General features: G+C 38.8%; 1 protein-coding gene across 1 annotated transcript; it reads right to left on the bottom strand.

Moving 5' to 3' along the window:
• Window positions 1-61,058: 61,058 nt before the first annotated feature.
• On the bottom strand, window positions 61,059-126,592 carry LOC148830673 (forkhead box protein O1-A-like). The gene is made up of 4 exons (XM_088920460.1): window positions 125,703-126,592; window positions 68,099-68,290; window positions 66,038-67,252; window positions 61,059-65,370 (listed from the first exon to the last, which is right to left on the bottom strand). The coding sequence occupies exons 1-3, from the start codon at window positions 126,267-126,269 to the stop codon at window positions 66,044-66,046; spliced, it is 1,968 nt and encodes a 655-aa protein (XP_088776586.1). The 5' UTR covers window positions 126,270-126,592; the 3' UTR covers window positions 61,059-65,370; window positions 66,038-66,043.
• Between the last annotated feature and the right edge of the window lie 3,133 nt (window positions 126,593-129,725).

Below are 129,725 nucleotides of genomic sequence, written 5' to 3'. Positions count from 1 at the left end.
TGCCACAAAGTGTGTCTTATAGGATGATTGGCTTTCTGGATGGAGAGTATCACTTTTAGGCCTTACTAGAGATAGATCTGGGCACACCCTTAAATCAAATGGCTACCAACTACCACAAACAGACGGGTCAGATGGCCAGATGGCCACCTCTTGTTTATAACCTTTCTTATGTTCTTATGAGCTATGGAACTTGGGTGCAGGGAGTTCAAAAGAGGTCAAATTTGGTGGGATCAGGAGAGCTCATTGTAAAACACCTGAAACACCTAAAATAACATTGATTTTTAAATGCTTAAGGAAACTCAGAAGCGTAAGGAATAAAATGGAATAATTCAAGCCTGCTGCATTAAAGTGCAGCTATGATATTATACAAATAATTCACACGTGATCGGGAATAATGATAGGATGATTATAATTATGATTTCACGAGGAATGACAGCAGCCGAAAGCTTGGGAGAAATTAGAATCATTTATTGTGATGTGGAGATTTGGCATAACCCGCTTGGCTGAGGGCCAACCTCCTGGCCGTTGGACGGGGAGGATAGGACCCCCATGCGACCAATTGGGTAGCTGCAAAGGTGGAGAGGGGGTGGAGGAGGAGGAGGGATGCAGAAAACGAACGAGGAAGAGGAGAGGGTAACGTTTGATATTTATGGAGGTACGGTTGCTTACGTCAGGATTAGTGAGAATCGCAGCAGGTGTGTCGAATGAGCGCGGCTGCCTTCATTCCTCCCGAACTTTCATTAAAAACTCCATAAAATGGCAGAATAGGGTAGACAGAGGTGATGGGACTTGCTTCTATACAAAAAAAAACTTGCAAGCTATAGAACAGAAGAGAGTACAAGAAGTTTTGAAACTCTAAAAGCTAATTTAACAGTAACAATAGGTATATGCTATAACCACCTAATTTATAAAAACAGTACACGTAGCTTACTGTAGAATGAAATCCAGAAGGCACAGTATGTAACAAAGGCAACACAGTATTAATGAACATGAAACAGTGTGTCATAACATCCATTTATTCATCCATTTGAGGATCACTGCTTTTCTTGATTGATAAAAGATTTAGCTGTTACATGTCAAATGAATTTTTACATTGAAAAGTGATCTGAAAGGCTGTAACAGCACACCCTATGTGTGTCATATTGATGATTCTGATGCAGGTGCGGAAAACTACACAAAAGATTAAACAATGCGGGGAAGCAATAAAAAAGCACACAATGTTTGGGTATATAGCAAAAAGTGTTAGAAAGGAAATCCAGGGAAACTATGTTTGAGCTTTACAATGAACTAGAAAGATCTAATAAAAACGAATTGAGTTCAATTTTGGTTACTTTACCAAAAAAGGCAGAATAGGAGAAGCAAATTGAGGTAAGATTTGATCCAAGTATATACAGTACAATCTAAGGGACAGGGTCAACCCAAGAGACTCAGCAGCAGTGAAGCAATGACATGTGGTCACAATTGGACAAATAGACAATCACACATTACTGAAAGGGAATTAATTTAAGATAAAGAATAAGAAGGGGATTCTTTACACAAACAACTGTGGGTATGTGCAAAGGCTTCCGAGCAATGTAGTTGTAGCCCAAATTCTGTCCTCATTCAGGAAATGGCTGGATAAAAATTTAGATTCAAAGATTTTACAATATATTAGATTAGTTGGGTAGCAACCACAAAAGAAATATGGGCTGGATTGCCTTCATGTCTTGAGAGCCTTTGTTATGTAATTGTGTTACCATATTATATAATTTTTACTAGAATAAAAGTTCCAATGTGTTCTACTTTTCTCTTAAATAAGCAAGAATTCTTTCTAAAATCTCCTGATGGGAAGGTTTTCAAAGTCATAGAGTTAGATTGACGTACAATACAGTGTATGCTGTAAGCACAGCGATTGGTACACAGATTTAGGTACCTTTTGTGTTGATTTTGAAAACATTTCTTCATGTAAATCGGTAAAAATGTGTTTCCTCACCTTTAAAAGTTGTTTTTTTTTCAGCATTGGTAAACTAAATTCCTCCAGTATAAGCTCCTTTTTTTAAAATGACCGGATTACAGAAAACGTTCTATTACATATTATTTTTTAAATGGTTTATTACAGCTCACACCAACGGCCTTCATTGCTGAAAACCACTTGTTTTTTCTTTTCAAGCTGACACTGGTGAATTCCACTTTCTCTCAAATACACAAACCTGTGAGGGTGGCATCCATCTATCAGCCAGTGGTGCAGCTTCCTGGTCAGCATTGTAAGTGTGATTACGGAACAGTGTTTAAACAGCATGTGTGTATGATGACATATTTCCTGAACATATGGATACCAGAGACATTCATGGAGAAAAGCACGTTGCCTCGTTTTCCATTTAGCATAATTTCAGCAAACAAAGATTTTCGTACACTAAAGGCTCACCACAAAGCTCTTTACAGTCTCAACAATTAAGAAACTGATTCGGCTTAATGAGAATCTCAGTTTACAAGTTAATTATTATTAATTTATTCAAGGTTTAGGGAGAAAGCCTGAACCAGCTGAAGTGTTCTACTGTTTAATAAATGCCTATGAGAATAGTGAGACACCATTTTAATTTTTTGACGTGCTGTGCTCTTTTCTTGGCCATTTGTGGCATTGTGTGCAATGTATGAAATCCAAGTTTAATTAAATGTCATGATTACTTAATTTAAATATTGTATTTGTCAAAGCTGAACAGTCAAAATGAAAGACTTAGTAGGAAAGATACTTCAGTAAGCATCAGTACTGCATGATTTAAATTAGAACTAATGGATTTTTGAGACATATTTAACCCAGAAGATGAGCCAGTCAATAAAAGATTTAACCATACATCTAAAAGAGTTTTAGATGTATAGAATCCATTTTCCCTATGTTCCAGGGGGTGTATGTGAATGGGGCACTGACCAGGAGGGGTAAAAGGATTATTCTGAAACTTCTGCTAGCAGTTTTTAGATGCAACCTCTCAGAAAGTGTCACAATAGTAAGGGCTACTCCACTTTTTGTTCAGCTTTGATGCAAAAGAAAGGATACAGTAATGAGTTCACATTTTACACCAGAAGGTTTCCTTTTTAATCCCTGAAATATTTCAGCTCTTTATTGCCTTCACTTAATAAGAGGTGCCAAATTCCCAAATGATTAACACATCTAATTGGCATTCTCCCCTTTGCTAATGAGGTCTTTTCCCTTCTTGGGCTTTCATTTTCCCAGGTTGCACAGCAGCTGTTCCTCTGGCAACAGGTTGTAAGATGTGTCTTAAAAAGAGAAAAGGGTAAAACAAGGTTAGGTAAATTGCATATAAAGTTCTTTTCTCTTTTAAATTCGAGATATACATAGATATCTGTAGAGCTGCAGATCTAATCTCCAGCATCACTTGCTCGAAAGAATTATTGTTAAATAAACTTAAGATATTCTTGACAAAGAGGAAGAGTGTTAATCATGCATGAAAACCAAGAAAATATCCTTTGCAACATTGCAATTACATTTGAAATGAATGTGTGTCTGTGTGTGTAGAATCATTTTCTCGGTAATTGAAAGTCCAGAATGTGCTTTTCTGAGAGTGTCAATAAATTGGTTAAACTGCTACAAGACTGCAAGTGCTTTTTCTAGAAATTTTAAACAAAATGTCAAAACATCCTACAAGACTATTGAAGAATATATACTGGACCAGAACCATTATATCAATGTTATAGATTCTGGTATAGTTAGTAAACTAGTCATGTTTGGGGACAATATTCAATTAGGGGAATTTAAGAAATACTGTAGAATCAACAAATAAACTCAAGACTGGTCAAACAGCTCACATTTAATATGGATGAGTGCATAATATTACATACAGGTAACAATAACATACAGTAAACTCTACATATAAAATAGAAAACAGTACGTTTGAAGATGCTACTTATGTAAAAGACATGCACCTGTAGGTTGAAGTAGTTCAGGTGGGTAGCTGCGTCAGGTTTTATCCAGGCTGAAAAGAGAAGAGAGAAAACACAACATTTCGGCTGTGAAGCCTTCTTCAGGTGTGAGGACCTGTAGGTGTTTATGTTGATAAATCATGTACTATGAAGAAGTGCATTTAAAACCAAAAACAAGAAATACTTCTTTCCACAAAGGTTTGTGGGAGTATGCAACAAGCTAACAAGCCATGTTATCAAAGCTGATACCCTGAATTCTTTCAAGAAACAGCTATATGAGATCTTCACATGAAGTAGCAATGATCAAACAAGTTAGACGAGTCAAATGGCCGCCTCTAACTTGTAACTTTTCTTATTTTCTTTTAATGTTTTTAGTGACAAAACATTAATCTGATAGGCATCTCTTATTTAATTTCTTCTTTTCTTCTTTCATGTAATCCCATATGGCACCATTGCATCGATATTAGGACTTTATAGTACTTGTTTTTGCCTGTTTTTTTAACAATTGAACTTTAGTCAGGGATTGCACAGTGGAAGGATGTTGGAACACAACCTGAATATTCCACTACCAGTCGTGAAAGTTTGTTTCCTAAAAGCTGTTGCATTTTTTGTTCTAATACAAGTTCCTGAATTGATCTATCGTACCTCCTGATTAACTCAATGCCTGCGAGATCACAGCTTGAGGTTAGCTGAGTGGTTACTTTCACATTTCGAATTTTGAAAAACATCTTCACTACACTAGTGCTGACTGCAAACCCCTCACAACTATCCCCTGAAGGCTACCGGTGGAATACATCCTGCGGTTCTGTTACCGTGGCAATTCAATACCATGACTCTCAGAGCATGCCATTCAAGTAGTTTTCACAGATATCAACTGCCTCATTAAATGGACAGATTTTCTTAATTAAGGGCTAATCAGGGCTACATGGTAACACAGATACCTGTAGATTTGATGAACATGGATTAAATATTTAATGCTGAGGTGACTGTATAAACTGGAAAAAGTGCTTCATGTTTTTCTTCTGAACAATACACATATACTTACAAATCCTGGCATGATTTGGCTTATTCCCTTTCTTTTAGATTTCTTCTCACCCCCTGCCTTACAGAATACGTACATACATCTCTTCCATGATATGCAATATTGACTGCATACAGAAGGATCAATATTCCACCATGCCTTTTATCACTCTCTTCTATTCTGATTAACAAAATCTACCTGGAAGACCATTTGAGTGAATTGCCCCTTTTAGAATGTTTGGGTTACATTGTTCTTTCACACTACAGTAGGGAACTGTGTAGCATATAGGGGAGGCATCTGGGCTGATAACTGCTGAACTGCATCCAAACTACTTCTGAAGGAAAATGAAATGGTATCCATGTACAACCCCATAGAGCACCGTACTGTAGCTGTGAATGAAGTGAGTCCCCCGCTACTGTATATATAGTATGAAGCCTTGTGTTCCTCTGGGAAGAAAAGCGCTATATCTATAAAATAGTTTTTATTATTTATGTATCCTAATGCAGAATAAGCAAGATTCTCATGGAGGACAAAAATAAGTTTTGACCTTATCCTAAACTTTTTTTGAAGTGACATTTTTTCTTTACTTTTGTTTTGAGAGAGGGCTCAGGAAGTAGAATTTCCAGAAAATCCTACTCAACTCTCTCACAAATACTTGTAAAGAGAAAAAGAACTGAAGTGACTATACCCATTGGACTGGAAGAGGAAGTTAGGAGGAATATCCTGACTAGAATATCCACTCCAGCCACTTTTAACTGTCAGAAAATGTTGAGCAAAGGCCTTTTCTATTAACACAGCTGTAAAGGTAACAAATCTAGAAAAGTGATTAAGTTTACTTAAAATGTTCTTTTTAATAATAAGAAGAATAGTATAATTTTTGTAGAATAGTTCTTATTAAAAATGTCTCAAATTGAAACAGAAAGCAGAATTTATGCAAAATAGCACTCTGTGATGCCAACAGCACTTAAATACCACTAAGGCACCTTGTGACCTAGCTGGGAAAATATTCCTCAAAATGAAAATGAGAGTGTGTGTTTCACCAGAACACAGATACTAATGCTTCCATTAGTTATTCATTAAAAGAAAAACAGACACATATTTTAAAATAGACACACAGGATGGTGGTGCAGAATTATTTCATTTGAATTAGAAGATTTTGGATGCAGACTTATCTACTGGAAATGGCCTTCGAGAAAAGCTTACATGTTTTATTTATCATACTCCCTGAGCTGATAGAATTGGGAGGGTGGGGTTTGTACTACCAGAATAATAAAACTGAATAATTCAACAAACCGTAACATACTGTATACCATATAACAAAATAATAAAACTACCAGAATAATAAATGCAAATTGGTATTGTTTTAAGGATTGAATGAAATTAATTTATTATACACTTTTCAGCTGCATTCGTACTGTTTTACCTCCATTTGTTCAAATCGGTAATCTCAAGTCATGGCCCTAGATGATTATGCAGAAGACTCCATTAGTTTTACCCATAAGTGTTCCTTGGGTTAAAGGTACTGCACAGAAGAAGTACTCATATCTAACACTTATAATTTTTAATACTTGACATTTAAACAAATGTCCATGTCTGCTTCATATGAATCTGTGTCAGCTTCTGTGCAATAATTTTGTATGCGCCCACAGAAACTGAAGAGTATGCTATTAAAAGGAATAAAACAACATCATTCATCTTGGTCTAGTTAATAAATTCCTTATGAAAATAATCTTTATCTCAGTAGGGCAAGGCTTTTTATGTATCCTTTTGATTCCAGTTTCATAATGGTTTCCCAAAACATATATTTTTTAGCATTATCTAAAAATATGAAAATTGAAAACATGTATAATATATAATGTATAATGTATGAGATTCCTTATCTGTTCATCTTTAAACTAAGATAAAAAACGGGATGCTTCAAGTGTGTCATTTCCTGTAGAGTTCCATTCGATTGTTTCAGAACGTTTCCTTGTCTTCCAATAAAACCAGCTTCCTTCGTTTACACTGGCTGCTGCCACAATGATACAGACATTCCTTCCATATGAATTGCATTTTTCATGGCCCGGTGAAATATTGTTTTCGCTGGTAAATGGAATATGATACGAGATAAGGGAGTAAATGCTGGCGTTTTGACAAGTGATGTTATCACGAATTGAACAATAAGAAGTGAGACTTTCCTAAAATCTTAAGATGCTATGGCACTAACCATTCACAAGGTCTAACTCACAAAATGTGTTGCTTATGTGTTAGAAGGCCTCATGTTTTCCAAATATATTGCAATTTTTATTAGAGAAAACATCCGTCTTTGCTTTCTAATGTACTGTATTACTTCCATGTTCCCCAACATCAAAACATTAATGATAGCATCAGGCTTCACTTTTTTGTTTGTTAGCAGTTGTTCTTTATTTCTACAGTTTTTGCTTTTCTTGCGCACAAGTATAAGTGATTGCCATTTTCAAAGCATTTTCATGCAGCGTTATAGTGGTCATTATGGAAATATTTTTTCTTGTGGTTAACCGATTTAATTAGCCTTCACTGACCATACCAGCGTTTTCTAAAGTAATGGGTTTTCACATTTGACCCTGAAATGTGGAAATTACTTACTGACTGAATTGGAAAAATAAAGTAGATTCCGCCCTGTTCTCTGAAAGTGATGCTTCAATTGTATCTGGGTGTTGCAAGGCATGATATATTCCGTGCTGGTACTGTACCTTTACAGTGATTCCTGTTTTACAGTGCAGGACTGAACTATGTATGTGTCAGTGAATTCTGATACAGTGAGGAAATTAAGGCTGAATTGCTTGAAGTGCACACTCATCAAAGAAATCTTCCTAATATAGGAAGTGGGTGTAAATGTGTTAAAATAATGATGTTTTTACTTTTTGGCCACATATTACGAACCTTCCACTGTTTTCAAAACCTCTTACATTTATGGCTAGCCCATTACAATGACAAGGATAAACATAGTATGCTTCTTTATTCAATGTTTTATGAAGATTAAAATCCAACGTGGCTGATGTGTGCACGTTTTGCCCATTCATTGTTGCAACCTCCCGAGGGGACATGATTTTCTCAGCTTTCACAGCTGTTTCTCAGTTCAAGTTTAGCAAGAAGCATCTCAGCTGCAAAATCAATGTTTTTTTTTCTACTTTTTCCCCACTTTCTTGCCAGAGCAGTCTTGCTTCTAATCAAGTGAAAAGGGCTTCGTTAGAAGCACATGCCTTTGTACATCATAGAGCAAATTAAGAGCAGTCTAGCAGGCCAGGTCTCTAATACTTCAGTGCTATGCCTGAGCCAGTTCCAGGCATTAAGACATGGCCTTAATCTATTGTGCTGCCCGCATGGTGTGTCAGGTTTATTGACTTAGAGACTTCTCAATTAACTTTTGAGTCAATAAATGTGCCAGACAGTAATATGGAAAGCAAGTTAAGGGCAGTTGGGGAGCATTTATCTTTAATGCAATTACAATTCAGGAGATCAAGAAAGCACATTGATAAATTCACCACAGAGGGTTTATGAGGATGAACGTGGACAACAATAAACATGACCATGTCTAATCTGATTTCTTTCCTGCTTGTCTTAGAGTGAAATGATCTATGTGAAAGAAATGTGTAATCTTTCATTTGGCCAAGAGATATCTGCATTGGTTTAATAAAAAATGGCTAAATGCTGTTTTGTTTAGTAGGCCCATTATGGTATAGAAATAAACCTACTAAAATGAAATGTACATATGCAATATTCTCCAATTTGTGCATCCTATGTAGATAATTATGAACTAACTTAAGTTGAGGCCTTGCTTCAAGGAAACAACCTTCTAAATTTCAATGGAGTTTCATGCTGTTACTGTAAGTTTTGAAGTAGAAAACATCCTTAATTTGAGCTTTTTGCTCAAAAATAAAATACCTGAATTGAATTATTTTCTCAGTCCTCTCTGTTATAGACTTTTTTTCTTTTGTAGTTATGGTTTATGGTTTTCCTATCTGCATATAACACCCTGAACTTTGACATTACATTTATATTAAATGTTTTCTGTCAGGTTTTTGCCTAGTCTTGAACTTTGTTAAATTTCCTTTTAGCTTTTATAGTGTTTGGTAATTAGCCTGTTTTGGGTGTCATCTTTTTTTTTTGACAATTTGACATGTTTACTAACTATACCAGAATATCTGTCATTTATACAAATTAATAAGAACAGAGGTCCTAATACAGACTGCTGTAGGCATTCCACTAATTACTGTACCTCACCCCATTTGCATCACTAGTTTCATAAAAACCTTCCAAAAATTAAAATGTACATATTTGTAGTGTATAGAGTAGGGTCTGTATACAGTAGGGTCTTAACATCTGTGAATTTAACATCCGCAGATTTGCTTATTCACAATTCAGCCTGGCCGACGAGATCTTGGATGAAAAAAGAGCAGATCAGGTTCACCACAACTTTCAAATTAGTGGTGCAACAGACTAGGATCGTGAGATAACTCTAGTTAGTGAATGAGTATCTCCCTGACTCTTCCCCAAGTACCCACTGCCCAGTATCTGCTTCTCAACAAGGCCTTGTTTTTATATTGTACAGAACACTCCCAGTTCTGTGTTAGCATTGTGGAAAATGACAGGCAAGAAACGACGTTACAGGTTCACTGGTAGTTTTATTACTGGACACAGAGAAGGATTTGTGTTGTTTATTTTACTGATTACTATCAATTTTTGATTACTGTTGTTTCTTTTAGCTGGTCAATGTAATTTCAATTAACTTAAAGCTAATGCATTAGTAATTTAATTATCATTAAAGGGAGAGTTACTTACGTATTTTAACCATGCATACTGTGGTAGATTACTGTATGTGATGGTATAGGGGTGGGCTTTGATATATCCAGTTTTGGCTGTTTGTAACGGTTATCTGAACCGAACCCTTACAAATGTTGAGACCCTACTGTATTATATTACTAGCATTGGTTGTTCAAAGAGGTATATCGCATTAATTAAGCAAGACCTGCCTAAACCATATCGACCCTCCCCTTAAATCCTCTTGGCGTGCTGATGATTCTCTAGTTTAGTTCTATGTACAGTATGTGTAGTTCTACTAGTTCAATATGTTATACTGTACATCTAAGACATGTTTTCAGACAATTAAAGGGCTTGATCTTGTTTCCACATTTGATGGGTGCTACAGTAAGCAACATTCCAGTTAGTGGATATGCCTTGAGATCCTGAGTGACTGTTTAATAGTCTACAGGTAAACATCACCTATTACCAGGTATAACTAGTAGAATACCATCAGGCTCTATTTACATTCTGAGTATTTTGAGTGTTTCTTACAATAAACAGGGACTAGGTAATAAATAGGTAATACTTCCGCCTCTTTCAGTATTATACTGTAGAACTCTTAAACCCATTTACTGTGTCTAATTGACTTTCTGATACAATACCTACACCCCTTTACTGTCTCTCCAGAATGCTTGTACCCCTTGTACAGTACTTGTAATTGTAATCTTCACCATCACTTTCTATTAGCCATGATTCTGTGATTCCAGTTCTATCGCAATTATATGCTAAAGTAGTAGCTTATTTCTAATAATTTATATATGTAGTTTACTTTTGTATAGCATCAGAAAGTGAACTGTGTGTTAACTGAAAAATGAGTCTGGGATTATCTGAGGCTAACTGGTGGAAAAAAAAAAGCTTTTGAAGCCATCCTGTACAGAGATTAGAGAGAAAGGAAAACTACCAAACGTAGTACCAGAACAGCAGATTTGTATCTATATGGAGTTAAAGGCACTGGGATCCTATTTGTGACACTCAAATAACATAATGGCTTAGTCAGGTAAAACGGTTCATTGGATGCATGTAATGCAAGGCTTACAGAGTGACTCACCTGTATGATCGTGAACACTCATTTTTAACCGCCCACTCTCACAGTTTACACTAGAATACCGCAGGCCCACAGAGAGGGACTCCAAACCATTATGCAAATGTAGTTCTGGAAACACGGAAAGAAAAATAAAACCAACTGAAAGACTAAAAAAGCACTAGATATCTGGCATGACAATTTTCTTTTCCCAAATGCTAGGAAAGTATTATTACCTTACAGCAATTTCAGCCATTATGTTACATCAGAAGCTTCTAATGAAATTAATATAATAGACTGATAAGTGCCACTGACATCCAAATTAGATGTGAGATGCTCGGCTTCCATGACAACCTCACGGCAGCTCATAAACATTTGCCAATTAGCCCTGTGGCTCATCACCTGTCTCCCTGCTCTTACCCAATCTGAAATCCCCCTGACGGCTCATCCCTTCAGGGAATGAGCATCAAATCCCATCAATCTGCTGTCGAGAGGTTTTCTTGACAAGGCATCCAACCAGTTACTTAACTAGTCTCGTTGCATTTGGATGAAAATAAAATCTGATAGACAAACCGTTTTCCACTAATGGGTCATTTTTAATATATTGCAGCAGAGTAGTAACGGGTAAAGGGGTCACTTGAATTAACAAAAGGAAAGTTGCTTTTACAGTAGATTCAAGTGAGAATCTAGAGAAAGATCACTGACTTGGTATTTGTTCTGGTGTTGGATTGTGATTGGATTGTATTCCTGACTCCACCTGGTAAATCTTTAGGAACTCCATCCATCCATTTTCTAACCACTTCATGCAATTCAGGGTTTCAGCAGAGCCTGAGCCAAGCAACAGGCAAAAGGCTGGGTACTCCCTGGATGGAGCACCACACCATCACAGGGCAGACACAGTACCAAACAGTTATTTATCGATGTCGGACAGCAGGTTGCTTGTCTAACTACCTCAAAATCCCACAATGCACTGGGATTGCTTTTTCTTCTAATTTCATAAATTATACATTAATAAAACCTCACTCTGCATATTTTATGGAAAATGTGAATGGAAATTCAAATAAAAATGGCAAGATTGGTTTAGCAAATAAATCCTTAAACTGTCTATATGGTAACATTTCTGGCATTATTTTTCTTGGGGGCAAAGAACATGATTCCCACACTGAAAAGGTGTGGAATTTTTTCACAGGTAACATTATTTGCTTGTTTGCCTACTCATCTGGTTATGTATGCATTATGGAAAATGATGACGAACCCTGACCTACATATAGTAGCATAAATAATAATAAGAGAGTGTAATTATTTGAGTCTGCCACATAAATAATGATTTGCTCTGTGCTTTTCCCAAAAATTCCAATGAACTGGCATGATGTACACCATATATGAATCAAAATATAAGAAAAACAGAACTTCTGGGCATGTCATTTCCTGTAGTGAAAGGCATTGTCATCTTGGAGAATGTGGGTTAAGAAGGGCACACAACACAGGCCTCCCAATTGTTACTTCAGGAGTAACAGACATAAGAGAATACCAGAGACTTCAACTTTAGACATTAGACTTGTGCCATTAGTGCCATTAGAATATGCAGATTTGCCACTATTTTAATTTTTGAGTGGGTATGTTGGAATTTGTCACTATCCTTTAAAAAGCCAGAGGCAGGTATAGACAACAAAACATAGTTCATAACTATTATGAAGAAAACCTCTGGGTTGAATGAGACTAAAAACTTAAAACTGGAGACTTCACCTCAAAATAAGACTCCACCTAAAAACTGCCTGACAGCATTAGAATGGCCTGACAATATGTAAAATATGAGGTTCCACCACTAAAAGGGGAATACTGAACTTGCTCAAAAATAAAATCTCTTGATCACAATTATGTATGAATATTCCTAAACTATTATATTTTGGTCAGTATTGAAAACAGAATCCAAGAGCTGGTTTCTGGACAGAACTGCTCAATTGCTGGTAGATAACCATGTACTTATTACAAGTTAGCTCGGTGCCTCTGAAGTCATGTAGCATTATACTGGTGATGCATCATGAAGTAATTCTTATTGAACATAATTATAGCAGAGGTCCACAATGCTGGCCACTATTTTCAGGAGTTTTCCCTTGAGTTTTTAACTCAGCCAATAACTAGTCAGATTATTGGCTTACTTTTATCAAATTTAAACTGTTTCACATACAGCATTTAACTTTATGGAAGCTCACATGGAATGGAAAATAATACTGTATTATTTCTAATATTTATCTATATGGGGAATTTTTTTTGCTATTTTAATTAATTTACTATGTACTGTAACAGTATCAGGCTACAGGGCAGACCTTTGAATCACCTAACTCTCTGTTACCTATCATCTAAGTAAAGCTTTAAATAGATTGATTATATGATTTGAGTAAGTTATTTTTGTCTGCTCTTTATAAATGATATAAATGATTTTGGTTTGGTTTTAAATTTTATATTTTGGGCAAAATAAACCTTATCAAAATAAGTCAAGTTACTCTGAGTCACATAACATTTCTGTGCATTTCCGTCACATCTACTGAAACTTAAAGTCTAAAACATTAAATGGAATAAATTAATTAAAAAATGTGACCCACTTGCCAAATGTAAATTCCATATCATGTACTGGCAGTCTGGTTTGCTAGAGGCATCAATTGCAATGTTTTTCACACCTGTCCTGGAATACTCCCTGCCTCTCCAGTTGTCTGATTCAAGCAGCACACCTAAAATGTGCTTTACTACAGTATACACACTGCTTTATCTTGACCTCATTTATTTAAAAATAACTAAAAAATGTGCATATTCATACAGGGTTTAAAACAATCACAAAGTGGCTGAATAAAATATCCAGACTGGTTTGGGAGTCCAGTTTTGAAAAACCTTGGTATTCTACTTGGAAATTTGCAGCTGAGCAAGGGCTTGGAATTTGTGACTGTCGGGTCAGGTGAGGTTTAGGTTTCAAACTGTTCTAAAGTTCTGCTAGTGTCAGGTATTCATTAATGCATCTGGGGTGGGGGGATGGGAGCAAGATATGTGTTTTTTTGTCAAGAGATTTAATTCTGGATTGATAAGATCTGGCCTACCTTGATCCCAGACAGCGGCAGTAAAGCAATAAAAAGAAAATATTTTCTGCAACATTTACGTACAAATAGCTAAAAATGTATTTTAATATTTGAGTTAAAAAGGACAAAATCTGGCAACTGCTGCCTTTTTTTCCCTGACTCCAGATCCGCTGAAACTGCAAAGCATATGCAACAGATGTAGTTTTGGATCAAGCACAGCATATTTCTGTGTAGCTAATTACTGTTGCTGAAAACCTTCCTTTCTGTTTCTCCATCTTCGTCTCTGTATCAAAAGGGGTATGCTTTAATTGAGCATAATGTCTGTTTTATAACTAATTCAAACTGCTTAGTATTGCAGAATGGCAAGAGTGTCCATATTCCCAAGCGACAGGTAGGAATTATCCCACCCTCCTGTCTGATATAATTTTGCATTTACATAATATGATCTGGGGGGATGGGTTCAAGTTCACCACCAGGTACATTTGTGGAAATTATAATTGTTCAACTGAGATTTTAGCTATAAGCCTTGAGTTACATTCCTTGTCCAATCTAGCCCCGTGGTACATGTACAGATAAGGTAGCTCAAATGCCAATAAAAGCACATACTGTATAAAGATTTGTGCTTATTGTCATTTTATAGGATATAAAATTTTAATTCTCATTTTATAAGCTCAATCCTTTCTTCACTTCAAACTGCAATTGAAAATGAGTGAGATTAGTTAGTTCTAAAAGTTTGTTACAGTACAGCATGTTTTGCTACCCATTTAAATTGCATTTAATTATTTTGTCACAGTAAGTAACAGGTTCCTAGGCTCACACTTTGAGGTACTACTGTCCACAAAATGATTTGTGGATGTGTAATTGGCAGTGAGTCTAGGGCAGGGGGTCATTGTAACCATTATCTTTCCTTTCGGACAAAGCTCGTAAAGCAGAGGAGACCAAGATATATTTCCTTCGATGCTTGAGTCTAATTCCAATAATAACTTGCAAACCTAGAGTAGTTCTGTCCTGTTAAAGACAGACAGGACCGCCCACAGTCCAATCAGAGAGTAAGAATTGATCCTATGCCCTCTGATCCTGAAAACAACAACCAATTCAGTTTTATTGTCTAATTTCACTTTACTGCCAAATGGCTTTCCCCACACTTGAATGACCAATTTAAGCAAGATTAATTGAGTGTGAAACCGGCCGCATCTGGAAAGCAGTTTATCAGGCAAAATGGGCGTTAGGGGAGGCCTGCCAGATCGAGCCAGATGTCAACGTCCTGTTTTTCATCTTTCTTTTATTATCTTAAGGCTTGAATGAACTTGTTGGCACATCAGGTCTGTATTGATGGTGGCATCTTTTTCTTAAGGGGAATTGTGTTACAAATTGTGTTAGAAAACAAGAGAAGAGCATTTAGCCCAACTACAATTAGACGTTAATTGATCAAAGAATCACACTCAACCATTTTGTGAAAGAAACCAGAGCTTCAATAACACAACTGAGTAGGTTGTTCCATACCCCCACAACCCTTTGTGTAAAGAATAGCATTTCCTCCTGTTCATGGCTCTAAATGGACTTACTTGCAAGCCCATTGGTCTGCGTTTCACTGTTAATTCTAAAGCAATCTTTAGAATTTATCAATGCCTTTGTGGATTTTGCATACTTGTACAGTAAATTTATCTACAAATTACAAAATACAAAAGGTACTATAAGCAATAGAACACTTCAAAGGTCTCTGTAGAGGTCCTGCACATCAGAAAGGTTAGAAAACACTGACCAGCTAATTTACAAAGTCACAGGGACCCCAAAAACTACTGTGAAGACCTCACTGAAATTATTACTAATAACACACTTTCTCAAAACCATGCCTTGAACTTGAACTTGAACTTGAACTTGAATTTGTGTTCGCCAATCTCACTGCTTGTGGATAGAAGCTATTGAAGAATCTAGTGGTAAGTGTCCGTATGCTCTTATATCCCTTGCCTGAGGGAAGTGGGGTGAAGAGCTCATGCCCAGGGTGGTGACTGTCCTCTGTGATGGCCAGAATTCTACCACGGCAGCGGTCCTCATAGAGCTGTTTAATCTCGGTGAGACAGCAGCCGATGATCTTCTTGGCCATATTGACCATTCTCTGCAGTGCCTTTCTTTCTCGCGAAGAGGTGTTGCCATACCACACGGTGATCCCGTTGGTGAGGACGCTCTCGATGGTGCAGCGGTAGAAGTTCACCAACACATGTATTGGCATCCCCGATCGCTTGAGGCACCTCAAGAAATAAAGGCGCTGCTGAGCCTTCTTCATGATAGAGTCAGTGTTCACAGTCCAGGTTAGATCTTTAGAGATGTGAATTCCCAAAAACCTAAAGCTGGTGACTGTTTCCACTTCTGTTCCATCAATACTGAGTGGGCTGTGAGTGTGTGGCCTGTGTCTCCGAAAGTCCACTATTAGCTCTTTCGTTTTCTATACGTTCAAGTCCAGGTTATTGCTATGACACCACCTAAGCAGCTGTACGACTTCATCCCTGTAAGTGGACTCGTCATCATCACTGATCAGTCCTATTATAGTGGTGTCATCTGCAAACTTAATGATGCGGTTGTTGCTGTGTCTTGCTGTGCAGTCGTGAGTGAACAGGGAGTACAACCTTGGACTCGGACAGCAGCCTTGTGGGGTTCCAGTGCTCAGGGTGAGTGGTGTTGATGTTTTATTGCCTATCCGCACCACCTGTGGTCTCTCGATAAAAAAGTCCAGCAGCCAGGAATGCCTTGGAATACTGTTGTAGAAGGCTTCATACTGTACCATAACAGAAGATCTGCATAGAAATAAAAGATAATTTAAATTCAATGTCTGTTGCTTTTTTGCAGTGCTTTAGTCTATTCTCTTAAGATCTATCATCTAGCCATTAAATTCTTGTTACACTCACATAAAAATGCCATTAGAAAGGTCTTTAGTCCCATTCAATTGCAACATACTGTATATACTGTACCATGTTGAGCAGTGTCAGGGAAAAATACTTTTAAAAAGTAATGCATTTCAGTTACAAATTCCTAGTTTAACAGATCACAGTTACAAGTTCATAATCTAATGGACTACTATTTAATTTTAAAACATTAGGGAATTTACAGTACTTTTAACAGGTAATGCATTTCTTTACAAAGCAACTATACATATCCTACACTACATATCAATCAGTGTACAGTATCTGATTCCTTTTTCAATGATTTCCTGTGACAGGTTTATTTTAAAAAGCAACCTTTGGTACTGTACTGTGTAATTTTTAATTGCAATTTTACTTTTAAAAGTATCTTTCCCATGAATGTTCATCTATGCACTGTTATGGAAAATGAGTGACAAATGAAAGACTACCTCAGAAAATGCACATTTTCCTGACTTCAGACACAGACTGTTGAATCAACGCAAGAGGTCAGTCAAATTAAGAGGTTTAATCTTATTCATTGATTGCCCCCAGCTCCTGACTTGCACAGAGATAGTAGCCACAGCAGACTTGGCCTATGCCAAGATATGTGAAGTGGTAAACAGCTTGAGGTTCAACTGTTAGCCTGCATCTGATTTCAATTAAGTGGGATTCTACTAACTTCAAACATTTTGAAATCAAGCTGTCCTTAAGTCACAGCTGCTTGGTAAGGAGACAAACAAGCATGTGGCAGCCATGCTCAAACAGCTGTTCAGGACAAAGACATTTACAAAAAGAGGTGCTTTCAGGGACTTCTGTAAAGTGTCTTTATCCGCTAGACAGAATGAATGCAATAATACACAGCAGTTAATTTCCAACTAATGGATAATGGAAATTGTTTTTTTTTAGAGTTGTGAGTGAGTAGGTATACTGTAAAATGTATTTCTATGAACTTATAATATGTATTTAATTCATAATTTTACAGTTACTGCACGGTTATGTAATGGAACCAACTAAATTGTACCTTTTTTGGACCTTGAGGATTAAGACTGTACACTTTTAGCGGACATGGAAAGTTCTTTGAAGTCTAAAATTTGGACATTGTAAATTCATGTGTTTTATATTGTTGTCTATGTGTTATATACAGTACCTGGCTTTCTTAGAGTTAGTACCTCTTGACCAGTTAGTGCTAATTTTCATCGCCAGTTGTCCAACAGAAAACAGAGTTCTGGAAAACTTCCAGGAATCATACTGAAGATTAAATAGGAATTATAGTGGAAAGGTTCAGAAACCCTGTAGGATTTTTTTCTGTGGAAATCCAATTTTCCCATTTTTTGACCAGGATAAAGGCGTATTAGCATCCATCAAGAAGCAATTAAAAAATTTAAGGAAGAAAATGTTCTTGCATCAATAAAAACAAGTCTGGGACCAAAAGATGAAAAGAATGCTCTCGACTAGTGCGGATGTTTTCTTATGGCATTATGATCATAATTGCAAGGCCTCTTGTCCTGCTTCCCTATGACAATCCATTGATCCAGTAAACCTCTTCATTTTCTAACATCAAGGCAAGAAAAAAATAAACATAATTCCCTGCCTACTCTGGTCTTTTTATGATTTAAAAAATAAAACAGAAACATGAAAGCACATTAAAGTACTATGTGCTGCAGAATGTTTTATGATCCATTTAAAATGGCTTTCATATTTATAGGACATGCTGATCTTCAAAACAGAATGATATTATATTGTACATGGAATAGTTTAAAACAATTAATAACTTGAGAGGCTCAAAAATAGACATTTTATATGCCACAATAAAGCTGAAATGAAACTTGCAAATGCGCTTGCTTGGTTAAATATGGATTCTGTACTGTAATTATAAGAAAGCAGACGGTTAAAGCTTGGCATTTCCTCTCATCTGTAGACTTCCCTCTCCTTTGGTTTCAGACTTGTATTGCTGACATTTGTGTGCATTTTGTTTTTTCATTTATTGTTATGGAATATGTCATGGACATTATGGCAAAATCTCTGTAGTCCTTCCAAAACAGCAATTCTGAAGCTTGTATTGCACAGCAAAGTATTCAGGGACATATCAGAAAGGCTAGGTATGACATACAGTATTTAGTCATGCAGAATTTACACTATGGTTTATGACTTTGTGTATTTGTTCTATTTCAATTCTCCATTTTCCATTATCGTACCTCATGATTTAGAAACACAATCAGGGTTAAAAAGTAACCTTCATGTTGTGAAATAAGTATATTTGAAGTTGGACCTAAAAGTCCTGAGAGAGAACAGGTCAACTAACCTTCTTCATTGCCAACTCAGTTCATTGTCAACATATATTCATTGAAGATACATGAAAACAAGAGACTGTCCCCTATCCATCCACTTCTTTTTCACAGTGGGAAATACAACACCAACAGCTCAGCTAAGCCTTCTCTGGAGAACTGGTGCAGCTCTCAGTGAAGATATTGCAAGATGATTGTCAAGCTGTAGGGGTCCCTATTGTGCTGCAAGCTGAGGATGTCCTGGCTGACTTAAATGCTCAAAACCTCAGCTGTACTTGGCCAAATGTGTGTCGTTTCATGGGGAATCCCAGTGAAAGCTAACTAATGACATATTCCAGTTTCAAACCACAAATCCCTGACTGTAAGACCCAGCCTGTAATCTGAATGGGCAGCCTTACTTGTTGAGCCAGATAAAAAGCTTGCTGCAATGAAGTTTTTTTCTATTTTTTAAGTATTTCTTCCCCACTTCCACCCTCTCTGTTTTCAACTGTCTTCTAACCACTACAACCCGCATATGAGTAAGAAGATGAAGATGGGAGATGAGTCTCCCCTGATAATCTAATCAGTATCAGCTAGGTTTGCAAATGCAGGATCACATCTTAGATTTCAAGAACTAGGAAATGATAATACAAAATCACTTTCATAGCAGTTACAACTGATGCATCGCTGGCACTTTGGACACTTCTGCTTCATTTAGAAAGGAGGGAAGAGGATGTCTTTTTCATATGACAGATCTCTGTACGAAGCTGTTGGAATGACATGGTTGTTAGTCCAGGGAGTTTAGCAGCAGCAGCAAGACAAAGGGGAAGTAGCTCATGAGAAAAGAAAAACTGTAAGATCCAGACTTCGTGAACTTGAGTTGTGTGACGCCACCAGCTGATTCATGTTCTCCAAGCTCAGCATCACCAGAGGGCTGTGGAAGCCGGTATTCTTTTGGTTTCGGTCGAAGCAGCAGCCTCTGTGACTTCTTGGACACCTGGAAGCTTGTGGTGACATCAACGAAGGATTCACTTCTGCCCTGATCTGCACAAAAACCTCCTGAAGGTGCTGTGTAGCTTGAAGCATTCTCGACTTTAAGACTCGATGGGTGGACAGGTCAGAGGGGCCCATCTGCTCTTTCTTGGTCTCCCACTGTTGTTGGAAGCCTAAAGGCTTAGAATTCAAGACACATTTTGGGAGTGGGGGTGGTTATATAATAAAATTCCAAATTTGGGGTGTGGTTATAAGACATATATACAGTACCTGTACTGTACATACATACATATAATAAAACATATATGGCAGAATAAAATGTCTTAAACAAAACAAAAGAGAAGTGTTTTTCATGCTTTGTGACATATAAGGGAAAAGGCCATCGTGTCTGTGTTTGAAGGCTCATGTTGGAAGTAATTTCAGTGTTTTTGGTCTAGATATCCTCTCTCCCTTTTTTATCCACAGCCCTTATGATCTGAAACTGTCTAATTTTCTCAATTTTGTAATTCCATGACTGATAGCATGTGTGGTCTTACTCCTTATTCAAGGTATCCCAGACTTCCTGTGTATGTTCCGCTCCTGCTTTCCCCACTCATACCTTTCATACCTTCCTGATTCTTGATCCCTGGTTCCCGATATTTTTGTCAGGGATTTAATTTATGAGAACATACAAAAGACTTCTACTCTTTGCCTAAAAATTTCCTTCTCTTCCATGTGGCCTCTGACTTTTTTTTAACTGTTTTACTGTTGATTGTGAAGACGCCCATTGGGTTGACTGTCAATGTCTTTGAGGATTTTGACTCCTTGAATCAGGTTTTCTTGTGGTGTTGTCTGATTAGGACCCCAGAAAATTAATTCATGTAGCCTGCTGGTTTAGGATGTTCTTTTAAGCCCAGAGATGTATCTGGTTGTTCTTCACAGGACCAATTCCAGAACAGCAATATCTTTCTTAAACATAACATGACCAGAAATATTCTTTAATATTCTTACTCATTCAATATTCTTTTTATTCATCTAGTCAGTCAGTTAACAAATATTCATGAACTGTTATATGGTACATTTATTTGAACAATTTAGGTAGCAAATAATAAAATAATGAATAACAATAATAAATAATAAAAACTCTCACTTTTAATGATACAGTGGCCACACCAATTAGAATGCCATTGTTTGTTTTCAACCATTAAAAATAAGTTTAGTTAACCATGAAGTAAACTGTGTAAGTATCTCATGCACAGTTGCTAGAAGGCTGTACTCTATCTGCTAGTTTTTGTTCTAGCTGAATTTGCTGTTACTTAGTTGGTGTGTAATTACTTAGCTGAAAAAAATCTCACATCTCTTGAGGCCTCAGAGAAATTACATCATACTGTAAATCTATATATTTGAAATTATTCAGTGGAAATACAAATTTGAAATATGAATATTTTGAATGCATGCACATACTTGACAACAGCTTTATTTACGCTCATCCCATGTAATGGCTTTGTTTTGTTTTGATGGGGTACAATAGGGAAATCCTCCTGTTAAAAACCAGATTTCGTAATACTGTTCGTTATTCAAAAGTTTCTTTTTCCATATTGGAGAGGGACAGCTGGACCTGATTGGAACAGTACGGAGAAACAAGCAAAACAAAACCCTCCCAGAAAAGAAAGGAAGCATTTGGACAGTCAAGCGCACGCTTGTTTTTCACCAGCTGGTAGTATTATGTGTCTCTTACAATAGGCCATGACCGCGAATCCCTGACGGTTAATATTAAGGAGCAGAGGTGTAACACAAGGTTCAGATATCCAGCACGTGTCACTTGTGTTAGAAAACAAGCGGCCTTTTCGCAGTGAGAAATGAGGGTAAACTAATACTCTCATTAATAAGGGCATGAACTAGTAAAAGATGCTGAGGTAACAAACAGACCGCAGAGTGCTCCCTCAGCTGTCTTTAAATGGTGGTCTTGCTTCATTAAAAACAACAACAATGTGGTTGCAGGGAGCTGGAATTGCACTGGTTGATTGCACGTGACGTGACCAATCTACGCATTTCATGTGTGTGGCCCAATTTCCTTTGTGTATGTAGCTTGTCTACTTGTAGAATATGAAATGAAATGCAGCATCTACGCATATTCGTACGGGAAGTGGTGTTAAGAATCATTGGCAATGTATTTGAGACATAATTTCTTGAATAAAGTGGCAAAGGCAAGAGACCATAATGTGGACTGGTCAGAAGTTTAATAGTACTAGCCATAGATGCCCTTGTTCATAACAAATCCCACAGTGTTTAAGCACCTTAGGTTCCTTATAAAATATTCTAAAACAGCCAGGTTTACATAATGATATGTACATAACAGAGGCAATCAATGGGACGTCATAAGTAGTGTAGATATTAATTTGGAAGCTATAAATTTACCTGTGATTGCTTATATATTATTTGGAGTTTTGACAGGTTTACTCTGTATTGCTTTCAAGATCAACAGTTTTCAATTGAATCACTATATTTTAAATGTTGCCCATCCTAAATGAACTCCAATGGTTCTCTTTTTAAGGTAGCACAGTGGTTAGCAATGCTGCTTCTCAACTCTGGGGCCCTGGGTTCACTTCTGGACTGGGGTGCTATTTTTCAAGGAGTTTGTATGTTCTTCCACTGTTTGTGTGGGTTTCTTTCAGGTGCTTTGGTTTCTTTCTACATTTCAAAGACATACTGGTCGGTTAATTGGCCCTGCTGTGAGTGTGTTTGTATCTGCCCTGCAATGGACAGGTGTCCTGGCCAGGGTGTACTCCATGACCCTGAATTGGAAGAAGTGGTTAGCAAATGGATGGATGGTCATGACATTGTTCTCCTCAGATTTCATCCTTCTCTTTTCTGAACAACTCAAAACAGCAACTACATCAAGTGGGTAGCTGCGTCAGCATGTGTAGACTGCAAAGGAACAAGTAATGGAGTTTTTAATGAAAGTTCGGGAGGAATGAAGGCAGCCGCGCTCATTCGACACAGCTGCTGCAATTCTCACTAATCCTGACGTAAGCAACCGGTCTCCATAAATATCAAACGTCACCCTCTCCTCTTCCTCGTTCGTTTTCTGCATCCCTCCTCCACCCCCTCTCCACCTTTGCAGCTACCCCATTGGTCGCATGGGGGTCCTATCCTCCCCGTCCAATGGCCGGGAGGTTGGCCCTCAGCCAAGCAGGTTACGCCAAATCTCCACATCACAATAAACGATTCTAATTTCTCCCAAGCTTTCGGCTGCTGTCATTCCTCGTGAAATAAGTTTATTCCATGCTGAAAAGAGAAGAAAGAAAACACAACGTTTCGGCCCTGGAGCCTTCTTCAGGTGTCACAGACAGGCCGAAACATTGTGTTTTCTTTCTTCTCTTTTCAGCATGGAATAAACCTACAGCAAGTACATTGCTGGCAAACAAGGTTCAGTGATGTCACAAGAGAAGAAATAAGTTTTGTTGGCATAAAAATTACTAATAAAAGAACACATGCAAATAGGAGGATTCTTTTGGCCTTAAATGGTGAAGCTCAGAATAACATGAGAATATAGATCAGAGTCACGCAGTGCAGAACAAATGGGCAAATTACATCACGTTCTGTAAATCTACTGAAAGAAAGCAATGCCCTTTAGAAGCAAATACTGCTTCAATCATCTTGGGTGCATAATTATATGTTGTTAGCAGCTAATTTAGCCTGATTCAAGTTAAATATCCCATTTTTGCCTTTTGTTTGGCATTTGATTTTTGAACGAAATGACAACAGACTTAGAAAACATATTCAATATTCATTTTTTGCATATTTCACTTTTATAACAGTTACAAAAATCTGACCCCAATGATCTTCTACCTTCTACGTCTAGAAAGAAAGAAAATATTCTCAACAAAGTTTGGTAAAATGAATTGTTTTTGCATGTTGCAGACTGGGAGGGGAAGTTTTTATGTGCAAATGATCAGTGTCACAATGGCGCAATTGTTTACACAAATGGTTGTGAGTGTCTTGAAAAAGCTATCCAGGTATATTGTTAAATTAAAATTATATACTGTATTGGCTTACTTCAAGAAACAGCAAGATGTGATTCTCTGAGACATCACTTACTAGCAATAAAAAGAATGGTCTCTTGTATGTCACTTTTGTCAATGTTCTTGAAAAGTAGAGCCAAGCTGAAGCCTCAAAACTTCAAAAATAATATTTCAAAATTAATTATTGAAGGAGTCACAAGGTCATCGATGACAATATGAACTTTTTTGCACAGTGTCCAGTTTAAAGCTTATTGTTTTTTAAGAACACTCAAAGGAAACAGCAAAAACCATTCAGGTACTGCACTGCACATAACCAACAGTGAAAATATTTCCCACAAGGCTATTTTGTACAGCACACTAACTAATTAAATTATCTATTTGAAACAGATTATAAATAAAAAATGAATTTCAAGGATATGCCTAGTCAGAGCTGTTGTGTTCTTTAAAGAAGAGTGAACAGCTGATAATATTACTATACTGTATATTTTAGGTACATACCATATAATAATTAGGTAAAGTAAATTCAACCTTAAGAAGTTTATTGTAGTTTTTTTTTTACTTTTACTGTGGATTTACTGTAAATTTGTGATGGTTTGTAACATACCTTAAATATACTTTATTGGATCAGGAGTCAATTGTGGGTTATCATAGTAAACATTCCAATAAAACATCGATTAAGTTATGGTATTTTCAAGTTCAGTGTTGTAAGGCATCCTGATAGCATGCAAAAACAATAGGAAACCATATAAAAAGAAAATTAAAAGCAGGAAGAATGTGAAAATTCTGTGATGCACCTCACAATGTTAAAATTATATTAGACCAATGTGAAAATCTGAACGGGAAGTCCAAATGGCACAGTTTATCTACATGAATAAAGTTAATCAAATATCTGTGGAAACAGTCTCAAGTTTGTAGTTCCTTGTCCTTCTTCCCTTTCTTTGTCTTCAAATACCTTAACATCTAGGTCAAAGAATATATGTGTTCTGTAGGGATTCTCTTTAGTTTTTCAGCTGATTTATTTTCATTTAGAAGTCTTCTCTCCAACTACTGGTCAATGCTTTAAAATTGATAGTGCCAGAATAAATTCTGCTTGGTATACCCTGACTCATGTTGTAGATATTTAGATTAAAGTCAAAGACAAAGACTTGGAGATGTTGCTTTATTATTACTTGGATTCTGTTCTGGAATAAATTGTATCTTCTGTTCCTACAGACACTTTTCCCCTATTGCAATTGATTTTTGTGTTTTATTCATGTGTATAGCCTTCAGCTACAGGTGGCATCATTCACTGATATTTATTCAAAATCTTTCATTTGATCTTTGAAACAGTTTGCATAATTTAAACATATCTCCATATGTAACATATTTCCATGCTAGTTCTAGTGGGAAACAATCTAATTGTTACCTTATCTTAGCTTCGTTTTTGCTGGTCATTTATGGTGCTAGAAAGCAGACATCCGAAAAACCTCAACTGAGTTTTCTCAGGGCACCTAACCAGTTCAAGAAGAGGAAAGCCATTTAGTAATCTATACTAGTAAGATCAGGGAACATTAGCAAAGACTACTCATAGACCATTCAGGAAATGTAACTAAATTTCAAATGAGTATTATAAATCAGTTTGTATTACTAAAAAATAATACGTTTTGTTGTAAAACATTGCACCTTTGTCCTCTCTGCCACTGATGCTGGACCTGTGTTTAGGGTTTTTAAGCACAGTACTGTATATCTAGAAGCTCAGGTGCAGCACATTTTCTAATCATTCTGGATGTAATTACTTCAATTGAAGCAGTAGTAATCATATTTGATCACCTAAAGGGATGATGAAGCACATTTAAGTCTTGACAATTTTTTGTCATTAAGTTATTACATAAAATAATGTAGCAGAATTTTCTCCTAGAGGCTAGGCCAGCTTTTAGCAGTAGTGTGATATAACATTGTCCTGAACAGAAAATGTTATTTTTACAGGTACTGCACCTCACATTACATCCAGTTGCACTGGTCTGACCTCAGCAAGACTTTTTTATTAATGAGAACAAGGTCATGTGTTAAACTCTCATTTCAGGTCAACAAACAATAAACTAATTCAAACTTAAACTTGAAAAGAGGAAACAAGTAAGAAAATGCAATGAAAATGACATTTGGAACATGTTTTATCTGGCATATACTGTGTATTGCTGCCATATATTAGAAACATCATTTCCTAGAATCCTCTACTGTACACAATCATGATGATTAGGGCTAGTCACAGTTAGTTGGCTTAGTGGGTGATTGATTATAGCTATCTGTAATTTATTCTGTTGTCGTGTCCTTTGAATTCTCCATGTTAAAGGATATTTTCGAGTTTTTATGGAGAGATAGAGACCTCAGAACTTAAAAGTTGGCCTTGTTTGCCTTCTGCATAAAGTGTGAAAGTTTTGCATTGCTGCTTCTTTTTCTAGTACAGCAATATGGAGTGAAAAGGCATCTAACATCACTTTTGACCACAATCCCTGAATTTTATTGAACCAGCATCATTGTAATTTACAACATATCACAGTTAGACACCGAAGCTTTGTATATATTTGTTTTGGGCCATCAGGTAAACAGCTTATGAGGCTATTTGACAGCCAGAAATTGCACTCATAAATGTTCAGGTAGATAATGTTCATGTCAGTTGATTTTCTAATTCATTCATCATCTTTCAGTTCCTCACTTCAGTTGTGTCTCATGCTGAGGTGTGAATGGGTATGACTAACGCACCAAACTCTTTCGCATGTGTTATAAAAATAAAATCTATAAATCACATTTCAATTGTTGTTTATTAAATATGAGTATCTCATTTTAAAATGAAAGCATAGTTTAATTTCTGTAGAGATAAGAGAAAGGAGGTGGTTAACACTTGCATTCTTACGACATATGCTCTGAAGAGCATGAGTTCATTAATTGTGTAATTTACAGCATACAAAATAGCCTTTGGAGTATATGAAATTGTATATGTTGGTATTACAATATATTTAATTGTTATTAGATATATATGTAATTACATTATATGCCTTCTGATTTTTCTTTCCAAAAGAAACATCTTACTGTAGGTTCCCAGATGTGTAGCACTGTTGTGATATTACCAAGCACTGAACAGTACTTCCTTTTCTCACTGTCTAAAATGCCTAAATCTTAAATGTTCTAGAGACACACTTCAAGACATTAGGAAATATCCATAGAACAATCTTAATAATGGAATTTAATGTCTGATACATGTCTTACAGGTGATGTTTTGCCTTACAGTAAATCAGACAAGCAGAGATCGCCATGTGGACAAAGAAATAGAAATGAAAGTTGGACATTATAAGTAAAATCTCATGGAAAATGGAAGACATTAATCAAAAGGTGGAAATTGAGGTAGGTAAAAAAATAAATCCTTCTTAACGTTTTGTTTGATTTATAGAATAATACAGTACGCTATGTACAGTCAAGTGATGACCTCCTCTCAGAGTATTTTTCTCAGTACAAGAGTGGTACTCTCCTTCGCCTGAGTAAACACTGGATGAGGTCCACCTTCGGTCAATTATTTTTCAAACAATTCTTGGAAGTCCTAGATTGACCAACAGTAGCTCTTGCATGGTCTGGTTGACTTGCATTATTACATCATTGCATCAGATGTCATTGTTCATGGTTTTGATGAAAAATAGTGTCAATACTGAATTTCTTAAGAAAAAAGGTTTAGAGTCCTATGTGTTGTGGCCTTTGCACAGAAAAAAAACATAAATCAGAACCACAGAAAATAAACATTTGATGCGGACAATGAAGCAAAAATATTTATTTTTAATAACTGTGATCAATTTTATGATCTGCAAAAAGAAGAACATGTGAATAAATTGAAGTTTTTTTGTTGTTGTGTTTGTCTGCTTTATTCTGTTTTTCTGAAGGGGTGTTGTACTTAATGGAAGGTGTGTCCACACCACATTGTCCTGAAAGCGCCTCATAGAGCTTTTGTGAGACCCAAGTGAAAACCAACAGCTTTTTCATTTCCCATCCAGAAACAGTTCTCCCCCACAATCAGTCCATGCAGGCTTATGTATTAGTCATATGTGGTTTCCGTTATTAATATTTCTGTCAAGGCGGACCACATGATTAGCGGTTTAGAAAAGCAAACCTTGCTATATCCCATTCCTTAGCTATTTGCTTCACTATTCAAGGTGCTCCTACCATCAGAGTAACTAGGTGATACCTGGCGTCTGGAGGCAAAGCCTGGGTAAAGTGACAACCCACTGAAGCTAAGCAGGTGTGAGTCTGGTCAGTACCTGGATAGGAGCCCTCCTGGGAAAGCAAAGGCTGTTGTCTCTCAGTCCCTGCTGAGGAAAAGTATCATCATAGCATGTTGTTGTCACCACCATGCTTGACTGCAGGAATGGTTAAAACTGGGTAATGTGCTGTGTTAGTTTTGTACCCAATATAACACATTGCAATTACACCAAAAAGATCCATTTCGCTATCATTTTGCTATCACTTAAAAGCTTTGTTGAAACCTTTGAGAGGAACTAGTGATTGGTTTGCCTCACTGTGAAAGGCCAGCTTGGTGTAATCACTGGTGATATTGTTGTCTCATGGACATTTTCTCTCATCTCAATCACTGTACTCTGTAGCTCTTTCAGGGTTGTCGTTGGCCTCACAGTGACATCCCTCAGAAGTTTCCTCCCTTCTCGGCTTCTCGGTTTGGAGGGACAGTCTGATCTATGCAGTGTCCTGGGTGGTACAGTGCACCTTCTATTTCTTGAGGATTGAGTTGTTTGTGCTCACAAGGAAATATGCAGAGAATTTTATATTTTTATATTTGTAAACATAAAAAAGAGTAAAACTGACAGGAGATTATTTTGCCCATCTAGTCCATTTGGTAAAGTAAGTACTGTACTATACCTTAGTGACCTAAGGATTTCATTAATCTGTTTCCTGAAGGATGCCGAGGTATCGGATTCAACTACGTGGCTGACTACATGGACTTTTTGCACAACAGCAATATCTTTTTTTAATGTGGTGACCAAAATTGTACACAATACCCTTAATGAGGCCTAAATAAGGCATTATACAATTGTTACACAACATTCCTTTATTTGAATTCTACACTTTTAACTATACAGCCTGACAAGGGAACAAGTAAAGGTTTATTCCATGCTGAAAATACAAGAAGAGAAAGACAACGCTTCGTCTGTGGAGCCTTCTTATTTTATTTGCCTTTTTAATACTTTCCCACATTGTCTGAAAGATGTTAACAATGTGTCAAACTTAAACACCCAAGTCTTTTTCATAAGTAGTCTCTACTAGCTCAGAATTTCCCCTTTTATATTTTTGGTTTATGTTTCAACTACCTGTATGCAAATCTTGCAATTGTCTTTGGTTTTTGGTGACTTTATCCCTGACTTGTTATGAAACCTGTCTTTTTTCATGGTCAGGTGTTTGCTTGAAAGTCACGATCTGACCTCGTGAACCTCATAAAGACAAGTTTTTAGTCTGAAATCATAAGAACCACTATTATTGCACACAGACAGAGGCCACTCAACTAATTGCGTGGCTCATTAAGGTAATTTTATGTAACTAAAATAATTTAGGTTTGCTACAGCAAAGAATTTGGATAATTATGCAATCATGACATTTCCATTTTTCTTTCATATTATCTATTTTTGTGTGGAGTCGGTCATGTACAGTATAAAGTATAGCAAATATCAATGGCTACTTGAAAGTGTAATGACTACAAGCTTTTAAGCAACAAAATTTGAAAACTGTGCAAGGGTCTCAATTCTTTTGTAAGGCATACTTTTGAATACTTTTTTTTCATTTTGTAGGGTTCCTAAATGTGTTAACAAGTTAAATGAGTTAATTTTCTCACTGCAAAGTGATAACAGTCAATAGTACTGCCACAGTTGCAGGGTTTAATTGTTGACTAGCATTTAAAAATTTAGCTTTTTAATGTTTAAGCAGCTCTGGACTGAGAAGACTGGAGGGTGACTCTCAGGGGGCTAGAACAGGAAGGATTTATGTGATCCTATTAGCCAGGTAAGTGACATGTTCCTGTTCCTTGCTGATATTGCACAGTCTCTTTGCATAGCCCTGCTAGGTCTCCAGTTACTATCTCACATTTAGCATTCAGCTGCTCACCTGGTAGACCTAAACCCATAATTATCTCCTTCTAAACATCAGTGTTAACTGTAAGATCTGTGGGAACAAGTTGTGCTGCGTCTCTCAGAAGCTGACAAGGTACACAGAGACAAGTCAGGTGGGAAGAGTGTTAATCACGGAACTATTGAAGTAGCCAAACCTTTTTTAATTTAAATTCAAGACCAGATTCACTGATTAATTGAGTTGGCAGGACTAAGTCTGCCCTTTCGTTGTGAAAATGATCTAATCTTCTACAGACCTTGGATTAAATTGCAGGAGGATGTTGAAGTATGAAGGTTAGGGTAATTAAAGAATGATATTTGTGTCGTGATTTGGTACATTGTGTATCATGATGGACAGTGTTGCCAAATGAGGAAAGAGAAGTGCTTGTGATCTCTCAGTCCTCTTAGAAAACATTTCCTTTCCTTGGCAATTGCGTTATTTCTTCAGATATTCTCCCTGTTTCCCACATTCTCTCCCCACTTTGTTTTATGTGTGAACAAAAACTCAAAAAACACTTTTAACTGCATATCCATATGTTAGTGTGCAATAGAATATTTCCCTTTTCTGCAAATTTCTAATTATTTGTGTGTTAGAGGTGGAAGGACAGGCACATATATTAAAATCTTAGGAAAAACTATATTTAATTTAATTACTGTTATTGTGATGTGAAAGCAAAACGTGATGCTTTACAGTTTCTCATGTTCTAACAAAATAGCACATACTAACTGTAGAGCCCTGGAGCAGGGGGGCTCTCACATTTTCACATTTCCTGGTTGTGAGGTTCTTTTAATGATATAATTTTCAGCAGGAACCCTCTCTTTAAACAGAAATAAGTGACCTTGCAATTCAGGGGCTGTACTGTAAAAAATTAATACTAAACTGCTAAAATCACTACTGCAAGACTCCAGGTTCTTAGTAAATTATTCAAAACATTTATTTGTTTATTTGTGGACAAGAACAGTTACATAGTAAGAATGTAGGTTTTTAACATGAGGAAATATGATCTGTACTTTTTTAAGAACACCCCTGTTTATATCTGAGGATAACCAGCGATTCCCCAGCTTCCAAATTGAGTGAGCTATACAATCTGGGCATATGCTCATTTAGATGTGCCAACTATTGCTTATTTGGGATTAAAATGGTTAATAACACAAACCTGCGTTGTTAAACAGCCATGGTTTCAAATTCACCTTCACATAATAGTGAAGCCATACTTGCTGCTTTACCTAGGTTACAAAAAACATTACAGTTTTAAAAAGCATATGGAGATTAACCAAGGTTTTCCCAACATATTTAAAGCGCAAACACATTTGTGGTGTATAATATGCTGACTTACATTCGGTTTGTGTAAAGTGGCTAGTGTTAATCATAAGTGCTTATGCTTATGTCCTTCAGACCTAACTTACTTATTTGGCTGATTTTGCCCAAAGTAGGTTACTGTACATTTGCACCTACTGATACAGTTGGGTGTTTTATGAGAGCAATTTAAGTGAAATACCTTGCTCAAGGGTGCAACATTAGTGTTTCATGTGAGATTTGAACCCACGACGTTCATTCCATACACATTGAGAACCCAAACCACTGGTCTACACTGCTCCATCAGCAGGCCCCTATGTGAAATGCTTAGTTCGCATTTAGAAACAAGTGTAACCTTATGGCTATGGACTATTCCACAACTGACGTTTGAGAAGAATTTGTCAGTTATAATCAGGTTTTATGTTTCCTGTCATTTTTTGACTCACCTCATACATACAGTACAGATCACTGAGCTTGAAATGACTGTGTCTGTGTTAAATCACATGATTTTGCAGGTCTCCAATTCCACTTGGTTAGTTAAGTGTATTACAAAATTTTTTTTTGCAATTTAAACATAACCCTGGGTGCACATTCTGAATGGATTAAATAAACTTTACGATAGGTAACAGTAGAACAAAATTACTGTATGTAGACACCACAGTGTTAATCAGTGAATATAATTACTGTAGATTGAAAATGTTGAATAAAGGGAGGTTCAGTGGCTAAAAAAAGAAAAAACATTTGCCATAACTAACTCACCCTGGTCTCTATTCAAGAAAATATAAGGTTTTGTTTACACCCAAGGTTTTAAAACCAAACTAGTGTGAGAGCTAGTTAGAAATCTGTCTTTCTTCCTACCTCTTCGATATAGCCCACAATAAAAAATCAGCCAAAAAAAATAAAAAAAGATGTCTCTTTCAAAATACCATCTAAAGGATGAACTGGAGACACACATTTTCAGAAAAAAATGCTAAGTGCTTTCAGACCTACAGGTTCAAGTGAACTTAAAAGGCACACACAAAGAAAAAACTCCGGTATACATTTATGTTTGTAAATGTACTGATGTGGGGGTATTGACCTTACTTCTCCCCTAATATAAGCATATGCTTAAGTTAACATTCAAAATATTAAGCTTAAACCTTTTCTGCTGTTTTCTTCAAAATAAAAAGCTAAAATTAATGTTGCAAGTGCACAGCACTAATTAACTGCACTTGCACCTAGAAAAAAACACATTTATTGTTTCAAAAAGCACAACTCACCCTAGAACACAAAAGTTAATGTTTTGACTGTGAATGACTGCATTCAAAAGCTAACATGTCAAATACTATAACAAACAGCTGTGATAAGTCCAAAATATACTGTGTTTCTGTATTTTGTTGGTTCCGATTTAAATAAAAACATCTTATAGCTAGGCAATCCAATTTGCAATTGCACCAGTGTACTTTTTTAAATAAATCTAAAGCAAATATTGTCCATAATGCAAAATAAGCAAATTGCAAAAGCACAAAAATTCTACAAGCTAAACTACGTACAGTACATACTATGTACTGGGTAGGTGTTTTCCACCTGTTACTGAAAGTTTGGAAAATTATCTTGCAGGACTTTTGAGACAGATTCACAATTCACAATATACAGTGGTAAAAGATGAATCCCTTGAATGCATATTTCATTTCCGAACACACACTGTCAAGAGTTTTGGACATCTGAAATGGAAAACATTCATAAATAATACCCTTTTGCCTTTAAGCTCTCTTAACAAGCCACATTCCATCTTGTCCAACAGCTTCTTTCCTGGCCTAGATTTTCACTTCCTCTTTGCAGCCAGAAAGCCTTGTCCTTGAGGTCCAAAGGGTAGGGAAAAGTAAATGAAAAGTCATTTGACAGTAGAGGAAATTATGCAACTAGCACACACAGCAGTGTGATAGGCAGTGTTGTCAGCTTTTTCTACTGTGCACATCACCTCAGCCACATGTCTGTGATTGTAATTTGCCAAATATTCAGTGTTGGAGAAAGTTACTTTTAAAAAAGTACAGCATGACAGTTACAAGTTACAGTAGTTATATAAAGGATTACTTTTTTTAAACTGGTCCTTTGACTTCAAAGGTATTGTTTTTTCATTTTCAAAAGTAATTACCAAGTGTAAAAAATTAACTTGGTATTTTGTATGTCTTTCTGTACATGAAGTCACCTCAGGTGATTGTTTTAAAATAGACATATTTGTCCCTCAGTATCAGAGATTTTACTATTTACTAGTACTGTAGCTAATCTGTTTATTGCTTATTTAAGGCATTTTATCAACAATTTAAGGTTTTAAAATGAAATGGAGGCAATTTATTTTATACACCTGTATACATCATTTCACAGGGTCCTGTAATGATGGCAGATTAAAATCTGTGCAAATTATAATAAATCTTAAATGGTGCCATAAAAAGTGCAAGCATATTTTAATTTAAATTTTGATTATGATTACAGTATATGAACTTTTAGGATTAAAATCCACGTTTTTATGCATTCAAGACTATAGATGTGTCTTAGCATGCAATTAAATGTCAAACCATTACTACTTTAACTGTTTTTTTTTGTGTCCAACATTGAAAACTGTGGAACAGTCTCAGTCCTTCAAAATCTACAGTTTTCATAATATTCTGCAAGAACATTTGGCGAAGCTTTCTCTGTAAATTCTATTACATCACAGGAAAAAATGCCATTCACAAGACTCCCAACACGTTCTTCTTCCTCAAATTGCTATTTAAATAAACTTTGTTCAGGGCATGTCTTTCTGAAACCACAGAGCAGTGCAACAAAGGATGGATATCACAAACAACATTGCATCAAAGCTCAAGGACCACATAAACAGAGGCTCCTGAAACAGGATGATGGCATGAACGGACTCATGTGCTGTGCTTTGGCAATTTCCACTTCTAAATTCCACTTTTTTTCCTGCAGTTCTGAAATCTGTTCTCATGTTTCTCCAGCACTTGCTTGAATTGGATTTCAAGCTTCTCAAAACATGTCTACCAACCTCCAACTGGGACCTAGAGATTAAAGTAACATATACTGTAGGCATTGTCTGCAAAATAATTCAGGTTAATATCCATGCATTAATACAGACCTGGAATAAAACTGTGTTTTTGATTGAATTGAATTTCAGTTCATGAGTTCCAAGCTGGGTAGTGAGTGATTCTGCACATGAAGGGAAATATTTCCAGGCTATTCCAGTCAGGTTCTGAGGTCTTTATATTCTGATTGGTTTTAGTCTGTGATACAGTATGTACTTTATATATGTTGTGTAAATACATATATTTATATAATAATTTTTAAATATATGTATGACAGAAATATTGCAGGCACAAAGAGACTAATAAGATATTTAACAGGGATTTATCTGAAGAAATGAATAACACTTTTATAGTGTGCTGTTTGAAATATTTTGATGAAAACCGGTTATACTAGTTTCTTCAGACAGATGTTCAAAAAAGAAAGCATGGTTAGATGTTTCTGTGAGCCTTTTAGTCCCCAGAAGAGGGTATCTTATTGTTAGTCACAAAAAGCAAATATTTATGAAAGTGGAGTTCAAGATTTCAGCCATTTTTTAACTTTTGCATTTCCATAAAATTATTAGAATAGAGCCTAAAGTCATAATGCCACTGTGCTCTCTATTTTTATGAAGGAAAAATACATTTTTATTTTAGAAATACTGTATATCAGTCATTTGAATTTTCAATCTTGTAATATTTCTTGTTATTATACTGAATTAGCCCTAGACAGACATTTTAAGTTGTCTGACATCTTATAATCTCTGAGTTCATGGAGGGAGAAACAAGCTCTAGTATGTGAAAGAGAAGCTATTCTGTTGCTATCAGATCTTCTAGCATAGATGGAAGGCAGACTTAATTTCAACCACTGGACATTAACAGTTTCAAGACAGCCTTCTTCTTTAAAACTCGAAATAATCAAAAGAAATATGAATTCTTATCTGTTTGTTCTATGGCACCCGGAAGAAGAGGGTTTACGCACAACCCTCCTTAAATGTTATAGGTATTTTCTTACAGTGTAAGCGCAGGGTAATTACAGAGTATTTAGAGTACCTATATTATGAAGTTTCTGTAATTTCCACTATTAAATATAAATACTATTGTGTCACATGGTTTGCTGATAATTGCTTGAGATTTCTGTACTTTTAACCTTGGTATGTGAATGCTAAATTGTAGAACAATTTAGAAACAGGTTCTTTTTCTGAGCTTGGGTACTATGCAAAGATCTAGATAGAGACCAGATATACTGTGATGTAGTGGTTGAGTGGGTTTTTCCACTGCTAAGAAACAAGACTTTAAATGACAGTATAGAAGGTGGGTGTTGCTATTATACTGGAAGATCCACGTGTATAAAAAACATATTTTATTCTAACTGCATATAGATTAAGCAAATAATTACTTTGTATATTTTTTAGTCAGTATAGCAAAACAAGCAAGCCTGTTTAGTTTCTTGAAAGGCCAAAACAATAGTAGTTTAGTAGTCTAGAAGACATCATGCTAGAAATTGCGTGTACTAGAACAGTATGAATAGATGCCAAGAACCCTTCGGTATTTTTTGCAATAATCGCACAATTCTAGCATATTAAATATATAGGGGAAGTTGTTAAATAATGAAGATATTTCACAAAAAAACAGGTTTCAACCCAGTAATGATATCAGCCAGTGTTAAACTTACAGGCAAAAGACCAGTGATAACCACTTTGACTTCTCCTATTTCCAGAATAAAATGCAGCATTTTGTAACATTTGTGTTAAAAAACCCAGTCAACTAGAATATGAAGCTGTTAAAACAGAATTATTTCACAATATGTGCAATTATTTTGGTGACAAGCTCCAAAGCTAAATGAAGACACACTCTGGGTATCATTACTAACTGGAAGCATATGGACTAGGCCTGCTGTAAACATCAATAGAAGAGTTATGTGATGGCTCTAGCTAAAAACTTCAATATAAATTCATGGATTTCTCTCTTGATACTAGATATCAGATGAATTTAGCTTTCTAGTCTCTGTTTGTAAGAAGGTAAATTTTACTGTCTGGGCTGAAATACAGCCTCTGGTCTAGCATGTTAAAGCACTGAACATCATTCTTTGATTATCCTGGAATTACTCCTAACATTAGTTAAGTTAATACTCTCCAGTGTAGTTTAAAATACTGTAATGAAATCCATTTGTGGTTTATAACATGGAGTATAGATAGACTATATAAGTTTCTTAACAGTATAGAAGTGATACACAGATTCTCAAAAATACAGCATCTCTTACACTTCGCATATTTACTGTATGTGCTTCAAAGAGTACTTTCTTCATGTTATTTTCTTCAAAGTTGCTTTCTTTTATGACTGAGACTTGAAAATTATCTGTGTCAGTTTGTGATGCCCCAGATATAAATTCACTGGGACATCACTAGTAAAATCAATGCGCATAAACATCCTATTAGACGAAAAGCTTCAATTGAAAAATCATACAGATTTCAAGGGGCTAACCAAAGTTTGAAGGCAGCAAAATGCTTCTCAAATTTTGTCTTGTAGTTGGCTTCTTTGTACATATATAATGGTTTTGCAAAATGACTTGTTTGTGGGTTTAGGAATGCATTAGCTATGTTCATCTGCCATAAGCAGTACAACTTCTACGCTGTGTGTTGTACTGTATATCAAGTTCCTAATAAGGTCCACATTTTTTGTGGGATGAAAGGCTGTAAATTTAATTTTTGTCTTTTTTGTTGTTTCTGATTTCATTGTCCATTTTCTGAGTCATTCGAATCTATCATATAAAGGCGATGAACACAGATCTGTTTGTGCCCTGAACAATACATTTTTGGTTATATTTTTTAAAAATAACTTGATCCAACATTGAATTAATTTTCTGCAACTATAGAGAAAAGCAAAACTATCTATCACAGCAGTGTGTGGAAGACTTTTTATAACATAAAGTCAAGAACTGAAAATGTTTTGTGTACAGCTGTTTTATTTTAAGCTAGTGCCCATGTCACAACGAAACAAGACATACAAAAAACAGAACAAAAGATTGAATTGATAAGCAATAAGATAAAAGTTACTCAACAATACTCTCAGCATCTCAAATTCTGATCTGTATCTTTCCTAGTTGCAAGATAATGAAGCATAATTAATTAGATTTGGGGTATTTTGTAGAAAAATACAATCAAAAAACATATAGTTTTTTGGTATAGTTCAGTTTAATAATTGAGTGCTACATGGATGTATGCTCTTTATAACCCTGATTAAATCATATCCTGTTTCAATTCAGTAGTTCAACCAGGTTGTTTTCCAAGGAGCTCGTGAATCAGAGTTGCTTGTATGAGGTGGGCTCAGAAGGTAACACCTTCCCAGCTTGGAGGAGGGGAACAGTGGTCAGACAGCTGGTTGGCTCTGCAAGAAAAGCCAGCCAGCTTGTGGAGCTTGTGATGGCGAAGTGACGATTGCAAGATGGAGGGGAGAAGCTTGGGGGTTGAGCACAGAAATGATGGAGGATGAATGACAGAAGAATTGAAAAATAAAGTTATTGGAACAGAATCCATGTGTTAGAAACAAATGTGCCAATAAAAGGAAGATCAGCAGGCAAGACACAGCATTAATTATGTTGAAGAGCTGAAATGGGCAAGTTGCTCCTGAACGTCTGTTTAAAAACTCCAGGAAGTGTCTGTGTCTGCCACTGTGTGCTTTTTTGTAGGCTGCAGATTTGTTTGTTAAAAGCTTAGAATTTCTAATCAGAGAAATAGTCGACAATGGAAAAGGCTGACAAGTAATGCTATCAGGTGTGTCTTCAGTTTAGATCTAAGAAAAGAAGGGTAAGAGCCTCTCTAATAGTAACATATGGCTATGTTAAAACAATTTCTTGTCCTTATAAACCTGGCAGTGGATGGTTACCCCAGAGGAATACTCTGACCAGTGAAACCTGGCCATTATTTCATGTCTACATGTTCTAAAGTGCCCATTGCCGGTGTCTGTAGCTCAGTTATTCAACTTGCTCTCTGTCTCCCTGGTTCCTGGCCTTATTCCACTACCTTTTGTCTGTTTCGCCCTTAGTGGCTCATTTAGTGTGCATCTTGGCACCTTTGCCTGCAGCTATCTTGTCTCCCTCAGGAATTCAAGACTCATCTGCCTGCTGTTTGGAGATTTCACTTTCTCTTCGCTTTGTACAGTAACAATAAGGAACATGTTTTTTTTTAATTGTTTGGCAACTGTTTGAAGAGCCAGCTCAGCATGATATCATTAGAAATAGTATATATGACTTCCTCTGGAGACAAAAGGCAGAACCTTTAATATTTGAACCTTTAATAGGCTTCAAATGATAACAAAAGAAAAGAAAATCAACATTTTTGGCTGTGGAGCTTTCTTCAGGTGTGAAGAAGGCCTGAAGAAGGCTCCACAACCTGAAATGTTGTGTTTCTTTTCTTCTCTTTTCAGCATGGAATAAACATTTACTTGTTCCTTTGCAGCCTACGCCTGCTGATGCAGCTACCTACAGTACTTGAACTTCTTTAAATAATAACTGACAACTGTTGGAGGGAAATGTATACTATAATTCATATTAAGCTGTATACCATACATAAGCTACAGTATATTGTATATCTCACAAATGAAAATTTAAATGTGAATTAATATAATCTACATTTGCCAATTATCACTAATATTTATATACAGGTATATGGCTTTCAATATATATATATATTTTCAAAACATTTTTCCTCACACCAAGTGTCTTCATGGTGACCACCAACGTGTATAAAATTAATATGTATCAAGATTTAAGTAAAATCTTTCAGTAACATAACTGTTTTCTTACATATTAAAATGAAAACCACAGAAATAACAGTCAGTTCTAAGTGTTTTAAAAGTCCTGACTTCCTGATGGAAAATGACAAGTTGCTGAACATGTTTAAGCACATCTGAATGATCTACACAACATCAAAATACTTTCAATTCTTGGTTCCAGAGTCGGATACTAGCTTGGGGTTCCTTCTGTGTGGAGTTTTTTTCTTCTCTCCATGTCCATGTGGGTTTTCTGTAAGTACTCCACTTTCTTCCTATAGTCTAAAGACAAAGTCCTTGTTAATTTTTGTCTCGAAATTAGCTCCAGTTAACCATGAGTCTCTATAGACTGTAACTATAATGGTTATTTAGAATGAACGTTTTTCATTTGTGGATTCTTAGACCTTTGGAAAAAGGTGTTAAAATGCACATTTTATCACAAATACTTTACAATAAAGGACAGCAGGGTGGCGCAGAGGTTAGCATTGGTGCCTCACAGTGTTGGGGTCACGTGTTTAGTTCTGAACCTCGGACACAGTATTCGCATGGGTTTCCTTCTGGGTTTACTCACACAGTCCCAAGACAATACTGCTAAGTTAATAAACGCCTGGGAGAACTGACCTTGATGTGAGTGTTTGTGTCTGTGTGTGTCTCTCTGCGATGGACTGGCGTCCTGTCCAGGGTGTACCCTGCCTTGCACCCGTTGCTATTTTGGGCTCCCCACGACCCTGAATTGGAAGGAGTGGTTAGAAAATGGATGGATGTTTTGCATTTTGTCTAATTCATATACTGCAGTTTCATACTGTACACTTTCCAATCTCTTTTAGTCCAACCCAATGATGGCTTCCAATGATGCATTATTACATTGTTGTATTTCCATTTTTGTCATACTCTGTCAAAAGGTTTAGAAAATCTCAAATATAAAAATTAAAAGTGATTTTATTCTTTTTTTAATATTGTAGGGCTTATTCCACTGATGCGGATCCTCAAGAAGTGAACATCGATCCATTGAACCTTGTTAGTAACACAGTAAAGGAAAATGTATGGCAGGAGGAGGGCAAGCGCTTCATCTGTCTTTAAAAACAAATGACATTCAATCCTCTATAGAAACATTTTTAACAGCTCTTTCAAAATGTAACAGATTGTTGCCTTACTATAACAATATATGCACACTTATCCTAGGTAAACAAGCTAACATTTCAAAAAAATAAATAATAATATAATTCTAATTTAACATACAGTAGCTCACTCATATCTGCAAAATAATCCTTATCTCACACACCCTTAAATGGGTTTCAGAATGATTGCAGTCTGACAGATTCAGTAACATCTTGAATACTGTTCCAAGTACTGCAGAAATGAGTGAGGGGGCTCAACATGCTTGTTTTATTTATGTCTGCCAGAATATGACTTGAAAACTGGCACATGATCTATCATAATTAGTCTGTATCTGGTACTATACATAGAACAATAGAGCTAGACTTTCACAAAATACTTACTTAAAATTGCAACTCACATACAGTACAGTAGCAAAACAAAAACAGTGATACTGTAAATAAATACATATTGCTTATTACATTACACGTTGGTTGTAACCAAACGTTTGGAGGACGTCAAACCCTAATCTTGCCCACTACCACTGATCTATGTATAAATATCACACATCTGGTTCACACTCTCAGGTATTAAGTATTCCCATATTTCCCACATCATCTTCACCTTTGCAGTAGATCCCAAGTTCCTTCTTTTAAGGATATGGATTACAGACAAGTCATGATTCTCCTCAGCCAGGTGATTCCCCCAGCAAAGCTCTCTATCCAATTATGCTTTTTTCTTTCTTATTTAGGGTTTGACCAAATGAAAGAAATTACATTTTAAGAGGGGAAGTTACAAATCTTGTAAGAGAATCCTGTTATTATTATTAGAAGGGATAAGACAGAATTTAAGACACTACTGGCATGAAATAAATTGAATCTTACATTAGTTACTCGTTAAAGCAGCAGTTAGATTAAAAATACAGTTTTGAAATGGGATTCTTGCTATACTTTTGACAAACAAGTCTTGTTTAAACACAAATAAAATATTAATTTCATATTGTATACCAGGGGATCCGAGTTTCATTTAAGGGTGTCAAACTCAATTCCTGGAGGCCCATTGTATCTGATATTTGTTCCACAAGAGCTCTGAGGCACATTAGTGGTCTAATCTATTAACAGTATGTTTTGCTTACAGTTTAGGATGGCTACATGTTGTAAGGAAGAGTGACTCCACCTTAATAGGTGGTCATGGATAAAATCGATTGCAAAGCATTCGAGTTTTTTTTTTTTACTTTTTAAGCACACTTCTGCTAGCATGTAGCAGATCATGCTGTAAGGCAGGGATCTTTTATACCATCTCATTACAAAATGTTTGCTGTGCCTCCAGTCGTTCTGTCTGGATTATGTTAGTTATATAAGTTTATCGTGTTAGTACTGTTATTTCTTCAGTGTTTGTGCTCTGTCATTGTCACTATTTATTATTTCTTATTCCCCGTGGCACTGTTTGCCCATTCTTGGAAGATATAGAGACGTGGCACTGGCTATTAACTGAAGTTTATGTTTCCCAGGAAATATTACAGCATATGACTCAATAAAGCTGAATGTGTTCTGCAATTAGTTAAAATATGGAAATATGTTATCTGTGAAACAAGGGAATCACAGAACCTCATTTTTTTGTTAAAATTAAATAGCCAAAAGAAAGTTCTTGAAAAATCAGTGAGTAATATTTTTAGAGAAATGAAAGATAGTTAAATCCAATACTAACCTGTAAAAAATTACAGTTCACATTGTTGAGGAGTTTGTCCAGTCTGCCTGTCTGCCTCTCAGCCTTCTCAGCTGTTTGAATCCAGTGAGCTGTCAGCTGGACTCTTACAATATTAATACACTGTGCAGATCCCGGACTAGCTGTCAAAGTTCTGTTATTTTTTGTGGTTCCTCCTTCTGCATAGCATCATTCTGTAGTTCTCTCATTGATATGCTCACTTACAATTGTGTTTGGATGAATGTAGTGAGTTGCAGCCTTATATATTGTATGTCAGTTAAACAGAGCAAAAAAATACTTGCCCTTTCTCAGATCTCAAGATGATTCTCGCTTTGTCATTTGCAAAGTGTTACAATATACCTACTATTAGTTAAAAAAATTGAAAGCTGTGCAGTCGACTTTGAATTTGGAATAATTACAGTCATTTCCATTTATACCATGTTTCCAACATTTCTGTATTCTCTTTGAGCATATTTCTCCTTTTGTCATCGGGAAAGAAATCTTGGAAGTTTAACCACTGGTATCTGGCCACTTCCCGTTGGGATTCTTGAAATCCGCTTAAAGAACCGAAAAAAGCCCAGATGTTCTGTCTTATCGGATAATTTTAACTTTTTATGGCAGGGAAACTTTATTTGAACTGTTTTTTTCAAATCATGGAAATATTTTTTCTCTGATGTTTTCCTGATAGAATAATTTTCTTCTTTTTTTTCCGGCTTTTTCAGGAAACCAGAATACTTGATCAAATTAAGTGGGAAAAAAAGAGAGCACTAAAATTCCACAGTTCAATGCTGGTTCTCTCAATGGTCAAATATGCAGACGTTGTTACTGTGTGACATGCTCTGCTGATTGTATGTTATTCTCATTGCAGAAAGAGGAAGTGAATGGCAAGAAGAAATTCTGAATTGATTATCGAAAACACTTTTTCTTTTCTTCGATTGTTAGTTTTACCAAACACAGAATTCTAAACTAAATTCTAATCAGTCCGTTCTGTAACCATCCACCCGTTTTCTAACCACTTCTTCCAATTCAGTCTAATGGGGAAGCAGGAGCCTATCCTGGCAAGCAAAGGTACATCCTGGACGTGATGCCAGTCCATTGCAGGGCAGACTTAGACATGTACTCGCACCTAGAGCCAACTTTCCCAGAAGCCAATTAACCTTCCAGTATGTCTTTAAACTCAAAGAGGAAACTGAAGCACCAGGCAAAAACACAAGAAGCACATACAAACTCCATGCAGATAGCATCCCAGTCTGGAAGTGAACAAGTACCCCAGTGTTGCAAGGCAGCAAAACTAACCACTGTGCCACTGTACCACACTACACCTATATACTATACATATTCCATTTTCCTTATTAATGTAGTGTTCTGCTCCTCCCTTCGCCAGAATGGACTGTTGACTGTTCCATTGACTATTCTCCTTTCCCCTCTCATCCAGCCTTTCCTGCTCTTTCATCCTATTAAAGAGGGACAGACCCCTGCTCTCTCTCTTTCTCCCTCATGGTCTGCTAAGGAAGCTCCTAAATTTCTTTCTCTTTTCCTCCCTCCCTGGCCTTAGTTACCTCTTGAGATTAATATGCCTCATTGCAAATACAAAAGGGCATTAAAGCTTCCCCGTGAGCCTGCAAGTGGTCTTCTTGACTCCTTGCTCCCCACATTGCCTAAAGAGAAATTGATCACAACAATGTTTATTCAATATTTATATAGTGTCTGCATTGTTTACATGGAAACTGTGCAGTAGTCTATACCGTATATTTTAACATTATAGTTGCTTTTTCATTGCTTCTGCAAACTCACTAGATAGAATATGAAAATAATCTATCCAAATAAGCACTTAATCACAGGTAGCATCTTAAAGCTCACTGTCTTCTATTTTTTATTTCTAGTTTGTGCCAGCTGCGTGTGGCACACTACACTTTTTGAGATTAAATGTCACCTGCCAGACATTTCACTAGAACTAAGTTCTATCTAAATCTATTTGGATTTCACTTGTAGCTTCTACAGCATTTTTGGCACTTCATCTAATTAATAACCAAACTAATTTACTTTGTTTGCATAAGGTTTTCTCAGTGAAGTTTTGTAATGTGCAGCACAGTAGTGTGGCGATTAGCATTGCTGTCTCACAGATCTTGGATTTGGGCTTGATTCCAGATGTGTGCATTCATTCTGTGTAAAATTTACTGAATAGATTAATTGTGTTTTTAAGTTTTCCCTATGTTTTCACTGTGTATTCCCTGCAATTAATTGGAACCCCTATAACTGTTAAAGGTGAGATAGAGCCTAACACAACAGACATTGGGTGCAAAGCAGCATACACCCTGGACAGGATGCCAGTCTCTCACAGGACACAAACTTAAGAGAGGCAAAGTAGAGACACCAGTTAGCCTAGACAGCATGTCTTTAAGAGAAAATTGAAGCACTCAATGAAAATCCACACAGCCACAAGGAGATAACATAGACACTGCACAGACAGTGTCATGGGCCAGAATAAAATCCCAGAGCTGGGAATCAGCAATGCTAACCACCATACCACAGTGCCACCTCTATCCAAATCATAAAATAGGGAGAACTAAGGAGCTCTCTCAAGTTGCTGAAATTAAGGTCAGCATCTGGTTCCACAGTTACCAGGGATTTATACACGGAATGAATTTTGTGATGCAAAATATCCTACTAAAACTGTTAAACCCTTTTTTAAGTATCTTTACAATTACAATGATAAAATCCCATCCTTCTCTCCTTGTTAAAGAAACGTATTTCAAGAAGCTTAAATCAGGATTTCTCAAATTAATGTCAAAAATCTGAGGCAGGGCACACTTATTGGTACAGTAATTGACAGTGTCACCAAAAGGTATGGCTTGGTTAGTCACCCAGATCTTTCTTAGTTCTTGAAGAAATGCAGACTTCTACGACATTCCAATTGCCAGCAGACAGGAGTGGCACTCCTCCAATTTCTGATAGCTCTCCTGTCAAGCACTGTGGAGCTTGCACCATGTCAAACCAGGACGGGTTTGCTGGAGGGGTCAGAGGAGAATGTCTGGCTTTCTTCATTCTCCCCTTGCAACGCAGTACTTTAAACAAATTACAGTTCCAAACGGGGTGAGTATGAAACTAAAAGTACCTAAAATCATTTTAAAATGATGGTATTTCAGTGCACTGACAACATATCTGCAGAGCACAGGAATTAAGCTCAGGGTGAAAAATAAAAGATTTGGCTGCACTGCTTGATCACCAAGACGCCAACCTGCCTTCAGTTACATCTGCCCTTCAACACACACAATAAAGTTGGAGTAAAGTTTCCATCTGTGGAAAAAAAAGCCAGACACTGAAATGTAATGATGTGGTTCCATCCTTCCCAAGATTTAGTATTTCATATATTCTATGCAAATACTTTTACTTAGATACAAAAAGAGAAAATTACAGGGACCAGCTGGGATAATAAGGGATATGAAATTTAATATTCTTCAGCGACTGCTGGGGTCATTAAAGTGAAATTATTTTGGATTAGATTGCTTTATGTATTGTACAATAAATTAAGAATTGAGTCTACAAACCAGTTGTTTTTAAAGATGCTAAAAAGGCTTAGCTGAGCAAATGTGCTCAGCTCTTGCAGGATCATATTCACATCCGGGCAGCACAGAGGGTCAGCATTGGGTCACTGGCTTCAGTCCTGGACCTGGGGTGCTATTTGCGTGGAGTTTGTATGTTCTCCCCATATTCACGTGGGTTTTCGCTTTGTACTCCAGTTTCCTCCCACAGTCAAAATACTGGTCCCTCCCTCCCAAAGACAATAATGGTAAGTTAATAGTTCTGGGAAGAACTGGCCCTGGTGTGAGTGTGTGTGTGTGTCTGCCCTGCAATGGACTGGCCTTGCCTTGCACCCACTGCCTGACCAGATAGGCTTCAGTGACCCGCGACTCTGAATTGGAATGAAGTGATTAGAAAATGGATGGATGGAAATTTGAGTTTGTTGTAAGTTAGTAAAGGGACAGGAGCAAAAAAGGGTAAAAAAACAGCATTACTTGCAGTTTACAGCTTAGGCATACTACAGTACCATAACTTGACCAGCAAGTGGTTCACTTAATATCTGAAAATTTGACAAGTCTCTGATGAATACTTTACGACCTGCTTCCTACCAGCTGAGTGCTTTGACCATTTGGTGGCTCAGGAACACTGTTTTGCACATACTGTGGCAACCAAAGACACCAGCTGCATAAAACTAGTAAAGTATATGGTGGTACATGGCAGAAAATATTTAATAATTCTATTTAATATTTGTAACTGTTTTGGTATTCATAGAAAAAGACCAGGGCTACATTATCATCCTTTTTTCTGGGCTAAAAAACCTCACAGGAAATATAACTGTAGTCTCGTTAAAAAAGAAAGTTTTACAGCAACCTGGCGCTCGCCAAAAAATGATACAGTGAACTTCTGTGTGAACTCATAAGAGTTTGCATGTCCTCATTTGCCCTTAGCCTTTTTCCTGCTGTTCTGGAACATAAGGATTGCATATGTCTTTGGCACAATTCCACACCCCGCCTGCCGCATTCCTTAGCAATAAGCTCCTTGAGGCCCTCTGTAGGGATATTCGCCTCAGTCTGCAAGATGGTTTAAAGAGATAGCTGGACCACAATTCAGCAAAAACTCAAAGTTTGTCCCCCCTCATCCTGTCATTAAGTATAACCACCCTTCTAAGCAAAATTTGGCTACTTTTATAGTTTTAGCTTTTTTATTAATTCAAAAATTTTTGGGGGGGTATTTTTGTCAAATACTATAAACTGTGTTTTAACTGAGCAAGGCAAGTCTAATGCTCTTGACACCTATAAGAAAAGCTTTTTCATTAGCATGTAGCTCTATATGTTATGAAACCAAACATCTCAGTAAGTTCTCAGCACAGAATATGACTACAAAGATAGCACAGCCATCCTGGGCTTTAGACATGGTGGAAATTAAGGAACAAAAACTATGAAACTCAAATAGAGCGCATGGCCAGATGCGCATAGACACGGTTCACTCTAGCAGACTCCGCAAGAAAGCACTTACAGGGACACCCCGTCTTATAGACCCTTCAGAAAGCGATACTTGAAGGTGGTGTGAGTGGTGGTTTCTGGTGGATGCCAGATGGCAAAGCTCCTGATTCGAGAGACCGTGCCTTTATTTCCAATCAATAAGCCTGGACAACCTGGACAGTCACCAGCCCATATAACACATCCGAACCCCAGGAATGCACAGGCTCAGTGTGCCGCAGTTTATGGGCTTAACACACGACTGCTAGAATATAATTTTGCTAGAATTTGTTTGATAAATGATTCACTTAATTCCTGCTGCCTCATGGGACATGGGCCCTGGGTTCAATTCTGGACCTGGCCTGCTGTGTGCTTGGAGTCTGCATGTTCTCCCTGTGCTTGTGTGGGGTTTCCTATGGGTGCTCTGGTTTCATCCAACAGTCCCAAAAGCTACTAGTAGTTGAATTAGTTTCTTAGAAAATTGGCACTGGTGTGTACGTATGTCTTTGTCTTAGTGTGTCCTGTGAATGGATTTCTATTAAAACACTTTGTTATTAAATTTATAACATTATTAATGCAACTATAATCTTCTCAGCATCCCATCCAGGATACATCCTGCCCTGCTCACATTGTTTGCTGCAATAGACTCTAGCTGCCCCGCAACCCTGAATTGGATGAAGTGGTTAGGACATGGATGTGTGAATGAATGTACAATAATCAGGTAGATATCATGTATCAGAGGACATTGATACAGTATCTTGCTCTACTTGTTGACTACAAAAGTTACAACAATGCTAGCTAAAGAAATAACTGGGCTAGTGTAGCATTGGTTCATGCTCGTTGAATTCCTAGAGGATCCACAATGATGTCCAAAGCATCAGGATTCCAAAAATGTCCTTCTGCCCTTTCCAATTAATTTGAGAAGCTCTGGTATGTGAGGCAACTGCTCAGGACAAAACACCTGCTCCCCTGACAAGACCAATTCTCGGCTCCTAAATGTTTTTCTTTAAAAAAAGATGGTTAAACACCATAAAAGCCTTCCCAAAGACTGCAGCTACAGTCCAGTTAAGTAGGCTGGTGCTCATGGAAAAGCACACATTTGTGTATATTGGTAGCATTGGGATCTGACGTTCTCATCACCACCTGAGACATGGAGTAGCAGCTGCTTTGCAAATGTTGGGTTTTGTATAGCTGTGCCACAATGGTTTTGAAGGGTGTTCCTTGAGTAGTTATTGTGGTGGAGGCCCTACTGCAGGGCTCAGGTTGGCTGTGTTGCCCCTGGCATTGGCGGTTCGAATCCAGGCTCTTTAAAAGCAGAGTGACTTGAAAGCAGAGACCCCCCTGCTGCCAGGAAATGTTGATTAAAAATTTGGAATTTCAAATCAGGGATGGGAGAGGGAGGAGAAAGAAACAACATAATAGTAAGGACAATCAACCGGAGTGACCAACCATCTATGTTTTGAGTAAAGAACGAGAAAAAGATTAATTTTTCAAGTATACATAAAATACTGAAAGGCAAACAGGGTGACATAACTAAGGTGATAACACTGGGGAAAAAAGATTTTATTAAAGCTTACAATAATACAGAAATGAAAACTACTTTTAGAATGGTTTAGTGGGCACGTTTCTTTAACTGATGTCATATTTCAAATGAATTCCCTTTTCATTTGTAGGGCTTTCTTTTTAATTTTAGTGACTTTTCAAAGGGGGGGGGGTTGTAAAAGCAATTGAGATGTGTGGATTACAAAAGAAAATGGTGACCTCAACAGCAAATCTGTGGGTAGTAAAATGGTAATGTAGCTGGTAACCACTGCTATAAACATATAAACATCAAGGCAAGATGCAGGAAAAAAGAGAACACTTCCCTTTTTAAACAGCCAGTAAAATGCTCCACCAACTGGGATAGTCATTTCTTTTATTTATACAAGTAAAGTGGAGTTTACATTCTCTTCTGAAACAGTAAGGTTTTTATACGCAAAGTACATTAAAATAAAAAGAAAAAAGTAATGACGCAATGTTGCAACACAAATTAGCTTGTAAATGTTACATTGGAACTCTTATTTTGTTCACAGAGCAGAGGATTATCTAAAGTACTGTATATTGAAAACATTCTCCTTAGACCTAAAACTTTATAAAAGAGTGTCATAAGATTTTTAGGGCAAAAGACGAAAGAAAAATGCTCACAAATTAGCATCTAGAATAATAGACCCTTATGATAATATATGTGGCCATGCTGCAAAAGAACAAACTGCACTTCTTTCTCTATAAATACATTAATTTTTAAGAAATCCTGCTTTTATACTATAACTTTCTACTATTTTGTTAGTTTTTGTTTTCCAGGAATCATTGTATTTGTTCTTATTCATTATTTTGAATGTATCAGCCAGAGCACAGGTTTCTGAAAATACAAGTGGGAAATTGTGTCTAGGACAGTTCAAAATAATCCTCCTCTTATGTTCAAAATGTACATATGTCCAGTATGTTTTGAGTTACATTGACCTTATGTAGTTTCAACAAATTAGAAAAGCCTTGCATTGATAAAATACTTATTTCCTTTGCACAGCCTATACTTGCTTTTGTTTTAATTATTAAAATTCCATGCAAAATTCCATAATAAACTCCAATATTTACTTTAACATTTGTCTTTTAATATAATATGTACAGACTGAAATAAATCAAGCATTAGGATAAATATAATACATAATAGTATGAAATGGTATGTTAAGTATTTCTTTTTGTGATAAAATACCCATTCTTTGTATGGAAGGTGCCCTGATGCTCATGTATCGTTGGACTATTGTGGGTCACTCTTTAACGCATTCATCTCTTAATTTGAGAGATTTTGTAGTACAACAGTAAAAATTATCCACTGACTTCCAGAGGTTTGCATAAAATGTGTTCAAAAACTCTGCCCAGACATCTGCAGTCATTATCACATTTAATTATGGTGATTGTTGTTTTGAATAATAAGACCAAGTCTTTTATTGACATTGTGCATGCAAAGCTACACAAATAAATACTATGGATCAAAATAACCAGACATAACTTTAACATTTCCAACAATAGACTCTTTTTCTTATCTTATCTTTACAAACCTGTTGCTCCGACTTAGGAAGAGTAACAAAATATTATAAGGGGAAAGTTCAAGGTCACAGAAACCTGCACCAGGATTAATAGGACTGGAATGTAAACCATAGCTTAAATCAAGTTCTCATTAATTGTTTAATGGAGTTTCTAACAGAAGTTTGAGTAGAAGGTTAGATCCTAATCTTGCACGCTTCCGCTCGCCTACGTAAGTCTCTCACAAGGGACTTCCTTTTGCGTATCTCTCGTACCACCCCCACCTCCTCATCCACACCCTTCCAGCAGCCTCCTCGCTCAATACTCACAATATTGAGTGGGTGGGTAGTAGTGGGAAGTGGATAGGGCAACCTATCCAATTTCAAATAGGCTGCCATTCCTTTAGCTAGGCGAGTCAGGCCAAATACTTTAAACATATTGGTCTCTCTCATGTTTATTAGTATCTAACCAAACAACTAAAATGTCTCTTTGCATCTATAGTATACCCAAATCCTTCTTTTTTTAACTGATGGTACAGCATGAGATACAGTACGTGTTTTTTGCAAGAGCTCTGAACCATGAAACAATCATTCTCATTCATAAAATGTATTTTCCTGACGTGCAGTTTGGTTGTTTCATATCAGGCTCTAGCTTTTTGTTGTGGCTTCACCATGTTTTTTGTTTTTCTGGACCTAAAGTTTTTTTTTTCTTTTTCTCGATAAACAGAAATGTGAAGCAAAATGGAAATATGACTGGACAGTTAAGATTTTTTTTTTTCCTTTTTGCGGATGCTCTCATCTCTGTAAGCCTGTGCAGTAAATTTAAATGTGATTTGACAGCACGAAGGCAGACGTTTTTCTATTTGTCGGCAGAGTTCTACAAATTAAACAGAGTCGAGAGAACTAGTGGGGAGAGACCTCGATTTCACCTAGGAGACGTCTCACTGCACATCCCTAAAGAAAAACGTAGTCAGTCTTAAAAAACAATGCTGCCTTTGTTCACTTTATGTTACTTTGGATTTGTTTAAAAAAATGCAGTCTTTAGTACAGCTCGGCTCTGCCTATAAGCCCCCTGCAGAGTACATGCAGAAAACAGCACATAAACATCTTGATAATGCAGACAGGGGACTCAATTTTTAGCCTTTAGTAAATGCAGTACAATTTTACTAGCGTGAGTAGCTAGTCACCGAGTTGAGAATAGATACACAAAGACATCCAATTTACTTTTAATATGAGTAGCAATTAAAGTTCAACGTCCAAGTCTGAAATCAAGTTATTGGTGTCTAGTTTCAAGAAGTGTACAGCATTTATGTAGTCTGGGAACGCTTGGGTTAGAACAAACAGTTTAAAATGAGCTGAACTGTTTGTATAGGTGTACCACAGCTATGTGAATGAGAAAGTCATATGTCATAATTGTAGTATACAATACACAGAAAATAGTAAGAAAGGTTTGGCCCATCTTGATCATTTGGTTTGTAGTAGCTATTTGTCCTGCCAAGTTCATTTATAATCAGCTGCAGAATATGTGTGGGGAATTCCATGTCTCCCAGTTTAAATGTACATCCTCCTAATTCCCACAACCCTGGCTTCATAGTTGATCCTGAACTACTGTAGTTCCTTGGCTTTAGCTTATCAATATCTATGAGTATTTTCATTGCTAAAGAATTGATTGGCACATTGGTGTTCTTGTACTTGGCATTCAAGCATGGGGCATCATTCTAGTCACGTTTCTTTAATTGTTCCTGAGCCTCAATATATTTCCTCATGATGTAATGACAAAATGTGAGCACAATATTCTTAATTTGATTCTCATACATATGATTCTCATATCAACCTCACATCCCTTAATTTAAACTAGATGCATTTCATTTACAATATATTTCCAAGCCAGTCACCTGTGTGTAATATTTTGTCATGCACCCAATGACTCTTGCAATACATTCAAATTCAACTCCCCCTCCCCAGTCTCTACCAACCATCTCACTTCGACTGACAATAAGAACCACCCTGCCCATTAGACTGGCACTGGCTATAAGGTTTCTTTGCCACAGGCACTGTGAAGGACAAGGCCAAAGGCCAGAGAATTGTGTACAAACCTCTGCTCTAGAGTCCAATAAATTGCTATGTGCTTGAGTTCACTTGATACAATAAATCAGGTTTTATTTTTGTAATTTTGTTTCTCCAATACAGAAAAAAGCTCTTGATGGTTCAGTGAAAAAAGCAACATATGAAGTAGGTCATGTTAAGGGTTGTCAGAATGCTTTAAAAGATAAAAAAGTAATTCAAAACCAATGGGGTGCCTTTGAGGTCCTGAAATTTGTTGTCTGCTTTTGACAGATGTGATTGGTCTTTGATAAGTATTTTCTGGACAGATGCAAAATTCTAAACAGAAAATCTAAGAATTTGAATGGAAGTTCTCTGTGAATAATCCCTGGATAAATGTTGAAGCTTACGATCTGCCTTTTCAGTCTTAGAATGTCTGTAAAAAAAGGAACAGATGGCCATACAGAAGGATCCCAGTAGATCTAAAGTGTACAGTCGTCTTTGGTCACTGTACTGTAGGGGTGCCGTGGACAAATGAGACAAATGTCAATGACATAAAATTAAAACAGAAGCAACTGTCATGAGATAAAGTGAGATTGAACCTTAACATTTGAAACCCAAATGTGAGGACAAACAATGAGGGAAAAATGCAAATAAAAGATTTTCATTTATTCTACCAGGTACGATAATTGCTAACAAATTTACAATGATGGATTGATATCCCCTTTTTATAGCAGGAAAGTTACTACAGCATTCTGAGTGAAGCATCTCACTCAAGGGCACAACAGCGGTATCCCACATAGGATTTGAACCCACAACCCTCTGAATCAGACACAATATTAAAATTTAAGGGAACTGAGGTTCAGGGACTATATTCAACATGTATAGTACATTGCATATATAAAGGAAAATCCACATAAAGGTTGGACAGAAAACACATTGCATTACTAATATGACAGAAATAGAATTCTGAAACCAGCTTGCTCATTTAACAGTAACCAAAAAGCAGACAGTATCTGGATGTCTCATTCACAGGCAAATATTTTTCAAAAATATTTTTTTTCTGAATAATGTAGTTTATCTACTGTTATCAGTCAGCATGGCCTTAATTTCCACTTTATGATAGGACACACTTGGATTCTGAGAAGCTTTAAAAATTGTTCTGACATTTGTGAATGTGAACTATAGAGAAAAGGGGGGGGGGGGGGTGTTCACTCCCCAAAAAACCTTATAGGCATAATTTCTGAAGCGTAACATCTGAAGTCTATTAAAAAAAAAAATCATGCCTCATCACAACCTGCTCTAACTCATGACATCTTACTAATCAAAATTCTCCAGTTCAGCTTGGTATTGGACTTCTTTTTTTAGATGCATATTCTATGGCATTCAGCTGCAGATGAGATAAAAAGCCTCCTTTGTTTACTAGGCCAGAGGTGTCATTCAGTTTTGTCAGACTTAGTTAAGGGAATTACTTGCATTGGGTTGTTACAGTACATTAAATGTGGAAACCCCAGGTTCTGAAAGTTTGTAAGTTTTGCAGGACTCTTTAGGTCAATGTGTACTTAAAATCTGGAAGCAATTCTTACTTTAATGAACAACAGGAGAATTAAAATCAGAATATCTGCATCCTCCGTGGTGCAACAAAAAAATGAATATGTTTTGCCCGTGGTGTCAGGCTTTTGAACAAGAAAATACTGCTAAAACAATCACTACCTTTTTGTTCTGTAACTTTTTCCTGTCCATTTTAGGCTTAACATTTCTTCTATTGGTTACAAAGAACACCTTATTTATTAAATGCTGAATTTCTACCTTTTCCCATAACTAAAGTAAGGAGATTGGGCTCATCGAATTAAGTAGATTTGTCTAAAACCTTTACACAGAAGGAGCACTTAAGTGGAAATTTAAGGACTTAAGGGGATTTTTTAAACATTTATCAGCTTTAAAATGAGCATTCCACCTGCAATATGGGTTATATGCCTTATGTGCATTCATCTTTTTTTAAATAAAAGGTAACTCAGCCGTACTGAGATGTGAAGCTTGCTCTTGAAAAGTGAAGGCTTGGGCAGGAAACAACAGTCGAGAAGGTGATATCCTCCCAACAGAGACATGAACAAGGAAGATTAGAGGCTGGAGAAAGTCATTTTCTATCATTTGCCTGATGCAATCTTATTAAAGATAATTGCGCCATTTGAGTTAAATGATTGCTGTGCTTTACAAAAAATGCTCCGTAGGCTCTCTCAAAGCTGCTTTCAGTTTGTGCAGTGAGCATGTAAAATGGTTTGAATTCCCATCCTTATTGGTTTCTTCTCCCTACAAAGTGAGCAGCTAAAGTTTAAATCAGCTGAGTCTGATTTGGTCTGTCACAAAAACATATTCTCTGGATTTCACAGACGAGCCTGATAACCAGGTGGTTGCTCCAAACGTAAAGTAAAAAGTAAAGGAAAGTGAACATTCTTTGCTCCAAAAGTAAAGTAAAAAGTAAAGGAAAGTGAACATTCTTTGTAAAGGAAAAACTTGTTTACACAAAGGGTAGCAACTGTCTGGAACAAACGGACCATCTGTGTTATTGTAACAAAATCTTGAGAGCCTTTGAGAGGTGGCTAAATGCATTCTTTGGAACTCATTGTCTTTTGAACAATTATTTATAGAAATAGTTGAAATTATTGGAGGGAAATTCTATACAAATTCCACTTTTGGCTGAATATAAATACAAATCTGAGCCACATGAGGAGGTTAAATGCATCACTATCCCAAACTATTCAGGTTGGTGTAATTTCACAGGGAAAATTCTCATGATAAAACAATTCAGGTAACACAAATGCAATTTTTTATTCCTAAAGGCCTAAAGCCCTATAATGCTCAGCACCATCTTGGTCAGGTACTGCAGCCATTCTTGACTATCACCATACTAGACAGTAGATAAGGCGTAGAACAGACTAGATACTTTGCTTTTCAGCCTAAATTAAGGGGAAAATTTAGGTAGGCAGAGTGGCACAGTAGCTCTGTAGTTAGCATTGCTGTCTTGTAATATTGGGTTCAATTCTTGGCCTAGGGTGCTATCTACAAGGAATGTGTATGCTCTCACCTTGTTTGAGTCAATTTCCTTCAAGTAATCATGTTTCTTCCTACAGTCTAAGGACATATTGGATGGGGAAATTAGTTTCTGGGAAAATTAGCCCTTTAATTGTGTGGTTGTTTGTCTGGGTGTGACCTGTCAGGGAAGGTAGTGAGTTATATAAATCTGAGAGCTAGGACACAAAGCTTGAAATAACACTGCATAATTCAAAATAGCATAGAAAAATAAATATTCTCCATACTCTTAAATATGCAAACAAATAGACCGATTGACCATTTATTTGGAATAGGAGTGAAACATAGCAACTATTATTTTCTAAATTGGGGTATACCAAAAAAATAAAAACACTGAGTGTGCCACAATGTACAGCTTTATCCCCTCCATCATGTATGTTTGAGGAATATCAGGCCTAAAAGTTACAGAAACAAGCTCCAAACTAATTGTGATTCAAGGAACTATAAATTGACCTATTACTAAGCATGAACCCTGCTGACCATGCTCACATTTGCATGAGTAAATGTAACCCATTCCCTATAACAGAATGAATTGTGGGCCTGTGGGTCAGGATTGCTCACCTCTTCTATACAGTATGAAACAATACTGCCATTCAAAACCAAAGGACAAAGCACTCGAAAACCTACCCCCCAATCATGCCTTCAGTAACATACAGTATATGATTACAAAACATACAGCTGTCCCTTCCATAACTGGATTTGCTAACTTAAGATTGGTGTCTTCATATCCTGATCTGGAAATGTTACACTACATCATTCCAAACTAGTTCTGATCTAATATTGCCAGGTTGCTCACCGCGTTATATGCACACTTCAAAAGCAGGACAGAAACAGAAAAGCATTTGTGGCAATGGGTGAATGGGCACAACTACTGATCAAGTACTACCCAGGGAATTCATCTCTGTCACTGAAACTATCCAACACACACCCAGACCAGGAAATTCTTTTAAAGCTTCCACTAAAGATTTGTATCTTTGGATTGGAACCATCTGCAACATTTTTTTGCTTCATTTATCCCTAATACTTGATCTGTTATGGTTCTAATCAACACTGCAGTGCATCTTAAACATCTTAAAGCCCCAATCCAATTTTAAAATAGATTGTTAACACACCCTTGCCTTCCACTTTAAGATGAGATAGATTCCCGAAATTGAGCCTAAAACTTTCACAAAGCAGGTGAATTAGTTCTTGTTAAACAACTATCATTTATCGGCAAGATGTCCTAATTAAGCTTACTGAATCTTGTTGTAATACTACCCTACCAGCATGTCACCTTAATGTTCCTCATTTTAAATGGTCTTGAAATACTTTCAGATAGACCCCCTATAGGCTCCTAGATTTTACTATTCTTTCAGGGAAGTCTGCACATTCTTGTTTTGTTGCTCTTCTCTCAGAGTTTGACTCGCTAGGATCTTCCTTAACTCTGTAACTTCACTAATCACTGTTCAAATATTTAGCTAGGCACTACCTAATCAACTCTATGTCACCCAATCACAATGCTCACTTCATGAACCACTCTTCGCTCAACTAGCTCTGTTCTTTCAATTCTTTACTCATAATCTGCCCCAATGCCTCTGCTGCATGGTCTTCATGAAGAAAAAACACATTCCTTCTCTCAATTCCAGTGATATCCACTGATCCTGTTTGGCCAGGGACACCTCTGTCCTCACTTGTGCCCCAACACAGCAGCAATTTGTTTTCTCCAGTGCCACACACCTTTCCCAGCCAATACAGAATAAGTTATATTTTCCTCAAGACCCCCCTTGCTCACCACATCCCTCCATCCAGATCTCCGCCTTCTGTTACTAAAAACACTTTCTGGCACACTCGGTCTCCTTCCTTTTATGCTAGGACTTACACACAAACTGAAACCCTTTTCCACCTGGCTCTTGCAATGTAGCTTCCTATTAGCCAAGGGGAGTGGCTAGTTACACACGGAGCCTATCCTTTTTGCTGCTCTCCCTCATTTAGAATCTCACTCCCTCTTGAACCCAATTATTCAACTAGCCCAGGTCTGTCCCATTTTACAAGGCTTCTATTCTTAATAGGTAGATTTCTCACAAAGCAACCTCTCCCTGTCTCATGTCTGGGTAATAATATCTTTATTTGAGAACGCTTTTATAAGGCAGACATCAAAAAGAAACTGCTTGTGGTTGACTAGCAAGTCTTAAACCTTGTAAAGTGTTTTAGGGTACAGAAACTAGAAGCATATTATATTTTCTAACTACAAATATTCCAATAATTTAAAATGTTAGATACTGCTGTTAAACATTTTAAGAACCTCCATGATAACTTTATACACTGCTTTAAAAGATCCTAAGGTAAAAAATCTAAATATCAGTTTCTTTAGGATACTTATTAAGTTTTTTTAAGTTCACTTATAAATGTTCTAGAAATATACATTTCCAGTGGAAATTTAAAGTGTACTAAAATATTTTTCTAACATGTATCCTTTCAATTTGAAGTAACCATTTGTTATCCATCTCATCTTGACTATTGTAAACTCAGACATGCTCAGAGTTGGGTCCATTGCCATCTGATGCCTTGCCTTATAGAAAAGGTAACATTGATGGGCAAACTAATGCCTCATTGATGACACTGCAGGTTATTACACACTGACTATTCATGACCACCTGATCTGGTGCTGCTTGGGCAATAGTACAGCATCATTGGGAATTCCAGTTGCAGATGATTAATGACATAGTCCAGGTTGCAATGTTTGAACAATAAAAAAAAACAACCTGAGCCCCCAAGGAAGCAGCTTTGCTGGCTGAGCCGAATGGGACTGCAGGGAGAAACAATATTCCCTAGTTTCTCTAACCAAGAAGAATATAGGTGGGGGTGTAAAATGTCAGTTCTACCATCCTCTGAACACATGCCTTTTTATGAAGCATTGTAAATAGCTAAGAAATGTCTAACTTATGTATAAGACCTTTGAAGCCTGATGTTGTTCAAAGTCAATCCAGACAAAGCCCTGGCTACTAAGAATAACTCATGGGGTTACTCCATAAAGGTAGAAAGCACACTAAAATGCAGACAGTCTGCACATGACCATGGCAAGACTTCGTATTGGTTGGCATCCGGGGCAGCTTTCATTAAAGTGCATTGTACAGCTGGCTCACACTCTCCCATCATGCAGGCCCTGAAACAAAGCTCTCAGTGTGTGCATTCCTTCAGTGGGCCTGTTCACTGTGAGAGCGGGGCTGGGAGCAGAGAGGCTCAGAAAATTCCAGAATGTGGCACGGCACTGATGCGTGGCTTGACGTGACAACCTAGAGATGACAAAAATAATCCCTTTTCACGGTGTCACTGAAGTATGTGAGCTCCGCACTATCTTTTACAGCCTAGCTCATTCCTGTGTGGATTATGCCTCATGAGAGGCCTCTAGTCCTTGAAAAGCCATTACCTGTTGTTCTTTATTCCTTTGTAGCTAGTTTTTTTAATTTTGAATGCTCCCTCAATACACTGTATAATTCTTACAATATTTAGATTTGAAAAAATACTCCTATATACATTTAGCAGCATAACTGAAATATGATTCAATTAACTTCTTAGGTGATTATCAGCATTGCAACGTTTCTGGATATTGTGTATTTAATTTAAAGTATATGTTAAACACTGGGTTCTTGTTTGTTTTTTAGTAATGTTTTTAGAGTACTGTAATGAATAATATTAAAAGTATGGCTCTGATATTCAAAGGAAATACTGTAGATGGAAGTAGATCTTTAATTACCTTCTTGTTTCACTTGTCATATACAAGTTTTTAGTGAACCCCCAATATAATTATGGGAGTTAAATCTTTCTTAAATAGTCAAAAGGGTTTATATTTAACAAATGTTTTTTTCTTTGTGGTTTTCTTTGTGAAAAAGAAAAAAAAATTAAAAATCAGTATATGTGGAAAAAATAGGTGAACCACTAGATTACTTAGCATAATTAAGGGGGTAATTAGAATCAGATGGTTAAATAATTGTGTAACAAGTAAATAAAGACTGAGTTTGGGCAGCCCTGTCCTCTCTAGTGGTAAGATACTTTGTGGTAACTCTCTAGTGGTAAGAGTTTGGTCTTCACCATACAAATAAGTGGAATTGCTATGAAAAAAAAAAGATTTCAAAGGTTCTCAGAAAAAAAGTCAGTCTGGAGGGGGTTACGAATTTATAAACATGTGGGACTCCATCCAATCATAATCATTATGGAAAATATTCAAGAGTTTACCTAGGAATAGTTGTCCTACCAAGATTTGCCCAAGAACGATGTGGGTAAGCATCCAGGAAGTAACAAAGAACCCAAAAGTAACAACTCAGGCCTGAGTCGCAGGCCTCTCTCAAATTGAAAATGTCATTTTTCACATCTCAATCATAAAAAGACTGAACAGAAAAGGTTTTCATGACAGAAAATAGCAGGATGACTATCTCAAGGATGACAATGTTCATTTTAAAATCGACCAAAGAGCACCTGGTCAATTCAAAAGACTACTGAAGAATGTTCTCTTCATTCTTGATCTTTTTCTCAACATTGAGAAATGTTTTGTGTGGAGAAATCTTAACACTATCTCCCAAAACAAAAAGCTCGTCCCAAGCACTCATGCACGGTGAAGGGAGTATCGCTTTCGGGCTGATTTGCTGGATCGTCTGCCATCATAGACAGAAAAATGAATTGAGAGTTGTAACAGCAAATTCTGATGGAGAATATGGAGAATATCCATTTGTCAATTGAAGCTGAGCAGAAACCAGTTCATGCAGCAAGACAATGGTCCTAAACCTACAAGCAGATCTACAAGAACATGGAACAAATTTCACATTTTGGATTGACCAAGTCAAAGTCTGGACATAAACCACATTGAAATGTAAAGACCTGATGTGAGCTGTTCATGCAAGGAAATCCTCAAGTGTCACCGACTTGAAGCAGTTCTGACAGGAAATATGGATCAAGATTTATAAAAGCTGATGTGATTGATAAACAGTAACAGGAAATGTCTATCTGAAGTCATTGCTGCTCAAGGAAGTGCCACCAATTACTGAATCTAAGGGTTCACAGAAGGATGTTTAATGTTTGATCACTTTGTTGTAATTCAAATACAGTATGCTATGTCTCTGTCTCCCCTGAACTAGCGTTGATCTTAGTGGAAATTCTACCCTGTTATGCTATCTACTCATGTTGCTGTGCTGATTTCTCTTTCTCAGTGCACTAAGCATATGTTCACCGAGTATATCCTGGTAATTAATTAGTTATAAAATTAACAGTATCGTACAGTACATTAACAGTATCGTACAGTACATAACATGAATAACTCTTACTGATATGAAGCATTTGTTAATGGATTCTACATGGATTGTTTAAATGAATAATCCAACGACCATATCTATTGTAAGCAAATATATTGTGAATCTCCAACGTAAAAGTTCTTACTCTGAGCACAGGTCAGCTTTATGAACTAGACATAGCAGGTTTGAAAGTGTTTATTAAGAGTTTTATCACTATTTCCTGTATTTGATTGTAGAGCTTGTTGCATCTCAAGACAAATGAAAGCTTAATGGTGGAGTGCATCTGAGAAGCATGTGTGCTCTTTCATGTTCTTCGTATGCGAGTACTGATTTCATTGCCTTGAGCTGAGATGTGAAGACACAACTGGTGGTTCTGAAATAAATGGGTATACTGTATTGATTGAAACACCGCTAAAGCATTATGGAGGTTTTCATGATCACTCATTAATGGCCTTGCCAGCCAATACCTGAGTTTGTTCAATAAGGCTCTGTAGGGCTTACATGACCAGAACTGGGACATGGACACAAAGCTAACCGTGGACAAGGAAAGAAGACAAACACCAGAGGCAGTTTTTTGTGTAACATAATTTATGTACATGTATGGCTTCATACATTGACTGTAAAGATTGTTCTCCATTTTCAGGTTTATACTACAATATCATCAGGCACTTGCTTTCTGAGAAGCATTCAAGAAAGCACAAAGGTGTTTTTCAGATTTTTCAGTCATTGTTAGTGAAGCAGTGACATCTTTTGAAGACATTTTGCTCAATATCAACCAGCCTAGATTAGGACAGCCAAGTACTATTTACATGCCAGTTCCAGCCCAAAAAAAAATGTGTCTCAAAAAGCATCCCGCAAACAAAGGGATACTCACACTTTTAATGTTTCTTTTATGTCTTTTTATATAAACCAACACATTGCACAGTTAGTTTTTTTCTTGATTGCAAATCACATCTTAAAATTAAAATCAGTTACTGTACTTAAGTTAAGAAATGTAACAGTTTTAAAATAATACGTAACTTTTCTTTAATCAGCAAGGAGCACTGATTATAGAACCTAGAGATAACGAAGTGCATTTTTTCTCTATAAAAATTGGTCCAAATATTTACCCTCTGGCCAGATTGTCCAGCATACCACTAAACCATCTCCTTTTGCGTTATTAGCGTGAAACTTTTTTTCTGCGTTTTAAAGTTTTCTTATAAATTTCCGCTACATATAAGAATAACAGTGTCAGTTTACCAAAAAAAGCAGAGCACTTAAATCATTGTCCTAATACCTAAATATACTTCATTTTTTTCTTATATAGCTATCTGAAACAAATACATCTGTGACATAAAATATCTCAACAGCTCTATAATACAATATAAGATCTTTCTCATAAGTACAAACAAAAAAAAAAGAATTAAAGTACAAGAATGCATAGGTGAGATCATTAGCACATTTCACAAAGCAATCATTTACAAGTTTTTTAAACTGTAGAATTATTCCTTTACCATTTACATAAAGGACCTATAATGTCTATGGAGATCTTCAATTTTTAAATGAACTGATAAGTATGTGCATTTATGTACAGGTACGTAAGATTCTCAAGTGAATGTTGCAGAGTTCTCCCCTTTTTTGTTACTGTACACCTTGCTGCATTGGAACATTTGGGAATTGATGAAGGAATTGACTTCTTTTTCACCTGTTGATGTAAGGAAGAGGATTTGAAATTTGCAATTGATTGCATCAATCCTGAAGTGCTGTGTAATCTGACACTGACGAGGACGGGGGATTCACAACTCCTATCTTAAATATTGTTTTTCATTCTACAATACGTCACCTCTTAATAAGTTTACAACATATGGGAACACACCAGTTCAACACTTACTGTAATTCTAAAGCTGTGCTAATCTGAATAGATCCATACAATCTCCAGGACTATGTCCCTTGACCTTTAAGGCTAAAGACTTCCAGTCTGGAGATTTTTAAACAATTTTGAACAGTTTTAAACAAAGTTTGAACAGGGGAATAGGTGATACAGTGTTACACTTGCTGTTACACAGTGTACATGAGACACTGAGATCTTTTGACCTACAAATCGGGTGCCAAGTATTACATCCTCAGAGAGGGAAACCATACTACAATGAAAAAAAAGGCAGGCTTCAGACTGAGGTGGAATCTAATTCAGGATAGTCTTGGTAATGAAGAGAAAGCAATCATTATGGGAACATCTGCAAAACATACTGAGAGGTATTAAAAACACAGCAAATGAGTATTAAAACCAACAGTCATACTAATCCTCCTCAATGTATAATTTAGCTGCTTCAAGTTGAGAAACAGCTTTTGGACCATTGTCTCCACGTCATGATTCTTAATAACACCTTCTCTCAGCTTCGTCAATGTCAAATGTACCTGCACTTAAAAGTACAGAAATAAAAAAGGAGAAAAACTGGGTGCACCCTCTCCACATTGTGTTTTAACACAACGGAACAATCATTCAGGTATGAATGATGTATCCACCCAAAACCTAGACACACCACCCCATTCTTATTGCTGTTTTTATTAAACGTTCTCTGATTTGCTGCGGTAAAAAAGGATAACATAATAGATCACGTGTTTTGGGTCGATATAATCACTTGAGATCATGATAAAATGGGAATGATAAAACAAAACATTGATGTACATATTTTTTATTCATTATCGGATACATTTTCTAGCTCTTCATATGAACTACATGTTATATATAAATGTATATTTAGCAATAAACATTATGAGTTCTTTAAAAAAAGAACAAGTAAAAATGCAGTATACAAGCCACTATAAAGATATGTAACACTTCCTGGTACTTAACAGGGCTTAAAATAAGCAAAGTATCTATTTAACGCATGAGTCAAATTTTAAAGTCCATTTACAGCATCTGTTTGTCAGCATTTCGTATTACTCCTGCCTCACTTGATACTGCTAAATGTACAGAAGCTCCCGATACCCATGATGCAGCACTGGAGAAACTGGAAAAGTACAGGTTCAGTGAGGGGGAGAGGGGAGGGTAGTGATGTATTCCCTTCAGCTTCCAGAGATTTGTGTATGAAACAGGTAAAGAAAGTGCAGAGTCACAGAAGTATTTTGACAGAAGAAAATGCACAGGGAGGTAAACTGGAGAAAGTGCTGCAGCACAGCAACACTTTGGTGGCAATTTTCCCACCACTGCCTGTAAGAAGTGTAAGCTGACATTTTACAGGGGAAGAATGCTTGCTGTTTTTTATAAAAGGCAAAGAGAAAAAGCTCTAAGTTCCGGGGTACCAACCATGGGATTTGGATTGGAGAATGTCTCATCCTAACAGAACCACTGCAACTGAATAATGAGTGAGATGGAGGTCGGCCTTATGGCCTCTAAGATTCAGCAGCTCAGAGACAGGTACTGTATTGACCAGGTTCACTGCCTCACAAGGGGACGTAGACAAGCAATGACATCAGGGGACTCTCAGTTGCCCTTAGTTTCTAAGGGTGGCACATGGCCAGCAGAGCTGAGGTGCATTTTGAATTTTGCCGTCCAAGTTTGGCTAAACATAGGCTTTTGTAAAAGCAGGCTTGAGCAATATGTCTCTCCATACTTCAAAAATGGGAGACGATGGGAGACAGAACAACAGAGCCACAAAGCTCGCAGCAGCAGAAGAAAAAAAAGGACACCTTAATAAAAATCTTACTTCTCCATGATCCACCAGCCTAATTCTTTAGACATACTGGTACAACTTCTCTTTTGAAAGTCAACAATACCTAAACCTCAATCCCCCCTCCCCCTCTTTTCAGAATTTCGAAGCTGTTTGACAAGAAAAATTGCTTAGAAACGCAAACGTAAAAACTACACAACCTTTGGTGCAAGTTACGCATCAATACTAAAAAAGAGAAGCAAAAGAAAGAAATGGAATTAGTTTTCTGATATCTTCCATTATATGTATTTACAGAAAAAAGAAGCTATTTAACAGCCTCATTGAGAAGCACCCTCAAGTGTACAAACCAATTACACATGTAAAAACAAATATTGGTTCAGATCCAGTTAACGATGTCTGAAACATGACTGCTGCCCTGATTTTCACTGTGATTCTGTAAACTTACTGTACATGAAATTCAAATAACAACAAAATAAAATACACTCTAATGCAATACAACTAAATGGTTTCAAGAAAAATGGTGATGGGAAAACCTATCCAGGAGTCACTATAGACTCAAATATATTTCAGGCCTCACTTCTAAAATAGGCCTACATATTTACATGTGATGCTTTCTCAAAGGCTAATCCATAAAAAGATATTTTTCCCAACAGTCCTGATAATAGCACATTTTGCCTGTATGTATTGTACTGTATAAATAGATTAAGACATTTCCGTGTCACTGTTAATGATACCTTCAATGTTGACTCACGGAGGGGAAAAAACACATTACAAAGAAACAGAATAAAATGGGACCAAGACTGTTGGCTTGCGATTGTAGGCTTCATTAAAAAATATTTTGCTTTTTTTCTGTTTGTATGCAATGCTGTCATAGCTTGAACCCAGAACTAACAGGCACATAAGGAGAGCAAGTATCGCTCATTTCTGACTGTGAAAAACAACATAATGTAAATAAACTGAACTCTAACATTATGTAGTGAGTTTGGCACTTGGTTGCTATATAACTTCCAATGGCAGAGTCCTTATCTGGAGCAGCATATAACCTGCACACACTGGGCAAACATCCTGTACAGGAAAAAGTCCCTCACTGCCAAGTCTAGTGAGAAGAGTGAAAAAAAGCGTCTTTTTAAAATCAATCAAGAAAAAATGAGGGATGATGGACTCTTTGGATTGCTTTTTCCATTTTCCTGATGTAGGTCCAGTCCAGTCTGAGGTGATATTTTGATATAACCTGTACAAAAACAAAAAACAATGTCAGTAACTGTGAATAGAAGTAGGTTTTTGCCAAGTATACTTTAAAGGAAATTTACAGTGAAGGCATCAACATGTGTATCAGGGAAGCTGTCTTACTTAAAAACAGCACACAGAAACTCATTAGCTGGTATTTCTGTTTGCTTTGAAGCACTCAGTCCATCTATGTCAAAACAGTTTTTCTTATTAAGCTAATGGCCCTGTGTACAATGTAACTGCAGTTGTCATCCGCATAAATGCATATATAAAAATATGTCCCTGTTTATACGATGACACTGGAGACACATTTAATGAATTTGAAGTCATGAATAAACTCCAAATATTCCACTTCTTTTCTACAGTTAAACTAGTCCACAGCTGTCTGCTATTGTGTCTCATTTCTGAACTTGTACTGATGACACATTTGTGAAAGCTTTGTTGTTTTCTGTTTTCTAGCAATAAAAGTGACCAAATTTCACTACTGGCCCTGCAGGAGAGGAGGTATTACAGGATAATGTGCTGTGCAAGCAATCAACATCTATTTTTATTTGTGCAGATCCAGAACCATTTTTTTTTCACAATTCCACATTGCACAGAAGCTTTAAACACTTTCTCAATGGAAGAATGTCCAGACATTAGGGATATGTATGATTTGAAGTCTAACTTACCCGGCTTTAGCCTGATACCCAGCTGTGGGTGGTAGTCTTAACGCCATGAGGAAAGCCCTGTGTGGGCACCATGGGGTCAAAATTAAAGTCTAATGAGTCCCCGTCCATCAGCGTGTCATGAAGGATGGATTCCATGTCGCACTCGAAGCGCTCAATGGACATGTCATCCAGGTCACTCGGCAGCTTCTCCTGGTGGGCAGAGGGGATCACCATACGGCCATAGCCGTTGCTGCTGTTGACTGTACAGTAGGGGGGCAGGGGATTCATGTGCAGGGACTGACCCAGAGGCAACTGCAGGGGTGTCTTTACAGTGGAGAGGCGGCTTAGGCCCACGCTGTGGCTCATGGTGGTCATGGGGTGGGTTAATGGTCGACCATTCATGGCCGCCGGAGACTGGCTATGCACAGCATGTGGGTGTGTATGTGCATGCGTATGGGCACCACTTGGGCTCATCATCTTTCCGTGAGTAGGCTGTCCCCCGCTGTAGGTTGACATCACTGAGTTGGTTGGCATCATAACGTTGGGAGGTCTGCCACTAGATTGGGACACCACAGTGTCCACCGAAGGCATGATGTCAGCATGAGAGTCCGGGTCTGAAGTGAGCAACTCTTTGAGGAGTCCGGTATGGCAGCTGTACTGCCCCATTGAAGGTCCAAAAGCTGGCTTGCTTTCCGGGAGGGTTTGCATAGGCATGGGAGACAGAGCGTTCATCCCAGCCTGTCCGTACAGGCACTTGCGGTAGTCCTGCTGGGCCTGGGAGCCCAAGTTAACGGTGCTGGGGGAGCTGTAAGAGGGATAGCCAGGACTAGGCTGCATCATGGATGAAGGGGAGGATTGGGATGAGCTGCTGGCAGCCACCTGGGGGTTCTTGGGAGAGAGGAGATTGAGGTTGTCCAGCAGGTTTTCCATGACGTTCTCGGAGCTGTGGTGGCTGATGGAGCCGGTCATCTCAGAGAGGCTGGGCAAGGTGGCCGTCATCTTGCTCGAAGTGTTGGGATAGACCATGTGCACGTCAGGCTCGCTCAAGTCATCCTGCTCAGGCATGAAGGGGGAAAGGCGCCCGCTGATGGTGCTGGCGTTGGAGCTGGTACGTGGACGGAAGGTCGTCCACGCATCAAAGTCGTCATTGCTGTGGGAGTTGGGACTTCCAGGCCACTTGGAGTACTGGGAGTTGGGGCTGTCTGCTCCTCCATCCTGCCCACTTTGATGAGCCATCTAGAATAAAATATAAGTATGTAAGAAAGGAAAGATACCACATAGCATCTGTTCGTTATCTTGTGCATGGGCAGTATAGGCATCCTTTCTGAAACACACTCAGCTCAAGTACAGTAAAGTTCTGGCTGAATATGTGTCGTAATGCAACTACACCATATCCAACTAAAGTGCATAGCTGTCTTCCTTCACAATGCAGCAAGGTGGCCCCTGTTTTCAAACAGATATACCGTATACTGCAAATCTACAAAGCGACTGATTATTTGGGTGCAGTGATCTGAAAAGCATTAAAAAGGACAGACTCTGAGGCTCTTATTTAATTATTTACCTACAGTACAAGACATCAGATTGTTTCAAAGAAGTGAAGTACCATAAGGATTTTTAACTATGAGCAAGTATACCCCTCTACCAATTTTCTAAATGCTTTATCTAGGGTCGCAGGGGAGCCAGAGCCTATCCTGGCAAGAAACTGACATAAGGCAAGATACAACCTGGACGGGATGCCAGTCCATCACAGGGCATACACCGACAGAAACACAAACACTCACACCGGAGCCAAATTTCCTAGAAGCCAATTAACCTACCAGTATGTCTTTGGACTGTGGGAGGAAACTGGAGCACCCAGAAACCCATGAGGACAATGATACACATAGCACACCAGGAACTGAACCCAAGGCCACATTCCTGTAAAGTTACAATGCTAACCACTGCCCCAGAATGCTTCGCTCTAATAATTACATTCCTGCAATTTTAAGTGTGAGCTGCCCAAGTGTCACTTAAAACACCTTAAAGAAAACAACATCCAAATGATCGAGCAAACATTCCATGCAGGTCTGTATGGCATTATACCTTTTTTTTGGCAGCTCGTCCGCGGCTCTTAGCAAACTTGCTGTTGTTGTCCATGGATGCGGCTCGGCGGCGGGGAGACTTGCCACTCTTGCCCCCTTCTGGGTTCAGCATCCACCAGGAGCTCTTTCCAGTCCCCTCGTTCTGCACGCGGACGAAGCGGCTATGCAGTGAGAGGTTGTGTCGGATGGAGTTCTGAAAACACACAAGAAGAGACACGGTGAACCACTTTCCACAGCTGAAATGCTGCGTGAGTGTCATAAAAGAGCAGCCTTTCATGCTATGCACAAGCCTAAACTACCAGACCTTTGCGCTTTTGCATGGCTCCATTTTGGTTTTGGTGCTGTATCAACAGGTTTCTCTGAGCAACCTGTTAACAATGCAGGGTCCTGTATGGTACTGTAGACAAAAGAAAATGGGTTTCCTGATAGAGGTTAACATACAATGATGTAACAGTCTTATGTTTTACATCTCATTGGGCAGCTACGTGCATCTACAGTATATTTGTGAGGAAATGTTCATTTGATATCTTTAATGATTATATGAATAACTGCCAAACTGATTTATGTAAGAATCTGTACAAAACACCATTATTCACAATCAGTAGACTAGTCCAGAGAACACTGGTTTTGTGAGAGACCTGTGGGAGACAAGATGGTCACCATACCAGCCCAGGACTTATACATTTCACAAACTCCATAAAAACAATTACCCAGCTGACTGACTGTGGCTTGCCACCTCTGTGAAAGCCATCTACATGGTGATCTGTGGCCTTTTAAAAGAAAGCATGCTAACAGCCAAGACACAAGATCTCCACCTCTAATCGAAGGCCAGAGAACATCTGAGGTGACAGTAGAGATAGTAGAGGAGGTTTTGCCCTTGACAAACCTAACAGAAGACAATGTTAGCCTACAGTACTTCAACGCAAGAATGCCTTAGGTGCAGACTGAGGCAACCTTACTGCTCATTGATACATTGCCAAAGCCCTTGAATTGACAGTTTTTCTGGTTCTGAAATCTACTCCATAGGTATCAAAGTGGTGGACAGTGTAAGACCACATAGTGCTAAGACTGCAATGGCAAGACTTCAAGAAAGGTTGTCAAGATCTTGCTGTGACCAAATTTACATTCTGTCCTGTGTTCAACTGAAACATTCAAGACAGTAACTCACTATTGCCACTGACAAAAGGCAACCATAGCCAGCTGCCTGGAGCTGCACATAAAAAGTGGGAGAACATCCCACAGGAGTCTGTCCAGAGGCTGATCAGGAATATGCTTCAAAACTGTCATGTCTTTGTCAATACACAGCAATATTATACCCTATACAAACTCTGCAGTATTTTCTTTTTGATAATTTCATGATTTATACTGAAAATTTACAGTGACTCACTGTTGTATACTTTTGTTCACATTTTCTATAATTGCTTGATACCCAAGCTTAAAAGATTTTATTAAATCTATCAGACCTAAGCATTACATTTCTCAAGTACATCAGTACATATTAGCAATTCAAATTAGCCAACACCCCCTCTGGACCCGATATTATCTCTTTAATAATGAGACAAAACCTTTCTTGCATGTTGAGTTCTGGAAATAGAAAGGCAAAGACAGCATTTAACATATTCATATACTGCACAAATGAAACAGGAAAAAAACATATACATTTTTGTCTACTCTTGTGTATATGGGAGCATATACTTGCTTACCCTAATGTACACTTTCTTTTAATTTATAATAGTGGTTATCTTAAAAACTAAAAACTTTGCGCAAAAGCTGGCCTGAATGAGATTTATCGTGTGCTGTATAAAGCAAAATACACTTTAATTCTGAAAAAAAAAACAGGGTCTGTACATTAACTTGCAGTACTCTTCATAGCAGCTGGGTACTAATCTTGTATAACCACACCTCATTATAGAGCTAAATGCTACCAGTTGTGTCTAATCCCAGGAGTGCAGAGTAATGGCCTCAGGCGCTTGAAAGACTGCTAAATGGCACTCCAGCACAGAGAGGTGCACACGTGGCAGGGACCCTCTCTGGAAAACACCCAACCTAATGACAGTGCACAGTACCTGTGCATATATACAGTATTCTCCATGCTATATAAACTATACTGCTGGCCGCCATTTTACGGTCTCTGTGAACCACTGCGCCTAGGCTTTGAACGTTCAGCCCAAACAAAAGTAAAGAAGCTGCTTGCTTGCTTGAAGAATTCAGTTTTCAGAAGAGTTTCATTACAAATTCCCAAGACCAGCGCTTGAGTATTTAAAGGCCAGTGTAACCTTACACATCTAAGTATTGGTTTGTGTATAATACATAAAATATACTGTCTGTGTATAGCCACAGACATTGGCACTCCCATTACCAAAAATATTACATTCCAATTAATAAACATTAATTATTAGTGTAAAAAATCTTGTTACCCTGTTATTTGGTTATTTGGCAACAGTAGCTTCTAGGATTATTGAATGCTAATTCACAGGTGTTAGTTAAACTGTAGTGAATTATATAATAACAAACTGAAATTTGAGTTTAAACAAGAACCTGTCAGCTACCCTCTTATGTTTAAGGCACAGGATGTGTGTACCTCTCTCTAAAAGCATCATGGACTTTCCATGTAAATGCTCATATCACATTAACCTTAAAGCACCCAGCACGATGGCATAAAACAACTAAAAGACTCTTAAATCCCTAGCCCTCACATGAACTGTAAAATGTAGACTCTTCTACTCCTCCCAGTGGCTGGTGTTTCCAAATCAATCACCAGAGAGAGACTGTTCCCAAGTCAGTGCCAGAGAGTTACCAGAGAGAGGGTATTTAAGGTCACTTAGACAGATCCGGAGCTGTCTTTGTGCACTGCCAACAATAAAACCCATTTTCCTTAACAGAAACTTGTTACTGTTTTTCACACACAGCGACAGCAGTGTGGGGTGGGGGGGACAGGGCGGCTGTAAATGAAAAGTAACAACTTTTTAGATAAAAAATTTGGAAAAAATCATTTGGCAGGTTGAGGAGTCGCGGAACAATAACAATAAAAGCACAATATATGTATACATACAAATCCCCTGCTGTTAATGATATTTTGTCTACAGAACTTTTTCCAAACACAGGCTGACGAAACTCCTCTTGGCAGTAGTCTGACAAAAATGGAGGAAGGGATGGGAGGAGGGGTGGGGGTGGGGGGGTGAAACAGTGTGGGGGTGTTGATGAACCGGTCATAGTAGCGTTGTGGTTGTGGGTTTTTTTTCCTTCTTTTGAAGCAAAGCTTCTACTTTTCGACTGTGAGGCGTTTCACTCTGCACAATGCCGGGCTCTTAGTCACATGCGTAAACATCTCATTTCTTTCCACTACAGTGCAGCCGAGTGGTGCCAAGACAACAGGCGGGCAGTCCGGGCTTGTCGAGGGGGAGCTCGCAGAAAAAAAAATGCTTGTTCAGAAAGAGTTTTTTTTTGGGGGGGGGGGGCTGGTACAGACAAACACTTGTGTGGTAGCAGACGCTGCACGGTTTTCTCCTGCGGCCAGAAAAAGGGCTGAGGAATGCCTTGGCAAGAACATCTCTGCATACACAGGATATTCCAGGAGAGACAATGAACCTCCTGTTTACTCCAGTTCTCACAGGCTAGCACAACCTCGCCGAGTCCTGATCTTGTGAACTCCAAAGGGGGCAATGCCCACGCAGAGATCTGGTTAAACAATTCCCAAACGCGATAACAGTGTTTGATCTTGGAAGCCGTGTTTCGACGATGGCCTTTAATCCCCCCCCCCCCCCGCTCCACCCCACCATGATCTTGGGAGTGGTGCTCGAGCAGACTAGGCCTCTAATGATGGCCTTTAATCACCCCACTGCGTATTTATTTAGTTTGGGGACAGACAGCTGCTTTGAAAAGTCCCGCTTTGGCTCTGTGAACGCTGAATGATACTGCTAATGTATAATATACCATTGCGAACAGCAATACTGTATTATTCCTTGTATCGACATCTTACTGACAGATTCACTTAAACCTGAGGTTTGAAATCCAAGAAAAGGAGAATAATTACTTAACCTACTTGATATTAAACTAGACTATCAGCTCAAACATAATAATCAGCAGCAGGCTGCAGCCTGTGTAATGAATGAACACCAGGGGCCTGATTAAAAAAAAAACATTATAAGGCGCTTCTGCTGATTTTGCAAAACTCACTATTGAACTGGAATTTGAGGGTTCAGCTTATTTCAGACCTTCGGCTTTCAAATAAAGGCTGCTGTTGTAAACACGCCCCTACCTTACTAAAGCCCCCGAAACAAGAATCTGGGCTAACTGTCTAAATAAAAATGCCATAAAATTATTGAAAATGCAGTGAAGAGATGGGGTTGCAGCACAGCCCAAAATCCAATCCCAGAATGCTCTTGAGACAGCTGGGTTGTGTAAATTTGCACTGGAACCACAGACTGACTCATTTCAATCAGTGCACCATAGAGTGAGGACCTCCTGAAAAATGAGCTGCGCGATACTGATCTTCACCCCCTGTTTGTCTGGGAAATGTAAAACAACAAACAGAAACAAAAAAAAATGCCCATTTCATGTTCTCCCTGATTACTTTTAAATGTGTTTGATATAAAACTGCCATTCAGAAAGGCTGAAATCTTTTGTTTTGCTGTGCTCTCATCAGATCAGGCTAAAACTCAAAACACTGGTGCCATGTCTGGCTCAAAGGGTGAGGGCCACTAAATAAACCTTTAGACAAGCAGACACATCCTGTTTTTTTAAATAATTTTCTAATACTCATCATAAACTCCAGATTTTATCCATTTTTTAAATGCTTTATCAGTACAGGGTTGCGGGAGAACAAGAGCCTATCCCAGCAAGCCATAGAGATTATTTCAAAGCACCAAGTATGCATGTTTTTAAGAGTAGGGGGAGAGTGAGATCACAGAGTATTTTCCTTTATGGTACACAAGCTTAGCAGGCAGTAGTACTGTAAACCCAGACTCCAGTCGTTGGTCTCTTAACTCAAGAAGGTGGCAGCACCACACCAGCTGTGTCCCCGTCACTACTGTCTGGGTAGATGAAGTCTGTGCATTGCATTACATAATTGCTGAAACTCGCAGAAGTGTGAACAAAAACAATTAAACTGACAGGAAAGATTCTCTGCTGGGGTTACTAGAAAGTCCCACAGGCAGCTACGGGGCACCACCCTTTTTTTAAAAGAAAAAATCTTGTAGATGAGAAAGGGTGTGGCTGTTGTTATATACTTTTGTGTGATTAGGTCACCATGAGTTACTACAATCCCTTTCATAACAGCATTCAATCATTCACTTCCTGCTGAACACCCGGCCTCACCTCTGCCACCCTCTCCGCCACTCACAGTTCCACCCAAGTCTTCAACATCAAAAAGCCGCAACGAAAAAAAGTCACCCTTGGGGTTCACAAAAACACTGAACACCACGTCACTCCGAAAAGCTGTGGTGGAAATATTTTGTTCTTTTTTATTAAATAGAAGAAGACAGGAAGGAGAAACTTACACAAAAATGATAAAGAAAAGAAAAAAAAATCATTTCTGTCTTGTGCGGGTTTCCGTTCAAACCCGCATAGCAACGCCATACCTCAAATTGCCTCCACAACAACAGAAGAAAAATATGATCTCTCAGCTTTTTAATTTTTTGACTTTCACGCATAATGTTCCTCCACATTTCGCGTGAAAACAAGACTGACAAATGGAACACTTTCTGCCATTACAATGAGACCTGAATCTGTACAAAAATACCAGTCCTCTTTCCAAAAACAACAAAATACACTTTAATTTCCACAGAAGTGAAATTACATAGTAAAACCAAGTGACATTTTGTTCTTTAAAATCTGAATATCATTTATGCTGTACACAACTTCCAGTAACTTTTACTGTCTGTGTTCAAATCCAAGTTAAAGATACCCATTCTCTATGTCTCTCATCTGACCCATTACGTCTACTGCGGCCAGCACACGTGCTCCCTCTACTCCTAATCTGTGAGCTTGAATTAAGTTGTATTTACTGTATATGGAGTTCATAACATCATTTCAAAATGAGGAGAAGCACCAGCCCCTACCAGTTATTTAACTCAGCGTAAGAACATGAATTTGTAAATCACTCTTATCACATTTCTTGAATCTGTAGATCACTCTCATCACATTTCTTAGTGCTCACATGGTGTTCCATAGGGCCAGGTAATAATCATATGTCAATAACATCCATTTTTGCAGCTGCATTATTGGGGCTTGGCTTTATCTCCTGGATTAGTCTTACTTGAATTATATTCAGATGCTGTGTGTGTATTTGTGTCGATGTGTACCCTAAGATAGACTGGCATACCATTCAGAATTGCTGCTGATACTAGTGGGGATAGGCTCCAGCTCCCCAGAGACCCTGTATTGGATAAAGCGGTTAGAACAGATTGATATTTGAATATGTACATACCGTAAATAATTCACATATATTTTACACTAGATCCCATTATAACCCAATAGCTTGCAGTGCTTTATGATGATGATCAAATTTGAAATTTCTTTAAGAAATACAAATACTATAGATTACTACGATACTGTATGTACTTTAGAATCTGTATTCCAAAGACTTTTGCTTTTTGAATTATTTTGTCTTTTCTGAATCTGTTCTCAAAAGCATTTTTGCTCCATTTGTATGTGAATCTTAGATAAAGGACCTGAAGTATTACAATATTACTTTGTCACTATTCAGTTTTTGAGCCATTGAAGAGACTTTATAAATTCTTTATACTAAGCACTAAAATAAATTAAAACATCAACTGTCACACTAGTAGAATAACCTGTTGAAAACCTATATCCATCCAAGCCATTTTAGTTTCAGTTTACTGCTTTCATTTTTACATTTTATACTATGTGCGGTACTGTGGTGAATACAGTGTAGGCTCTACATTGCTTCTAGTATCACTTAATAGCAAATGAGCAAATTAAGATAATGGCATAAAGTGGGAAATCTGATAGACAACCATGCAATCAATGATGAAACCCTCAGGATGAAGATTACTTGTCACAAAGTAGTTACTTTTTCTAATCATTTTTCCCCCATCACAGTCTCCCTCCCCAATCTCTTCTCTGTACCTAAAGTGTTGCTATGGTAACCGCAACAATTGCAGCTAAAGCCATTCAGCCCATTATGGTTTCATTTAGAGCAGAGGGCTGATGTTTTAGGGTTCAGGTGAACACGAACTAGCAGATTGTATTCTTCAGACTGTGTGGAGGAAACGGGGAGAAATGTACAGTTGCTTGCTTAATTTTCAGGATAATGTGGAATGCAACTTAAAAAGAGCTTAGAATTTTCAACAGAAGCTCTCCCAGTGTAGGCCCCAATTTTATCTTTCCTCCATTCTGAAGAAAAGAGGAAAAATAAATGCTGCAGAACCTAAATGAAACATAAATGCACTGTATAACCAAGAGAAACATGCTGTTCCCAAAGCTGTTTTAAATGCCCAACAGTACACAAAAGTAAAAAAATACTATTCCAGGATTGTATTCAAATCTGTTATTACAGAAACTAAAACAGGTTTCAGTAGTACGGTAAATTCTAATTTAGACAAACCAGCAAATTAATATAAATATCATATATAATATAAGCTGTAACTAACGACAAATACTTTATTGTTTGGCATTAGCTAGACTGGCTGAGAAAACGACAGCCCTGGCCGAAGGTCAGAGCTGTCACATCCCCCAGAAGGATCCCCAAAACTCAGATGTCTTTAAACACAGAGCTACTGGAACATGAGCTTTGTTTAAGCGAGTCGGGTTTGGATGTAAAGTTTCGCAGGAACCGATCGTCAAATGCGTGGAGTAAATGAGAAGTACTGATGCTGCAAGCGTGAACTTCCGTCTGATTGAATGGTTTGGGATATGCAATGTTTCCGAGGAACACCAATGGGAGGATGAAGTGAATAAAAGGCATGAAGGATGCAGACGATGGAATGCGAACAGGTGGCAGTACAGCGTCTGAATACCACATAGGAATTCTACGGTAAGGGGCAGAATGGAATGAACCTGAAAGAGTAGCCTGAGTTGAACTGTACTGATCCGGAAGCTGGACACTTACTGGTAGTAAATCACCGCTTGCTTAAGTTTTCTAGAACTGAGTGGAAGAAGATGCATTCAAAGAGAAGAGGCGGGAAAGCGACTCTTCGTCCTGGCTTGGAGGAGGTACCACGACACAGCTCAGGTCTAGCAACGTGAAGTGCGAGAGACTGGAACACTGATTTTTAGATTTTGATATCTAACATATGGATTGAATGTGAGTATTTACATGTAAGAGAGCAGAAGTGCAAGACTACAATTTGACCTCCTCCCAGTCTCCAGTTTCAGAACATCATACAATATGTAGATGAACTGAACTTTAAGCAACTGATAAACAACTTCCAGGCACGAAATTTAGTCTAGATCTTAAGACAATGTTAAAGAAGGTGCTCAGCATGGTTTTCATGAAAAAGAATATAGATTTATTATCATTTTGCTCTACAAAAATACAGATCTTCTAGGATTATCTGTTCATTTAAAACAAAATGGCTAAACTTTCAGTAAACGGATAAAAAAGGAAAAACTGAGTCAAAACATAAAAAACTGGAATGTTTCAGTCTTTTGTACAGCAATGTATTTTTGATATTTCCTGGTTCCTACAAGCATCAAAGAGGTCAGGTGAATAGTAAGTAAAAATAATGGTCATGTAAACAAGCTGTCAATGTTTCAAATTAAAACAATGATTTCAAAGAAAAGGGATGCACAGTGGTCAAAAACATGACCTCAAACATACAGCAGTCAATATAGATTATAATTACAGTAACAAACAAGTTCCTAGCTTTGACCTTGCAACTGCAAAGATACCGTTATTTGCCTTAAGACCTCTCCAGCATAACTCCTTTGGAGTTGGCACCTATTTATTGGCTCAGAATGAGTAGAAGTTTGAAGAGTGAAACTTGCTGGAAGAAAAAACAAAATCAAAGCAGGCCATTCGCACACCAAGAGGTTTTAGAACTTCCTGCGCAAACATGGGCCTAATTAAGGATGGTCAGTATGGGCAGTGTGAGTAAGAGTCTGTCTCCGTGACTCACTTCCCTACATCTGGTGCACAGTCCCTGTGTGATGTACACTCCCTTGGTGTCCAACACTGCAAGCTGTTGGAGAAGGAGTTGATATACCACTGCTGCACCAGCCATTGGCAAAGGGAAAGTTCCTGTCACCGTAGAGACAAGCTATCCCGATCCCTGCCACCACTGTCTGGAGGGGCTGACACTGTCCGCATGTCAAAGAGACGCCCCCCTGCTCACAGTGCATTTGCATCCTGAAATGCTGATCAATAGCATTATCCTCTACAGCAGGGGTGGGGAACCTTTTTTCTGCCAAGGGCCATTTGGATATTTATAACATCATTCGCAGGCCATACAATATTATCAATTTAAAATTAGCCTGCTATATTTGGTCAAACATTTAATTAACTCACCCCTAATGTGATGGCTAGAACTGCTTCTCTTTGGTGAGGCGTGTGATGTTAGCTGGTATTGATGATGTTGCTACTTGCAACTGCTTTTCCAGGTTTGCGTCGGTCAGTCTGGAGCGCAGTCGATCAAACAGCCACTTGCTATCATTGAGTTCCCCGACAGGTTTTCCCTTCATCTCCATGAACTGCTTGACTTCATCCCGCAGTTCGTAAAACACAGTGTGTTAACACTTTCACAACGTGTACACTCCCAGCCTGCCTGGCACTGACTGTCCTCCGAGTCACCGCAATACAGGCAGACGGGCCGTGGACAGCTGACGGGAAGCATGCGTGTCTGTCCCGTCATGTTATCACGATATCACGATAAAATTTTTCATATTAGTCGATATCGATAATTATCACGATAAATGTCAAATCATTATTTCTTTCAAGTTTAAAGGCAGATTTTTTCTCCTGAGTGAAAGTTGAAAAACCAGACAGTTAATTGGTCAATTAAACAACTCTTTATTTTAAGAACACAACACTTGCCAAACAGCAAAAACATTAAACAAATCTGTTAGCTGCCCGGTCTGCAACACGTTACGCGCACTCGTGCAGTATTTTGTGAGCATGCGCAAACATGCAAACAGAAACATATATATCGAACTTTTGTTAAAATTATATCGAGGAAAATTATATCGCGATAATTATCGCCCATCTCTACGCCTGCGGTTGCCTTGGCAGGGCCAGACCAAATGATTTCGCGGGCCTTATACGGCCCGCTGGCCGGACGTTCCCCACCCCTGCTCTACAGCATCAAAACCAGGAGCCACTCTAGACCTCAAACATTTCCTTCATATGGGAACATTCTCATTTTTTATGAAATTGAATTATTTTCAATTAAGATGTACTGTAAAGAGATTGGGTGCAGCTGTCTCTGCCTCTCAAATTTGCCAGATATCATCAGTCAGTTTCCCCGATTTTCACTTGTTTTCCCGTTCTTTAGCTCTTAAGGGGATGCACTTTTTTAATGTGGTAGACCAAAAAAAAAAAAACAAGTAAAGCACAGACATAACTTTAAAGAACTTCTGTCTTTCATATTATATTTTATCAAAGCACTTCCCTTTTCAAGGAAAAATCTCTAAACATGATCTCTAAGCTAAAAATCACTCTCTGCTTTCCGCGTTCAGCTTGAGTGAGGTGATGAAATGTGTATCCACAAATGTTAATATGATAATATTTGCATCAGAGTTTCCTGTCTGATAATCAAGATGTTTCATAATATACGTACTGTAGTATGTCCTTTCTCACGATCTTAATTTGTTGGTACAGTAAGTATGAAGCTTCAATGAACTTTATACTAAGGGCATGATTTACTTTATTTTCTAGTAAAAAATCCTTAAAATTTCATTAACTCTTGAAAGTTTAGAAAGTGCCCACCTCTACAAAAATGGTTGAAAATACACATTATCACCTGCCATTTTACTTAAAGAGCCTATAGGAAAAGAGAAAAAATACACCTTTATTACCAGATGTTTTTAGGGTTAGCACTTCACAACTTAGTCAGAACTCAAAGGTGTTCACAAACCAATCACTGCTCAGTGATGTGCGGACACAGAAGATGTTTTCAATCCTGTACACTTCCTCCTTCACAACATTGCAATGTACACAAGCTCTCTCACAATTCATTAACTTTTTGCTACAACCCTCGCTACACAGTACAGAGAGAATATGGTGAGGTGGTCCAGCTGCTCACGTTATAGAAATCTGTTGTAAGAGGGGAGGGGTATTTATGTAACACAGCAGTTTCATGGCTGACACCAAAAACATGCAACTGAAGTTATAATAGGAGCCATTTAGGTCAGTACTCCTACCCCACACAAATAGTACTTTCCTTGCCAGGTATAAACATCTGCTACATTCAGCATTAGTTCAGCATTTTACACTGTTCAGTCCTTGAAACTCACCATCAGGTATATAGGTCACAATAAGTCTGACTGGCTTCATATACAGTACAGAAAACATTGGAGATTTGTGTTCATAAAACTGCTGAATTTGAAATCCACCACTCACTGTTTCTTTTTCTGTATGTGTGTTTGGGCGCATGCATTTGGCAGCAGGACTTTGAAGGCAAGAACCAAGAAATACAGGAGAACAATAACTACTACCTTACCAATTTGTAGGAATTAATCCAAATGATTGAAGTAGTCTTCTCATATAAGATGAATGATATTTACTGTCACTGCCTTAGTAATTAAACTCCTAATTATTGCAGGTAATCAAAGCTACGTGTTTATAAAGGTCAACCTTCACTTTTTAGGATTTCTGTAGACTCATCCACCTCCATCTCCACTTATTTGCTGATTGAGGTATAATAAACATCACACAGGTGAAAAGAGAAAAGCAGGGAAACAACTGTAACGTAAAACTTCAAAAAGAATAATCCACATCCTCCATACCCTATGACTGTTTTCGTAGCATTTACTAGGTGCTTTAGGTGTTTCGTGTTTCAAAGCATAGCAGGAGAGGTTTCGCTAAAGAAAAACAACTTACTGTACCTCTGCCACCGAAAGAAACGGAGAAAAGGAAAGAAAGTCTTTTGTTTCTGAAAAGCCTCTAATTAAAACATACACACTGGCTTCCTTCGGGGTCAGGGCTTGGAGAGGCTTCCCACAGGAAACAACCAGAGAAGAGGGAAGCTGCTGTCCTGCAAAACCCTGCACAGCCCGAGCAGGCCTCACTCACCCTACACAGGGCCTGCTAAGACAGAATGCTGTGATTGGCAGGTCGGACTTAAGGACTTGGACTCTAAGGACTCCAGGAGACTCCAGGGAACCCGCTTATGTGTCAAAAGATCAGGCTCATCTTTATCACAGGGTGGGTATGGAGTCCTAGCTATCTTCTCTCCCCTGCAAAGGTTGTTGAAGGCAGGGCAGGAAAGCTAGGGCTGGGACTGCCTGCACGACGGCAGCTGTAATTTACAAGCTGTGGAATAACCACCCAATTGTTGAAACAATATCAATGGAATAATATAGAAAGGTGGCTGCAATCTTTCCAGAGAGTTGAATCTGCTGTGCTAAGTAGTGCTGCTGCCTCTAAACAGAAAATAAAACAAAATCCTCAAAAAAATGCATAATGGTACAAAACCAGGGAACTTCCCAATATAATAGGGTTGATTAAAAGCATATAGTTCCCCAATTATGTACTTGTTCAGTAAACAAGACACATAATGTACTGTCCTAATAGGTGTAAAAATTATTTTCTAGGCAAATAAGCACTGCACCTTGATTTTCCCAGTCAGATCAACAGGCTACTTCAGGAATTCATGCCTTGTGAAGGAACACAGGCAGCAATACTGATCTAAAATTGGAATCACATGAGCAAAAAGCTAACCTTTTTAGCCATGTTGTCGAAGATGATAGCCTGGCTACATTCAAGACGCAGCTGGACAAGATCCTTGGATCAACTAAACAGGCTACATGGTCCAAATGGTTTCCCCTCATTAGAAACCATACTTATGTTCTTAACAATTGTAAACAACTCCAGCATCTAGAATATCTACTGAGCACTGGCCACAGGGGCAACACATGTTAATCAGCTGTGCAGACAAGCCAGTAGAATTTATTGTAGTTATACTGGAGCAAAATCGAGCACAGCTCCTCTTTTTCTAATGCCTTGGAAACCAAGACACCTAGAATCGTGTTCTGAAACTGCAAGGTGAAATGCACTACTGCGAGCATCAACTATGAGAGAATAAATAAAAATATCATGGCAGTACTACTTGTGCTGTGTGGAAAAACATTTTTCACAACAGCTATCTCGTCTATATGGGGAGCCAGACAGGCCTTAAGATATCCAGGCATGTTGGGAATTCAGTTTATTCTGAAAAACAAATGCCTCATCTGAAACTTAAAAGCCCAGTCACAACATCTACAAAGATACCAGCAATAGATCTTTCAAGAGATGTCAAAACATTTGTGACCACATATTGTATCTTTTTCTTTAATTTGTCTGCACTGCCTCTCATACTGTATGACATTCATTTCTCATAAAATCAGGGAATGGCTTGAGTGCAAGTATGCAAAAAAAACTCCACCATTGAAAATGTTGGCTTCTGTACATAAAGTGTCACTGTTAGTAACATAATTGATAAAGACAAGTGAGACAATTCCAGAGGTGGCATGGGTGTTCAGTTCCAGCCATGTGTCACAGATGACGTGGTGCCCTTTGGAGCTCCTGCAGTTCACTTTCTCCACACTTTAAACTTTCCATCACTTTCGTACAGGTCTCTCTGCGTCTCATCTTTCCATAAAATTTTGTTCCAAACCTCCTGACTCTACTTTATACTTCTGAACAACTTCTGAAAAACGGTGGAAATGATGTCATAACCATGCACCGCAGTTTCTCAAACTGGCTGTCATTTTATGGTCACTTAAAATCATTGGGTTGAACACAAAGCACGTTTGTTTTTCCTATTATGATCACATGAATTACCCTAAAATGTATATTATGTTGTATACCTCAGACAGCAGAGTGACAGTTTTAAAAGATTTACAAGAGCTTTTGATTTTTGACTGCTGACAATTTTCCTGTCCGCAAAGTGTCAAATTCAATTTCATTTTTTAATTTAAAAATACCTTTTTGGCATGCTCAGTTCTCTGTACATGCATTGACTATTCAAACTGAAACCATGCTAAATTGAAGACACTTGATTAGAGCCTTGCTCAATACCCAGAAACCCTACATTACAGGACTGTTGCCAAGGTTTTCAATTGAAAATTAGGATGGCACCATACTATATGGAAATTCTGTTTCTAAAAAGACAAAACACACACCACAACATCAGACAAACAGAGTCCAATATATGGATGTTTTGTTATGTTATGGCTGTAAATTTGTTGTTTTTTCAGCCAATGGGGGGTATTTCTCTTTTGAGAAAACCTTAATACTATAAATTTGAAGGTGGTAGCATAGTGAATTTTAGTACACTGATCTTTCTTCAACTATGAATCATGTAGTTCAAGTATAACAAATCAACAACAAGAAAGCCTATGGTATGCACAGAGTATGAGGAAGTTTCCACTTGAAATTGGGTTGGCTCAAGAAACAGGACAGGAAGGACAGGACCTCTAAGACAGGAAAGAGGTTGAGGAAAATATGTCAGTGGAAGCCTGAAAAGAGCCACAGAGTTTGCACCAGGGAAATACTGAAGGTCTTGATAGCCTTCCTTGCCACCCCCATCTTTTTAAAAACCCAAGGGGTGGCTGAGTTTCAACAGTTCCTTCACAGCACAGACAAGATGGAGACAGAAATACTACAAACAGCAGCAGATCCTTTAACCTGCCATTTTGTTTTATGTGAGAAACGCTGGAGGGCAGCTGCCAGAGCAGAAATACTGATTTTCTTCAAAACAAAAAGAAGGAACCTGACCTGAACGTGCAACTACTGTGCCCTCTGTAGAAGTTTCTGTAGCTTTATACTGTATTCTGAGTTAAAAAAAGAACAAAACAGAGGCATCCTGCTGAAACCCAGCAGTTATCCGCCAAGTGCCCTAGAAAAAAATGTGGGACTTATTAAACTGTAATTTGATAGACATGCTTTCTTTCCTTTTCTCTCTGTGTAAGCAAAACAGGTTCCTTTTTTATGTAAACTGTATATATTTTTACAGAATATGCTTATGTTTTTATTTTGCGGTAGAAGGACATACTAAGAAACAAAACATAATTAAAATGTTTTTTATTTGTTAATCAATCTCTTATCACTAGTTTGGCTTATGACTTGATCGATGCAGAGGTCAGGGGTCATTGTGAAGTGTCAGCAGTGTAATATCAGGCGAGGTCTGAGGAAGCATACATGTCAGACTGAAAAGGGCAGCCCAAAGCCCTTCAGCCCAGCTCCTTGAGAGGAGTCCCATGCAAAGCATGTAGACTGTGTTTCCAGTGAGACTGGGTCAACGGGTTTGTGTGATGAATACTTGATTCCACACAAGCAACAGCAGCTAACTCTCAGACATGACGTGTTCACAGTCTGGCATCTGCCTTTGCCTGCAGCAGAAATTTTCACTATTCCCTTTCAGCTGACACCATTAATAAAAGTCTCGCCCTACAAGTGAGGACTTGTCACGGCAAGCAGCCAGGAATATGTAGGCCTGGCCCACAAACTGGCTAACCCAGTGTGCGCCACCCCAGCAGCTCGGTCCCGCCTCGCTCCAAATGCGACGTCTCTCTCTTACCTCAGGGGAGGAAGCACTTTGCTCTTTTAAGCATCTCTCACCTCGGTGCCTCTAATATTCAGAGCAGAGTCAGACAGAAATGGCGTTCAGAACAATGAATTATTCACAGAGCACGTAGAACGAACAGACAGTGTATCAACTGAAACAAACTGGAGTCTCATTCACCAAAAAATATTCATGTTTACATGCGAAACAAAAATAGTATGTGGTTCACTCTTCCCTAAACTCTTCAGATTGGACTTTGCTCTTTATTGTCATGTTCAAATAAAATATTTACAAAACACTGATTACTAATTAATACGTACTTCAGGGAAATAAAAAATAAACTTTTTATTTCAATTTATTATACATTTTCAATAGCAGTACAGGAATGAGAAGATCAAAAAAGAGTTGAAAAGCCATAGTTCAGGAAAGATTATAGGCAAGCAAACGTTTATCAAGGTTAAAACTCACTCTTTTTCCTTTTCAATTAACTGGTTCATCGTACCCAGCCCTAACTATTTGCCACTGTTAATATGATCATCTTCAGATAGAGCCTTGTGTTTACCCCAGTCGTTCTCCATGTGCTTTTCAGTAGCCCTGTGAGTGACAGGCCCAAGTGTGTGTGACCTCCACAGGGGGCTGTCATGCGCTCAGCAGCAAACCAGCAAGCCAAGAACACACTGTGCCGTTTCATGCTCGTTTCCTTTCAGGGCACTGAAAGGCCATACTGTTAGCTATTTTCACTCGCTGCTGGATCGCTGTACCTGTGAGTCAGGCTGGAAGAAGGGTAAAGGGAGGGGAGAAAAGTCACAGACGGAAGACCGACCCACAGAAATAGGGTGTACCCACAATACACAGGCCTTGTTCGGGAGACCTCAAATACCGCTGAGACGGTTTTTGAGCTTTGTAGGTGAGTGTGCTTGGAAAAGAAATTGAGGCACGCAGATTCCACCGATTACACAAGAAGGATGAAGAAAAAATAATCTATATTTGAACACAAGTTGCCATTTAAATTATTTCATTTTTAGGAGTCAGTCCCGCTATGTTATTGAAAAAAGCATGGCTTGAAATGGAAACCAAAGGAAAAAAAAACTTCTGCACATTCTGTGGTAAAATATTTTTTTTTCAAATACTGTCTGGATAGAACCAGCAATGTACAAATTCACACTTCTGTGATTTTTTTTAAAACTCACCTGCCTTTTTGTTCTTTTTCTTGCAGATCAAATCAACAAATAAGCCATATTGCGCAGTGTTAGCAAAAGCTTCATTACATTTACTGAATGATCTGGGCTCAGCGGCAAAAGTTCCAACCAATTTAAACCACAGGGAACGTCATGGACTGGAAGTGCATGAAATCGACAGACTTTTTGCTTAAATAAATTTGAAGCTGGTTACAAACGCTACTGAGTGAGCACAACGGAGGCAAAGTCAGATGACCTCGTGGTTACCAGAAAATCCCCTACATTTCTGAATGCTGGAGTCTTAAAAGGATTTAAGAAGACAGAGGTTAAAACTGAAACTAGCTTTGTAATAAGAGAACCTTAACAAGCAAAAAAAAGTTTTTGAAATCTACCTTTCCATGTAGAGCCATTCTGTCTTACAATGAGTCAGTCTGGTTAAAATCTTAAAACACCACCCTCGGAGCACTTCTGCAATTGAAGTATTTGATTGAGTTGTGGCCAGGAACTTCACATCTGCTAACCGTTTAGCACCTTCAAACTGCTCCATCCAATCTTGAATTGATCAGTTTGCACCTTGAGGTAATATAATGACTATGGTGCATATACAGGTCAACTAAAGGTGTTAAATAAGTAACTTTCATATCACACACATCAAAAATCTCCGTCATTCTTGAAGAAGACATACATATGTCAAATAGTTGAAAGTTTCTTTCTAACTAAACTAACCAGGCCCTCTGTGGTTTCTCTTTTTTTATCTTGAAACAGCTATAAAACTATTGGCTAAAATGGAACAGACCTAAAAACTCTTCTGCAAAGGTGGGTTCTATCCCAGGCTAAATTTCCTAGTCTGATCGCGTCTTATCATTTTGCTGACTTGTTCAAAGATAAACCATGTGGTTAACAGAAAAAAAACTCTATCATTACCTGTGTTTTTACTAACAAATCCCTAACAAACGCAGCTTGTTTCAAACACTTAAGTATAGGTTTTACAAATACAAAGTTATTTAATACATTTTAAAAAATCTCCGAATCCTACCACTTGCTAACATTCTATTATTGGATAAAGAACAGTACAGTATCAACTTCACTGCTTACTGTAACTTGTTCTTAAGAAAAATACTTTTTCTATCCACACTTGACATATATCACGGGGTATAACCTGCGTGTTTCTTGGTGGATCGATCTGTTGAGATTGTAATCTACCAAAGTAATTAACAACTTCAGAGACTCCTGGCTTCTGAAGGCACTGCTTAAAACTAGAACATCCACTGACAGAGTGCAACTGTAAAACACTCCCCCCTGTCATTTCCTTCAGTTTTCTTCTGAGAAGGAATGACCATTAATAACCTTAGTTTTTACTGCTCCACAGGACACCTTCCAATGGGCATACCACATAGACATACTAACATGTTTGTAATTCATTCAAAACTTCAATGAAACTAGAACATCCACTGGAACATACCCTGTGATATATGTCAAGTGTGGCTAGAAAATGTGTTTTACCTCATAGACATACCAACATGTTTGTAATTCATTCAAAACTTCAATGTTGCAGGGGAAGTGCACCAGTTAAGTTAGAAATCTGAGGTCTACTTACTGTACTTCCATCAAATTTCTCTTAGATTTGGGTGGTAGATTTTTTTAATACCTAAGCGAGAGTTGTTCAATAACAAAGCGCCACGTTTCAGAGGCAAACTGTCCCTCTTCAACAGGTGCCCAACGCTCAGCGGTATTTTTCAAGAGTTTGTTTATGCTTACGAAGTGCCATGTGTGAAGTCGACACGGTTAAATTTAGGAGAGCAGCTGGCTCAAGGCTAGCCACACTGTCATTGTCAACATGCCTTTAATTAGGACCCATCTGCATCCTGTTTCAGGCTACAGTACACGTCTCTGGCAGCTTTCACTTGCTACACAGAGCAAAATCACGACGGTCTCGTAATGAGGGAGGCCGTCACTGTGCCCCTCGCACATACATTGCATCCACCACACCACTGAAGGAACTCTCAAATAATCCAGCATCTCTGGTAAATACTGCCATATCTCTCAGAATACCGCAGAACCAGCGTCTGTCAGATCCAGGACCACCAACCTTCCCACCCAAATGTCAGCCAGGAGCTTTATCCGAACACTTAATTTACAGGGTTCTAGAGCTGGCTATTGCATATCATTATTAATGTATGCCCATTTTATTTTACCACTCTCCTGACACCCCTCAGAGCTGACGATGATTGTCTTCCATGATTGTTTTATCTGTGGGTTTAAAGATGGCTGATGAGGCCAAGCCAGAACTGACAGACTCTGTTGCAGTGGTCCCGAGCTGAATCTGTGGTCAAGGATTGTTCAACTGCTTTTTATGTCATGCTGTTTATGCTATTTTCCCTTCTCTAGCTCTTGTTGTTGCCTTATGATTTTGATTAGTTAAGATCATTGCAGCAGACTGGTGAACAGTGTCCCAGAAGTATGCTGTACTTTTTCATGTTGGCCTTGATGACATCTTTGAAGTGCTTTCTCTGCCCTGCTCTTGAGCGTACTACATGACTGAGTAATACACAGAGGGATCCCATAATTAGAACAGAAGGGGATGCCCATACTGATTACAACAAGGAAATTTCTTTCTGTATTTTACTGGAAAGAGATTCCTCATTTTTATCTTGGAGTCACGGTAAACAAACCAGGCACTGCCAGTTTTTTTGTGGTCTATAACCAAGCATTTTTGTACTTCAGCATTTGGAAAAGAGTACATTAAAAGACAGTGTGGCTGTATTTAATGTTTCTTGCTCTTCCTATCATCCAGAGGTGTGTCAAAGGGTCTCATCTCAGCCTATTCAAGCCACATTTCTTAACAGGTTGATGGTATCTAGGCTAGACCAATTTATACTGTCCAAACTTGGTGCTCTTTGCGACAAAAAAGCAGGCATCTCTACTCGATTCTGACCACTAGTAACATTTATCTACCCAGAAGAAACTACGGTTATTTTTTTTATATCACATGGCTGGAAATCCTTAACATCCAGCCATGGCTTAACTAACACTAAACACAGTATGATTTTCATCAGAGCAGAACTCGATCCCTGTTTTCACAAAGCAATCGCAAAAATCTGAAGAAGTAAATCCAGCAAAAGACAACACTAGAATAGACATTTTCTTATTTTCCACAAAAATCATTCAAGATGAAGCAAAATTAATTTGACATGATCATGAGACTTCATTTGGCTTTAAAATAGACAGATTTTTCTTTTTGTACTCATGTTTTAAACATTGTCCTCCTCATCAAAGGGGGTAAAGGATGCTCGTTCCTACTGTAAGATAATTATTAAAGAGGCTGACTCATTTAGCATTTTTGGGGTCTGATGCATTATGAGGGCATTGATTCAGCACACTCTTCCATGTGACCCGCGTTTCTGCACTGATTTTCAGAGAGTGATGCTAATAGCACCGATTATACCATTACGATCAATGGCTGCTGCATTAATGGCAGGGCACCAGAGGCTTCAGGGCTTCATCACTGCGAAAGTTACGCTTTCTGTCTGAGGTGATATGAGTACATCCGAGCATTCAATAAGCAGGGAGGCCGGATGAATGAAAATATTTACTTCTCAATGTGACTCCACAGCTGCTGTGGCAGTGTGACAAGTGAAGCATGGAACTCTGCAACTGCCAAGAATCACCCCCCGCTCCCCCTGCCACCAAAGCAAGCCTGAACTCCGCCGTGCAGCAGGTGCTTTCTGCTTGAGGTTGCCCAAACCACAAGGAGAGGATGGACACTGTTTCAAAACAGTCAATTTCCTGTGACCTTTCGGCTGCACGCTCAATCACTCCGAGGGATTTTCCTCCACTCCCTGTGGGTCACGACTGTTTTAACTCCCTTCTGGATGAGGAACTTTCATATCACACCACCCAAAGTGGTGAGTTACTTCCAGCGATCAGAAGGTTGCAAATGAGCGTGAGTTTTTGGCTCAGTCCTCCTGTTATCATTTCATTGCACTCCGAAGCCCAGCACGGAATTCTTGAATGATCTCAGCACATCTGCATCCACGGAGTTTTCTCCGTACACCCACCATCCTCTTTCTTTATCTCTCGCTTCTTGCAAACAACTGCTTCCTGCACTCGTTCCTGAATCAACTTTTCCGGGTAGACCTTCTGGAGAGAGTAGGTGCGTGCATCACAAGTTTCCCCGCTGTCCTTGCAATTCAACCCCTTGTATTTCAAAAAAGAAGTCAGAGGAAGCTGTTGAAGGCCAAGGTAAGCAAGCGACCAGGAGACAGAGGTGTGCCTACACATCTAATATTTAGGAAACTAAAAAAATAGAATAAAATCTGTAATCAAATCATAAAACAATTGTCTGCTGTAAGTCAAAAGGTATGTCCCCCCTTTACTGTGTAGTGTTTAAACTGATGAGGACAAACTATTTCATCTGATGAAATATAGTATATAGCTGAATAAAGTTAGTAGGCTGAGCCTACATCCTTGTATCAGGTATGTGTAAAATCTATAAGGTAACACGACAGCTGCTGCTTCGACAGGAGATGTGACGTACTTATAAAACTGAAGTCCTGAGAAATTAGCTTCAAGGTGATTTTCCTGTTTTCAGTCACCTTGCTATAGTATCACAGGGCGGTCTGGGTGGAGGGTGGGCACAGGGGACCAAGGCAACATAAATCCCAGCCCCCGAGACTTGCTAAGAGCCCAGAAAGGTGAAAACCTGCTCTTTATGAAGAAGACAGATGCTGCTGAGAACACGGATTAACTCACAATGACAGATTCAATAGGCTTACCACTTCCCGCCGCACAATTTCCTGTGTCATTTTTTTCTCTCTTTAAAGAGAGAGATGAATGGTGGGGGAAAAAAAAGAGACGCGTTTTACTGCAGATAAAGCATGCAACCCTGCAAAAAAAAAAGCCTTCACTTTATTAGTCTGAGAAGCAGATGACATACGCGAAGTGTGCTGCTGAGGTGTTGACGGTTCGCGCTGGGCTTGACTGTGTCGTGCTCAGCCGCGTGTGTGACGCACAGCTTTTACTGAAGCGAGCAGAAAACCACGATTAAAAATAAACAAATAATAATTTCTGACTCAGTCTACTAAAACATTCTTTTCCCCCAGAAAATTCTGCATGTTACTGTAAAACAAAAACCTGTTGTTGAACACACACGTGGTCTCTATCTCAAAAACGAAGACAGGGTTAGCTAGGTTGGCCACAGTTATTTTAAAGATCTTTTATAAGATCTAGTATGTTTAATCATGCACACCAAAATCTCCATAACAGTCAAATTTTAGTTTAGCAGATTACATGTAACTATCTGTCCATCCACTTTCTAATCACTTCATCCAAAACAGGGTTTGCCAGGTAGGTAGATCCTATCCTGGCAAGCAATGTGCGCAAAGCAGGATACACCCAGGATGGGACACTAGTCCATCACAGGGCAGACACAGACATGCACACACTCAAACCAGGGCCAGTTTTCCCAGAGACAATCAACCTAACAGTAGCATGGGAGGAAACCGGTGCACCTGGAAGAAATCCATGCAAACATGGGGGTAACATACACACTCCACGCAGACAGCATCCCATGCCCAGAATTGTATCCTGGGCCCCAGCATTGGAAGCCACCAATGCTGACCACTGCAACACCGGACCACCTCACATGTATCTATTATTTGGTCAATTATTTTGGGGTGGAAAGTTTGTCACTTTCAATTATCTTTTATTATTCTGTGATTCACATTCTGCATGTGACTACTTTACATAGATTGCTAGTCCAGTTTCCTCTTGGATTCCAAAGAACGGCAACAGAAAAAGTAACAAAGCAGTTTCTTGGTATTTTACCTTGGCACTAGAACCTTCTCCCACTGGACCTGTTACTTTATTTTTAACAATAAAATGCATATGCCTACTCTGCATTTTCAAGTTATCTGACCTTATTTATCTGACATTTTTACTGAATGTCTTCTAAAAGTTCACCTCAAACCTGAGTAGAACAGAAATCAGCAATAAAAGTCCAGTTACAGAACAATACTGATTGAAAGCACTTTAACTACCTCAGTGTCGGATACCAAAGTGTCAGCTATCTTCCTTACTCATCTGAATTAATATCTCATTACCCTTTACTGGGTCCTGCAGGTTTGATCTGTGGATGAATGTCTAATAATAAAAGAAAACACAGGTACTGCCAACAACATGAGGTACTGTAGAAGTCAAACTGGCAATTCATTGAACTGGCTTTCCTTTACCACACAAATAAGAAGAAATAAGCAGGACCAAAGACCACGTGAAGCTGTGTAACTGGTATGAATGTAGGCAGCTTAAATACATTTAGGAACAGGTAACGGGTTTATTCCATGCTGAAAAGAAAAGAAAGAGAACACAACATTTCGGCCGTGAAGCTTTCTTTAGGTGTGACATCAGGTGCCGTATATACTAACACCTGAAGAAGGCTCCACAGCCGAAACGTTGTGTTTCCTTTCTTTTCTTTTCAGCATGGAATAAACCCGTTACCTGTTCCTTTGCAGCCTACGTATGCTGACGCAGCTACCTACTTACAGTAAATAAATTTAGCCTTTTCACTCAATATAACCGCAGAACATTCTTTACTTCCCATAAATATTTGCTCCTCCATGAGCAGTCTCTTTTCAGTATCAGAATAAATTCTAAAGAATATTTACAAATCCAAAGTGCACTAATGCCAGTACCAGGGATGACATTCCCCTAGCATTAATCGTGTGAAGGTGAACTACTGAGAGACTCTCTGGATGATTAATTAGGATCGGTTTTCCTCAGAGGAGTTAGCATGAAGCTGAATGAGCACAGCTTTGCTATTCTCAAATGCCGTATGTATCTTAACTAACAGGAAAGTACAAAGAAGAGCAATGGTACATTGATGACAGTAGAATCATTCATCTACCAATGATCAGCCAGCTTTGGAGATCAAGACAAAGACATTGGTCATTTTTTAGGGAGGATGGGGCAGGGGACCTCATTCGCTTGATCATTGTCTAATTTCAGATCTTTGAAATAAACATCAATTCAATTTAGGGTTGCAGGGAAGCTGAAGCCTATCCCAGGAAGCAACAGGTGCAAGACGGGATACACCCCGGATGGGACACCAGCCACTGCAGGGCACAAACATAGACACAAGACACAAGCACAAAGACGCACACACTCACACCGGGGGGCTTTTTTTCCCAGAGCCCTATGAATCTACCAGTATGTGTTGGACTATAGAAGGAAACCAGAGGACTTAGAGAAAACCCACATGAACATGGGAAGAACATGCAAACTCCATGCACATCATACCCCAGGTCTGGAACTGAATTCAGTGTCTCAGCACTGTGAGGCAGCATCGCTAACCAATTTGCCACTGTGCCACCCATTGTAATAAACATGACCCTACTAAATAACTGAGAGGATTATGCAGTTATGTCAGAACTGTGATTGAACCAAAATGCGTCACAATGCAAAGAGAAAATCCTGCATGGGCTGCAAAAATCTGTCAAGAAACGAAATTAGCAAAAAACAATAGTGACCATTTTTACTGATAATTACTATTCAGATAGCAAACGTCTGGCTTTTTACCAACAGAAAAGTGACTTTTCCCTCCCCTTTTCCAAACTATCCACGCTGTTGCCTTTGATTTAGTTACCTTTACCTTTGGTGACCTTATCTTGCTTCTTTAAACTTTATGGCACAAGAGCTGTATTATGCAAATTCCTTTTATTAACTCACATGAAAGGTAAAACTTCAATGGAAGTCATGAGGAAACCAAGGCTACAAATGACAATTGTAAAGGCAGCTGCTCCCTAGATATCACAGACTTTCTATATTTGCTCTATGACAGGTAATTGCACAAAGTTGACCAACCTCACTGATATTTTCTGCCCTGTTTTTACAAAGTAAATAAAAAAATGAGCGCTAAAGGGAAGAGGCTGCAGTTATGAGTCCCAAGGAATAAAGAATCTCGGCTCAGGGCTTTGTATTTGGAAGTTCTGATTTTTCTCTGATTTTTTCAAAAGAGCACAATCTTTTTCAATCTACAAAATAAAAATCCACTGTAATCATCACAGCTGTTTCATTTATTCAGGAGTGCTTTTTGTTCATTTTTCGAACCATACCAGGTACTGTCATTTTTTTACAATTCTTTTTAAATCTGCAATTTGAGCTGCCTTAAAACATTTTTGTAAATACTGCCAGTTTTATACTTATCCAGTCTCTCTAAGCTTCCCCACTAGTCAGTATTTTTCAGATACAGAAGGACGGTGTGATATACAGCTTTATTTTTGTGGCAAAACATAAACCAAATCCAAAAAATCACAGTTCTGACTCATGACAAAAAAAAGTTCAAAATCTGTTTTCACTTTGGTACCGAGCTAGCAAAACCTTAAAACTGAACTATGTTAAAAGAGTGAGCCCTGTGCTTAACAATTTATTTTTATATTTCTAAAAACTCAACTGTGAAAGGATTACAGTAGACAAATTAAAGATATTTGGGTGGGAATCTAACAAAAATCAATAAATTATGGAGGGGAAGCATTTGTATGAATACAACTTATAATGCGCTCCTTCAGCTAAAAAATGAACAGCAAAAAAAACAATTATAAAGTGTGTAGAGGTTTCTGGCTTAAACACAAAGTGACATATGAGGCATGTTGGTCAGAAGAGATGTAGAGCCAGAATGAACCACTGTATCGTTCTCTATAAGCACAACCTACACTGGCAATTGATCATGAGTTATGATGCTCCAAAGAGTCTGCACAAAAGAAACTCTTTGTCACATACTTACGTCACTTCAAATAATTAGATTTAGGCGCACTGGTTTGCTGACTGCAAAGCAAAGAGAGTCCAGGGGCAGATGAAGAGCAGTGTGCCAGTGCTGTGAATCTGATTTTCAGGTAGTTATGGAAGCTTTTGCCCTCTGAGAAACCCTTATGACTCCGAGGAAAGGCCTTGTCATAAACTGATGTTGTGCCATACACAGAGGGCCTTCATATGAAAGGATTCCTTTGAGAACAGCCAAAGTCCTGGGATTAACTCTTGCCCCTCCAATCAGTAGGAAAAAATGCAGAGTGTAGATCAAACGTTGATCCAGCACCTTGTAATACACCTCCAATAGGGCAAGACTTTTCTAATTTGGAGCACATTAGGACACCTTCATACCCATTAACATTACTACTGATCTTAAGACTTTGAAAATCTGTTCATAACATACAAAATCATGCCCTAGCAATTTTGGAGTGCAGTAAGACCAGTTTTTACAATTTTGTTTCTGGGTGTTGTGCTGCCTCTGTTCCTAATAGTCCAGACTTCTGATTAAACCATTACCTGATCATTAGTTTAAATTTACAGGGTGCTTAGGAACTATGTTTTTGCCAACAACTGCTCGGTGAAAACAGCACTGTGCAGCACTGAAATTTGGCACACATACAAATGGCACCATGGGAATCCTTCTCTCTGGACAACAACAGTACACAATGCAAGGTGCAAGGTTAAGTTAATTGACTGTTTGTAGCCATGTACATTATGCCTGGAGGTGTCACCCTCTGGGTGGACACTGGTGGAGTTACATGTCCTCTGTGTGTACCACTGTGGTCCCCTGGAACATTTTCTCCACAGCACATGTGCACCACAATTCATTGCTCCACAGTTCCTGACCAGCTTGCCACGGTACTACCCTTACGATGGTACTACACTAATGTTAAAATACAGTTCACATACATTTTGTACCCCAGTATCATGTAGTACACCGTGGATTAAAAAAGTAAAAAATCTTCTGCTGTTAGGGTCAAAAAAGATAAAAAACTGACCAATGGAAGTACACCCAGGACAGGTCTGAAGAGATACAGTACATCACTCAAATTATATACAGTATGCTTAACCACAGAACAAACGCTCTAATTAGGAGTGGTGCTTCCCAACCTTTATAATTTTTTTTGTGCACAAAAATACCCTTAACAAAAAACTCATTTTAAAATTGTCCTGTTTAAGGCTGCTAACTGCTTTCTTGGTCTGACAGGAGATCTGGGGAGTCTCTTCATTTGATGTGCTAACTGGTGGTTCATTAGCTGTTCATTTTGACCATAATCAGAAAATTAAAGCTGCCTAGAATCACTGAATTTAGTCACAGTGGGAGATATCCGTCCTTTTAGTTTTGGCAAAAAAGGTGGTGGAGATGGAATCTTCATATTTTCTAAACCAAATATGTAGTCTGCCAGTCTAAAACAGCACATCTGTGTTACTAAGAGGTGAAGAACATATTTTTAATGTATAACTAGTGAGTGTTCAACAAGTTAAAATAAAAAAAAATAACACAACTGTACTGTAAGACTGACATAATGTAGAATTCAACATTAATAAATAGTAAGATGCAGTAGTGTAGTGCAGAGGCTAAGGTTTGAGATTTAGAATTCCAGGTGATAGACTGCTATTGCATCCTTGAGCCAGGTACTTCAGCTGAATTGTTCAGTAAATCCCAGCTGTATAAATAGGTGCAAATGTAAGTGCTTTGAGTAAAACTGTCAGCCAAATAAATTAATCAGAATAAACGGTAAAGTGCAGAAATCCAGTCCTAGTAATAAATAGAAACTTCATTTGCTCTGGTTGTGGCACATAAAGCACAATGATAACAGCTGAACTGTTTGGCCTGCAGTCCTGTGAAAACCTTCAGCGTACAGTATGAACAAACTGTAGGGAGTCTCTTGAAAGACACGGGCTATCACATACAGTAGACAAGTGGGTGTCACACAAATTAAAAAAGGAAAAGTCAATTAACTATCATTTTCACACTCCACAGCATGTGTGACTGATGTTCAATGAGAAACAACCACAGTGTCCGGTAATGTCAACTTCTGAGAGAAAAAAAAACACAGATGAAGGTTTAATGAGGCTGTCACGGTCAAGCCTACAAACAAAATACTACCCAATGACCCACTGATCTCAGTGTTTAAGCAGGGGCCTTTTTTTCATCAAAAGTGCAAACTATTTCTTGTTTTCCTTAACTGCATTTTAAATCTCTGTTTTTAAGACAAGAGAAAGTAGGCTTTAGGTTTCATAACAAAATACTAATCCATGAAGAAAGACGTCAACGCGTAAAATTGAAAAGAGGAAAATCAATGCAAATCCAATAACTCTTTTAATCTGTCATAGATTACCTCCTTGCAAGCTAAACAGTATGAAGAGCACATTAAAGAGTCACCTGTTTTGCTCTAAGTTGCTGAAATGCTGTTGTTTTCAGGTGTCCGCCACTTTGTTAATTCTGTGAACTAGGTATTGAAGTTAAGCAGTTTGGGTAGGTGGAGCAGAAGACAATACTGACACTCAGTTCATCTGTCTGAGGTGCACCACAAACACACAGCCGCACCTTACATTTGCTGAAAACTGTAACGGCAAGGTGAATGTGCTCAGCGTGTTGGTTGTTATCTAATTACCAAAACTGTAGGAGGAAGAGAAAACTTGAGTTGTCCCCCCACCAAAAAAAAAGACAATAATACAAATCAGTCTTTTCAAACAGAAATGAGCACTGTAACTTGGCTAAAAAAAGGTTATTTATACTGGGTGACGTGAACTTTGCACTAAGCATCCCGTAAATGAGTGTATGAAAGTAAATCCCTCCTTTTGCAGCAGAAATTGCTATAAAAAAGTTCCATTTAACGAGTTATACACAGTTAAAAACTTTAGTACATAAAATTTTCAGCACAGCAATACTGAAGTGGTCCGTATGTTGATATGCTATTTTTGATGTGATTAAAAGTCACAATAAAATAAGCTGAGCTGTTCTGCTGTAATGACAAACACATGGAGAACCCTAACATTTGTGAAACGACATCATCTGGCCGTACATTCAGTGGCAAGAACTTCTGGTAACACTTGATAAATTGGCACTCCTTTTGGATGTGATAAGTCTCTTTATTTCGCTCTCTGCAACAGCACCCTGTTAGCCAGGGGTTGAGCTTCCCTCCTTGTTCCTTTTGTCAAATTTGTGCTCCGTGAAGAAAACTGGGCAAAGTGCAGGGAAATGGACAGATTCTCCTCACAGCAGCCTTCCTGGCACTGTCTTCACTTTGCTCTCCTCTGCAAGAGATGCCAAAAGAGCTTGTGTACACAATCCCAGCTATCGGTCTTATCCTGTTGGTCTGGCTTCTTTGGTGTGGAAAAAAACCGACTCCGTGGAAAGAAATCACGGATGGACACCTCAAAACCAAGAAACAGGAATGTTCCTGTGTCTTTGTGAAGTTTATTTTTGGCTTTTTTGTGTATTAACCACATGGTGATATAATCAGGAATACCAGTGTAAATAAAGTGGTGGAATTCTTGTTATTTAAAACTTGTGGTATTAGTGTTCGATTAAAATTTTACAGAACAACCTAGGTTTACATGGACATTGATGCCAAACGTATATTAAAGGATCTGGGTACGTCTTTTAGAATATTGTGCCCCGGCTCAGCTATGAAGTTAATAACAGGGCATGGATTCAACAGGGAATGAAGTGTCTGACCACTGGGCTAGTTATACATGTAAATTGCAAAGTGAGAAAGAGAGAAGAGTCTGTTTTGATTTACAGCCAATAATTTTGTAGGTTTTTTAGATTTTTTAGATTTTATGGAGATCTCTGAAATCTTAAAAAAGACACACAATCTTTTCTCTCTAAATCCATTTAGTAATGGTAGGAGGATAAGAAGATACCTCTGTAAAAGACAGTTTGGCACATCAACATCAGCACAAAATATCATTTTCTCGAAAGAGAAACACAAGACCTAAAAAGTGACATTGCCATCCTTTGAATGAAGATACTTTTTCATGCCAGATTGTTCATTACCGTTACTAAAACTCTTCTGGCTGTTGGACCAACTTTACAAGCCATTACTATCAACTGGCAGCCTAGAAGACTTAAACTCATTTGAAATATAACAATTACTATGATTATATTGAAAATCCTAACCTAGTCAAGTCTAACCATTTCCAGTAATGATAACTGATGTGATAGTGTGGTGTTTTTTTTTCTCCACAGTTGATTACAAGGTTGAAATTTATGATGGGCAACCTTGACCATTTAAAGGTGCTTCAGGGTTCCCCAGACCACAGATTGTAGAACACTGCTATCCTATGTATTAAATAAATTAAAGATGGGGGGGATCTTTTTAGGATTTAATCATCAGAATTTAAGTCTATGGGTCTTTTGGATCTGGGTATATGTTTGCACATTATATTGACACCCAGTTTCTGAGAACACTTATAATATACAGTATGAGATATTCTACGGAATAAAATTACTATGCTTGACACCAAAAGCAAAAAGGTTTTCTTGTTTGCAGTCTGCAGCTTCCACAGAAAAAAGTCAACACAACTTAGTACAAGTAGCACACTAAAATAATCTACTCTTTCCTTAAAAGAAAGTAAGTTTTCCTGATCTGTGATCAGTTTTCTAAGCTGCCGAACATTTGTATCTGTAGCATATTTTATTTCTAAAATCTGCTATAAAAATAAAAAGTATTTTTTTGAATTGTTGTTTTTTTTTTACCAGGTTTCTCATGCTTGTCAGCGTGTGCGCTATATCTAAATCCTGTTGCTGTGGTTGCTAATCTGTTTTAACTCTATAATACCACAGGTCTACATCGAGTGCAACAACACTGGGTCAGGGTGAAAGAGCAATTCAGTGCAGAGCTATTAGCCGACTTCCTTCTCCATTGTAAATGGAGAGGAAGTCCTGTCTTCTACTGATACTAACCTGCTCAAACTGTGTGCAAACAGAAGAGACACACCAGCCTCTCAAGGGCAGCATGAAAACTGAATGAAGAAAGGTCCAAGATGTGCAGTTTCCTAATAAAAATCAACATGCTGATACAGCAAAAAAAAAAATTAACGTGTTCTCCAGGGAACTTAAGTGTAGATGTAATTGACATTCAGCAATTGGTTAGTTTTTGCTTTAACCCTGCATTTCCCTCCACAGATCTCTTAAAAACAGACTCAAAACTTCTGCGCTTTGGAAGAGATAAGTCATATTTATACCTATCATGCATCAGGAGACTCTTTTATGTATTCTAAACTAGTTAATGAAATTTTTGTCCATTCTAAGTGATTTCATCTGTGCATTCTAAACTTTTTTTGTGTTTCTATTGTTGCCTCTTTTATAACACTGAATTGATCTTAAAAACTAAACCTCCACTTGAAGAGAAAAAGAACAAAAATGGCTGCTGGGTTGAATCATTCTGAAAGTTTTTTTTTTTTTGGTGTGTGTTACAGCAAGCAGAAGGGTGTCCTAATTAAATTCATTTAAAAATTTGCCTGCCTGACTCACTGAGGAGGTGCAAACATTGAAGGCCAAGCACATCAGTAGGAGGATAATACCAGGGCCCTAATTCTAGCAAGAAGGAAACTGAAAAGGCTGATCTGCATATTTAATTTTATCTTTTTCTAAGACTTTCTTGGTGCAATGATCTTTTTACAGGAAATGCCTCGTGTCTGACCTTTTCACGGGAAAGTCTTACTCAACAGCAAGACCCACAATGGAGTTGCTTTCTCAATGCTGCAGGCTTTGCCCAGCACAGTGGCTATGCTTTAAATCAACAGTACTGGAGCAGCCTCATAGAGTCTGTACAGTATGGCAGACTGATGTTCACCCCACTGAATAAAAGCAAAGTCAAGCCTCAGGCATAATTGTGTTACGCATTTCAGTAAGCACATTCAGGTAGTCCTTTCAGAGTCACCTTACTGTCAGGCTGCTGTGACTTCTTTGTGACAGCTAATCTCCAAAATGTGGTTGCACACATTCATCGTACTATACAGCAGAAGTTAATTTACAAGTCAACCAAGAGAGAGATCTGCCATGACAGAGCACTGCAAAGCCTTTCTGGGGAACAAAAGAAAATACATCCGCAAAGGCTACCAGGAGTAGTTAACGTAATATATCTGTGTCTGTGTATTTAAACAGAAGATGGATAACAAGCAATAAGCAGCATGACAGGGAAAAGTTATAGCTTCTGGATTGTAGTCAGTCCCATACTGTGCAAGACTTGGAGAGTGAACCCAGTGCTTGATCTCTTTTAAAGGCTGCATCTACTGTACATACTTGAGTTTCTATCTCAAATGACAGAGAAGCACCCCAAGATACCAAACATTTTGCAACATCTCCGCTGTTTGATCTTTTGCATTTGTTGCCCACAGTGCACAACAAAGAGTCTCATAATGTAAAGAGGTGGGACCAACGCCAGGTTGCAGAATAACTACTGTAAATGCATTTTTGTGTTCCAAAATGCAAGAACAAATGATGCACTGATGCAGGAGGTTGTTTTTTTTTGCAAACTTAACTTCGATGCTGTTAGCCCTGGGAGCCTGGAGTAAAAATCCCTGTACAGTATTTACCCTCTTATTATAGAGACCCCTGTTTTCCAGCTCTTGGTAGAGGCAGCAGTGTAAATGGGCAAGGCCAGACAAGGTGGTACAGGAAAAAGGACAGATTTATAGCTCTTGTGTTTGTTGCTCATTTTCTGTGGCACAGATCTGCCCTCCAGCTGTTTTTACTGGAACCGTCACCTGCAGGGCGGGCATGATTAAACTTAATTAACTTGATGGCTTTTTCCATCTCTGAAATCCTGTACTCACCTTTCACGTGCCATGTCATTGGTGGGTCGTTTGAGATCTAATCATTTTGTAATATCTGGCCACATTTATAAAAGGTAATTCACTGCCTGTTTTCAGATATCTAGTGTGTTTTTTAATCTTTTTCACTTGCTTATTAGATGTCTGTCTTTGCCTCTGTCTTAGATGCCTGTCATATTTTTTAGAGAATACAACAGATCTCAAGAGATCATTTCTTATTAATATTTATATTTGTATTTTATTCCATCCATTTATTGCCATCATATGTCAGTTGAAAGCGAGACAGTTATATACATGAGTAATATTTTAAGGACAGCTTCATTGCTTAGTGTTAAATAAGAATGTATTAGTCACTCTCTTCCTTTTTTTTCCCACAAATCACTGCACGATGAAGATCCAATTAGAATTAAATGGGTTGTCTCTGCCATTTTTTCCCTGTCTTAACTGCTTTTACATGCATCGTGAGCTGGCACCTATCTTGCCTGGTTATGAGCCGAGTTTCATGCAAGATTAACCCAGTACTAGGCTGACAAGAAAGGAAAGAGGCAAAGGTTTCATCCTTCAATAAATAATAAGTGTGTTTTTTGTAGTATTATGTAGCTTAGCATACATTTGTTCTTTATCTGTAATGTACTTGTGAAATTCATAAAGAAGACATTTTGGAAAGAAGAAAAGATGAAAGCTCTGCCGACTATCTTTGAGACAGATGTTTTAGTTTTGAAGGTAAAAATATGTATATTCTCAACTTTGAAAAGCCTGGTTTACGGATATAAGACCACCAAATATTTCTAAAACATTCTGGTAACTACTACACATTTACAAAACACCAAAACTAAGTCATCAACATAGATACTAAAACTTTTTTTTTTATAGACACTGAATCTTAGTTTTAAAAAATAAACACAAAGGATATTTAATGAAAGGCATTTTGTTTTGCAGCTCTTTCCATTCAGGTGGTCCTTCAGCTTTGCCATTTTACCACATAAAAACTGAAAGGTGAATATGATATAGCTTATATTATTCTTATACATTCTCTAGATAATTCCCATAGCTTTTTGCTCCAGAGCAAAAACTGATAGACATTTTGAGACACCATCTATTTATTTATAATGAGGTAAGCCAACAAGTGACAACATAGGCACAGAAAAGAGAAATTAAATATTTTGCCCTTTCCATTTATTTTTCAATCCTCTCGGTGTTCAATGCTCGTGATGAGAGCAGGTTTTCAAATTGGTGAGCTGCAACAACACCGCTTAAAGAAGAATGAGGACTCCACTAAGCAGCAGAGTGCGGAAACCTGCAGCAGGGTGTTTGTGCTGTAAAAGCTGTTATGCATCAGGAGGGAGACCTGAGTCTTTTTTTTTCCACCTCAGGTGCACTCGGTGCTCGCTGTGCTGTGTATTTTCCCTGGCCTCTCGTCAAATCACACTGGCCCCTGAGAAGCACTTTCCAATGCGTAGTAACGCAGCTCTCCTTGGCTCTCTGTCAAACAGCACACAGGTCCATCACCCCCACCCTCCCTGTACATACACACACACCCTCTCAAGCCAAGATTAATCAATTCTCCTTAATTAGTTCCAATGACCTAACTCATTAACAGGCCTGCCAGGAGTTCTGGGTAGGTTCAGCTAGTCTTCCAGCCTGCCCTGATTACTCTCTGCAGCTCTGAACAAGACAGCGACAATAGAGCAAGCCTGGATGCCAGGGATTCCAGACTCACAGGCCTCTACTGTACTGTGAACCCACTGTGCTTGGAAGTCAGTCAGTTGACCATTCATCCAGTTTTCTCTCCCTCTCACCCTCCCTCTCACTTTCAAGAACCTTTTTCTTCAGTGAACAGCCAGCAGTGCAAACTGGCATGCCACTTATAGGGCTCTCGCTGGTATAAAACCCACAACTGCAGATTTGGTCAAAGCCCCAATTTGATGAAGGGAGCTCAGAAGGTGATTTTCAAGTTTCTGTTTCTCACGCCCTGGTTCTAAACTGCAAGCACGCAGGATTTAAATCTGTTGAGTCTTCAAATTCTGTGGAAAATAGTTCTGAGCTCATATGAACTGTAACAAGCTCACATTTCACGGTCACTACTTAAATGCTGCAGGCTAGCCTGTACCTGTCTCTCCATTGTACAGTCTAACAAAACAGGAAAATGCTTTTATTTCTCATGTATAATTTTGTTTAGAAATGTGGAATTCTCCACTGTTTTAAGACTGGGCTCTCTGGTAGGGACTCCTACTGTACGATCCCCCAGTAGAGAATGAACCATACGCCCGATCACCACACCCACCTGTACAACCATTTGCTGTTTGACATGTTGCAAACTCAGAGCAAGTCCTAGGACAGTTAACACCAGCTGGAGGACCAGCACATTGATCACTGATATTAATTCAAGCATGCAGGCTCCCGACAAGTCACACAGGGCTCAGGATGGCTGACTCAACCCTTAATCTCAACCCTTCCCTTGCAGTATTCTGCCAATTGTACACCACCGCTTGGAGAATCCCAGTCAAAACAGGTTAGTGACAAGACCAGGTTCAAACCAGCTGAGTCTGGATTGTAGAGTGTAGTGTGCTCTCCAAGCTGCCTTCTTTACCACTCAGAAAAATGGAACCACCCCCATTTTACTGAATTCTTAATTCTTGGTCTGCTTTCTAAGTATTATTTGATATTAAGATTGCTGCATGAGATTGTTCTGTAGTATATGTTTTATATACTGTATGTTCTTATGTTTAATAAAGAGGTGCACTGAAAGTCTCTGTTTGCCTTCTACACTCATGATCAGCTTAGAGACATCCCTGCTCTTTTTGGTGGTGCAGATGGTACAGCACAAAATCCTAGAAGAAACAAACTAAACTAGGACACAACATGCAGTACTATTGTTGGGAAACACCATGCTGACGCTAAAGTCTACTACACTGTGAACCTCACTAAAGGCAGGGTATCTGGCAAAAATTCAACAGCTGTACTTCACTGTATCACACCCAGAAGTGACACACTGATTATTCACAAAAGTGCCAACCTCTTCTGACAGATCCACCTACTCAGGAAAACTTGCAGTCAGCAGTCTGGCATAACTAGAATTTCAAAAACATAAAACCGGTGAATAAAATGAGAAACTGCGATCGGGTTGCCATTGAAAAGTGCTGCACTAGAAGCTGGTCTTGTCTCATCAGACACAATTTAAATAGATATATTCCAACGGGACATGGTTCATAGACAGGAACAGTGGAAAATAAATTAATTGATATGTTTAACTACAGTATTCATAACACCTGCAACTCTGCAAGGGCTCCGCACCCCCAACTGGAGCATCATCAGTGAAAATATGCAAAAGTAACAGGAACAAAATTGCTTTCCCATTAGCAGACAAGATTGTTTGCCTACCACACAACACAATAAAGGAGATACTTCACCATGTTTCTATGGCAACTAAAAACAGAGGCCTCAATATGAAACCTCAGGTCAAAGAAACTTCATACAGGTTAAATTTAAAAGAAAATAACATTCCATTTGCTATACGCAAGGGGAAAGTTGAAGGAGTAGTGCATGTCACATGCATTTAACGGTTCATTCATTTCTTACTACTTTCCATCTCTGTTGTAAGTGTTTCATGCAATTCTCCTTCTGTTTATTCCTAAATTATACGTTGAGAGAGACAGGTCTAAGTACTGGATTGAATGATGTGTGTGTTCATAGAAACTTTATGAAGCTGCAGAAGAAGTACAGAAGACAACAGATAGTCATTTTCCTGCCAAAAGGACTTTGCAGCTACATGCTACTCTCATGAGATTCTCCTGGTGGACTTTATAGCCATTAGCTTGAGGATATCTTTCTAGAGAACCTAATTGTACTGATGTAGTAAGCTAGCACAGTAAATCATTTCCAAGTCCACAATTCAGTTACTTGTTTAGTCTCTTTTCTATACATTTTTTTTTTTTACTTTTACCATTTGTCAGCCTCGATGTTGTGTTGCTCTTCCTGCTTTTTTTGCAGTGCCACAGGAAGGCCTGAGGTCAGACTATCATCTTTATGTAGGCCTAGCCTCTATATCCCAGGATTAGCTACTGTACATACAAAATGCAGCCTCGCTTTTTAACAGAGCCCACATACTAAGGAGGTAGACAAACAGTAGTAAAGTAAATGGTTTTTTTTCTGAACGACCAGTGACCAAGCTTTGCAATATTTCTCAGAAGTCATCAGTGTGAAAGGGTAAGAAAAAAACAGAAGTGAAAAGGCATCAAGGTATCTTCCAAAGCTCCTACAGTGGAACCAGGAAATGACAGAAGGAAGTGAGGTCAGAGACCAACTTAGGTGCTAAAAATAAACATTTGCTTTAATACCAAGACAGCACGAGGCAGTAGGTGCTTCAGGTCCTACAGAGGTCATTTGAAAGTCACGGTTTAGTGCTGCTGACCACAGAGTCAGTGACAAGCCGCTGCCACTTTATTTTACATTAAACTTCTTTTAAAGTGTTCTATTTTATTCTCAGGTATACCAGCTTAGGAAACAAACCGCTGATTGAAACTAAAGAAACTATAAATAAGACCCTGTAGCTGAGAATCTGGCACTCTCAAAATGCACTTACACTTTTTTTTTGTACAACTGACCACCAGGAAAGAGAAATGTTATTTCTATTACTTGTAACCTTACACATCAAACTACAAAATATAACATATCAAACTTCAGTAACAAGTGCGAAATTTTGAAAAAAATGGCTAAATTTAGAAGGCTGAAATGTAACTAAATGTAACCATAACAAGACTGCATAGTAAAATTCATAGTGTATTTTAGTCACAGATGAAGAAGCAAAGCCCCCTCCTACCTACAGTATATTCCCCCTCTCTCACACCCCTGATGCCCTTTGTAAGTGGCCTGGTAGGGGCTGCCACAGTACAAGGCGGGACTGTGAGTCTCAAGGGCCTAATTCCTTCCGAAGGCAGACTGCCACACTCTGGGCCTCAGGAGGATCTGTCGTCTGTTGCTACCGGTTGCCATGGCAACTGTTTCTTCACCTACAAAAGTCCCGGGTGGTTCGCTAGCTGGCTAGAAAAGTGTAGCTTCATCTTAACAGGGAGTTAAAGCACCACAGTAACCTTAGGACCCGGTTATTTTGGATATATTTGAGGACCCATTTATGGAGGCCTTTTTGAAAATAAAATCAGGTGCACCATCAGATGAAGTAACGTACTGATGTTTGGAAAGAGGTCAACTGCAAAAGGCTCCAGCTGTCATGTGGCGGGATGGAGGAGGAAATAAGTTTCCTTGTGAAACTGCACGAGAGATGACTGCAGATTTTTGTGTGCCAAAACTGTGGCGCAACTGCACAAGACTGAGATGTGTGGTTGTTGCAAAAGGTGGTATAAGAATGCAGAGCTCATCCAGATTGAGTCATCCAAGATGCTTGAGGCCAGTCCCCACACTTACCAGTTAAGTGTGTTCAAGCCCCAGTCGTTGCTCCCAATCCTCTGTTTCATTCTGTGGTCTCATACTGTATCTTGAGCAAGCGGTGATACTCATCAGCTAACTGGAAATTATATCTTGATATTAAGATCAGGCATTCAGTTATGCCTTCTTCTTAGCTAAGCCTAATGTTTTTTGGGTTGTGACTGAAAAACCACAGAGCAGACACCTCCACCGAGACAGTGGCACCAAAATATGCATACAGAAGAGATTAAAGAAAACTAGACTGGCAATAGCACAGAGTTTCTCTCATTTTGCCACAGACTGCAAATTGCTTTTGCAAAAACCTCAAAAAGTGCAGGTCTGTTAAGAAGAAACTGATGTATGTCTGGCCCAAATAGGCCTATGTTTCATATGAAGAAAATGTCTTGAGTTGGGAATGCAACTACAGTATATTGATTTAACTATATTGATATAAATTCGGCCTGTATACAGTATGTTTAAAATAAAATGTTGGTTTAAATCCATTCTCCTGGATTTGCACAACAAGCTTGTTGCTTTATCTAAGTACTAATAAGGTAACATCTCCCAAAACATGTAAAAAGTGGGTCCCATTAGAGGCTCTACAGGCAGCATTAAAATGCACTTTCCTTGGAAAGCAAATGAGGGTTTACAGTGACTTTATTTACACAATTTACAAACCTCTGAATTAATGAAGTATTCTTTTTTTAGCAGCTTTGTCCAACTAACAATCACCTGTCACAATCGTAGACTATAATTTTTTTAAAGGAATTTTCTCTTTAACACCAAGGTAACAGACAAGCTGCATCTGTACAGCTGGGCCTCTAAATATGAAAACATGCTATGTAACAGGCTCTTCTGCTCACGTTTGGGGAAAAAAAAAAGAAAGTGCTAAATTTTCTGCTTAAATGATTAATTGAATTTGCCCTATGTACAGTCTGGGAGAAGATACTATGAAGTCTTTGTCCTCTGGCACGGTTACAATATCGCTGTCACACACATACACACATGCGCTCAACACAAAAAAAGGAGAAGATAGATGCTAGGCAGACAGTATGTGAAAGATGTCGAAGGAATTCCCACACTGCTTGCCAAAACAGGAACAACAGAAAAGGAGGTTTTATGTTTTATTTATTTGTTTTCCCCCCAAAGTTGAGTGGAGAGTTGAACCCCCCCCCCTCTTTTTTCACATTTTGCACAATTCTCCAGTATGCCAAGGCTCCTTTGTGTGACTGAAACCCACGAGAACGTATACGTCTGTAATGCACAATCAGCCTGAGAGGCACCACCTATAATCGCTTCAGGGCACTGGTTGCACAACAATAAGGCAGTACTAATGTGTGCGGTTTTGGAACGTGCTGCCAAAAGCCTAGAAAACTCAGCCTGCACTTTCCTTTTCCGATTTAGGTAAAAAAAGAGTGTTCTAACAGGTAGGTTAATGCCCAGGTGGTGCCTGAAGCTGTGCCCGAACCTGCCCTATCCAAATGGGGAGCATGAAAAGACCCTTTTGCCCTCTGTGCTGGCGCTCGTGTGACTCAGGGTTGCAATAACAAATGGCTTATTTTCCAACCTCACTGGAGGAAGTGCATCACAGCTCATTGTGGCTGGCTGGCTGCTGTTTTTACAGGAAAACGTAAAAATAACCAAAGCTGTTCCGCTGCTGGGCTGACACCACTCTTGGTTTTTTTTCTTCTCATGTTGATTAAAAGGAGCTCCTTTCGGTACAACCTTAAGATCCACTGTCTGGGACTGTTTTTGCACCAGAACTTAAGTCAAACATACAAAAAGACCCCAGAAAAAGGGGGAAAGAAAGGTGGATGCATGCTAACTTCTCATCTCAAATCCTAAGCTATCACCCTCACTGTGTGCCAAGCAATGGGCTCTCGGAACAGAATCTTGTTTTATACGTTGCTGATCACCTGCTTAATGAAAACATTTTTAGAATACTTGGGTATTAAAAATGAACATCCTAAGCTACTCAAAGATCTATGACAGATTGTCTCAAATGAGCAAAAATAGTCGCCACAATGGAAATGTCAAAGGAAGTGCCATCGTACTTGTAGAGTGGCTGTCTAACCACAGTGCTGCAGCTTGGGCAGACACTGCACGACTTTCCTCAAAGCGCCCTGAAGTCTTCACCACAGCTGAGAAGGTAACTCAGGCTCCAGCCTCTTGACCTTACCAGTCTGGTTGCTAACACCTCACTCAGCAAGATCCCATTCAAGGTGTTTCTCTACAGAATCCAATGCACTGCCCTGCCCTCCAACAGACTAGCATTACTAAGAACACCAGTCAATCTGACAGTAACACACTAGCCAACTTCCTAAGGTAAATAAAGGCCTGTCACCGGTACTCAAAGTAGGAATGCGCACATTGTAGAGGACAAAAGCCTATCTGCCTTCAGCACTACTAAATCTGACCATGCCAAAGAAACACAAAAATTGCTCACTCCCACTGAAATCTGCGCTTGCTTGAGCTTAAAGTGAACATTGAATATCAACACAGAAAATTAAATCATTTCTATGCCAACCTAACCCTAAACATGACTTGATTCCACGAGTTTACGAAAAGCATTTCACAGAAAGTTGAGTATTTGTCTGCATGCTGTCCTGAGACTCTGCAGTAGCTTGTTACTTCTACTCCTGGCCAGTTATGGAATCATTATATCACTAAACAAAATCATGAGGATGTGATTATCTGTACTTTTTCTCCGTTTTGGACAATGCTCTCAAACGGCTGTCTGAATGTAACAGGGCCCCACAGCTGCATCTCCGGGATGCAGACAGACAGAACAGACACCCAGGAGCTATCTGAACCCTCATCAAGCCGGCCCCGTCACTCCTTTTGAAACTGGATAGCATCCTCCCCCATGTCAGAACATTCTGACACAGCTCGTAAAAGGTCCTGTGTAAGCTGCTCTGCCCTACTTGGCGTACCACAGCACTTTGAGGCCTAACATAGACAAGACCCACGATCCACAGCCCACATCACTGCTCGTCGTGTTCCGAGAAGAGCTCAGGAACGGCCCTCCACAGAAAGAAAAACATACCATTTTCTTCAAAACACTGTCGCCCCTTTCTGCTTTCTCCCCAGCAAACATCTGCAGTCCAAAGCCGGAAGCAGAAAGGAAGTGAAGGGAGGGAAGTGATCTCACTGGAATGGATCGGAGGATGTTTGTTGTCCCTTCTTGATTGAAACAGGAGCATTTACGCTGCCTCCTGCTATTGTACAGTAAGCGAAGAACAATTTACAAGGCTGCTAGCTCGTGACTAAAAAGCATTTGGCAGTTGTCTGTATTGCATGCAATGCGTCTTGTAGAATTTGTTAAGGGGAAGAAAAGCAGATATAAAAAATAAATGTATATGTGGTCACGTAAACTGAAACTGTTTACTTGTACATGAAACTTAACTCTTACACTCTCCGAATGAGTTAAACAGTCTTTGGACTGAATGATTTCATTTCTGATTTTTTTAATATTTTTTGTCTTTGCAGCTGATTGCCAATGGAAGATGAATATTGTACTTTGGGCTACTGGTGACGTATACAGAAGAACACCTCCCCAGGGAACCACAGAGTTCTAAATGGTGAGGTTTGATGCTATGTTTGGATGAGAGTAAGTGTTAACACTACAGTCTGGGCCTTTGAATGTCAGAGAACCCTGGAGCTCAGTGATTAACAATACTGATGGTGGAAAAATTAGAATCCTGTTATGTCCCAGGAGAGTTTCCACTGGATAATTCCTTCTAGCTGCTTGTAAACTAAAGCCGGTGCATCCCATCTCCCTGCCTCAGAAGACTTCCATGTGTCATTTCCTGTAACGTGTCTTTTTGAAGTTTTTTTAGAAACTGGAATACTATGTTGACTTGGGAAACACCAGTATGAAGAGAATCAACAAAGGGAACTCATTCTAAAAAAGGAACTAAGTATGAAGAATATAACAAAAATACCCCTTAAAATACCAATTAAAATACCCATGAGGTGCCATACTGTACTTGTCTGCATAACGTATCTCTCCATTTTTTCTTCTATAACTACCATGGTGATACACTGTATAACACCAGTTTAGAAAATTAAGGCACATCTCTTTGATCCCCTTCAGGAAAATAAGTTAGTTGTCTAGTTGTTTTGTCTTATCCCCAATCCTGAAGTCGTAAACACAGCCAGGGTTATAAAACTGTGGCAAACCAGAGGGGAACACCATGATCCCTGTGGGCAAAAAAGTACATAAGAGAAGGCATCTTGAAAACGGAGCGAGACAAACCTGAACCTTTAAGTGGAAAAAAAAAGTTGTTGAGGTATGAAATGTAAAGATAAATATCTGAGGTAAGCTGTTCCAAAAACAGCAGGAGTAATGAGGCAGGAAGTATAGTTGCCACTTGCCCTTTAATGTCTGCAATTCTTACACACCTTGACAGCTCTGTGTATTTTATTAACCGAAAATCAAAACTAATTTGGTTTTTATTTGCAGCTGTAAATAATCAAGGTATTGTGTTTTATTCCCACGCGCGTCTGAAGAATTTTGCTCAGAGCTGTGTCTTTTCCCTTGAGGCTGGCGGCCGAATTAATCCGAGTCTCTCGGCTTCTCTCTTCCGCAGTGACAGCACACCTCATTTGTGCACCACAGTTGAGGGAACCTTCAATGTCACAGGAAGCCACCGTCTGAAAGAGTGGCACAGGCTGCCTGAGAGACGACGGTTTATCAGTGCGATAAGCCTGCTAGCAAAGCCAAAAACAAACACTGCAGCTTCCTGCAAGCATGTTGGCTCCATTATCAGAAATGGATTTGAAAACTGGGAATGCGGAGACAGACCAAGTACTTTGAGCCAAGAGGTTCCACAGATTCTACAGCAGTTATTTGACTGGCAGCTACAGCACTTTAGATGCAATGCAAACGGCACTGTTTTCTTACTGTATGGCAGAAGCCTGTTAACTAGAAACCATCATGGATATTCACCTTGAAACCCTGCCCCTAAATGTGCAGAACAGTAATCACAGCTACAACTGATACCAAACAGAGGAAGACTATGAAAATTAATGTAAGCTACCTTATATATTTTGCCTTTTGCCACCTTTCTCTGCTTTTTCTGTTCAGCTTTGCATGATTGATGTGTGCATTACTGTGACTCTTTGTTCATCCAAAAGATTTACAGTAAAAATATCTTCTCAATTCCAGCTGTTACCATCCTTTTTGGCCCTTTGTTGACAATCTCTCTCAACTCCTAGACCCAACACAAGTAAACAAATACTTGCTGGAAAGATCTACTTGGGAGAGAACAAATGACCTCTGTGACTTACTGTAATACATTTATTTGACCCAAATGCAACAGGTCAAAGGATGATGGCCTGGAAACATGGATGAAAACCAGGGAAAGCTGCAAGTGTGCTGAATGGGCAGGCAAGAGGAATAAAAAGCAAGTAATGAGGTTAATCGCCTGTCCTTACATCTGGGCAAGAAGGCAGTACAGGGCCATAATATTAGGGGGCTGTCATGTGTCGCAAATTTCCATTTTAGATTTCTGTTATGGGATGTCAGTGGGGGAAATCAATCTAATGGACAGCTTACCTTATTTGTGGAGCACTGTGCGTGTCATGCATAAATAGCTGCCCTTAGCGTTTGGGTAAGAACAGCTGATCCAGAAAAGTTTTATCAATGATAACAATGAAGGAATTATAAACAACAGCCATGACTCACGCAGAACACATGTGGTATGCAACAAGAATGCATTCAAATCATGAGGTTCAAGTGAGGAACTGCGTCAGCGTGCGAGCTGCAATGCAGAGCTTCATTCCACGCTGAAATGTTAAACGAAAGAAGAAAAACACAACGTTTTGGTTGCAAAGCTTTCTTCAGTTGAGTAGAATAATGTGAGGCAAAGGGGCTGTATAAGGGGGGCAAACAAAAGCAAACATGAGAATGGGGAGGAGGGAGGGAGGTGAAAAAAAATTAATTAATAATGTAACCGCAGAACTCGACCATCTCAATTAAATCCTATTTCCTGCAAACTTCCATCCTTCATTTACAATCGAGCTGCATGCCCTGTGAGATTCCATTTCAAAATCAGTGTCACGTCCACCGCACTGTGGATGCAGAAAACAGTAACCTACATGAAGGTTACACATAGACCAGGCTTTCTTAGAAGGATGAATTCACAAGCTTGTATTAACATTTTGTGTTACACGTGCTCAAAAAGGAAATTGCATTTGACATCTTCTGTTTTTTCAGTAACGATATGGCACTGCACAACATTGAGATTTCCTTCAATTCTTCTACCGATTTCAAAACCTTCCTTGGAAAGACTACTTAAGCATTGAGTGGGGAGACAAGCAGGTTGTGAGGGTTTATTTTTTGTTTTTTGAAATGCTTCTCTGGCAGTTCTCAGAAAATCATGCTGCGTTCATTAACTTCCCCACCTCACTTTGTCTATAGCACATTTTAAAAGGAAAACTTTGATTTTAGTTTCTTGAAAAGGTAGGGGGCGAATAGCAACTAAATTCCTCATGACAACAGGGAATGAGGCATGTAAAGAGAGAAAATGCACATAACATAAACTGCTCCTTAACATTGGCATGTGTCCGCTGGAAAGAGCTCGTCTGTCTACTGAGGGAGGGTTAAAAATGCTCACGTTACCCTAGAGCCCTAACAATTAGCCCAACTGTTAACACGCCGCTAAACAGTTCCGCTGACTAACAAATGACTGCAGACTTTGGCCTCCGGCATTCTGATTCCAGTAAATGTCTGTGTTACATAACTCTTCAAAAATCTTCACCTTATCTGAACAGAAGTAGTGCGTCACGCACAAAGCAGTGCCCACAAAAGCTGGCGACTGCTTGCTTGCTTCAGAGGGAGCTCAAATTAAATAAGTGGCCAAGAGAAAAACAAAAAAGGGCTGAAACACAAATCACTTTTCCAGGACCATTTCTAAGTGCACATGCATTTTGAGGCAAAAGCTGTATCTTGCACAAGCGCTGGCATTTAATCTTGATGATAGTCTTGCAGTCTGTGGAGGAGGGCCGTGTTACCTCTGGAAGTCACTCCTCGTCCTTCCCTCCCAAGCACACGGCTGCCCGCCTGATTGGAGAGGAAGTGCGGCCGTATTGTAGTACAGTGCTCTGTGCTAACAGTGTAGTTCATGATAATAGCTATTTCCTGTCAATCCAGACCTTGGCAGAAGCTGTTTTGTGCTGCATTAGCTTAGTAAAGAATACTTAGTAAAGAATAAGTACTAGGAAAGCACAACTCAGAAACTCTCCTACTGCAATGGCAATATATAGAAAAAAATATAAATAACTGCAAAATGCTACTGTAGGCGTAAAAAATATACTCCCCTCAGGGTACCTTTCTGTAAAAAGTGTCATGGGACTGAAGCTGATTTTTATTAATATACAGTCTTCCTTTTCTGTATTATTTTTTTGTTTTTCAGGATAAGAGCAGAATCAATATGTCCATTCGCCAACCTCAGGATAACAACAGTGATTTTGAAATGAAGATCCCAGTGTGCTCTTCAGTCTTACACACTCACCCTCTCACACCTAAAGGTGCTGCCTTACAGACATCCACAAACTGTTACATCTGCAGCACTTCCAAGCTGTGGGTTGAACATAGCCGTAGTCACACAGAGACTGGGCGGAAAATAACAAACGGCAGGCAATGGGTAACTGTGGATCAGGGCAGGCACGACATCTGTAGACTCTATTAGTCACTGGACATCAGACATCAGCAGTGTGAAAATACTAAGCACTAATGGGTGGACTTTAACATTCATCACCACCATCTAGTAGCTGTTACTCCCCTTGGCAACATAAACAGGAATGAAGAGAGAAGGACTAAGAGAGTAAGTTCTCCCTTTTGACCTTCACTTGAGAACGACAGATAACTAATTAAAACATAAAATATGAAATTATACATGAATACAGTCGGTCGAAGGATCAAGCAAACAGTCATCACAAACTCTGTCACAAAAGCACACCATCCATCTTTGAAAGTACACAAGGGAGAATTTTACCATTTGATTGATACCCCTTTATTTAGCAAACCGGATCTCAAATCCGGTAATTTCTTTTTCTTCAGTTTCTCAATGGTAGAAGTGCAAAAACGCGCGTCTTTCGGTGCTTCTTCAGAGGTGACGTTCAAAAGCTTGAAAATGGTGACTAGAGTCAAAGCACACGTTCCCTCAGGCAAGTTCACCTGAAACCACAGAGAGCTGACTGCAGTGTGCTTCTTAACAGACATGCACACTGCTTACATCCTGTACAGTAACTTGCCTTATAAGACCAGCACATATTGCTCAACAAACTGCCACTGCAGGTCATTATAATTATAAGTCGGGTTGATCAGGGCAATATTTACTATGCATGAATATGTTCATTCAACCATTCACTGGATAGCCATTCTTTCAGAGCAACCCAGAGCAAAACTAACTAAGATTGTGTCTCGCTAACGTGCTGAAAATCTTCATACTACTTTACCTTCTGACCACATTCACCACATGATCAAGCTTACCCTAAGCGACCCCATTACAGCACAGTGTACTCTGGAACCTTTATCAGCAGATGTGTCGCCACACACAGTCAGGACTATATTTGCAACACCTCATATCGATCAGCATTGCTGATCTTGACAGTCAAAATACGCATTTCATTAGTATTTTGTAATGATCCTATTCGGTATGACTGATTTGACACACAGAGTCATAGTCTTGGTGTTTCGTCGATGGTTATGCATCATTTTGAATTACTGGGAATGCACCGTGAATCTGTATGCTGTGACACTAAACTACTGTCCCTAAAGAGCCGCTGAGAAATCACTTTTGAAGGAGACTCTGCAAATCAATGCGATATTTACTATGATGAATGCATTGGTGTATTTCAAATGAACAAAACACATCTAAAATGCTGCATAAAAATAAAAAAATGGAAATCTGGCATAACTGGGAATTACTTCTGCTACAGGTGGCAAATACAATAATGAAGTGAAATGAAGTAATTAATTTCCTTTGAAATCAGAAGAAAATGCCAAAGCATGTGGTACTCTTATTGGTTACTTTCAACAACAGAACCAAATGTTCTTGAGACCATAATATAAGAAAAGTTACAAACTAGATGATCCGATACTTCTTGATAGAAGTCAAGGTATGAGCTTCAACAACATGTTCCAGACCCCTGCAATCATTTTGTGTAAAAAGATGCCGCCTGTCCTGATTTAAATGTATTTCTATACATTTTCCACTTGTTTCCTCTGATCAGTGTTTTACCCAATAAAGATGTCAATCGGGTCTGTATAATCGAGAACCTTAAAAGACCCAGTCAACAAAAAAATGCAATCAGCAGGAGACTGAGTGGGAATAATCAAATATCTTCAAGAATTGAACAGTTTGCTACATTTTGTATGACGACAACAGTTTAAGGTTTAGATTAATCCAAACTATCAAACACCTGCCAACGTTAAACTTTAGCACTGGCGTTTCATTGATGTTTTGATTGAATCTGTACCTAACTGCTATTTACTAATTTGCTAATTACAAATGTTTCAGTAATCCACAAATTAAAAGTGTCATACATTAGTACTGTGTTGTAGAAGGTCCTTTGACTTGGCTTTGAGTTAAGAACAGGCCTGTCATTGAGTCAGCTGAGAGTGCAACAACCTAGAATTCACTGGTTTTCTGACCCCTGTGATCTGTGCCACCTACAAAGCACCGGCAATACTGTTTGTCAGCTTTTGGTTGTGTTTGGATCCACTTTCTGCGTCATTTGAACTTGCTCAACAATTTGTTTCTCTGCCCCCAAAACAAAGGCACAAACGGTTCATGCAGTTCTGCACTGGAATTCTTCCAAGACTTATAAGTCTGCATTGGCACGGTTAATGTATATAAATACATCCTTCACACTAATTATCAGCATTTGTACAGAAAATATACAAACTGTATGGGAACACATAGGTACACAGAATTTATCGGTAAAAAGAAGTCTTCAATGCAGTAGAAACAAACACCTAATCCTATATTTACAAATACACAGAACTTTATGTCTACAGCAAACAGATGAACAAAAGTCAAATGCTGTGCTGGTAATATTATGACACATACCGTATCTAACTGCAGTGTATCTAACCCTGCCAGTTGAGTGGTATGGTTATAGATCAGGTAAGAGTATTTTTATCATACCCAAAAGTGCCCAGCTACTGTACAAAAAATAGCAACAGTGCCTTTGTCAATAAAGACCCCAAAAGCCTATATACAGTACATGTAAAATAAGGCAACACAACCCTTAAATATTTTCCCTTTGTTACTTCAGGGTGTCCCAGAGTGAGTCTTTGCCAAGATGGAAATGGATTTTGTTCTATTTTCTGTTGTACAATTGTTTTAAATAATAATGACATTTATGGGCATTTAAAAACCAATGCCACGTACCAACAGCGTCTACTGACTGACAAACTGACCATTCAACAACAAATAAAAGTTGCTTCAAGCTTTGGGGGGGGAGAAGGAAATATCACTACATAAAATCTGAAGGATGCACCACAAGTTGGGTAAAGTAAAACAAACCTTTTCTGTTGTTCTGAAATTCACTGCAGGTCACTGCAGTCCTGCTCTCGCTCAGCTTGCTTGGGCAAGTGTGGAGTGGAATTTGGACTCCAACAATGCGATGACTCACTCGGGGTGCAGGAGACTACGCAAGACATTCTGCAAACTGCCACTCGTTCTTCCTTTTTCTTTTTCTTTTTGTTAATTCCAAAAATCTGGAGTCACATGACACGTGTAGTGTAACTAAATACTGGGCGACATGAGGCAACAACATAATATCTTCTCTGTTTATCAAAGAGAAAAGCTGCACACAGACATCACTAAGTTCCATCCAAGTTCTGTTTCTGATTCTTATTAAACATCTTAGTTAAAATTTTATTTTAAAATTTTATTTTAACTTGGCTTCACACAGACTGGACGTGTACTATGTCATCATAATTATATTTTTTGAAATTCTCTATAAAAATAGGGATTTCTTGGACTGTGTCTTCACACCCATTAGGTTTTTAATTTAAAAAAATGTCACAGCTCTTCAATTAACCTTTACTGTATATGACAGGGGAAAAAATGAGCACTCAAATGTGAACTCAAAGAAATGCTCAGACACCATTACATTTTTACTTAGAAAATAAGCAGCTTTATGAAATTCTTTATTAAACACAAACCACATAATCCAAGGGCAATGAAAAACCTAAGAGAACGAACTGCTGTCCATGCTCAGTAAATCACAGTCATTAATGGGTACTGAGCATGGCAGGAATGAGGGCTCGGAAAACAGCTACAAAACTGGACTTCAAAATGTCCCATCAGTGCACGTCCCAAGCAGGCACAAATGCTGTGGGCAGTTAAAGAGAATCCTTTGCCAAAGCAAACAAGTGCAGGCTTCTGTTACAATAACCCGTGACTCAGCGCCCATGTCAGAGCATGTTCCATTGTTTCACGGCATTCACAATGGGAATATTGTTCTGAAATCGTACACTGCCCCCCTCTATATCAATTGGCCTCTACAATAAGGGTGAACAGAACCCATTTGTTTCAGATGGACTAAGAATAATCCAGTTTGAAGCTGTGAATGGCACTTCACTTTCCCACAGGCCCTTTGAGCACAAAGCCCTGCTACTAGTGCGGGCACCATGCCCATTATAGGGGTGTGAGCGGGACTGTTCCAAGGAATGGACTTATTGGACCACATGGTGCATTCTTACACTTCATTGCTGCCCAGAGTAAGAGACCTGCACCATGGAGGAAACGGCTGAAAGTAAACAGAAATACACTCCCACTTAAGCACCTTCTCCTAAAGGACTCACACTGTGCTAAAAAGTCACTTAGTTCATGATTAGCAATTATACAGTATATAAACAGTATCTTGTGGTTATTATCAGTTGTTGTTAAGGATGGGCAATGGTATTAAGCTTTGGGGGCAAAGGTCATGTGAATCCGTGTTATGTGGTTCTCACATCCAGAATATCACTTTAAAACCCTTCACATTCAGACAACACAAACCTGTCAATGCTCTCCGGTCGCAGGTCCCTGTCACAAAATGTGAAGCCGGGTGATACAAGAAAGGCAGAAGAACAAAAGAACTGTACCTTAATGAGTTAGAACCACAACAAATTCACAGTTCCAAAGCCTCACCATATTCACCTTCTGGTTCAGACTGCTCATGTGACGTGCTGCTACACAAGTGCCTCAAGTGGAAGCTCTATCTGTATTGAGGACTAGGATCCATTGATTTATAAGCAGGCAACAAAGCATCTTTGATAACTGGCCTGAAGTGAAATCAATAAAGTTTCCAAGAGGTGAACAACTTCTGCTGTTGAGAAAAGACTCTCCAGAAAGCCGAAAACGTAGGCAGGGCTGACTTACTCAAGATTCCATTTAAAGAACAAAGCTACCTCAGCATTCCTTCATAGCATAATGAAACAGCTGTTTACAGTTGATTTCAAAGACTTCATGCACATTATCAAGGTCATTCGTAAAATAAATGTGTGATCCTTCACTAAAATGAGACATTACAAGAAAGAAATCTGGGGCCCTTAAAATGCGCAGTAACAAGTGGATAAATTGTTCGGCAAAATTCAATACATTCTGAAGAAGCTCATTTATGTTACCAATAGCAACCCTTGATCTGCAAATTAGAAATAGAATTTCAGGATTTAGGTCTTGGAGAAACAGCGCTTTCTAGTTTCACATGTTTGGAGCCACCAAAGCTATTGTTATTTTTTAACTATTTTTGTAGTAGTAGAAAAAAAACATAAACATTATATACAGCATACTGTTTTACTTAATTTATGCATGTACTTTTAGTCTTTTTTTAAAAATCAGAGTACACAGATTTTGAATATTAATTAAACCTTTTCAGCATTCTGTTTCTGAATTGCTAACATGGCAAGACATTACAGCCAGTCAATGACAGGCCATGGTACAGGAAATCACAAACCACAACACCTCAACAAAATCAAGAGGGAGGCCCATGTGTGATGGTCAGGCCGGGACAGTCTAGTTGCTGCTGCTTTAGTTGTAGTGAGATGCAGATTGAGGGTAATCGAACTGCATGGCCCTACACTGATCAAATCACTGACAGCCCTTCCTGTGGGCTCATCAACACCTGTCCTCACCTCACTCGGCTCATGTAACAACAGCTATCGTGCCATTTGAGAATGTTGCAGTTAGACCAAGGACGCCTTACTAACCCTCACATCCTGCATCCTGATATACATCACAGACTGGATTAGAGCACATTAGCACAGGAAAATAGAGAAGGTTTTCTCTGAATAGCAGTTTGAGACATTACAGGTTTAACAAACTGCAGGCTCAGATCCACAACATAGAGCTGGCTGATGGATTTCAAGCTTGCTAGCCGTTTCAAGTAAAATCTGTATGTACAGACACCTAATGCCCACAGCAACTTGATGCTGCATTGCTAATTCTTAAGTGCATATAAAGAGTCTGTAGTTCATAATACCTGACATGGATGGCACTACAAATGGAGACTTACCTGTAACAGATACTGAGTCTGAATGCCCCCTGTGGGCAAACTCCATATCTGAGTAATTTCTTATGGAGAAACTACGAGAAATGATAAACTAACTAAATCTGTGAGTTTCATTTGTAGTGCAACAGAAAAATGCTTGTGGGCATATCTGAGAAAGGAGATTATCCAGGACTAGAAGATGTACTACTGTTAAAGGAAACTGTGCATCCAGAAACAGGCAAACTCATCAACAAAACTCAATAGTGCTGCAGTCCTCTGTTAGAGCTACACTCTTAAAGCCCATCCAAGCAGTACACGCACGCACATGCACACACACGCACACACACACGTGAACTGGTTCAACCTAATGCATGATCACTAGACCTGGCACAGCATTCCACTCACTTCCTACGCTGCTGTAGAAATGCAATTATATAACCTCAGGCTTTTCTGCAACTAAACACGAGAGTCGGCTCTCGCCATTTCCAAGACCAATGTGTCATCGTCGCGACCAAACCAAATCAGAAACTCCCCACACTCTCTCTCCACGCGCTGCAGTCCCGGGGAGCCCCAGCGACGATCATCTTCGGAATGTCTGCATTCACCTCAACCCTTGACCAAGTAAACCACAGGAACCTTATGGCACAGACGAATGCTGAGACTTTTCATTCGAGAATGCAAAAGTCAAAACCTGTCTGTCGCCATCCGAAAATAAACCTAGAGAAGGTTTATGGGTTTCTGTTAGAGAACTGTAACATTGCTTGAGAAAGCTTGGCCACCTACGCCATGATTTGTCTTCAGTGTTTCGCACACTATTGTGCCTGTCTGTCACTGTCATCCAAAATTCTGTTTATTTTAGGAGCCCAAACACTACTTACTAGTGTCAAAGGCATAATAAAGAAGCTTTAATGTCTAAAAGTGCACTTGGGAGTATAGGCAGATTCACTTGGCAAGTTCACCTACATTCTAATGCCTGATAAGACAGGGCACGGTCACTCTTAGGCCTTGTTTCATTGCCACTGCAAACTGAAATGGATCACTTTTAAAAATCAGGCCTATTCAACTTGCAAGCTAATGGCAAGATAATATGATTCTTCCCTCCTCACAGCAGATCCTACCTTCACCAAATCGTTATTTAAAAGACGTAAAAGCTGGCATGCAAGTCGTTTGGGAGTCGGATCTCTTGAGTAGATTTCTCTCCAAGTTTACCAGACAGCTCGAAGCCCCACAGGTCTTAATGGTATCTTTACATCACTGGGCACTTGAGACTTAGGGTAAAGTAAAATATTGAAGTGTGGTGCAGGGAATCAAATGATTTGTTCAATTTAGTCATTCTGGAACTTTTGGCGTTTATGGAACAAAAGATTGATCCTCCTCTTCTCTGTAGCCTTAGATGATGATGAAGCACACGAAAGGACTTGGCACTCATGGATAAATCCACAGCTTAAACCACAGTTGCACAATTCCAGTTCTCAAGCACCAGGTGCTTCTGCTCTCTTTTTTTTCAGTAGGAGCTTTGAACTACTAAACAGCAACTGTCATATGCTTAAATGGGCCAATTGCTGTAACACTGTCTCTTTAGCCTCCCATGGCTACAAAATGTGCAGGACTGTAGCTCTCACACACCACAGCTGGGCTTTAATACTGAATTTCATTCTCTCAGCAACAGTGGTAAAAGCCCAACAACACAGGTCTCGCAAAGAATCCACACCGCATGGTGCCAGATGGAAAATCAAGCACTACAGCATTCATAAAAGGATGAGCTGAGACCCTCTTGACTCAGTTCTCTCACTGACTAAGCCAGATTCTAAGGGTGCTCTACAGGTGAAATGCTAGTCTAGTCTGTTTAAATAGCTCTGTTTGACATGGCACCACTATGTCGACAACCAGCAAACCACCACCATCTGCACAAGGCTTCCAGAGCCTTTCCATCTCTGAAGCAAAGCCCGGTGGTGAAACTGCATCAGATCCCATTCCCTTTTCCAACCCCTGTATTGACGCTTGCTCAAGTTTCACCCGCATACATTTCTCCGGCATAGGACTGGTGAAAATTAACGTATGGACACTGAAATGAGACAGAGAGCTATAGGAGAGGGACTGCCTGACACTGACTGTTACCTCACCACTGCCCTTCATGGCCACAAAATTCACAACCCACATAAAACGTAATCAAAAATGAAAAACCCCTCCAGATATATCAACAGATAAGCAAGGAGTATGGAAATGCCTTGCACCACTCTCTTGTGGGAGCTGCAACCTCCCATTGATCTTCACAGTACTGCATTCTGAAGCGTTGCTAAAACTGAGAAGACCTAAATGAATCCGCCCAGCGCCCACAGCCAGCGCACATTAATCAAAGCCCTCTAATTCATACTGTTAACGCTACAGGGCCACTCCTTAAATGTTTGACATTCAAGCTCTAAGGCACTTAAGATCCTGCTCTGGGTGACTGAATTTTCGGGGCACAATGCAAAAATGGTCTTGGCAGAAAAGAAAAGCTTCCAGTTTTTGGATTCCCCCCTTTTTTTCGGGTGGAAGGGTGATTATAGAGATTGTTCAGCGCTGGAGTCGTGACACCGCTGCCAATTTTGGTATTTTATTTCCCTCCGCTCGCGACTTGTAGCCCGGCTCCTTCTCCGCACCGTAGCCCGTCTCTGCGCGCTCTCTACAGCGGAGGCCAACGGAAAGGGCGCTCGGTTAGTTTCACTTCTTGTATCGAGTGGAGGAGTCGGGGCTTTTTTTCTGTTACACAACCGAGCGAGGTGCGACTCGAGAGAAAGAACCAGGTCGTCTCACCTCACCTCGCAGGTCCCGAGCCTCCAAAAAAAAACCCTTTTACTCATGCCGAGAAAAAAAAACCTGAAGTCAGCACACGCAAAGAAAGGTCTGTGGGACGGCAGTGAGAAATTTCAAAACCTTGTCTTTTTTCTTTTGCTTAAAGGCCTGTTTTTTTAAAAAAAAAATCTGATAAGAGAGATTAAGAACAGATACCTGAGCCACTTCAACTCCCCTGTGCTTGCTGAGACACTGCAGGCAACACAGAGACAACACATTGTGGTTGTACAATTCAGATTAAAATTGATCCAAGACAAAAACACCCACCACACAGATTTTTTGGAGAACATTTTTGGAGCCACGGGATCTTGTAAAACTTGTACTGATGACTCAGTAAAACACATATCTATTTTGTTTTAGCTCTGTGACTTTCTGTGCATGATACTGTATGCAGTGTCTTCTTTTTGGCTCCTATACAAGATATGGCATAAAATCAGGAGCTGCTCAAACAGCCTGTGTAACAGAAGCTGTATTTCAGTCCCAGATGTGAAGAGCCTCCTCAGCCAAGCTCCATGGTTATCATTTAACAACTGAATGTGTGTCAAAAAAAACAAGCCAGCTTAGTATTACAGATGTTTCAAAGAACCACCGAAGAATTTTAATATGTGCAACAGGTTCTTAAAGGTACACCACAGCAACAGTGCGTTCTACAGTGTTTCAAGACAGCCGTTCTGATAGGATGCCTCTGGTCACAGAAGCAATTATATAACCCCAAAATCAAATGCATTTCATCTTCTGTGATATAATACTGCATGTGTGTGTGAATCATATATACATAAGCATGCCTAATCAGAAAGCACATAGTAGGGATATCGTGTCAGAGGTCGCTCAGCATCTTGTACTATTGCATTCACATGGGGGATCCTGCACCAATTTGAAAAAAACAAAACTGCACAAAATTTAAACAATGTGATTCCAATGCTATTTCCTATATAGAGAAATTTCTTTTCGCAATATTTCAAAATGCTCATTAGATCCAGAAAAGTGTAGTAAATCCAGTAAAAGTTTAAGTATAGAAAATACTATAAACTTTTCCTTAACCCTTTGTTGTGGAACTTTCTTTGCCAAATTAGCTTTATTGTTATTTGGAGTTACAGTGGAGCAAATGTATCACTGGAAAGAAAAACAAAACAGCTCTAAGTATAAAGCTGCATATTTAAAAGGTGAGGTGTGAAAACGTCTGCTCTCTTACAATTCTTCCTTTTTATCTTACCCAGTTTCTGTCCTCACGCTCCACTCATAAGAAACCAATAAAATCATAATAGGACCGATACCTGTGCTATAAATACGCATTCCACTGCTCACCATTCGGCGGTATGAAGTTACCCTAAATTAATTACCTTAAACCCAATTTTGTAAGATGATCGCCGTCGTTATGTTAAAGTCAGGCATTAAAACGCTTTTGCCACCTAGAACGATTAGTCACAAACCGCACTAATATCGTCAGGCGCCGTTCATTTCATGTGTCTTTCCCTGAAAGAAACAGCCTCTCACCTCATTTAACCTTTGTCTCGGAAAGCACTGCCTGGAGTTGTCTTATATTTGCCAAAAGTGTTGTTCCGCTTCGAATACCTACCGATAGAGGCCAGCCGAAGTACAATTGTATGTATGTGAGAGTGTGTGCATACAGCAATATGAAACACCCATTCAACAGAGCAGGGCCGAACAGCATTTCTAATCAACTTGAGCGCATAGAAAGTCTTTACACTAACGCTCAATAAAACCACAGACAGCAGCTGAGAGCTGTTCAATGTTTCTGCCTATTCACTGTGACATCTGTCTCCCCTTATAAACTGCTAATTCCCGCTTCAGTAACTCTTAACTATCAATATGAACAAATAGTGTTACGAATAAGTTAGATTGGGTTTATGATAAACAAAAATATTCAACTTCCATAATGTCAGTTTTCTGCTGTGCCTCGCCATTAAAACTACAATAACAACCCTTTGTGCTTTCTAAAGTATGTGACGCTATTGTTAAATAATAAATGTGAACATCTAAGATTGCTGTGAAGGTGATTTCACGAGTCATTCTCCGAGAGCAGAAAAGCTCTAAAAGACGACCAGGAACCTTACCAGGAATACTGCAGTGCTGCACAGCACGAATCCCTTCCAAGATCTAGCTACACAGTAAAATAACCGCAAATAAGATCTTCAAAACGCTGTGATTTCAATTGTCTACAGGCATGATCAGACAGAAGCAAGTAATTTGGTTCTTTTTAACATGCCCATTATCTTCCTAATCGATTTCAAGTTAGAGAGCCAGACAGTTCTATTTTCCGATATGAACAACTGTCTAATACCCTATCATTATGCGGTAAACCCATTATAAGGTCATAAAAAGTAATTGACTTTTTAATACTTTAGTTTAGACTCGGTAGATAATTACAATCATTTTAAGTGCCACTTCGCATGCAGAATATTAGAAAAGAAGCAGTATGGATTGCTCCAGCGTCCAACGAGGAAAAATGTGTTAGCTCTTCAGTCTAAATTTCCAGTTGCTGCTAGATGGCTAGTCCTCAAGGTATTGTAATCGTGAGTATATCATGAACACCCCCAACCCAACAACAAAACCGCTTAAAAGTTATTTTCTTAATTTATTTTCAAAATAACACGGCGATTATTTCTGCCCTCGATTTTAATTGTTAATACAAAAAAAAACAGGAGAAAACAGGGTAAGTGCATTGTATAAAAGTTCACAGAAAAAAACACCGAATTTGCACCCTAACGCTCGGGGGGTGTTTTCATAGTATGAGTACATAATGGTCGTGCCCCCAACGTTTTCACTAACCGTGGCACAGATCGTGCTTTCGTTGCTCCCGATACACGCATATTCTTCGTGAAACAACACCCCCTCACACCCGCACTTAACTCTCATTAACTCACCAAGCAATCTGATTGGCGCTATTCACGAGTTTTACATTACCCATCCACACATGACTCTGGGTTAGCGTGAACTTTCTTTAAAGATTATCCTTTTGGAATTTCACACTCAAGTTGGATTTAGAGCACGTAATCCTACTTGCAAAAAAAAACACACACAACAACGCTATCGACCTGGGGAAAACCACCAAAGTCAACGAGTTAAATTGCCAGTTTTCCCTGGCCCACGCTGCGTGTGAGCATGTTTGTAAACAATGAAAGCAGGCAAATCTGTGTAGCCTAATTACCTCACGCAGAAGACTTTTCATCAGTGTTGTGCTGGTGCATCTCTTCATACATGTGTTGTGTAATAATATCTGGATGTTATCTTTGCAGTTGCAACAGTATAAAGTACTAGAGGAAGTAGACTCTGTGAGCAGTTTAATAACAATATCAAAAGCAATGCTAATAATGCTGACCATCGTAAGAAAATACTTTGTGTTCTCTAGTTATAAGCAATCTTTCGGAAGGTGCGCAGAGGCTTACAGTGCACTCTCGCCTGCTCTTCTTACCTTCCAACCGGCGGAGCTGTTGCTGTCGCCCTTGTCCTTGAAATAGGGAACGCTCTTTACCATCCAGTCGTAGATCTGCGACAAGGTGAGCCTCTTCTCGGGGGAGCTCTCGATGGCCTTGGTGATCAGGTCGGCGTAAGACATATTTCCCCATGCATTTCGTCTGGAGGAACTGCTCTTCCTCTGAGCAGCGGCTACCGAGGAGGCTGAGCCAGCCGGCGAAGACAAGGGGGGCACCTGTTGGTGCGAGAGCTGCTGGCCCGGGTGCTGATGTTGTTGCTGGGGCTGCTGGTGGATGCAATTCTCCTGGCACTGAAAATCATTACACAAAACGAGCGGCTTCTGCTCGGGGTAGTCTTCAGTCTCCTCCAGCAAGCTCAGGTTGTTGATGAAGTCCACATTGCCGCCGGGCTCTTGTTTGACAGAAGGCGCCGGCGACGAATTGTTAGAGTTGGTCGGATTAATAAACTCGGGTCGGGGCAGCGGCCAGGTGCACGACCGGGGCCGTGACAATGGCTCGAAATCCGGATCAAACTCCACCACTTGTTGCTGCGGAGCTTCAGCCATAATACCAGGAAAAGTATTATCCCGCTCTCACATAGACCTACGCTAAGGCACACAAGCAGGATGAGAAAAAAAAGAGGCAAAAAAAAACTTCGTCACTTCATAAACTTCTACATATAAAAGTCACAAAACGGAGCCGAAGCGAGTCATAGAGATGAGACAACGCTGGAAAAGAGCTTTTAGAGGTCTGATAAAGGCTCCCTTTTCTGTCGTTGGTCTTGACAAGTTTTGTTTCGGCTGTTTTAAAATCCAGGCTTAAGAAGATCGTATTCGTACCATGTCTGTCACCCCCAGTTGTTGCTTGTTGAATGTTGCTCTGCTAGACTGGCGCAGCGGACTTACTGGAACTACCCAGGGAGTCAGCTGATGCCGCCCACCTTCTGAGTGACACCGGGCGGCAGCCAATGCCCAGTGAGCATCAACAAGCGAAACGCTCACTTTTTTTTCTTTTTACAGCCAAATATTTCCTCCTTTTTTCCAATAACTTTGTTTTGGTTAATGACATGTAGCCGTAAAACACGGAAAATTGCGGGGTCGGTTTCGCTGGTATCGCTTGTTATTCTGCGCGGCCTCTTATTTCCAGCGCTTTGCAAAATCATCAGAAAGTTATGAGTTAAGATTTTAGAACTCGGGGGGTGGGGGGTTTTGACAGCTGTCATTTTATTGTTTATGTCTGTTTAATTAACGAACTTGTTTATTGTTGATCTATTCCGTCACTCAACTTCCTTTCTTAATTTTTTCCTTCAGCTTTTTATAGGTCACATTATACCTCGCATGCAATAAACAACAAAAAAAAACTTTTACTAGTTGTTTGCATTTATTGCAGAGATAAAAAGATATCCTCAAGTGATATAGAATTGCGCATTTGATAAAATTCTGCGCATCAGTTTATTTGTCTCAGAATAATAAATTATTCTACCCTTCAGATTGCCCGGTGCAATCTGTTCTATAATAACGTACAACGGAATTTTGTTGCTAAACGCCAAATTGAACTATTAAATGTTTTTTTAAATCAAATATTTAATAGTACAAAGTAGTTCTAGAAAACTTTGTTAGATATGGAGATTAGTTCTTGCATTTAAGCAGATAGTTATTTAAAACTATTGAAACTCGCTGCATTGGTGCTTTGATTCATTACCATTTAGAGCTGCCTGCCATCAGGAGCCACGGCAGAAACATTACATATCACAAAGGTTATCTCCCGTACATTTTATTCGGCCTGGCCATCATTCGGAGAAATTAATGCTTTTTCTTAACTAATACAATTGATCAGCTTGATAATTGGTCATAACAGTTTTAGAGGACGCAGCCAACCGCGTTTTAGCGATGTGCGCTATTCTGTGACCTAAGATCCCAGAAGAAAGCCTTAATGAATCGTGGTAGCGGTGCATCAGTTTAGAGAGAACGTTCCTGACTTTACAGCAAAACTAAATCTGACTTTAAATGCATCTTTCGTCAATGAATTGCAGGACAGAACAGAATCCTATTTAAACAGTGGAGTCTGTACAGTAAAGACTCTGAAGTTCTGACACAGTTGTGTGCTGTAGGGACAATAGTTGCGTTGAACGTGTTTTGAAGCACTGAAAAATTAAATATCATCCCAATGGAGTAGAACTACATTATGCCCAACATAAGGTGCGGTTTGCGTTACTGCTAAATTTTCTAGGTGACGTTCCATTTATTTTTGTTACTGAATTATGTTACTATATATAGCTTAATACCAATTTTAGGTGTTCCATTTTTCAAAAAATAAATCACTATTATCATTACCGTTGCTGGTATTGTAAATCCCAGCGTTGTGCGCAAGCCACATCTGCACCCAATATGTCCGCGGAGTTCCAATGTGTGCGTAGCATTTGCTAATCCATGTTTTAATAGTAGTCTGTTTATTTTTAAGGAAACCTTGCTGTGCCTAAACCGTCAAATATATCTGGAAGTTACAGTAGCTAACCCCCGCTTTGACAAGACAGAGGCAGAGATTCAATTGTCTCCCACATGACACTGTCATATACCGCAAAATAAACTACAGTAGGAATGCACCTGTTTTCGGCCATTTGGCTGACGGCCACGATTAAGAGACCAAGTTGTTCAAATGGAGAGAAAAGGAAAACAAAAAAGGGATTTAGGCAAAAAAAATCTTCGTATAGAGCCACCTCTGCCACCTAACGTTGGAGCACGAGTATGTTTTGATCTTCACTACTGACAAGTTACCATCTGACTCGAACAGCGGTATTTCAGGACGTATGGAAAGTTCAGGCTTTACAGCTCTAAAGTGTAGAGCGTCCTGAAAGCAGGATTAAAATAACGTTCACATCTTTATATTGATACGTTTACCCTGTCTGGAGTTTGGCAACGTTCACCTGCTTGTCGGGTAGTAAAGGCATTATTATGTCCATGACCGGGAATGTAACGCATTTAGTATCTGCCCCTCAGCTAATAAGATGTTGAGCGCTCGAGTTGTGCGTACGCAGCAAGTTGCCTAAACAGAATAAAACGGCATCTTATGTCACACTGGAAATATAAGGAGTGTTGCAGACAAAGCAGTCATAGGATTCGTCACTAATTTTTCTTTGTGGGGAAAAAAGCTATTAGTGGCTGGAAGTAGAGTCTTCATAGACAGTCTACTCTGATGGAAAGAGATAGTTATTAGGTTGCAACGTAATTTTTGGACATCTATGGCCGGGTGTGTCCGGGTGTGGTAGACCACTGTAGTCTATTGTAGTTTACAACTTGCACGATGTTTGCGAGCTAAACGTGGTTGTTTTCAATATGCTAAAAATGTGTGTAAAGCCAGCCGTAAACTATGAAAATTAAAATGGCGTGCACGCTGAAAGAGACAGTTATTAAGAGTTAACAGCAAATTAAAGTTCAAAAAAGGTGGACTGCTTTGTTTGGGTGTGGTAAACCATGGTGGCTCCTGGCAGCCAAAAAGATTTTGGTTTTTTAGGGCCTTGTGACAGCAGTGTCTGAAGCATTTGAGTGAATTGCTGTTTTGAAAGAATCATTGAAAAGCGAGCTAGCTACCTGACTGTCATTAAAACGAAAATTAAGAACAGTTCAATTACACCAGTAATTTACAATTAAGGTATCACAAATGTTATATTAGTAAAGGGTATTTGCTTAGCAGAGGGGCACGGTGGCACAGTTGTTAAGATTGGTGCCAGACAGCACTGAGGCCCTGGGTTCCATTCTTGGCGTGCTACCTGTATGGAGTTTGTATGTTCTCACTGTGTTATATGGGGATCCTCCAGCAGTCAAAAGACATATTGGTACAGTAGGTTAATTGGCTTCTGAGAAAATTGGCCCTGGCGTGAGTGTGTGTACAATAAGTGTGTCTGTGTGCACCCTAAGATGGACGGGCATGCCATCCAGAGTGTACTGTACATTGCTCGCTGGGTTAGGCTGTGGCTCCCCCACAACCCTGAATGCCTGATGGAAAAGTGATGCTAATGACAGGAA

The sequence above is a fragment of the Atractosteus spatula genome, chromosome 7, assembly GCF_055471065.1.
Source record: "Atractosteus spatula isolate fAtrSpa1 chromosome 7, fAtrSpa1.hap1, whole genome shotgun sequence".
Taxonomy (NCBI): Eukaryota; Metazoa; Chordata; class Actinopteri; order Semionotiformes; family Lepisosteidae; genus Atractosteus; species Atractosteus spatula.
The sequence above is the reverse complement of the archived record's forward strand: the minus strand, read 5'-3'. Positions and strand labels throughout refer to the sequence as shown.

Bases quoted from the DNA above. Each gene is read 5' to 3' on its own strand.
- LOC148830673 (XM_088920460.1), bottom strand. From the start codon at position 126,269: ATGGCTGAAGCTCCGCAGCAACAAGTGGTGGAGTTTGATCCGGATTTC. The intron at 68,291-125,702 runs GTAAGAAGAGCA...GTGTGTTTTCAG, and splicing joins ACAGCTCCGCCGGTTGGAAG to AACTCCATCCGACACAACCT. The intron at 67,253-68,098 runs GTATAATGCCAT...ATTTTATTCTAG, and splicing joins GACGAGCTGCCAAAAAAAAG to ATGGCTCATCAAAGTGGGCA.